The following is a 144,179-nucleotide window of genomic DNA, read 5'->3' as shown; positions in this document are numbered from 1 at the left end:
GATACAATGGCAATAGTAATGGGGGAATCACTAGTATTATAGGGACTTAACATGCCCCTCTCCTTCAAAAAAGTGTTGTCCTCAACACTTGAGTAGTTCTAAATGCTTCTGTATAAAATTCTCATCCTCCCATGTGGAATCTTCAACGGGTAAGTTCTTCTGCTTCATGAGATACTCTGAAATTGATCGATTTCGTAGCTGTCGAGTTCTTGTTTCTTTGATTGCTTCAGGTTCCAATATGATTTTTCCTTCCTCATCATGTTCTGGTAATATTGTTTGAACTGGGATCTTGTCACCTATAACCTTCTTTAAGCACGACACATGGAAAACTAGGTGCACTCAGGAAGCTGCAGGAACCTCCAATTTGTATGCCATAGTACATATATTTTGAAACACCTTGTACAAACCATAATACTTTGGTGATAATTTATTATCCTTCTTAGCTTGCTTGAGGGACATTTTTTTATATGGTTGTAGCCGTAGGAATACCCAATCACCTACATCAAAAATTCTTTCATTGTGATGTTGATCTGCTTGTTGTTTCATTATATTATGCACTAAGGTGAGGTTATCCTTTAAGAGTTGGAGAACTTGTTGTTGATTCTCGATGTGATCTTCCACTACTTGAACCTTATAATTTTCTCTTAAATATGATGTGATGGATTGTGGATGATATCCATAAAGTGCCACAAATGGGGTCATTTTTGTTGCAGTATGGAAGGAAGTGTTATACTGCCATTCAGCTAGAGGCAACCATTTGACCCATTGTGTCTGTTTATCAGATACAAAGAAACGAAGATATCCTTCCAACCATTTGTTTACTATTTCAATTTTCCCATTAGATTGAGGATGATAAGATGAGCTATGAGCTAATTGAGTACCAAGACAAGAAAATAATTTTGTCCAAAAATTTCCAATGAAAATGGGATCTCTATCACTTACAATAATCTTTGGATTTCCTTGTAGCTTTTGAATTGTTTCCATAAATGCAGTAGAAATTTTACTCACTTTAAATGGATGAGATAATGCACAAAGGTGTGCATACTTGGTAATTCTGTCAACTACCACCATAATAACACTCTTTCCTTCGCACTTGGGAAAACCTGTGATAAAATCCATTGAAACCTACTCCCAACGTTGCCTTGGAATGGATAAAGGTTGTAATAGACCTGGGGTCTTAATTGTTTCAATTTTATTTTGTTGGCAAACCAAACATTCCGCCACAAAATTTTGAATATCCGATCTAAGGCCATCTGAAAAAAAAATAATAATAAATTAATTAATTAATTAAAATTAAAATTAAAATTAAAAAACTAAAAAATTAAAAATAAAAATAAAAAAGAAAAAAAGAAAAAATAATAATAATAAATAAATTAAAAAAAAATCCTTCTTAACCCTGTGGTAAGTTTTTAGAAATATTGAGTGCCCTCCTAAGGGAGAGGTGTGCAATTCCCTAAGAATATTTTGTTTGAGTTGGGAATTCTTACATAGGTATAACAGATCTTTGTACCATAAGAAATCATTTTTCCAGCTAAATGTATCAGATGTACTGGGATCTTGTTGTATCTTTTGAATGAGTGCCAACACTTCTTCATCATTCTTCCATTCATCCCTTACTTCGTTTATCCAATCTAGTTGGATAATAGAAATGGTGTGAAGAAATGCTTCCACATCCTTATCCTTTCTTGAGAGTGCATCTGCCACAACATTTTGCTTCCCTTTTTTGTAGATGATTTCAAAGTCATAACCCAACATCTTTGTGACCTATTTTTGCTGCTCTTTTGAAGATAATATTTGTTCTAAAAAGTATTTAAGACTATCATGATATGTTTTTACCTTGAAGTGTCTTCCCATTAGGTAGGGTCGCCTTAAGTGCATGTAGTATTGCCAACATTTCCTTCTCATAAATAGCTTTGTGTAAATACTTTCCTTTGATTGGACAACTTTCGAAAGCAATGGGTGTTTCTTCTTGCATTAAAACAACACCAATTCCATTTCCTGAGGCATCACATTCCACAATAAAGGTTTTTATTAAGACTGGTGTAGCTAAGACCAATGTTTGGCACATTGCCTCTTTAAGATGTTCAAAGACCTTTGTTGCTTCTTGAGTCCATGAAAATGAATCTTTCTTCAATAATGTTGTTAGAGGTGTTGTTATTCTCCCATAATTCTTTAAAAACTTCTGATAATACCCTATCAACCTGAGAAATCCTCATAGATGCTTTATGGATGTGGGAATTTTCCATTCCTTAATGGTTTTAATTTTGCTAGGGTCTACCTTAACACCTTCATGAGATACAATATGACCCAGATATTCCACCTCTTGTACTCCAAAGAAACATTTGGAGCTTTTTTCATATAATTGTTTCTCCTCCAATAGTTTGAGCACCCTATCAACATGTTGAACATAATCCTTCCAAGACTTGTTGTAGATTAGTATATAATCAAAAAATACTAATAGAAATTTTTTAAGGAAGGGTTTAAAAATGGAATTCATCAAACCTTGACATGTATAAGGTGCATTGGTAAGGCCAAAAGGCATGACCAAAAATTCATAATGACCCTCATGGGTTCTAAATGATGTTTTTGGAATGTCTTTAGTCTTCATTATGATTTCATGATATACTGAACAAAGATCCAACTTGTTGAAGTAAATTGATCCATACAATTCATCCAATAATTCATCAATGACGGGAATGGGAAATTTATCTTTAATAGTGAGCTTGTTGAGCTCCCTATAATATGGACACATGCACCATGATCCATCCTTCTTGTTAACCAATACTACTGGAGCAAAGAAAGAACTTTGACTAGGTTGAATTATACCAGCCTCTAGCATTTCTGCAACCATACGTTCAATTTCGCTCTTTTGGGCATAATGATATCTGTAAGGCTTGATGTTTGGACGAACACTTCCTGGACACAAATTAATAGCATGATCATGATCATGAATAGGTGGGAGGCCTTTAGGAGTCTTAAATACTTTGGAATGATTATCTAAGACATTTTGGAGATCTGGAGAAATAGATGATTTCGATGTTGGAACCTCTAGTGAACATAATTGTGAAATTATGCCTTGTTGTTATTTCTTTATAAGGTTTGTCATTCTGTTAGAGCTGATTATCATTCCTAGTTTCCCTGTGATACCCCTTAATTCAACCTCCTTTCCTTCAAAAGAAAAATTCATGAAAAGTTCTTGAAAATTAAAAGCTATTGTACCCAAGGATTGTAGCGATTGGACTCCTTGTACAACATCAGCACCACCCATTGGAATGGAAAGATTGGGCTATTCAATACATATTCTCCCCTGGATAGCTTGATATCACGGCACTTTCCTGAGAAAATTATGGTTCCTCCACTTGCAACCATCACTTGACGCTGTGGTGTTGGATATAGGAAGAAATTCAATTCCTTGGCTATCTTACAATGAATAAAATTATGGGTACTTCCCGAATCAATCAAGACTATTACCTTTTTATTCTTGATATGCCCTTCTATCTTGATAGTTTGAGGAGTGGTAATTCCAGACAATGCATTACAAGATATGGTCGGATTCATTTCTTCTTTTTGTAGGGTTTGTTCCTGGTGTATAACCTCTTCTTTTGATGTTTCTTGTTCATTTTCTTCCTCCTCTTCACAACCTATGTAAAATAATTTCTTCTTAGCACCTTCTGACCTTTAGTGAATTTTCCATCACAACTGTAACAAATCCCTTTTTCTATTTTTTCTTCCAATTGTTGTGGTGTCAACCTTGTAGGTTATGGATGGCTAGGGGCAAAAACACTTCCATATTTATGATTGTGAGTGGTAGTCTTCCTTGCTACCATAATTTTTCTTTCCATTTTTCTTTCCAACTTGAACGCCTTCTCCAATGAAATAGGTTCCCAAAGGCAAACCTCATGTTGGATGTTATCCTTTAAAGTCCCTATGAACACATCAATCCTATGCTTCTCTGGAATATTTTTTACCCATATATTCAATTTTTGGACGTCCCTCAATGTGCTTCATCATTGAACCCTTTTTTTTTAGATTTATCAATTGGCTAAAAAAAGTGTTGCTTTTTGTATCCTCATAATGTTCTATCATTTCATCCATAGAAATAGCCCAAGTGACAATTTGTTTATGAGAGCAAAGCCATCAATACCATACAAACTGATTTGGTTCCAAATATAAAGTTGCAATGCGTACCTTTTGTGCATTTTGGACATTATGGAGATAAAAAAATTGCTCCATCTAAAGTATCCATGTTGTGGGATCCTTGCCATCAAACTTCCTCATATCAATCTTTGGAACATGGTGGTTTTTTGATCCAACATTAGAGTCTATGAAATCATGATTAACATTTATTTTTTTCTCATCATGAGTTTCCTTTACTACCCTTTCGCCATTAATAAGAATTTCTTGTAGAAATTTTGTCAAATTTGTCTTCAAATTTTCCATCTTAGCTTCCATGTCTTTCTTTAAATCATCCATATTAGCTTCCACACCATCCATCTTAGCTTCTACACCATTCATCTTAGCTTCTATGCCTTTCTTTAAACCATCCATCTTAGCTTCTACGCCTTTATTTAAACCATCCATCTTAGCTTCCATGCCATACATATTAGCTTCTACGTCTTTCTTTAAACCATCCATCTTAGCTTATGTTACTTTTTGTGTGAGTGAAATTTGTTGCACTTGGTCTCGTAATTTTGATATATCATGTTGCATTTCTTCCTCTTCTTCATGAGTCATGCTAGAGCTTTCAGGTTGCTTACTAGGTGTTCCCATTTTCTTTCTGCGGGGCATCAATTACTAATAATAATTCTTCACTATGCCTTTTGAATTCCTTCAAACTAATTTTTCAAACCAAACTTATGCAAAAATTTAAAAAAACTACACACCTTTTTTTCACTTTGTAGGAGCTCGAGCTTGAAACAAATGTAACTTTGTAATTTTGGATCTCAAAGGTCTGAAATTGCGACCTACAGTATCCCTTTGTGCCCTCTTTCCAATGCCACCAGCCTTATCAAAATTGGATTCTCCAAGAAAGAGTTATGTCCCACCTCCCAAGATGACCTGCTTATATATTTTTCTAGTAGAGTGAACTTGTAGTAAGTGCCACATGTTACTGTTTTGACCTTCAGACCTAAACACTATACACAGAAAATTACAATCCTTCCTCTTTCTGTAGCTTCTTATGTGATTTCAATGTGATTCTCGGAGAGAAAGTTATGACAATTTTCCCCAGGTCTCCTGTTTGGGATGTAATTTGGGAGCCTATAGAAACCCTACTTGTCTTGGACTGTATCTCTGTAAATATAGTGAAACAAGATATGAAACGTGGGTCTGAGCTTCACCACTAATTCAGTTCAAATGGTTTTTAATTTCAGTGTCTTAACCTTCGTAAAAAACAAATTATAGTGAAAATTCCACGATGGCTTGTTTGAGATGGAATTCTAGAGCTTGAAAAACCCTAACTGCCTCAGATCATATCTCCAAAAATATAGCAAGACAAGATCTGAAATTTGGACCCAAGGTTCAGTATGCTTTCGGATCAAATGGTTTTTTTTGTAGCTTCTAAAACTTTGCAAAAAAAATGTTATATCGAAAGTTCCACAATGACCTGTTTGGAGCAGCGAAACCCTAGAATCCAAAGCTTTGATACCAAATGTTATGAAACCAGCTCGCAAAAAGAAAGAAAAGATAGATCAATGACTTAGAAATCAGCCTCTTTGAGGGGGAAACCTCCTTTACATTACACAAATGAACAATTCTTGGATTATACAAATGAAAAAACCTCCTTTCTATATATAAGAGTCTAAGGGGTCATAATATAACCAAAGCTAACCTAACAATAATAATATGAGGGCACAAAAATAACAATAGTGGACTTCTATGGGGCACAATCATAACAATATGGGCACAATAGGGGCACAACAATAACAATAAGGGATACAATGACAATAGTAATGGGGGAATCACTAGTATTATAGGGACCTAACAATCTCCCTCTGAAATTGCATGATCTACTGATATTTCACCTCCAAGCCTCCAAATTGATAAAAAAACCATGTGAAATTTCCATGAATGCATCAACTAGATATTATTTCCTAATTTGTTAGCAGATTATTTGTTTACGGAAAATAGAAAATAATTCATTGATGCACTCTTCATAAATAAAATACATTGTGGAAGATAAAATTTAGGAACTAAGAAATAGATGCACAAATATAAAAATTGACACAACAATTTTTGGATTAATAGTCGTCAAAAAAACCACAAAGGGAAAACCAGTGTAGTAAATGAAGGATTATTTTATTATTATGCAGCAATTTGGAGAGTACAATAATCTATATGCGCAACTAGAAATCATCTAGAATATATACTTGAAAAATATTTGGGAGATAATTTTCTCCCTCTGCAAATCGACTGGCCCTCCACTATCTTACTCACACTTCCCTCTGGAAATGTGCATTGCATGTCATGGAATAACTCACATTGTATGCTAGTTGGCTCCAAGTGAGTCATCCAACCTCCCTTTGCCTCTGAAAAAATTCGCTCTGCCTCCTGGATGATCTTTCCGACCTCTGCCAACTGAAACAACCTCTCTCCATCAACTCGTTGTTGGCATTATGATACAAGTGTCATCCTTGATGGCAACTCACTCAGATGAAGGATCACGGTGCAGGATGTCAACAGCAAAGAATTACAGATCAAACTACAAAGAATGAAGAAAGAGAGGTATACGCAGGTTCACCTTGACCAAGCTGTGTATACACACAGGTTCACTGAACACAAGTAGCGTATACGTACATATGCACTTTCACATAAGGAAAAGCACGTATATGTTAGAAAACTAAGTTTTTGGTCCGATGTATTTGGTCCAAGGTATTTTGATCCATGGTATTGGTCCAAGGTATTTGGTCCGAGGTATTGACCCTAGGTATTTGGTCTAAGGTATTCGTCCTAAGTGGTTTTGATCCATGATATTGAGAAAGGCCTAAAACTATATAAGGAGGAGAAGATCATTAGGCCAAGGTGTGCAAGTATTGAATATATGATGAAGTGTGAGATCTAGTATGCAGGTTACTGGCTTATGGTGCTTTGCTTGATCTAAACCAAGGGTGAACCTTAGCGGATGATGAGGGATAATATCTAATGATGGATCAGGATCTTAAGGCTTGAAATGAATTATCATTATATGGTTTGATCATGTATAGTCTATATATGAAAACTAATGCATGTGTTATTCTGTAAATGTTATGATCTGGGTATAATTGAAGTCTGGAATAGCTGCAAAATTATGAATTAATATTTACAGATGTGTATGCTGGTTGGATTTGATAAAAGCGTGAATACATGTTGGTTTGACACATGGAAGTAGCGTATACCTTATGAAGTATGTTTCAGTTGGTTCTATTTGTTGTTGTAGAGTTTTGGGTTCTGCTTTGGGTTCTAGTGACTGTATTCTAGTGATAGTGTTCTGAATGATCAGATTCAGGTTATGATGATTGAGTTTCAGTGATTAGTTGAAGCAGATGCACTTGATGATTGTATTGTAGTTATGATGTTGTTGATGGGTCCTATATGAAAATTGAATGAAACGTGGCCTTTAGATTCTGGTGTTGTGTTCCAAGAGTATCTAGTTTGAAAATTCATGAAACGTGGTACCTGGTAGAATAGTGGAGTCTTTTGTAGGCTAGTACCTACATACTAGTAAACATATTGGCTAGTACAAGAGCTAGGGAGTTGTAGCTCCCTTCCAGTAGTAGCTGGAGAACGAGAGAAGGTTGTAGCCTTCTGTAGGTGGGTGCCTACGTATTGGTATGAGTCTGCACCAATACAAGATTGTAAATAGATTTTCTTATTATTAAAAGAAGACAGAGACAACAACAGCAAGTGGTTTTTACCCACATTGGGTTTCCACCTTATATCTTTGTGTTCATGTGTGTTGCTTATGTGTGATGCTTTATTCTTCTTTTATTGAACTGTCTAATAAATATCTGATATACTCGTTAAAGTTCAATACATGATAAACTGTCTAAATCAAAAGTTCTCTGCATATACGCTGGTTGCTATAAGTACAGTCACGTGTACATGCTAGTTCCCTTAGCTGAAGTAGCGTATATAAATCTGTTTGGGAAATTAAATTATTGATCTGATAATACTAATTCACCCCCCCTCTCAGTATTATTTCCAACAATTGGTATCAAAGCAGGTCCTTCAGAAGAAGCTTGATCACTTGAAGGGGGATCCATCATCATGAGTAATCAAGAAAGTGTGGGATCCATCAAACCACAAATATTTGATGGGAACAACTTTGTTTATTGGAAAATAAGAACCACAACCTATCTACAATCACTTGGAACGGGTCTCTGGGAAATTTTGGAAGGAGGATATACATTTCCAACATCAATTCCTACAGATACGGTAGGTAAGAAGCAATATGAAACCAATTCCAGAGTTGTCAATACCTTATTGGGAAGTCTGTCAAAATCGGCGTTTTTCAAAGTCATGCAGCTCAAATTAGCCAAATAAATATGGGACAAAATTGTTCTGAGCTACAAAGGAGACTCTCAGGTAAAACGTGCTAAACTTCAAACTCTCAGAATTCAGTATTAAACTCTTAAGATGCACAGTGACGAAAGTATAGCTAGTTACTTCTTACGTAGAGATGAGGTTGTTAATTTTATGAAGAATCTGGGTGAATATATAATGGAAGTTACCTTAGTTGAGAAAGTTTTGAGATCCTTGTCTACTAAATTTGAATCAAAAGTGTTTGCCATAGAAGAAAAATTGGATCTACAGACTATCACTATGACATAGCTTCACAGAATCTTAACTGCCTTTGAGATGAGAAAAGGAGGTCCATCAAATATGAGAGAAGCTGCATTTAAAGATTCAGCAAAAGGAAAGGAAGAACACAATGAATCAAGACATATTTCCAAAGAAGAAGATGAGGTAAACTTTGTCAAGAAGCTTCAATGGGGTTCTGGAAGATTTAGAGGTAAGCTACCCTTCAAATGCTTTGCCTATGGCAGAGTTGGACATTATGCTTCCAAATGTCCTCATAAAGATAAATATGAAAAAGGAAAGAGAAATACTCATGAAGATAATGATGTTTTATCAAATAGTGATTAAGATGAAAATAGTAATGACTACAGACTTCTAATGGCTTATGACGATGATAATTTTTGGGATGCTTTAGAAGAAGATGAACTTCATGAAGAAATTTCTAAACTCAAAATCTGTTTAGAAGAAAAGAATATGATTATAGATACTTTGACATACCAACTTCCTGAAAAAGAAATACACAATGCAAAACTAGAATGTGAAATTGTGGGTATAAGAAAGGATCTTGAGAAAATGAAATCTCTCAACCTTAGATTTGCTAAAGGATCAAAAACCTTAGATGAAATTATCAAAGTGAAACGTTCTCCTCTGGAAAATACAGGTCTTGGATATATTGAAGAAGCATCTCAATCACAGAAGCCATCAACCTCCACTAAAAGTTATCTTGATGCAGCAAAGACCAGTGAACAGTATGACAATTGTCAGCAAAGGCATAAAGTAGATCACCAAGTAAATCAGACTCAATTTATCCCAAGGATGAATAGAAGCCACAACCAATCTCAGGTAAATCATACTCATTTTTCTCTGAAGATGAATATCAATGGAAACTACAATCACCAGGTCAATAGATTCGATTGTCACAAGAACTTCTAATGGGAAATGTTTTTCATGTCATAATTTTGGACACAAGGCTACTCAATGTGTTTCTTACAAAGTCATAATGACTACAGAAGCACAAAATCAAAGTAATGTAACAGGTGTCAAGAAAATTTCCTATAATAACTTTTCTCTTCTTGAAAATGAAATAGAATGCTCAATCTGTAACAACTTTGGTCATGAAGACTCTGAATGCAGGAGCAAATTTCGGCAATCATCTCAAAAGGAGAAAACTCCATTAAATCCCAAGATATGAATTAAATAATATCAAACAAAAATATGTGGTATAGCCTTGTATGTAGAAGGACAAGAAAATCAGTGGTACATCGATAGTGGATGCTCAAAACACATGACAAGTGACAAAGAAAAACTTCATTCATATAACGCCTTAGAAGAAGAAAATAATGTCTCATTTGGAAACGACACTCCTGCTGTCATAAAAGGTAAAGGATCTCTTTTCTTAAAGCTAGAAATGTTATGTATGTAGATGGTTTAAAGCATAACCTGTTGAGTGTCAGTCAAATGTGTGATCAAGGAAATGAAGTGGTGTTTTGATCAAACGGATGTGTTGTTCATGAACTTGATACAGGGGAGACCGTGATCAAAGGTACAAGAACTCCAAACAACTTATACATACTCAAGGGAGGACAGCAACAATGTTATCTAAGAAAAAATGATGAAAACTAGTTGTGGCATAGAAGATTGGGACATCTAAGCTTTTCTCAAATAAAAAAAAGCATGCAGATTCAAGGTTGTTCGTGATCTTCCAGAGATCAGCATCCCTGAAAATACAATATGAAAACCATGTCCATTCGGTAAGCAAACCAGATATTACTTCATTGAAAAATAAGGGTCAGCTAGTAAGCCTCTTGAACTTGTTCATATTGATTTATGTAGACCATCAAGGAGAAAGTCACCTCGTGGAGAAGAATACTTTATTTTGTTCATAGATGATTTTTCCAAAATGTGTTGGATAGGTCTGCTAAAGCATAAAGATGAATCATTTGAAAAGTTCCAAGCTTTCAAAGCTTTGGTTGAAAATGAATCAGATCAAAAAATCAAATGCCTCAGATTTGATCGAGGAGGGGAATTTATCTTGGATGAACTCTTTGACTTTTGTGAACAACATGGAATAAAAAGGTAATTCTCCACCACAAGGACTCCTCAGTAAAATGGAGTGGTAGAAAGAATGAATAGAATTGTTCAACAAAATGCTCAAGCCATGCTAGATGAATCTGGAAATCCTGCAACCTTCTGGGTGAAGTTGTATTCGCCACGTAACTATTCTCAACCAAGCAAATGTTCGGGTAAATAGCACTCAAACTCCACATGAACTTTAGTATGGTAAGACTCTTACTGTAAAATACTTTAAACTTTTTGGAAGCAAATGTTATATCAAAAGGACTAATGAAGAACTTGGTAAGTTTGAGCCCAGAGCAGATGAAGGTATTCTTCTTGGTTACTCTTCCCAAAGTAAAGGATATAAATGTTATAATAAAATACTTGGGAAAATTGTTGAAAGAATTGATGTTGTAGTTGATGAAGCATGAAAAAATACAAAACAAACAAAAACAGAAAATTATGACAATGAAGAAGATGGGGAGTATTTTCCCACATCAAATCACGATGTTATTGAAGAAGAAACCAATGAAGCACCAGAAGAAGAGATAACGGTAGAAGAAAAGACTCCGTCTAGGTATGTTCAGAAAAATCATCTAGAATCTCAAATTTTAGGGGGAAAAGAGGCAGGTGTGCATACAAGAAGAACTATTATAGAAACCTCAAGCTATCTAGCATTACTATCCTCCACCGAACCTCAAAATGTAAATGAAGCTTGCAAATATGAATGTTGGGTCAAGGTCATGAATGAAGAACTTGAGAAAATTGAAAAGAATAATACTTGGGAATTAGTTCTTAGACCTCATCTTAAAAATATTATAGGAACTAAATGGATATTCAAAAACATGCTGAATGAAAATGGAGAAGTCATTAGAAAAAAGCCAGACTTGTTTGTAAAGAGTATGCTCAACAAGAAGGTATATGTTTTAAAGAAACTTTTGCACTTGTTGCTAGACTTGAAGCCATAAGTATGTTTCTTACTCTTTCTAGCTTTCAAAAATTCTAAGTTTACCAAATGGATGTAAAATCTACTTTCCTTAATGGAGATTTAGAAGAAGAAGTTTATATTGAACAACCAGAAGGATTCATTCTTGGAAATGATGCAAAACTTGTATGCAGACTCAAAAATTCTCTCTATGGTCTGAAACAGGCTCCAAGGGCCTGGAATTACCGTCTTGACAAATATCTACACCAACAAGGTTTTTCGAAAGGTTTGGTAGATAGCAATCTATATACAAATATTGACAATGATAAATTGCTCATTAATGTTGTTTATGTTGATGATATCATTTTTGGTAGCAATGAAGAATCCAAGAGTCTGAATTTTGCTTCAGTAATGTAGCAAGAATTTGAAATGTCCCTGCTTGGTGAACTTACCTATTTTCTTGGTATACAAGTTCAACAAAATAAAGATGGTATTTTTATTTCACAAACCAAATATCTCAAATAGATCTTGAAAAGGTACGGCATGGAAGATTATAAACCTGTATGTACCCCAATGGTAACAGGATGTAGTCTCAGCTCAAATGATGAATCAACAATAGTACATCAACCAACTTACAGATCCATGATTGGCAATCTACTTTATCTAACAGGTACCCGACCTGACATCATGTATGTAGTAGGAATAGTTGGAAGATTCCAAGCAAATCGAAAGGAATCACACCTTCGGAAGATTCCAAGCAAATCCAAAGGAATCACACCTTCAAGCAGTTAAAATAATTTTCAAATATCTTCAAGGAACACAGAACTTTGGTTTATGGTATCCTAGAGATACAGATCTCACTCTTCATGCATATACAGATGCAAATTGGGCAGGAAATGTTGATGACAAAAAAAGAACTATTGGTGGTGCATTCTATATGGGTTCTAGGTTAGTGTCTTGGTTCAGCAAGAAACAAAGTTCAATTGTGCTATCCACAGCTGAAGAAGAATATGTGGTTGTTGCATCTTGCTACACACAACTACTTTTGATGATGCAAACCCTACAAGACATTCACATCACATGTACTCCACCCATCTCCATTCTATGTGATAATACAAATGCCATCAGTATTTCAAATAATCCAGTCATGCACTCCAAGATGAAGCACATACCCATCAAATACCATTTTCTATGTGAAAACGTGCTTGAACAAAAGGTCAAATTGGAGTATGTTCCCTCCAAAGAATAGGTTGCTGATATATTCACTAAACCACTGCCCCGAGAGACATTTGAATATATCAAACAAAAGCTGGGAATAGTTTTTGCATCATCCTACTATTAAATCCTATTTTTCATAAAAATCATATTATACGAGTGTTTCATGAAGTTTAGTCATGTACACACGCAGGTTTCTATGGGTAAAGGAGTGTATATGTGTTTAAAACAAGAAAAACAGTGGGGCAGGATCTGATATGGGTGCTCTGACTGATATTGATGATTAATGTCTATATGCACTGTTCATTAATTTTATCTGACTGACAAAGATGCCTTGATCATTGACCTGTTAACAATGCATAGGTAGCACAAGTTCAAGGGGAGCATTAGCCTTTCACATACATTCAACATTATTGGCATTATGGTTGTTGAGTCTAGCTATGGCTTTAGATATTTATACCCTTTGTTACTCAAGTCATGTAAAAGTCTAGGAAGTGATATGAGTCCTCTTGGACAAACGATGTAATTTTTATCCCCACTTTACATGGGATGGATGATGTAATATTTCTTGTTTCTTTCATGTATAAACAATTGGTATATCCCCACTTGGTTGGGAGATGGATGTATGTATGTGTCATTGGTGATAGGAAGGTCATCCTCACATAGTTGAGTTAGAGAGTCATGTTGAGGAAGAGCATGGATGGTTTCAGTGCATCTCAGCATGTATAAAATGGAAGCTCAATCAGAGATTTCAGCATGTACTCAGGGGGAGCATGACCAGCATAATGTATGTCAAAGGTATAAATTATCTTGGTCCACCCTTTGCCCTTGATTTCAAAGGGGGAGAGTGACTTCTTGTTGTTGTTGCCATCAAGTCCAAAGGGGGATATTGTTGGAATTATGATACAGGTGTTGTCCTTGATGGAAACTCACTCAAATGAAATATCATGGTGTAGCATGTCAACAGCAAAGAATTACATATCAAACTACAAAGCATGAAGAAAGAGAGGTATACGCAGGTTCACCTTGACCAAGCTGCGTATACACGCAGGTTCACTGAACACAAGTAGCATATACGTACACACGCACTTCCACAGAAGGAAAAGCACGTATATTTTGGAAAACTAAGTTTTTGGTCCGAGGTATTTGGTCCAAGGTATTTTGATCCATGGTATTGGTCTGAGGTATTTAGTCTAAGGTATTGATCCTAGGTATTTGGTCCAAGGTATTCGTCCTAAGTGGTTTTGATCTATGGTATTGAGAAAGGCCTAAAAACATAAGGAGGAGAAGATCATTAGGCCAAGGTGTGCAAGTATCGAATATCTGATGAAGTTGAGATCTAGTATGCAGGTTATTGGCTTATGGTGCTTTGCTTGATCTGAACCAAGGATGAACTTTAGTGATTGATGAGGGATAATATATAATGATGGATCGGGATCTTAAGGCTTGAAATGAATTATCATTATATGGTTTGATCGTGTATAATCTATATCTGAATACTGACACATGTGTTATTCTGTAAATATTATGATCTGGGTATAACTCAAGTCTGGAATAACTACAAAATTATGAATTAATATTTACAGATGTGTACATTGGTTGGCTTTGATAAAAGCATGTATACACAATGTTTCGAGACATGGAAGTAGCGTATACCTTCTGAAGTATGTTTCAGTTGCTTTTGTTTGTTGTTGCAGAGTTCTAGGTTCTGCTTTGGGTTCTGGTGACTATATTCTAGCAACAGTGTTCTGAATGATCAGATTCAGGTTATGATGATTGAGTTTCAGTGATTGGTTGATGTAGATGTACTTGATTATTGTGTTGCAGTTATGATGTTGTTGATGGGTCCAGTATGAAAATTGAATGAAACGTGGCCTTCAGAGTGTGGTGTTGTGTTCAAGGAGTATCCAGTTTGAAAATTCATGAAACGTGGTCCCTGGTAGAAGAGTGGAGTTTTTTGTAGGTTGGCACCCATGTACTAGTAAAGATATTGGCTAGTACAAGAGATAGGGGGTTGTAGCTACCTTCCAGTAGTAGCTGGAGAAAGAGAGAAGGTTGTAGCCTTCTGCAGGTGGGTGCCTGCGTACTGGTATGAGTCTGCACCAATACAAGATTGTAAATAGATTTTCTTATTATTAAAAGAAGACAGAAACGACAGCAGCAGGTAGTTTTTACCCACATTGGGTTTCCACTTTATATCTTGGTGTTCATGTGTGTTGCTTATGCGTAATGCTTTATTCTACTTTTACTGCACTGTCTAATAAATCTCAGATATATTGGTTAAAATTCAATACATGATAAACTGTCTAAATCAAAAGTTCTCTGCATATACATTGGCTGCTTTAAGTACAGTCGCATGTACATGCTAGTTCACTTAGTTGAAGTAGCGTATATAAATCTGTTTGGGAAATTAAATTATAGATCTGAGAATACTGATTCACCCCCCCTCTCAGTATTATTTCCAACACTAGTATTGGGGTTTCTAACTACTCGCACTAGCTTATGTGACCTCTTCCATAGATAATTTGGCCTCCTTCCTCCTTCCAATATAGCATTGGAGAAACACTAGAAAACCTTTAGAAATCTCTTTCTCAAATTATTTTTTCCTCCCTCTCTTTAATGCTCAATCTATGGCTCAAGCTTCTTCATTGCTAAATCACTGCAACTGGGTAGCTTGATCTACCTTAGCTAACTCGCTCTCACTCTTATGTCTTTCTCCATCTCATCGACTTGCTCTTATAATCTCTTGCTGGAACAGCAACGACCAAGATCTAATTGTGATCATTGGCTAAGATCATCTTAGACTTGATCCAATTCATTTTTTGGAAGTATCTAGAGAATAATTCAATCTCCTCAATTAATTCACTTTAATTGACCACATTTCCTAAGTTATACTTATGAAATATTTAAATGATGGCTAATTAATTTAATTAAGGTGTTTCACAAGCTTATCTCGCAAAACCTTCTCTAGGTTTTTGAGATCTCATGTTCCCTAGCCTCTTAGACACAAATCAAGGCTAGAACACTTGTCTGATGCTACCTTATCATCCAAAAATTAACATATGGTTTTTGAAACTACACTTCAAAAGGAACCTCAATTATCTTCCACCCACCACAAAATTAAATCCCATAATTGTAAAGGAAATCCAAGGAGTTGAACCCATAAGATAAATTTTCTTTCATATCCCCCTTTTAATCAAAGTAGGAAAACTACGGCAACAAAACCATACCAAAAGATTCATAAATCCAAGGCACCCCCGCAAACACAACACCATTATTCTCTATAGTTTTGAAAGAAAAAGTGAATAATCCTCTTAAAATTGTGAGATAATATCCTACTATATATGGAGGGGTGTTTTGGTGATGTGGGGGGGGGAGAAGATGAAAATATAGTGAATTCTCCCTTGGATCCATTAGAGGTTGAATATGGAGAATCCATTTTTCTTACACGAGAGGAAGCAAGGAATAAATGAGGTACATGTATTAAAAAACCAAAAGGAGAAGTTAGGGTTGGACATTTTAGCTCAAATAAAAAAAACTTAAGAAAACAAAGAAAAAACACCCCACAAAAAGATTATTATGCAAACTATGAAAATGTAACCATGGATTTAAAAATAAACTTTAAAAACCTTGAATCAATTAACTTTTTGGTGAATTGGATCTAATCCTATAAATAATATTAGGGGAACCATGTGCAAACACAAATATTTTCCTTTATGTAAAATCTCAATCAGTCCCCAAAGGCCCTCACCCTTTAGTGAAAAAATAATGAAGAAGCATGATAGTTTTACATATGATCCTTAACTGAAGTATAATAGTTGAAACAGTTATAGGATGTTGCAATCCCAAGCAACCATTAATGGGTGTTAACAATTATATGGGTTGTGACCCTTCAACATGTAATTATATTCCTCCCACTTTCTAGTATTCAGATACAAAGAACACTAGGAGTAGAATTAAGTTAGATAAGAGCTTCAATCCACATTTGAGAAAATAATTTTTGGGGTTGCTTAGTATATTATCACCATTTTAAGTAAGTGTAAATCAAATTGGAGAATTTAAATTTTCTCATAGTAACTTAATCTCTCAAAATCCTATCTTTGAATACCCTCCCCCACTATGGTTTCTAGATTTTATATGCAAATGTAGCAGTAGGGGGTGTAGGAGCTAAAGATTTAAATGAGGAGGTGTTGGAGGAATTTTAAGAAGGAAATGGAGGAACATAAGCTATGTGAAGTTACATGGGAATAACATGATATTCTTGGGGACGAGGTTATGATTACCTAAATAGGTATTTACTAGGAGATACCATTATTGGGAACTTTCATCACATAACTATCTTAGAAAAAACTATATTTACATGGATAAATATTACTTTGAAAGAACATCTAGGTAAGGCCCATGTATTCCGCATTTTTTAAAATGGGTGGATCACTTTTTACTTCAAGAATATAAGGAATAAGGACCAAATTGGAAAATGAAAATGATGTGGGTTAGTTTTATTCTAACCCAAAATAATTGGCATGTATGTTTTCCCACATTCAAGGAATCTATGGAAGCAATCTATACATGGGTGAACTCCAATATATCCCATTATATTTGTGGAAATAAATATTCTTGAATTCCATTGGGAAGAAAATGGGTAGGTCGTTAGAGTTATATGAGAAGACTTTAAATAAGGAAGCTACCTCAGTAGAAAATGTTTGTGTGAAATTGAAATTAAGTGATGGCCTTGATGATGCAATGGGTATAGAGATATAAAGATGATCATATCATCCAAATCTTAAAACATTTTGAATTCTCGTCAAATTTCCATTTGTAAACAATATTCATATCTCAAACATACTTGATATAAAAATTAAGGGGAGGATGAATACTTGTAGAGGTAGGCAAGGAGAATCCCGAGTACTAAAAGAAGAGGATTGTTGAAGCCTTAAGATGCACTACCACACCAAAAGGGGAATAAAATATAGTTAGAGAATAATATAATGAGATTACCCCTCAATCTAGTGCAAAATCAAACATCCTATCAAAGCCAAGGAAAGTTGACAATGAACAAAAAACCAAATAGTTTCAAATAGGAACAAGAATTAAAAAACATATTTGATAACCAATGGGAGTTGTTATATAAAATCTACAACTACATATATAAGTATTTTCCCTAGACTAGGTGGCATAGCCTAGAACAACAAAAAGAAAACAAACCAATTTTTTCCTTAAAGTAAAGGGACAATAGGATGAAGCCTACCTCGAATCCCTCGTAAGCTTGGTTCCTCTCTTAGCTTGTATGCTCCAATCCTAGCTTTGATCGCTATAATTAGAATGTACACAATCATAAAAAAAAGTCAAAGATCTACGACATCTATTTAGCATCATCCAATCACTTCATTCAATATATCAACATAGTATTGAAATACATGAAATAACAACATAACATATATGAAAACAATGAAATCTGTGTATTAATAGAAATGGAGAGAGTTACAACCAAATATAGAGTTGATCTTGTAGAAGAGCTCCTCCAAGTTGACTTGTCCTTCCTTGTCACAAAGTGTATCTTTATGTCACCCTAATGCATGGAATAATGACTCTCACAATAGCAGCATGAGGGTAGAATCTATCTCCAAAAGCCAACTCCTAGCTTGTGGATGGCAGTAAATATATAGAAGAGGATGGTAGGTTAGGAATTCCTATCCATTTACCAATCTAGGATTGAGATCTTCTCTTGATGGGAGGATGAGCTCAAGGGATAATGGTTGAAATATCCAAGGTAGGATAGGATAGGATTCGAGACTTTCATCCAAGGTAAATGGTTGTAACAACTCTTAGAAGCTTCTGGAAGAGGAAGCTTTGGTATTCTTTTTATTTTTCCTAAATTTATAGAATCAATGCACCCCCAACAAGGGGAAACCTATTGGTGATCAATGCAGGTCTAAGGAAGGCCAACCTGTTGGTGAACACAGTCTCCTAAAAGGCCAGGGTGCATTTGGCCTTAAATTCACTGAAATGAAGCAGTTAAAGGTAGAAACTCTGGGATTAGGGAGATTTGTGCTTAGGGATTTATGCAAAGGTGATGAAAAGGGGTAAAAGTATGTTGATTGATCCAATTAACAAGCATAATGACCAGATGTGACAAAATTCCCTATAACAGATTCCCTCCTAAAGCATAAAGTCAAAAATGGCATCTAATAACTGAAGTGATTTACCTTGTGACAAGTCGGGATCAAGAAAAACAAGCGATATCATCATCTATTACCATACACTTACATCATTATGACTATGTTGAGGGAGGCATACCCATGCTCAGCATATAAGATAGCATTACATGTACAATGATCAAACATCACATCCACTAATGAAAAAAGGTGGACCTACAACTAGATGGTTTTTTGTATGATCATAGCCATCATACACTGTGATCTTCTATTAATCCTGAAATCACAGCCCAGATGGATGGAACTAGATCTAAGGTCTTCTATCTCGTGCACATGATTGTCCAATGTATGATTCTAATCATGTGAATCAATGAGTTGGAGTCGAACATTGTATACACCATCTGATTATCGGATAATGATGTAGGTTGTTAACGGACACAAGAGAAACCATTGATGGTGTTAATGGATCTAAAAGTACTACAATAAAATATGTATGGTGTGAATGAATGAGTTGAAGTCGAAAACCACATAGAATCTCTCAGTCAAGGCAAATGATGTTAACTTGTTTCTGAGAGCGATGAAACTTGCCATTGAATGTATGCAAGCACCAATGTACCAAAGGGTTGTTCCTAAGTCAACTTCCTAAATAATGAGCTGATATCAATAGGAAGTGACTCGACACATGAGTTCCTTGATGTATCCCCCATCAATGACATGAAATGGGTATCATGATTTGAGACAAAATAATGATGATATGGAACTGGATTAGGATCGAAAGAAATGGAATGAAGGCTTAAGAGTATCATAGCAGATATCAACTGAAACTAAATGGAATTGGAAGAATTGACACAAAACCAAAAGCAGAGTATTTGGAAGGGTATGATGAACCAAAAGAAAAGCAAATTTTCCAACACAACATCCATAGAGATGAAGTGGAAGAGTGTCTTGTTCAAGAGCGACTCGCTGCCATGAACAAGTGGAGTACCCTATTTTCCCAATTTCCCCAACCATTGTTGGTCAGTACCTCTTTATTTATGACAATCTTGAGGAGGATAACATATGCTTGATCTATAAGTTCATACTTTGGATGAATCCCTCCGATTATGTTTAACGAACATTGAGAAGGAATGGTTCGGTCCTGTCATGAATGATAAGTCCATTGTTGTTTTATGTTTTAATGAGTCCAGCGAAGGTAAAAATCGACATCTTTTTCATGTTTAGAGAGTTTGAAAAAGAGTCAAAAAAGAAAACTCCAAAGGTTCCTTTTCATTGATAGTCTCTTGAGTCTAAAAAGGAAGAAAATAATACCCAAGAGAACCTCTTAACCATGGTCAACTAAGATATTCATTTTTCGTTAGTCTATCTCAGTCCAAAAAAGGGTTAAGCTTATACTAATTATATGTCTTTTCATTTAGTTTAACAAGTTCGAAAAGACAAGTGCTTGGAAATATTTTCATATTTTTGGAGTCTGAAAAGAGTTGAAATAGGAATCTAAGGGGTTCCCTTTTCATGAGCTTACAAAGTCCAAAAAAGTGATAAACATATGCTCCTCGGTTAAAATGATTTGTTCAAAACATGACAAAATCCGTCAAACAGTTGTCGACCTGCTCAAAACACCATTAAAAGATTAAAAACACATGTTTCATGATAAAATTGAATTATGACTATGTCAAATCATTAAATATGAATAAAATAATGAAAGAAATGACCATAAAAAATCAAAATGATAATTCATTTTTACCATTTCACATATACCTTTTGACGTTAGATTTCTGAGTACTTTGTGCCCTCAATCTTTTGCAACTGATTGTGATTAATTTGGTTGACCATTCCAAGTGTCGTCACTTCCAAGTAGGAGCAAAAACCTTTCTCTTTCATTTCATGGTGACATTTTGTAATTTCATGCATATTTTTTGGGTTTTTGAGGGTCTTAGGCCTCAAATATTTCGCCCCTGGATCAACACACCCTCCTAATGTCAAAAGGAGCATTGATTATGGTTAAAAAGCACTGGAGGAAATGCCAAAATTCATTGTCTCCCTTTGAGGGGGTGCATTGGGAAAAATTCTCTAGTGTGTTAAGCTAGTTCCCTTCAAAATTTATCAATTTTTTGCATGAAATGAATCCTAATGATTCTCCTTGTGATGTTTCAATACTTCATTGGAACAAAATGGCCTTAATATGGATGGAAAGAAAACATGAAGAACAAGAAATGAATGCAATAGATGACCCTGTTACCATCTAGGCACTAAAAAACTATGGGTTACTGAAATTCTTTTGGCAACATATGGGGCTACTAGAATATCTTATTCATTCATGGGATGTTCAAGCTCAAACATTCATATTAGGATCACATATTCTCAAGATAAAGGTAGAGGACATATATTTTTTTATTGGTTTATCTATGATAGGTCCCCCTATCTCCTTCTTAGGTGGAAGAAGAGGTGGAAATACAATCAAGGATTACATGGCCACTCATTATAGACCCCGAGCCCAACCAACTAGGGATGGGAAAATCAACATAAAATATGTGACCTTGTTACATTTAAGGATGATCATATTCATCATTTCCAGGTTGGCTGGGAGCTCTACACTTCACGTAACCAACAGGTCATACATGCAGTATGCCCTAGAATTTATTGAGCCAACAGTTTTCGACTAGAGTGAGGAAGTGTTGATCAACATGAAAGAACAACTAACTAAAGTAAGAAGTGGATGATTGAAAAAAATTGGATATGGTTCTATATTAATCTCCATTTCTTTAGAACAGATTCCATTGCTACAACCTTAGATATGACACTTGATCCCATTGATCCAAGAGTTCCAGAGATGAGGAGGTGGATATATCATATGTCCCGACATGCATGTTTGTTAGCAATTAGTTTCTCACCAACCTTCTTCAGACGGTTACCCAGTCAATTCATTGTGATAGAGACCATGAGATCGTGCTTCCTGAGGGTGAGAAGTGGGGTGCTATAGGTACGACATTTCAGCTATTTTTTATTTTAAGTTTTACAATTTTTTTTTTGTTTTTAAATGTATCTAAGACTAAACTATTGATTTATTCATGCAGATATTTGGCCCGTTCGACCTATAGGTGCTTCATATATCCATCGTGCGGAAGATCCACATCAGGAAGTAGCACCAGTACATATTGTTGCAGTAGGACCATATGTACTACAATATCTCAATGTAGCTGATACCTTAGCATAGGTAGAGCACCACATGGAGGGGTTGACACATGGGATAGATGAAACAACACTCGACCAACTTCCTATGCGGCTTCAACAACACACTATTGGAGTGTCAAGTCGTATTGTTCAATTATTGTGCAAGATAGCTCGTGTAGTATCATGTTATCATGAGCACTATGATTAGTCTACTAGGAGGTTGATAGCCATATTTGTATGTAGTTTTTGATATGATTGGTCATGTGTCCATATTTGTCTCGAGAATTTTTTTTGTAAAATCAAACCCTTGTATATAAAACAATGTTTAGTGTTTCTTATGTTCCTATTATTACTTTCAATGGATGTGATATGTATTGAAATTTATTTACATATGTCACAAATGTCTATCTAACACATGATTAGCCAGTGTATCTGTCAATGTGTTTAGATTTCTAGAAATGTGTTGATATTGAATGAAATCAAAGTGTCTTTCTAGAAGGTGAACCCTCAAAAAAATGTGAAGAATATTTGGACTTCTAACCGAATAAACATTAGTCAATTGTAGTACTACAAGCTGTGAGTCAAGTCTGATGACTAAATGGCAGATACCATGTGAAATAGCATAAGGCAAAAGCTCAACCATTTTGTTATATTCAACGATGTTATTGGTGGAGCTACAAATATAGTTCCCTTGTAGCCTCAATAGCTCACCATTTGGAGCAAATATATCCCATGTTGCAGAAGACAAGTTTTGAGTAATACAACTAGCGCCATTAGCATAACCAACATATGGTTCAGAGGATGTTAACATTTGCAAACCAAACATAAATAGGATCAACAGAAACCGTAGGAAACTCTGAAGGGACACACTACAAACACACTCAACACACCTATATATAGTATGTACACAGTTCACTACGCAAAAATCAAGCATAGTATTTTTTAAGGTACAACCCATTTCTAGGTTGTACCATTGGAACTCCATCAAAATCGACTAGCTCATAGGCCCCTTTAGCAAGAACATGCTTGACAATATGTCGATCTAGCCACATGGGTTGGAACTTTCCTGATCCTAATTTATCATATTCTTGGTCGTATAAAAGGACAAGGTATCCTTCTGAGAAGACACAAGGCTTGACATTTTTTCCATATTATGCCTTGACATGTTTCTTATAAGCTTCATTAGCCATAGTGGCATATCGTCAACTCTCATCTAAGTGCATCAGGTGTAAGAGATGTTCCCCTTATACGGAAGTAGCAGGAATAAGTTATACACAAAAATTTAGTGATGGAATCTCACATTCAATTGTAATGATAGCTTCTAGACCATAAACCAATTGAAATGGTGTAAATCTAGTAGAAGTCCTAATAGAGGTTTGGTATGCCCACAAGATAGCATAAATAAGTAGATGCCAGTCTGATTTATTGAACTCTATCATATGTTGAAGTATTGTTTTTAGAACTTGTTAGGGTCCAACACTAACCCCCTTATTTATGTAATAGGGTCGAGTCATAGTTATAGTTAGTTAAAGAGTCAATAAAGCCCATATTAATAATTGTAAGTGGTTGACCCGCATTTAAAGAAAGGGACCACAGTTAGTTGCAAATGGGCCAAGGTATTAGATAGATGGTATTAATAGAACCATGGTACTGACCCATGTTATTTCATGTATGAATCCTATATAAAGGGTAGGGACTCCCCATTGAGGAGAGTCGTGTCTTATTCTGTAATTGAGCCCTGCTCTATTGGAGTTTTCCCCCTCGAAGAGGCAAGTGAACATTGCTTTCATCTCTGAATCATAAAATACATGTTGTTATTTCTAATTTTGTTCTATGTTCTAGGTTGTATCTCTTCACATATTTGGTATTCTTGCATCTTCTCGCATGTCAAGAGCATAACAAGTGGTATTAGAGAACTTTCCAGGGCCGATGGTATCTCCATTTGTAGAATAATTTTTTATTTTTTGGCTAGATATGTGTTTTAGCGTTTTTAGACCATGGGATTTGTCTTGAGCATACAAACCTGTGGATTTGGGGAGGCATGCACACAGGAAATACAAGAGGTGGTCACGCTTGTTGGACTCCCTTGTAACCCATGTGGGTACCCCTTCAATTAGTAGCGCATTAGACAGAACCGCGCACAAACTATCTTCCACATACCCTCTAGGTATATCAGAAGCCCCCTAGGCTCACCTAAACCTCACCATAGATAAATCTTCGGTCATCTTGCTGCTACAGTACACCAAGAATAGCACTCAAGGAGATACTCGCGCGTACAATAGGTTAGTCGCATAGTATGGCTAAGGGTATAGTTGATCCTCCTTAGTTAGTGCCCTGAAAGATTGGGCTTAGTACTACTGTTGGACCCTTATGTATATTGTGATTTGTGGCACCTAACACTCCTTGAGACCATAGTTCCCTTGTCTCTTATAAGAGACACTAATAAGAGACTTATCACATAAAAATTAGGACGATGGGCTGAGCGAGGTGGTACCATTCACTTGTCAGCTTCAATTTTCAGGTGGTCCCAAATTTTTTCATAGTGACGACAAGTGAATCGGATCTATGTATGGTAGAAACCAGAGCTCAAGCTATGGCCAATGAGAAGATGGAATCCCTTGAAAACAGGTTAGATGAATTATCGACGTAGATCCAGACATTGAATGACACAATCACAAAGGGCAAGTCAGTGGTACAATCAGAGGCATATGCTTTTAATGAAGACCATGAAGGAGAATCTAGTCATTCTCTTCACTTGAATGGAAACCACCAACATTCCCACCCTCAACCACACACGATTGACATGTACAAATTTTATGGCTCTAATCCGGAAATATGGCTATCACAAATGGACCAATATTTCATGCTGAATCACATCAGAGATGATGAGACTAAGCTACGTGTGGGAGGCCTTTACTTGGACCAAGAAAGATGGAAATGGTGGCAATGGCATCAAAAATTCCATGCAAGGCCAATTACTTGGCAGGCATTCTCAAAATCCCTTTACGAATTCTTTGAATGTGAATCCAATTTTTTGGGTCATCTTACTAACCTCAAATAGAGAGGCACAGTACATGACTATATTATAGCCTTTGAGAAATTATCCTTCCACATAGGAGGTCTGGCAGATCAATTCTACTTGGAATGTTTTATCAGTGGTCTCAAAGACGCCATCCAAGCTCACGTCCGGATGCACCACCCACCCACATGGCTAGAAGCTTGCACAATGGCTCGCAAAGTGGAATGCACATTAGCAGCCCAGTCGCCTCATCCAAATTTCATAGCCAAGGGATGCCCTACCTAGGCTCTGGGCACTACCCAAACACTTAAGGTTCAAAAGGTGTCACCAGTAGAAATGGCGGAAAGAAGAAAGCAAGGATTGTGTTACTAATATGATGACAAATACTCCTCGGGGCATAAATGAAATGAACCCAAACTCTTTCAAATTGATGCTACTGATCACAGTTCATCTAAGGAAGCCCCATCCTTTGAGGGACTAGAGGAGGAAGATGAGGACAACCAGTAGGACAATGAGCTCCCAGCTACACCAAAAGAACTAGTCATCTCGCTCCATGCTTTGGCAGGAATTTCTTCTCCCCAAACTCTCAAAATCAGAGGTTTTATTAAACGTCACCCTATAGTAGTCTTGATTAATAGTGGCAACACTCATAACTTTATCCATTAGCGAGTTGTAGAAGCTGTGCATTATTTTGTCAGAGCAGTCTCTAATTTCCAGGTACAGATTGTTTCTGGGGGGATAATGAAATTTGACGACCGCTGTGAAAATATCAAACTTCAGATGGGAGATTACCACCTAAATACCCACATGTTTGCCATCAACATGGGTGGGTGTGACATTGTCTTAGGTGTTGAATGGCTCCACACACTCGGCCCAATCATAATGGATTTCCAGGAGTTATATATTTGCTTTAAGCAAAATGATCACACGCATACCCTTCGCGGACTCCAAGCGGTACTCCTTCTATCATCAGCTCGCATCAGATGGAAAAGTTGTTAAAAAAGGGCCACCATGGAGTTATCACCCAATTTAATGCCATTCAGGCCTTCGAGCCCCCTACTCTTCATATTCATCTTGAGATGCAACAGGTCTTAAACAACCATCTGCAGGTCTTTGACAAACCTCATGAGCTTCCACCATCGAGAGGGGAACATGATCATAGCATTACTTTGGTCCCAAGGGCACAACCACTGAATGTGCACCCATATAGATACCCTTTCGCCCAAAAGAATGAAATTGAAAAAATCATCAAGGAACTCATGGAAGTTGGTGTCATTCATCCTAGCATTAGTCCTTATTCATCGCCTATGGTCATGGTGCTCAAGAAATATGGGGAATGGCGTATGTGTCCAGACTTCAAGGCCCTCAACAATCTAACGGTCCAAGATAAAGTCCCCATCCCAGTTGTTGATGATTTGTTGGATGAACTGAATGGGGCTCAATTCTGTACTAAGCTAGACCTTCGCTCGGGCTATCACCAAATTCGCATGAAAGAATTAGACATTCTGAAGACTTCATTCCGAACTCATGAAGGCCATTATGAATTCCTACTCATGCCATTTGGTCTCTGTAATGCCGCATCCACTTTTCAGAGCCTCATGAATCACCTGCTCAAACCATATCTCAGAAAATTTGTCCTTGTTTTCTTTGATGAAATTCTTATCTATAGCCTCACCTGGGAAAAACATCTTCAGCATGTAGACCTGCTCTTGCAACTGCTCGAGAAGCATAAATTATTTTTCAAATTGTCCAAGTGCTCTTTTGGCTTGAAAGAAGTCGAGTATTTAGGCCACGTTGTGCGGCATGAAGGTGTCAGGGTGGATCCCAAAAAGATCCAGGCAATGGACCCCCTTTGGGGTTTGAAACGTTGGCAGAATGAACAAGAAACTGTGGATAATCCGGGTCATGAAGCTACAAGTAACCTCCACAGAAGCCTAAAATCTAACAATGTAGGATTGTTCCCAACCAAAGACCTTGAAGAGTTTGAGGGGATTCTTAGGTTTCACTGGCTACTATCACAAATTTGTCCACAATTATGGTCGCATTTCTAGACCCCTCACTCACCTTCTCAAGAAAAATTCATTCCTCTGGAATGATGAAGCACAACATTTGTTTATAGCTCTCAAACATGCCATGTGTTCCACTCCCATATTGGCATTACTCGACTTCACCAAATCTTTTGTGATTGAATGTGATGCTTCAGGTATGGGTATTGGGGTTGTCTTAATACAGGAAGGTCGACCCTTGGCCTTCACTAGCCAACAACTAAATGGGAAACATCTAGTACAATATACCTATGAGAAGGAGATGATGGCCATCTTACATGCAATGGATACCTGGTGACCATACTTATTGGGGCAGCGTTTCCAAATCCGCACAGACCATCAAAGCCTTAAATATTTTTTGGAGAAATGCCTATCCTCACCACAACAAAATAAATGGCTAGCCAAAATGTTGGGATATGATTATGAGATAATTTACAAGAAATGGTGCAGAAATGTTGTAGCGGATGCTTTATCACGCCAATTTGAGGAGGACAGCAACCTGCTAGCAATCTCTCTTCCCATTCCAGAGTGGATTGAAGAAGCTTGCAAGGAATGGTTTTCACATCCTTCGCTCTCCCAACTCATTCATAACTGGCAAGTAGATCCAAATTCCACAGCAGGCTACTCTTGGAAGGATGAGATTCTTTGCTACAAGGACAAAGTAGTGATATCATCGACATCCACTCTCAAAAGGAGCATTTTGACATACTTGCACTCATCTCCCACAGTAGGCCATTTAGGCTTTTAGAAGACTTATGCTTGCACTTGTCATTCCTTATTTTGGACAAGCATGAAAAAGGACATTTTTACTTTTGTAGCGAATGTGATGTGTGTCAAAGACACAAAGGAGAAATAGTCAAGTCCCCAGGCACTCTACAACCATTTCCGATACTTGCCTCAAACTGGACAGATGTTTCTATGGATTTCATTACTGGTCTTCCAAAGTCAGGCAACAAGTTAGTCATCATGGTGGTTGTGGATAGACTTTCTAAGTATTCTCATTTTTGCTCCCTACCCCATCCTTTTACAGCCACTTTGGTGGCTCAATATTTCATGGACCAGATCTTCAAATTGCATGGCATGCCTACTTCGATTGTGTTTGATCGTGACCTGATCATCACTAGTAACTTTTGGCAGGAACTTTTCAAGCTACAAGGCACCCAACTCCAACTTAGTACTTCCTATCATCCCCAAACTGATGGACAGACTAAAGCAGTCAACAAATGTCTAGAGACCTACCTCAGGTGTTTCACGTCAAAAAAGCAACATCTAGGGTAACAGTGGTTACCAATGGTGGTATAATACTAACTATCATGCTGCCACCAAGATGACTCCATATGAAGCAGTTTATGGTCAACTCCCCCCTTCACCTACTTCTTATATCCCTAGATGCTCTAAGGTACAAGCAATGGATCAACTCCTATAGAACCGTGCAACCATACTCACCCACCTCAAAGATAATCTCCATCAAGCTCAGAATTGCATGAAGTAATAGGCAGACCAACATCGCTCAAAGCACACATTTCAAGAAGGGAATCAGGTATTCTTGAGGCTGCAACCATACAAGCAAACATCACTTAAAGACAAGGGTTGTCAAAAATTATCTCCAAAATTCTATGGACTGTATCAAATACTCTAACTCATTGAAGAAGTAGCCTACAAGCTAGCCTTACCACCGACTACAAAAGTCCATCCCGTCTTCCAAGTCTCATGCCTCAAGAAAGTGGTAGGGAACAATTGCAGAATTCAAACCAGTCTACTAGAATTGGATGAAGAAGGTTCAATTTGGCTCCAACCTGACAGGTTCTTGGCATGCGAGAATGGCACCTGCGCGGCCGTGCGATCAAGGAACTCATCGTCAAGTGGATAGACACCTCTCTAGAAGATGCAACCTGGGAACTAGCCACTATTCTTCAACAGTTTCCACAGCTTCAGCCTTGACAACAAGGCTATTATTATGGGGGAGGGCATGTTAGGGTCCAACCCTAACCCCCTTATTTATGTAATAAGGTCAAGTCATAGTTATAGCTAGTTAAAGAGTCAATAAAGCCCATATTAATAATTGTAAGTGGTTGACCCGCATTTAAAGAAAGGGACCACGGTTAGTTGCAAATGGGCCAGGGTATTAGATAGATGGTATTAATAGAACCATGGTACTGGCCCATGGTATTGCATGTATGAATCCTATATAAAGGATAGAGACTTCCCATTGAGGAGCGTTGTGCCTTATTTTGTAATTGAGCCCTACTCCATTGGAGGTTGCCCCTCGAAAAGGAAAGTGAAGATTGCTTTCATCTCTGAATAATAAAATACATGTTATTTCTCATTTTTTTCTGTGTTCTAAGTTGTATTTCTTCACATATTTGGTATTCTTGCATCTTCTCGCAGGTCGAGAGCATAACAGAACTTTATTAATATCCTCAACTTTCTCGTTAGCTTGAGGGTAGTAGGGAGTGGAACTTTCATGAGAGAGTCAAAACTTAGTATTTAATTTAGATATCATGCGATTACGAAAGTGTTTCACATGGTTTGTAACTATGGCTTGCGGAACACAAAATCATAAGATGACATGGTTAAATAAAAAATATGCAGTTGTTTCGCCAGTATCGTTAAATGTAGGCATCGCCTCAACCCATTTAGTAAAGTAATCAACTGCTACAATAATATAGTCGTGCCCCCTCATCGAGTGAGGGTTACATGTCATGAAATTGATACACCACTTGGAAAAAGGACCTTTGCTGATAAATGAAGCATAGGAATGGATGGAACATGGGTCTTATGGTCATAAATCTAGCATGCATGACACTTTTCAACAATGAGAATGTAATCATGAAATATGGTAGGCCAAAAGTGACCATCACACGGGATATTTTGTGTGGTGACATAGCTAGACAAATGACTTCCACATGCCCCAAGTGGAATTCATTGAGGAATTTCTCGGCCTCCTCATGGGTGAGGCACCTACAACAAATCGTATTGATACCACAGCGATCAATGGTGTCACTAATGATGATGTACTGCTTGGCTTGGTATCAAATATGTCGTTTTTCAAAGCAAGAGGTATGAGACCAGAAATTTCATGTCTGGAGATATATCATAATGTCTCCATACCAGGGGTTATATGAAAAATCAAAAACAACGAATCATCTGGGATGGAATTTTCATACGTCGATTCAGAATCAACAGTGGGTAGGTCACAAATAAGCTCAGCAAAAACTAAGGATTTCTTGGATTTGGACTTGATAAATTCCAAAGCAAACTACTACAGAATGATGATCCATTTGGAGTATTTCCCCCCAGCAGTTGACGTGACAAAATATAAGTCATATGGTTGCAATCTGAAACAATGATAGTGTTTAGGAGCAATATATAATGGTGAAACCTTTGGATGGCTTGGACAGCTACCAAAGCTAACTTTTCTACATGGGTGTACTTGATTTCGGTATCGTTAAGATTAAAAATAAAACAATATATCATATGTTCAGTCCCTACATCGTCTTCGTGGACCAATACCATAGCTATGGTAGTAAACACAACAGTGAGATACAGGAAATAATCATGCTGGTAATCAGGCGGATATAATGCAAATGCTTGAATCAGTACATATTTTAAGGCATCAAACACCTGCTGAGAAATTTTATCTCAATGGAAGGGAACCCATTTCTTAAGTAGGCAAGTGAATCCTTTGGTCAACTCAGCGTAATTAAGGACAAACCTCCACATAAAGTTAGCCTTCCCCTGGAGACATTGAAGATGAATGGCAGAAGAAGGAGAAGGCAAATCAATGATTTCCTGAACTTTCAAGTGATCAATATGAATTCCATGTTTTAAAATGAAAAAACCAAGAATTCGACCAAAACTAACACGGAACACACATTTATGAGTTTTAAGTCGAATATTATAATGTCTACATCATAAAAATATGGCCCGAAGATCATCGGGTGATCAGTATGATGTTAAGAATGAGTAGGTAGATCATTTGAATAAGGTTGTATGATATGTTTTATATCATGGAAGGTGTAGTCTATCACCCTCTGAAACGTGGCCCTAAAATTATTTAATCCGAAAGGAATTTTCCGGTATGCAAATGTACCTCGGGGACAAATGAATGAAGTCTTCGGTTAAACCACTGGGAGAATGTTAATTTGATTATAACCATAGAAACCGTCCATAAATGAATATATCTCACAGCCAACACAATCAACAAAAATATGTTCGATGAACAGGGTTGGGTAATTTTCCTTTGGAAAAGTACGATTTATATCTCGATAATCGATGCCTACATGGTTTGTTCCTTGTTTCTTCTTGACTACAACAATATTTTACACCAAATCGGTCAAAGGAACTGGGTAGATGAAACCAGCATGTAGACGTTTTTAAACTTCATCTTTAATCATGGCATCCTTCATAGGATGGACCAAATGGAAGCACTTTCAGACTGGTTTTGCATCAGGATAAGTTTTAATCTCATCCACCAATATATTTGGATCGATACCTGGCATTTCCTCATACAACCAGGAAAAGACATCTTGAAATTCCTGGAATAGGGCCTTATACGTTTTAATATCATCAAGAGAGAAAGGTGCACCGATGTGTAGATTTTCGACAATACCCGGTTTAATTGAGATATTGAGAGGTATCGTCTCTTCAATATTTGACAAGTTCTTTTCAGAATCAACTTCGTAATTGAAATGAAATTCGTAAGAAAATCAAAGATATTGGGTTGATACAAGTCACTGTTATTATCATCAACGGAAGCTGGTAAGGAGGAACAATGGTGATGATCATCCCACGATGCATCATCTTCCATCATGATCCTCGTTATGCTCTCATCAGTAGGGAATGTGCAAGAGAAAATATCAAAAGACATGCCATAATCCAATGAACGGTCAATCCAATTGATCGAAGAGGTATGATCAGAATGAGTCGCACAAACAGAATAGATGCCTTCATAATCAAGCTCAATACGAGTTAGAAGCATTTTTTCACCAAAACTATCGATGTTAGTTTCATCTGGTACGATCCAAGGATCAGTCGGAATAGTAGAAGATGATATTATATTGATATAGGAAACTGAAGGAGAGTTGTCGGGAAGCGAAGGTGGAGGAAGTCAAAAGGTTCCCATGAGAGAGGAATCCTTAATCAATTGAACCCCGATATGTTGATATGGGTGTAGAGTTTCCCCTATAAGAGGGACACTTCCTCTAACTTGAGCACTAAAGGAAAAGAAGGTGAATTGATCAACGACTAAAATCTAGCCTTTATGGGGGAAGGTGATCATCCGGAAATAAGTTGATGTTGGAATTATGACACAGATTTGGCACTATGACAAAGGTGTTTTCCTTGATGGCAACTCACTCAGATGACAGATCATAGTTCAGACTCACAGAATGAAAAAATAGAGGTATATGCAGATTCCCATTGACAAAGCCGCATGTACACGTGGGTTCGCATACCAAAAGACGCGTATGGCGTACACACTCACTTTCACGGAAGGAAATGTGCGTACATGTTGGAAAACTTATTTTTGGTCTGTGGTATTTGGTCCATGGTATTTTCATCCATGGTATTGGTCCAAGGTATATTGTCCAAAGTGTTGACCCCAGGTATTTGGTCCAAGGTATTGGTTCTAAGTGGTTTTGGTCCATGGTATTGAGTAAGGCCTAAGACTATAAAAGGAGAAGAAGATCATTAGGCAAAGGCACTCATGAATTGAATATTTGATGAAGAGCAAGATCTAATATACAGGCTATTGGGTTATGGTGCATAGCTAGATCATAACCAAGGATGAACCTTAGCGCTTGATGAAGGATAAGATCTAATGATGGGTCAAGATCTTAGGGCTTGAAGTGAAGTATATTTATGTGGTTTTGAACATTTATCTGTATAACTGGCACATGTTGTAGTCTATAAATATGATGATCTTTGTATAACTGAAGTCTGAAATTGTTGTAGAGTTTAAATCATCATTTTCAGATCTGTATGCAAGTTCAACAAAAGGAAGTAGTGTATATCTCCCAAAATATATTTAGCTACTTCTATTTGCTGTTGTAGTGTTCTAGGTTCTAGCTTGGGTTCTGGTTACTATATTTTGGTTACTGTATTCTGATTACAGCATTTTGAAGATTTGTCAAAGTGATTGGTTGACTCAGTTTTGGTTGGTGCAAAAGGAGATTGGTTGATACAGATGATTGAATGATGCTATTGATGGATCCAGTCTGAAAATTTATGAAACGTGGTCCCTGGAAGAAAAGAGAAGGTTGGAGCCTTCTATAGGCAGGCACCTAAGTACTAGTAAACATTTCAGCTAGTACAAGAGCTAGGGGGTTGTATATCCCTTCCAGGAGAAGCTGGAGAAGGAGAGAAGGTTGTAGCGTTCTGCAGGTAGAAGCCTGCATACAGGTATAAGACTGCACCAGTACAAAAATTGTAAAAAGAAGTTTCTAATTTAAAAAGAAGATAGAGACGACTGCAACAGGTGGTTTTTACCCACATTGGGTTTCCACCTTGTTGTGGAGGTAAATCCTCTCTGCGGACAGAGACAATCCCTACTAGCCCAGACCGGGTCTAGCAACAATCACACAATGCTATCACGTAAGTTCCTAATTGCAAATAAAAAGTGGATGGTGAGAACCTACTTGGATTCCAACGCTAATGTTCGTAGAAGAGACGTCGCTCTCGTTCCTTTGCCTCGGCCGGTCATGATCCCCACGATCTCCGTGATTGGACACCTGCACATGCAAAGAACAACACGAATACAAGCATAAAATCTAGTAGATGCAATTATATATCAGTCAGAAAAGATATAACTCAACATCAAACATAGGACAATGAGAGTGGAACCATAATGATAGTCATCTATTACTGATAAATAACAAAGAAGAATACAACCATTGTTCTGACGTCAAATCCTCCTTTGGCTGGGTAGTCAGCTACTCAAGTCTTGCAAAGCTTGTTGGGATGGGAACAAGCCTCTCTCTCTTTGGGTGACAAGAATCTCCTTACTTAGATTTGGCCTTATGGGTGCAAAGAAGGCTCTTGCAGCTTCAAACTCTTGAACTCCTGGTATTCTCTATCACTATGCTGGAACTACTGACTAGCTTGCTCAAGGCATAGAGGCAAGCTTTTATAGATAGAGAGGGAAGAGATAGGATCAACCACATTATTCATGGGATTGGCTTTATCATTTGGAAACTTCCATGAAAGGTGGCAAACCACTTCCCTTCTAGGGAGATTCGAAGCCAAACCATCCTAGCTCAACATAGATTCATTCAGTGAATGGGTTAAGGAGAACCTTCGGAAGCTTGTTCGTTAAAAACTTTACTCAATTCGGTTGGCGCGAGTGCGACTCTGAGACAGAGCACCAATAGTGCGCTCTATTTAGAGGATTTCCCTCATTGGCGCGGGTAGTGAACCATGGAACCGCGCTAATGCAAAAAGAGTTGTTTTCATGGGTATTTTGCAGGAGATGTCTTCAGGGCATATGAAGCTCATACTTAGAGGAATATGATGCAAGTGGTTTCAGGTCATGTCACTTCTCACAGGTCCCGGAATGAGTCCTCCAGTGTAACAGGGATGGTGACAAACAGTGACAAATTGCTGTGTAACAGATGCCCCCTAAAGCATGAGGCCCGAGGGAGAGAGAGGGATGAACTGCTTTACAAGAACATGCGTAACTAAAAACACAGCTGCCAGAGAACCTGCGTAAAGAAGTACAACTGATACCTCAAATACATGATATATGTGGTATGGGCGCAGCCATCCATAACAGAGTACGTAATAATCTAGATCCAAGGTATGGGCGCAGCCATCCAGAGAGGATCGATAAATAGACGTAGGCATGGTCGCAGCCATCCAGTGAATGAGTCATGTAGTGATCATAATAAACCACAAATCGCAGCCTGGATTCGAATAGACAAAATCCAGGGTCTTGCGCTCCATCTCGACCTGAACGGAGTACAAGTCCAAGCATGTGAATACATGGGTTGAAGTCGAACATGCTTGAACATCGTCTAATTACCAGTCAATGATGAAAACTGTTAACAGATGCAAGAGGTACCACCAATAATGACAATGGTCCTCAAGGTACTATAGGTACAATCTACGGCGTGCGAATCAATGAGCTGGCGTCGAACACCCGTAGAATCATTCGATCAGAGGCCAATGATGAAAACCTCTCTTCGAACACGAAGAACCTGCCATTGAGGCATGTAGGCTCCAAGGCACCGGAAGGGAGTCTCTAGATCAGCTTCCTGGATAATGAGCTGAAGTCGACAGGAAGTGACCTTGATCGAAGGTGGGCCATAGTGTTTCCCACACCATCGACACGAGACAGAGGAAGAATGTTGTGGTGAATCAGAATTATGTGAGGTATCAGAGGGAGGTTGTAATCCTGCAGAGGTCAACTTCTCTGGAACATATCGGCAGCACGACAGTGGACTTGGCAGTATTTGACATCAAATGAGCAGAGGTCATGGTGACAAGGCAGTGAGCAGATGAGAGGTCAAATAGGATAACCCAAACCCACGGAGGCTAGTGTAAAACAAGATGAGATGTCCCCACCCAGACACGAATGCAGACTAGTGCCATGTTCAAGAGCAACATACTGTCGATACGACAATAATTATGGGTACATTTCCCCACCATTTCTGGCGAGTACCCTAGTTATTTTTTATGACAAGCTTGACGGGGATAGCATATGCTTGCAAGGTGTCGTTACGATAGAATCGGATGTCATTAAGTTTTAACGAGCCTGACAAAGGAAGAACTCGGCATCTTTTCCTGTTTAGAGAGTCTGAAAAGACAACAGAAAAGAAAACTCCAGGGGGGTCCTTTTTCATAAAGTTGTGTCTCCCGAGCCTGAAAAAGTATAAAACAATTCTCGAAGGAACCGCCCGATCATTACGATCGAGGAGTACTTTTCATTTATAGTGACATCGACCTGAAGAAGTCAAAAAGTGATCAACATCACGTCGTTTCGTAACCATTAACGAACCTGAAATGACAAGGGTCCGACGATCTTTTCTTTTTTACACGGTCGGAAAAGGGTTTAAAGACGACCGCCTCTTATTTACGTTTAACGAGTCAAGAGGGATAACTCGGCGATCTTTTCATTTTTAGCGAGTCAGAAAAGAGCTGAAAGATGACTCCACAGTGACTTTTTCGTGTATTTACCAAGTCCGAAAAAGTATAAAATACAACTCGTTTCACCATCGAAGTTGCAAAAAAGACCTGTCATGGCACCAGAAGCAAGCGTAAAATCCATTTTCAACCAAAAATATATTAAAATATTCAAAAAACAACTTTTTAAACCTAAATACAAGTCGAAAAGTCTATAAATATGGTGAAAATGTAAAAAATAGAATTACTTTTACTTTTTACCTCTTGCATAGTAGTAGTGGTCCATTTGGGGAGAGAACTTCGAGAAGTGATTACCGCCAATCCGTGCAACCATTTGAGATTCCGCCAGTTCCAGGTAAGAGGTGCTTCCCTTAGCTCCATTTTCATACTATTTTTATGCATTTTGTTCCCTGATTGAGCCTCTGCAAGGAGGATTTTAAAATTTAGGGTTGCGCCCCATTGGCGCGGGTATCCGGCACGGGTCCGCGCCAATGGGGTGATTTTCCCAAAGGTGCCGCGCCATTGGCGCGACTGTTTTAGAAACAGTCACGCCAACTGCACGACCTAACTTTTACCTTGAATTTTCTCATTATTTTTGAAATTTGTCCGGTTTGTAAGCTTGCTAGTGTTCCAATAATGATTTATTCATCCTTGTGGGTGCAGGAAACAAGCAAAAATGGTGGTGGAATGGAAAGAACGGGAGCATGATGTCGTAGATGCCTTGGCCATAGAGGATGAGGGATGTATGAATGCTTTGAGAGACTGTGGTCTCAAGAAGTTCTTCCTCACATGTTATCTGCGAGCTCAACCGGAGTTATTACAGTTCATAGTGGATGCTTGGGATGTTGATGACCAAGTATTTTGCTTACGGGATCAAACCTTAGAGCTGGATGTATCTGATGTGTACTTCATTACTGGGCTGTCACGGAGAGGGGCAAGCCCTATTTTGACCGAAAGCAGACCTTCCGGAGAGAAAATAGGTGAAGTGAAGGCCCGAGTGTGTCCAGAGGCACAATTTGGGAAAAACAGTGCCAAGGTGGATATCGCCACCATCCATGAATTGGTTCTTAAGGTGATACTGTTCACCATCACGCATGCAGCTGGGGTACAGGCACCCCATGAGGCGAGCAAGAATCATCTGTTACTAGCGATAGAATGCCTCAGCCCCATCATTTTTGACTGGGCTACAGCGGTGACTACAAATATCAAAAGGCAGCTTACAAAGTGTAAGCGCAGGGGAGTGAAACAGTTTGGGTATGGCTCGATTGTGGTGTCGTTCTTCTTGGAACGATTACCCCTCTTCCAGATCCAGGGAGCTGTAGTGGCGGATCCATTGCCACGAGAGCCTAGGATGGCTCGCTGGGCAGCATTGATGCCTAGAGGAGGAGGGGGCCAGCAGATGTCTTGGCGGCCCGAGTTCTTCATATGGCTTCACCATCAGCTGATCGTGGTAGAGGATTGGCCGTACGCGGGGACCAATTTCATGGGGGATCCAGACCTCCCACTGCCAGAGGGAGAGGAATGGGAAGAGGAGCTAGGTATGATCTCTTCGTTTTTTGATGTTTTATGTATTTTCAATTTTTTTTATTTTTTTTATTAATACATGCATGTTCTGATGACAGTCAGATGTATATGCAGATGTAGGCCCAGAGCGACCAGCTGGCTTGTCTCCTATAGCGCGGAGGGGCCAACCCGCAGCTGACCCTCAGGCAAGGGGTGCCGTGGGGGAAGAGCTGGTGCAGAATCTCGAGGGACTCACCCAAGGGATTCCGGGTTACGCTAGATTAGCGGACGTGCCTTTTGCATACCAGAGGCACACAGTGGGGGTGCCGACTCGCATCCATCGTCTGTTGAGACGCTTGGTGTGTGCGGTGACGTGCTATCATGAGCACCACAGCGAATAGACTTCTAGGCTTCTTTCATGCATATTTTTTGAGGGATATGTCGTCCCAGGATGTATCAGGATGAACATGTATTATTTTTTGGACTATGTAATGCATGCGGTGCAAAACTTTGCGACACACATATATATATACATATGCCTATGGTTTATTATTGTGCTTTTATGTTCTTGCTTGTATGATGTTTTGATTATAAATTACGCAAATGTCTATCTAATACATGATTAGCCAATGCATCAGATAATGTGTTTAATCGTCGTGGAATATGCTGATATGTGATAAAGTCAAAATTCCTTTCTAACAATTTAACACGTAAGTACAACCTTAAAATGTGACGGTCTCTGATGGAATATCGCCCATTGAGCTGATGGACGACAAGTTGAGAGTCTAGGTTAACAAGCAATGTACGAATACCGAGATTAATTTCCTCGGCTAATAATTCAATAACAGCGCTATATTCAGCAACATTGTTTGTAGTACAGCCTAAACACACACCTTGAAGATCTATCAACTCACCGTGAGGATCGTAGATCACCCACGCCGTAGAGGACAAATTACGAGTGCTGCGGCAGGCACCATCAGCGAAACCAATGTAAGGTGCACCCGACATCTACACAAGAAGCAAAAAGACACAATAAGGGGCAATCACGCTTTCACACCAAGCCGAAAACATGAAAACACACACACACACACACATGCATGTATAAATCGAAGTGCATGAATCATGCATAGTACTTTTTCAAGTACAGCCCATTGCGGGGCTTATCAAGAGGATTACCTTCGTAGTCAACTAGCTCATAAGCCCCTTTTTGCAACACTCTCTTTACAATGTAAGGGCCTAGCCACATGGGCTCGAGTTTGCCTGCCCCTAGCTTGTCATTTTCTTGGTCGTATAGCAGGACTAGATCTCCCTCTACAAAGGAACGAGGATGAATGGTATGGTCAAAATGAGTTTTGACTCTCTTCTTTTGAGCTTCGATGGCTAGAGAGGCTAAGCGACGGGTCTCGTCTAACCGTTCTAGATAAAGAAGCCATTCCTCTACCGAAGTAGTGTTGGGAAGCCACTCGATGGCTATTTTCAACGAAGGAATTTTACATTCTATAGGAAGGGTAGCCTCCAGTCCGTAAACTAGTTGAAATGGAGTGAAACCGGTGGCGTCCTTCACCGAGGTTCGGTAGGCCCACAAGGCGGGAAACAACATCAGATGCCAATTAGACTTATGCATGTCCACAGTACGTTGAAGCATCGTAACCAAAATCTTGTTAACGGCTTCAACCTGGCCATTAGACTGAGGATAGTACGGGGTTGAACTATCGTGCCGTAAGCCTAGTTGGGTTGTCAGTTCGGTCATCATGTGATTACGGAAATGCTTTTCGTGATCCGTGATGATGGCCTGCGGAACTCCGAACCACGTAATAACATGATTGAACAAAAACTGTGCCGCTGTATGACCGTCTTCAGTTAATGTGGGCATCGCCTCGGCCCATTTTGTAAAGTAATCGACGACAACGATGATAAACCCATGCCCCCCGGCCGAGCGAGGCTTACAGGTGGTATAATCAATGCCCCATTTTGCAAAAGAGCCTACGTCACTACAGGGTGCAGTGGGGCCGGTGGCGCACGCATCTTCCGCTGGTATATCTGGCATGCATGATACGAGCGGACATCAAGAATGCAATCCTTAAAAATGGAAGGCCATAAATAACCAGCGAGAAGGATTTTTTGAGCTGTGGCATATCCGGACATGTGACTACCACAGGCACCAGAGTGGCAGTCATTCAGGACTCTCTCAGCTTCCTTGAGGGTAAGACATCGACGGAGAACGGAGTCAACGCCGATACGGTACAGGGTGTCCCCTATGATACGATAGGGTTGAGACTGATGGCGGATCCGCCACCGAGCATCTTTGGATACAGTGGGGCGGAAAGAGGACGTTTGCAAATAAACAATAATATCCCCGTACCAGGGATCGAGGGTGCTGATTAGAAAAAGAGTTTCATCCGGGATATGATCCTCTGAAAGAGAGGGTGCAGAAGGAGATGGTAAGGAACAAAGTAACTCAGCAAAGACCAATGACTTCTTAGACTTGGCAGCAGTAAATTCCAAGTCAAACTCTTGGAGGATCGTTGGCCAATGATGAAAACCTCTCGTCGAACACGAAGAACCTACCATTGAGGCATGCAGGCTCCAAGGCACCGGAAGGGAGTCTCTAGATCAGCTTCCTGGATAATGAGCTGAAGTCGATAAGAAGTGACCTTGATCGAAGGTGGGCCATAGTGTTTTCCACATCATCGACACGAGACAAAGGAAGAATGTTGTGGTGAATCAGAATTATGTGAGGTATCAGAGGGAGGTTGTAATCCTGCAGAGGTCAACTTCTCTGGAACATATCGGCAGCACGACAGTGGACTTGGCAGTATTTGACATCAAATGAGCAGAGGTCATGGTGACAAGGCAGCGAGCAGATGAGAGGTCAAATAGGATAACCCAAACCCACGGAGGCTAGTGTAAAAAAAGATGAGATGCCCCCACCCAAACACGAATGCAGACTAGTGCCATGTTCAAGAGCGACATACTGCTGACACAACAATAATTATGGGTCCATTTCCCCACCATTTCTGGCGAGTACCCCAGTTATTTTTTATGACAAGCTTGACAGGGATAGCATATGCTTGCAAGGTGTCGTTACGACAGAATCTGATGTCATTAAGTTTTAACGAGCCTGACAAAGGAAGAACTCGGCGTCTTTTCCTGTTTAGAGAGTCTGAAAAGACAACAGAAAAGAAAACTCCAGGGGGGTCCTTTTTCGTAAAGTTGTGTCTCCCGAGCCCGAAAAAGTATAAAACAATGCTCGAAAGAACCGTCCGACCATTACGATCGAGGAGTACTTTTCATTTATAGTGACATCGACCTGAAATAAAAAAGCGATCAACATCACATCATTTCGTAACCATTAACGAACCTGAAACGACAAGGGTCCGACGATCTTTTCGTTTTTCACACAGTCGGAAAAGAGTTTAAAGACGACCGCCTCTTATCTACGTTTAACGAGTCAAGAGGAATAACTCGGAAATCTTTTCATATTTAGATGGTCATAAAAGAGCTAAAAGCAGACCTCCATTTTTATTCTCTTTAACGAGTCAAAAAGGGAAAAATACTCGGCAATCTTTTCATATTTTACGAGTTAGAAAAGAGCTTAAAGGTGACTCATCCTAGTGGAATGAGTGGTATAAAGGGTAGCAACTGGTTCCGGCAATGGTGGAACTGCTCAAAACATGTAATGGTCAAGAGGCTGGCTAAGAAAACCACTCATCGTTGCGGTTCCTCAGGAAAGGATAAACAACCAAGTGAGAGCATATGATCGGCCAAAGAGATGGTGGCGATGGAATGAAAACAACCAAGGCTCATTGTTGTGGGGAAAAATGCCTATGCAGGATGATCCTATCCACCTAAGGTGTGACAGTGCTTTAGCAACAAACAGAGACAGCTATTCTAGTATTCTTTCCTTTATGAATTAAGAATGAAGAGAGATAGATGGACTAACCGGTGTCTTCCGTTTGTCCCTCGATCCGGTCTCTCTTCTCTTTGGGTGTTCACAGCTACTTGCCTTCTTGCTCGCCCAGCTTCAATGGGTTCATACGAGATCACAAGAGAATAGCTACTTGTGACAAGAGAAGAACACTACACAAAGACAGATATTCACATTCATAACTAGTTCAGGATTAGAAATGAACTAAATACACTAATGCAATCATACATCAAAGAATACATCAGCATATAGGAGAAACCAAGATAGCTTTATTAATGAATAACAAGGTTCAGGAAGATATACAACCCAGAGGGCTCCAATCCAGCATCTCCTTCCCAGCAAATGGAATTCCTATCTTCACCCCCTTCAAAGCATTAAGCACCCAATATTTCCAGTCTCAAACCAACAGCAATTCTTTGCAATAACAAGATTCCAGCCCCCTAGATCTCATGGAGGAGAGATCCATATATAGATATTTGGAGAGAGGATGAGTCATCTTGAGATCTGACTAGTGTCCTCTCCCTCTGTCAGTTCTTGATTCCACTTGGAGGTTCTTGCTTCCACTTGGAGATTTGGAACCTCTTACTCATCACCAGTCGAATTCCCTGAGGCAAGTGTCATTTTGGAAGCTTCCTGGGTTTTGACACCTTGAGAAATGAGCTTGCCACATGTCCATTCTCGTTCAGCTCAGGTAGCCAGTGTTTCCTTTGACATTCAACGCAGGTAGCCAGTGTTGGCTTTGACATTCAGCGCAAATAGCTAGTGTAGCCACTGAAATGATCCCGAATTGACTTGTTTTTGAGCAGTTTCTGGTGGAGAACTTCTGTGAATTGTTGTGGTTTCTTAGCCTTGTTCCTCTAGGGGTAGGAACAACATGTTTAGGGACTTTGGATCCCTTAGATTATGGACATTTCATGCTCAATGCTGTAAGGCACAAAAATTTCTATAACAGTTGCCCCCTAAAGTATGAGGCCGTTTATCGGGTGAAATGCTTTATCAGGGGGATCCGAAGTTCATCCAATGCTGGGAGGAGACCTGTAATAAGATACAATACAATACATTATTTTTCATACTGCTTTCATGATCTAGCTGAGGCGGGCATTCCCATGCTCAGCTTTATAAATTTATTTTTCTGTACATAGAACAGACAATCGTCTGATGGTAGACTGATAATTTTGATGAAATTATCATCCTTTGAGTAGGATGATTATCTGCTGCAATGATGTACATGTCAATGTCTTTAACTTTCCTGAATATATATCGCAGCCCGGATGGATGAAACTAGATCCGGGGTCTTCAAACTTGTTCGATCTTCACTCTAAGTACAAGTCGATCCATGTGAGAAATGTTCTGAAGTCGAACATGGAAAGACATCGCTTGATTACCGGTCAATGATGTAAACCGTTAACAAGCGCGAGAGGAATCACCGATAATGATAATGACCCTCAAGGTACTGCAGTACAATTCACGTGGTGTGAATAGAGGACTTGGCATCGAACACCACGCAAAATCTTTCGGTCGAAGGTCATTGATGTATACCTATCGCCGGAAGTGAGAAACTTGCCATTGAGGCATGCAAGCTTCAAAGTACTGAAGGGGTTGTTCCTAGATCAACTTCTGGGATAATGAGCTGATGTTGACAAGAAGCGATCCGTCAAAGGAGGGCCTTAATGGATCCCACATCAGTGACACGGAACGGAGCTAATGATTTTAATGGAGGTGAAAACGATCTGTGACATATGATTCAGGGTGGCGGTCATGAAAGGATGAAGGATAATGTATGGCAGTGGATGGGACACGGTTTACTTTTCTGAACGACTTCTCTTGAACATATGGCGACACTGATGCGATGGATCGGTAGAATTACCCCAAATATGGATGGTATGGTGAGACCATGGATGTGACCGGTGAATGAAACAACCCAACCCAATTGTGGTACGGAGGAAAAGTGTCATGTTCAAGAGCGACTTGCTACCATCAAAGTTTTCTTTAGTTTCTCCCAATTTTTCCCCAGTCATTGCTGACCAGTACCTCTTTATTTTTGTCAAGCTTAAGGAGGATAATATATGCTTGTTCTATAACCTACCCTTCGGGCAAGCCCATCGCTATGTTTTAACGAGCCTAGCGATAGTGAAACTCGTTCTCATCTAAAGACAAGTTTGTCGCTATTTAATGATTTTAACGAGTCTAACGACAAGGATAACTCGGTCCTTTTCATCTTTAGAGAGTCTGAAAAGGTACATAAAGTTAACTCCAAAAGTCCTTTTTTGTCATCTAATCCCTTAGGTCCGAAAAAGTATAAAAAAATACAGAAGGGATGAGTTTTCGATAGTTTTAACGAGCCGAATAAAACAAGCGCTCGATCTTTTTGTGCAATAATCCCTCAGGTCCAAAAAGATTAAAATCTAGAGGAGGGATAGCACTTCCTGTCCCTTTAACGAGCTGGAAGGCCAAGGACTCGGCAATCTTTTCATATTTTACGAGTCAGATTAAAAGAGCTTAAAGAAGACTCGTCTTTTGAGGAACGAGTGATAAAAAGGGTTAGCAGCTGATTCCAGGTATAGGTTGGAATTTTCCAATCACGGCAGTGTCACAAGGATGGCTAGGTGAAATCACTCTTCGCAGCTGTTCCTCAAAATGGGTAAACAATCATATGGAGGTGAACGATCGGCCAATGGAAAAGTGGAGGTGACGGTGCAAACACGACCAAGGCTTTAATGGCTTATGATATTACATTCACAGTGGTTATTTACTGGGATAGTTCATTTTTTAACGAGCTTAAACGCGGGTGGAAACATTTGCTCGATCTTATGTTTATTTTTTAACGAGCATGAACTATGTGCTCAAACTGCTCGGATCTTGCGTTTATTTTTTATCGAGCATGAACTTTGTGCTAAAACTGCTCGATTATACCAGTCATATGATAAGAGCGTCTCATTGAAGATGCTATTTTTTAGGGAGCTTAGATCTTACGTAAGCTTTGCTCCGAATCCTTTCGTTATGCAAGTTCGGAAACGACTAATCCTACGAGTTTAAAGGGTTAGACCTACAGGTTTAAAGGGAAGGACCTAAAAATTTAAAAAATAAATAGTCGCCCCTTGCTTGCACTCGAAAAGGTTTGCATGCCCCCAGACATAAAACAGAGTTTCAAGGTTACCTCTACTTCTCTTCCGTCAAAACATTTGTTTTAACGAGAGAGGCCTACCTCTTTCAGGTTACCCAAAGATTGTCTCATTAATAGTTTAAACAAAACACTTCTTCGGCAATGTCTACCGAAATAGACAAAGGTGAGTGACGAAGCCCGCCAACTCACATAACTTTGACAAAAGAATCTTATTCTAGAACAACCCCTCTTCCACTCACGGACGGGGTACGGACTAGTCATATTCTCCCACGGAAACCTACCCTATACCCAAATTTTTCCTGCCGAAGCAGACCAGGACGCATGCCCCCTGGGTTCCAGTCATATCCTCCCGGATTACTCGCGCTCATCAGGAGGACGGACCGTGGGTTGAGACACTTCTTGCGTGAATAGACCATTTAGGGATGGTATATGACTATTTGCGATGCGTGATCCGGGAAACGAAAGTTGGTCCACGAGCTTGACCACTCTTCCTTCATGCGGAAAACACATTACTCTAAAGAGTGAGGAGACGATGGCTCCCATGCAATATATATAGTCTCGTCCAAGGAGTAGGTTATAATCCAAGGGTCCTTGAATGACCATCACGTTCATTTGAACGGTCTTCCCTTTCAATGTTATGGGCACATTGGGGAGGATCCCTAAAGGTCGACTGGTTCCTTTATCAAAGCCTGATAGATTTCTCATTTCAGGCAAAAGAATCGGCGAACCAAGCACTTTCCAAGAAATAGGGGAAAGGATACTCACAGATGCCCCCTCATCAATGATAGTGCCAGCCATTACCATTCTGTATATTTGGACGATAATTCTGAATGGTATGCTTGCTGGCAACCGGGGTCTGCCTAGTTGGTTCCAGTCGAATGAGACAACTAGGTTGCTTGGTGGTGGGACCAAGTAGACGGTCGGGTATGACTCTGACGAAGTTCCTTCCTACGACAAAGGAATGGGCATATTGCCCCCTTGTTCGTCGGAGTCTGTGTTGATGAAGAGAATTTGGACGGTGTCGTCTTTATTCTCCTCTGTGATGGTATCATTCGAAGATAGAGCCTCTGAAGGCAAAACCGGGTCAACTGTCGTCTCAACCTTTTGACTTTCGTCAGGTATGGATTCAGACGGTTCATCTTCAATGATAGGTGCTTCGGCTGACCACCTGAGTGGGCCAGCCGGTTTCTCAACTAGTGAAGGACTTGGCAGGAGTTTTTGATATCCAGGAGGAAGTTGCGCTCGTAAAATCGGGCGATCTTCCAAAACTCATTTAGCCTCGTCTAAGAAGGGACAAAGGTGGATGGCGTGGTCGCCTTCACACAGTTTACAGGGAAATCTAGCTTTCCCTCTCTGTCCTGGGACTTCACTTTCACTAGTCGACAGTGAGCAGTCAACATGGCTATCAGAGGTTGATGCTACCGAATTGTGCAAACGGGGAGACCAGTCCCTTAGTATCCAAGGGATGCAGGGACAATCTCTGTGGAAGTGGTCTCCCTTGCATATGACACATGGCGATTTAGGCCTTGTCAGTGCTGTGTGTGGATTTTTGTCAGACGACACTTGTTTGCCCCCAGTCGCTTTTGGCTCCTTCTTCTTCTTCTCTTTCTTCTTCTTTTCCTTCTTCTCCTTAGGAACTTGGTTTTTTGTTTTACCAGTTCCGTCAAGCGAAGAGGAAGGAGGAGAGGAAGAGTTGGATGAAGTAGAAGGCTGGTTGGCAACTCTGGTCTGGTCTAACTATTGACTTGACTGTTCAGGAATAGTGGTGGTTTGAACAACATTGGTTGAAAAGAGCCAGACCGGCAGGCCAATTGTCAGTCCTGGAAGCGACAATGTGGCATATGGGGCGCACCAACATCTCCCCAAGAGGAGAAGGGACTAGGATTTCCACCAAGGGGAATTCCTTGGTTGGTGTGCTCCATTTTTTCAACCTAAAGATCAACGCAGGAATAAGGGTGATTGTTTCGTTTAAAATAAATTTTAACGACGCTTTAGACACAACTTGCTTTTTCACTTTTAAAGAGTCGAGAAAAAGCTAAAGATGACTCTAGTATCCTTCGATGTTTTAACGAGCCCGAAGTGACAAATGCTCGGATGGACTTTTTCTGTTATAGAGTCTGAAAAAGGCCAAAAGAAACTGCTCTGGAGTTCTAGGCAGAGGGTGTGCCAAACTTTTCGCAAAACCGTAGAATACTTTTTAGGGTACGGGCGGTCGATCTTCCTGAATGCTGTGTTCAGTGCATTGCGATCAGTAGGGCGGCCGACACAGCTTCCTAGGGATAAAGGTTTTATGCCTATAGGGGTCTCCCAATATATACGCGATGGTACGTGGGAGCACAATCCGTACAGGCGCTATCGTCCCTCAGGAGGAATCACCCACCATCAACGAGATCGACAGTCACCAGGCTTTACGACGCCGGAACACGTCTCTAGCCTAGACCTCTATGTTGTGTGTTATGTTGCAAAGCATTGTTAAGTTCATTCAATTTATTTTAGGTTGATCTTTTTAAAGTTTGCCTTTCAAGGTTCACCATGAGATGTATGATACAAATTCCTAAATGCAGTCTAAAGATGATAAGCAAGCTTTATATCTTTTCAACTTTGAAAATCCTAGCTACTAAGGGAAAAGAAAGACACCATCTTTTCTCAAAGAGCAATCAGCACACTCTAATGCACTTTTCCTAAATCAGACATGCAAACTATCAAGATGAAAATGCACAATGCAGGTGTTTGTTTTCCGCTTTCTTAGTATTGATGCCTACAAAAGAAATCTTTTTGTACAACTTTGAATTTGCTTTTAAATGACAAATACAAACAAGTTTACTTTTTCGAAATCAGAGAGGGTAGAAGAGATTACAACACTTAACAATTTTCGAAATGAATACTTGTTTTGACACTCAAAAGAGACAAACTCAAACCAATAAGCAAAAGTAAATGTATAATCAACTGCAAACAGCCAATGAACTCTTTCCTAAGATCACAATCAATAGATCTGAATCAAAGGCTACAGGATGATTATTTCACTCATGCAAAGGAAAACTGTAAATGACGCCACAAACACATAAAAACACTCACAGTCTTTTTGTACAAAAGGAGGCGGAATCTAAGCAGAGAAAAGGAGTTATTAGACTGGTACCTATGCTGGTTACAGGCTGCAAAAATCAGAGATCAAAACAGGGCAAAACAGAGCAGAGAACCCCAGCTGCACTAGGACAAACTGTTTCAGCGCAACCTCAACACAGGGGTTTTGACATTCAGCGCAGGTAGCCTTCACGGGACCTACATTGAAATGCAGAATCCCTTCACTGGGTCTGCACTGAAGGAGAAACTCTCGTTTCCCATAGGTTCTGGGTCACAGATTGCTATTTAATCAACTGTTTCAGGCCAAATAAAAGCAACAAGCAAGATACAATCAAAGGGATGCTTTGAGGGAGTACTAAGATCTATCACAAAGGATCATCAAATCATTTGTGATTCCATTGTTCAGATCATAGACAAGTCCAGTGATTGGATCAAAGCAGCAACTGTCTACTTTGCATCCGGGAAAAATAGATGCAGTTCGATTGTTGCTGTCAAGTCTATGAAACAAACAATGATAGATACACAAATAAAATGACTAAACAGATATCCCCAGCGGAGTCGCCAATTTGTTGTGGGGAAAAATGCCTATGCAGGACGATCCTATCCAGCTAAGGTGTGACAGTGCCTTAGCAACAAACAGAGACAGCTATTCTAGTATTCTTTCCTTTATGAATTAAGAATGAAGAGAAATAGATGGACTAACCGGTGTCTTCCGTTTGTCCCTCGATCCGGTCTCTCTTCTCTTTGGGTGTTCACAGCTACTTGCCTTCTTGCTCGCCCAGCTTCAACGGGTTCATACGATATCACAAGAGAATAGCTACTTGCGACAAGAGAAGAACACTACACAAAGACAGATATTCACATTCATAACTAGTTCAGGATTAGAAATGAACTAAATACACTAATGCAATCATACATCAAAGAATACATCAACATATAGGAGAAACCAAGATAGCTTTATTAATGAATAACAAGGTTCAGAAAGAGATACAACCCAGAGGGCTCCAATCCAGCATCTCCTTCCCAGCAAATGGAATTCCTATCTTCACCCCCTTCAAAGCATTAAGCACCCAATAGTTCCAGTCTCAAACCAACAGCAATTCTTTGCAATAACAAGATTCCAGCCCCCTAGATCTCATGGAGGAGAGATCCATATATAGATGTTTGGAGAGAGGATGAGTCAGCTTGAGATCTGACTAGTGTCCTCTCCCTCTGTCAGTTCTTGATTCCACTTGGAGGTTCTTGCTTCCACTTGGAGATTTGGAACCTCTTACTCATCACCAGTCGAATTCCCTGAGGCAAGTGTCATTTTGGAAGCTTCCTGGGTTTTGACACCTTGAGAAATGAGCTTGCCACATGTCCATTCTCGTTCAACGCAGGTAGCCAGTGTTCCCTTTGACATTCAACACAGGTATCCAGTGTTGGCTTTGACATTCAGCGCAAACAGCTAGTGTAGCCACTGAAATGATCCCGAATTGACTTGTTTTTTAGCAGTTTCTGGTGGAGAACTTCTGTGAATTGTTGTGGTTTGTTAGCCTTGTTCCTCTAGGGGTAGGAACAACATGTTTAGGGACTTTGGATCCCTTAGATTATAGACATTTCATGCTCAATTCTGTAAGGCATAAAAATGTCTATAACACTCATCTAGCAGAATTTAGCAGATAAAAGGAAATCACGAGATGTAAATCAGGTATGGGTTCATTTTTACACAAGCTTGAACCATGGAGAACTTTTCTTGGATTCAGTTTCATGTTTACACAAGCTTGAAACGAAAAATTATGCTTGTTATAAGTTCGCATGCCCCCAGCATAATGACGCAAATCGAGGTACATGCCCCCCAAGCTTCATTGCATTCAACAAAGTGGATGGAATGAAGGTTCACTTTCGAGATCTTGGAAAGACTCGATTTGGAAAAGGGGGGATTGTTTCATTTTTTAATGAGGTTGACACAGTAAAAGAACTATCCTCATAACCCTTGTTTCATTTTTTTAACGAGCTTGACACAAGATCAAGAACTATGCTCGAGACACAAGCCTAGTTTCATTTGTTAAGGAGCTTGACATAGGAAAACGAACTATGCTCCGACAAGACCTAGTTTCATTTTTTAAGGAGCTTGACACAGGAAAGGAACTATGCTCTGATGGAACTTCACCTTAATGAATAGGAAGTTGAGGCTCCCAAGAGTGCCACTCCTGATGGAAGGCCAACATCTTGGAAGTTAGGGCCCAATGCCTCCAGGACACTATGCACGATGGCAGCATCACTGGATCCAGGCATGAGATAGTTGGCCACGTAGTTGATCTGTGGTGGGGTAGATGTAACTGGTGGATGAAAACTAGGAGGGGATGACAACGGCGAAGGAGGAATCGGGGGACTAACGAATGACACTTGATCGATAGTCACATTTCTGCCATCGTGCGAAAAGCAAACCACACGGAAAAGCGAAGAAACGAGGGCCCCCATGGCGTAAACATAGTCACGACCAAGGAGAAGACTAAAGTCTAAAACACCTTGGGTAACCAAGACGTCTATATAGATGGTTTTGCCTCCCAAAGTAATAGGGAACTTCAGGAGAACTCCTAGAGATGGACAGGCTCCTTCGTCGAAGGCCAAAATATTCTGAGTGACTGGCCCAAGTTGTGGGGAACCTAAAGCTTGCCAAGTAGTGTACGGCATAAGACTGACAGACACCCCTTCATCCAAAATAGTGCCAAGTACTGCCTTAGCACAGGCATGTATTGTGATCTGGAAAGGCATATGGGATGGAAGGCGACTGACGATCAGGCGATTCCAATCAAAGGAAGCGACCAGACTACTAGGTGGGGGAATCGTATGATTGCCCCCATGTGCTAAAGGAACCGAAGGAGAACCTTCGGGAGCAGCTGGGTTAGGAGAGTCATTTCGAGACTCAGGAGAATCTGAAGAGACGAGAAGAATATGGGCGTGATTCTCTTCCGAAACAGAGTGAGCGAGCGGCGGACTCGAGTCGACATTCTTTCTGACCAATGGTTGGTCTGGAACAGGTTGGCGACAACCGAGTTCGGGAAGAGGGGCCTGGACAAGAGAAGAATTTGAAGCAATCTCTTTGTCAGCAGGGGGACGATCTGCAGCTACAGAGAGATGTTGATAACCAACGGGAAGTTGGGGTGAAGGAGTTGTAAGACTTTCCAAGACAACGGAGGCTTTATCCATGAGTGGACAAAGGTGAAGGGGATGATTGCTTTCACAAAGTCTACAGGGGATTCGAATCTTCCCTTTTCCCTTACCATTCCCAACTGATAAGGTAGCATCGCCGTGAGCTTCAGAGGACGATGAAGGGCGGGCCGGATCGCGAGACCATACTTCTAGTACCCTGGGAATGCCAGGACAATCGCGAAGAAGATGGTCCTCCTTGCATAATCAACAAGGAAACTTGACCTTCTGTGGAGGGGCGGAAGGGGGCCCCGACTTCAAGTGTACTCGAGGGGGTAGCGGCACTTGTAACCTCTCCCTTAGGAGCCTTCTTCTTCTTCGTCTTCTTCTTCTTCTTCTTAGCCACCTGGTTACTCGAATCTAGACTTTCACCAGGTGAAGTAGAAGATGAGGACATAGAAGTGGGCATAGAAGGGGAGAGATCCACCTTAGAATCAACATGATGTTGTTCAGGTGGAGGGACGGATTGACTAGACGGTGAGACGGCAGGGACCAAAGAGGTTGAGAACAACCAAACCAGCAACCCAACAGTTAACCCTGGGAGGGACAACGTTGCCATATAAGGAGCACCAACATTTCCAAAAGGAGTGAAATGACCAGGGTTCCCGTCAGAGGGGATCCCTGGGTTGGTAAACCCCGGAAAAGTTGCCATCGAGAATGAAAAGAAGCCTGCTCAAGCTAACGCAAACAAGATCTAACCGGGTAATGTTAATCGCGGCCAAATAAATTTTAAGACGCAAGGACACAACTTGACCTTTTCATGTTTTAAGAGTCGAGAAAAGGACAAAAAGATGACTCTAGTCTCCTTCGAATGTTTAGTGAGCCCGAAGTGACAAATGCTGAGATGAGCCTTTTCGTTTAAGGATTCTGAAAAGGATCAAAAGTGACTACTCTGGAGAACTAGGCAAAAATGGTTTACCAAACAAATCAGTAAAACTGCATATACACCTTGGCAATCGTAAGAAAACCAAGGACTTCCCGTACGGCAGTCAATCTTCCCGAATGCTGTGTTCAGTGCGTTACGGCTTGTAAGGCGGAAAACACAGCTTCCTGTGGATAAAGGATGATAACCTAGTGGGGTCTCCCCTATATACGCGACGGTACATGGGAGCTCAAGTCCGTGCTAGACCACTATCGAGTCACAAAAGGAGGAATCACCCAACCGTAATGTGAAACAACAATGACTAGGTTTAACGACACCGGAGCACGTCTCTAGCCTAGACCTCTAATCAGTGAGTGTTATGTTCCAATGCGTTTTTAAGTTCATTCAGTTCATTTTATGGTTGATCTTGGATTAAGTTTCAATTTCCAGGTCCTACCGTATGTAATCTCTCACAATTCCCTACATGCAAGCTATATGCCAAAGAATATCATTTTGTTCGATGAATACTAACTACGAGAGAGTTAAGAAATTTTCAAACAAACAAAATGACCACAAACAATCAAGAACCACTCTAATGCAGCTAATGGCAATAAAAAAAAAAATTTGTTTTAAATCACTAATCAATGAAAAGCTTCTAATTTCAATTAGTTAATTCAACGCAAAAGAGATTGTTCATTTACTTTTCAATGGCAAAGTGCACTAAACAAATTTTGAGAGATAATAACACCGAGTAAAAAGACAAATTTCACTCAATGAGAACACAATCGAATCCCCAAAACACCAAGATAGTCCTTCAAACCAAGACGAAAACACAAAGACCTCTATGGGCTATGTAATCTAAGCCCAAACGAAGCCAAGCGAAATCCAAGCGGAAAAGAAGCAAATCACTTGAATACCAACAAAAGGCTTTAACAACTACTGAGCAAGTGCGAAAAGTAATCACAAAGTCGACTGGACGATCAAAGAACCCAAGACTCCTACGGAAGGCTCAATGCACAAAGGCACTAGATGCCCTAGGGCTAAAATGTGAAATCGATAGAAAGAGGCAAACACCCGAAGGATGGAGGGCTAAAATCAGTCAAACAAGGATCAAACACACTCCAGTAATTGAAAAAGACGTGGCAAGATACAAATCCAAGCTCAGAGGGCTTGAAGACAAGCAAACTGGAAAAGTTGACAAGCCTGGTGTGACTGTCAGGCTGCAACTCACGCTTTTATGGGATTGGTGCGGGTTGTCTTTGAGCAACTTGCACCAATTGGCACGACTGTTAGGCTAAAAAGCACGCTAATCAAGTTTGCTAAGTCAAAAACAAAAACAAGCAATCCAGGGCTTGAAAACAGTATCTAAGCAAACCAGGAAGCAAGAGACAACAAGAAATCCAACCCAGAAAGCTATCTAAGCAATCAAAACAAGAGAAACCAAAGAGACAAGACAAACTCCAAGTTGTTTATTCCGTAAACCAAACCGGAGATTGACTGAAGTGGCGTTGATATACTTCGCTAATGCAAAGAAATAGTGTTTCGAAGGCTACTTGGCCATACTTCAGGCTCCATCTAAAGTTTACAAATCAAACAACAAGTTAACTCCCCAGCGGAGTCACCAAATTGTGGAGGTAAATCCTCTCTGTGGACAGAGACGATCCCTACTAGCCCAGACCGGGTCTAGCAACAATCACACAATGTTATCACGCAAGTTCCTAATTGCAAATAAAAAGTGGATGGTGAGAACCTACTTGGATTCCAATGCTAATGTTCGTAGAAGAGACGTCGCTCTCGTTCCTTTGCCTCGGCCAGTCACGATCCCCACGATCTCTGTGATTGGACACCTGCACATGCAAAGAACAACACGAATACAAGCATAAAATCTAGTAGATGCAATTATATATCAGTCAGAAAAGATATAACTCAACATCAAACATAGGAAAATGAGAGTGGAACCATAATGATAGTCATCTATTATTGATAAATAACAAAGAAGAATACAACCATTGTTCTGACGTCAAATCCTCCTTTGGCTGGGTAGTCAGCTACACAAGTCTTGCAAAGCTTGTTGGGATGGGAACAAGCCTCTCTCTCTTTGGGTGACAAGAATCTCCTTACTTAGATTTGGCCCTATGGGTGCAAAGAAGGCTCTTGCAGCTTCAAACTCTTGAACTCCTGGTATTCTCTATCACTATGCTGGAACTACTGACTAGCTTGCTCAAGGCATAGAGGCAAGCTTTTATAGATAGAGAGGGAAGAGATAGGATCAACCACATTATTCATGGGATTGGCTTTATCATTTGGAAACTTCCATGAAAGGTGGCAAACCACTTCCCTTCTAGGGAGATTCGAAGCCAAACCATCCTAGCTCAACATAGATTCAGTTGGTGAATGGGTTAAGGAGAACCTTCGGAAGCTTGTTCGTTAAAAACTTTACTCAATTCGGTTGGCGCAAGTGCGACTCTGAGACAGAGCGCCAATAGCGCGCTCTCTTTAGAGGATTTCCCTCATTGGCGCGGGTAGTGAACCATGGACCCACGCTAATGCAAAAAGAGTTGTTTTCATGGGTATTTTGCAGGAGATTGGCCCCAGCGGAGTCACCAAATTGTTGTGGAGGTAAATCCTCTCTGCGGACAGAGACGATCCCTACTAGCCCAGACCAGGTCTAGCAACAATCACACAATGCTAACACACAAGTTCCTAATTGCAAATAAAAAGTGGATGGTGAGAACCTACTTGGATTCCAATGCTAATGTTCGTAGAAGAGACGTCGCTCTCGTTCCTTTGCCTCGGCCGGTCACGATCCCCACGATCTCCGTGATTGGACACCTGCACATGCAAAGAACAACACGAATACAAGCATAAAATCTAGTAGATGCAATTATATATCAGTCAGAAAAGATATAACTCAACATCAAACATAGGACAATGAGAGTGGAACCATAATGATAGTCATCTATTATTGATAAATAACAAAGAAGAATACAACCATTGTTCTGACGTCAAATCCTCCTTTGGCTGGGTAGTCAGCTACACAAGTCTTACAAAGTTTTTTGGGATGGGAACAAGCCTCTCTCTCTTTGGGTGACAAGAATCTCCTTACTTAGATTTGGCCTTATGGGTGCAAAGAAGGCTCTTGCAGCTTCAAACTCTTGAACTCCTGGTATTCTCTATCACTATGCTGGAACTACTGACTAGCTTGCTCAAGGCATAGAGGCAAGCTTTTATAGATAGAGAGGGAAGAGATAGGATCAACCACATTATTCATGGGATTGGCTTTATCATTTGGAAACTTCCATGAAAGGTGGCAAACCACTTCCCTTCTAGGGAGATTCGAAGCCAAACCATCCTAGCTCAACATAGATTTTGTCGGTGAATGAGTTAAGGAGAACCTTCGGAAGCTTATTCGTTAAAAACTTTACTCAATTCGGTTGGCGCGAGTGCGACTCTGAGACAAAGCGCCAATAGCGCTGTCTCTTTAGAGGATTTCCCTCATTGGCGCGAGCAGTGAACCATGGACCCGCGCTAATGCAAAAAGCGTTGTTTTCATGGGTATTTTGCAGGAGATGTCTTCAGGGCATATGAAGCTCATACTTAGAGGAATATGATGCAAGTGGTTTCAGGTCATGTCACTTCTCACAGGTCCCGGAATGAGTCCTCCAGTGTGCGGGGAGAGGGGTAATAGGGACGGTGACAAAAGGTGACAAATTGCTATGTAACACACCTTATATCTTATGTTCTTGTGTGTGATTGTATGTTCTATTTTTAATGCACCTGGTTACTGTTTATATTGCTCTGATGCACTAATCAAAGATCAACATGTGAAGAATTAACTGAATCTAAAGTTTGCAGCATATACGCTAGTTGCCTTAAACACAGTTGCGTATACATGAAAGTTTCATTAACTAAAGTAGTGTATATGAATCTGATTATGGAAATGAGAAATTATTGAATTGGTAATATTGATTCACCTCCCCCCCTCCCCCCGACTCTCTCAGTGTTATTTCGAACAATTGGTATCAGAGCAAGTCCTTTAGAAGAAGCTTGATCGCTTGAAGGAAGATCTATCATCATGAGTAACTACGAAAGAGAGGGATCCATTAGACCACCAATCTTTGATGGGAGCAACTTCGTTTATTGGAAGGTAAGAACCACAGCCTATCTTCAATCTCTTGGAATAGATGTCTGGGAAATTGTGGAAGGAGGATATACATTTCCATTAGCAATTCCTACAGATACGGCAGGTAAAAATCAATATGAAACCAATGCCAAGGCTTTCAATACATTATTGGGGAGTCTATCACAATAATAATTTGTCAAAGTTATGCAGCTCAAAACCGCCAAAGAAATATGGGACAAGAATGTTCTAAGCTATGAAGGAGACAATCAGGTAAAACGTGCAAAACTGCAATCTCTCATAATTCAATATGAAACTTTCAAAATGCACAATGATGAAAGTATATCTAGTTACTTATTACGTATAGATGAGATTGTTAATTGCATGAAGAACTTGGGTGAAGAGATAAAAGAAGTTACTTTAGTTGAAAAGGTTTTAAGATCCTTGTCTACTAAGTTTGAATCAAAAGTTTCTGCCATAGAAGAAAAGCAGGATCTTCAGATTATTACTATGACATAGCTGCACGGAATCTTAATTGCTTTAAAAATGAGAAAGGAGGTCCATTAGATATGAGAGAAGCCGCATTCAAAGCTTTGGAAAGAGAAGAACTCAATGAATCATTACATATTTCAGAAGGAGAGGAAGAAGCAAACTTTGTCAAGAACCTTCAATGGGGTTCCAGAAGATTCAGAGGTAAACTACCTTTCAAATGTTTTGCTTGTGGAAGAGTCGGTAATTATGCTACAAAATGTCCTCATAAAGATAAGCTTGATAAAGGCAAAGAGTCAGCAAAATGGAATAGAAAACAAAGTGTAAGTAAGAAAAGCTACTATACACATGAAGATAGTGATGGTCTATCTAATAGTGATGAAGGTGAAAATAGTAATGACTATAGACTTTTGATGGCTTTTGAAGATGATAATTTCTTGGATGCTTTAGATGAAGATGATTTGTATGAAGAAATCTCTAAAGTAAAAATTTGTTTAGAAGAAAAGAATATGATTATAGATACTTTGACATTTTAACTTGCTGAAAGAGAAAAACACAATGAAAAACTGGAATGTGAAATTGTGGGTCTAAGAAAGGATATTGAGAAAACAAAAGCTCTCAATATTAGATTTGCTAAAGGATAAGAAAAATTAAATGAAATTATCAAAGTACAGCATTCTCCTCTGATAAAGACAACTTGGATATACTGAAGAAGCATCTCAATCACAGAAGCCATCAACCTCCACTAAAAGTTATCTTGATGCAATGAAGAGCAGTGAACAGTTTGACAATCGTCAGTAAAGGCATAAAGAATATCACCAAGTAAATCGGGCTCAATTTACTTCAAGGATGAACAAAAGCTACAAACCTCATGTAAATCATACTCATTCTGCTTCAAGAATGAATATCAATAGAAACTACAATCACCAGGTCAGTAGATTCAATAATCGCATGAACTTATTTAATGGTAAATGTTTTTCATGTTATAAATTTGGACACAAATTTTCTCAATGTGTTGCTTACAAGACCATCATGACTAGAGAATCATGAAATCAAAAGAATGTGACAGGGATCATGAATGGATTTACAATAACTTTTCTCTTCTTGAAAATGAAATAGAATGCTCTATCTGCAACAACTTTGGTCATGAAGAATCTGAATGCAGGAGTAAATTTTGGCAAACATCTCAGAAGGAGCAAACTTCATTAAGTCCCAAAATATGGAAAAAGAAAGAGCCGCAACCAGAAAGATGTGGTATAGCCTTGTATGCAGAAGGACAAGAAAATCAGTGGTATATCGATAGTGGATGCTCAAAACACATGACAGGTGACAAAGAAAAACTTCAGCCATATAATGCCTTAGAAAAGGAAAAGAAGGTCTCATTTGGAAATGAAACTCTTGCTGTCATAAAAGGTAAAGGCTCTGTTCTTTTAAAAGAAAAGGTTAAAGTTGGAAATGTTATGTATGTTGATGGTCTAAAGCATAACCTGTTGAGTGTTAGTCAAATGTGTAATCAAGCAAGTGAAGTAGTATTTTGATCAAATGGATGTGTTGTTCGTGAGCTTGATACAGGTGAAACCATGATCAAAGGTATAAGAACTCCAAATAACTTATACATACTCAAGGGAGGACAACAATAGTGCTATCTAAGAAAAAATGAGGAACACTAGCTATGGCACAGAAGATTGGGGCATCTAATCTTCTCTCAAATAAGGAAAGCATGCAATTTCCAGGTTGTTCGTTGTTAGGATATTCCGACACATAGGATATAGTTAAGTTCAACTTGGTCTAGTATAGAGTTAGGTTAGAGTTAGGTAAAGTGTGTTTCTTTACCGTTGTAGATTTTGTAACTTACAATCCGACGGTCACGATATGTAGTGATCCGACGGTTCACTGTCACCTCGGTATTACCGACACTTGATCCGTGGCTTGACACCCGATTGGTCCATGAGTTCTATTTAAAGCGCATGGAGGGTCATTGTTCGGGTAATCCGTGCATGAGAGAAGCTTATGTAAATTTTCATTCTTTGATTAATAAATTGCCTGTAGTACCCACGTTGGGACAGGTCGTGGACTGTTTCCCTCCTTGCACTTTGAGGGTTTTAACCACGTCAAAAATACTAGTGTATTGATTTGAGATCTGGTTGTGAGCGGTGTCCTTTTGGTATTCTTTCTGAGGAACTTACCCTGTAAATTCCTACATGGTATCAGAGCTATTTGAGGGCCGCGTCCGTTGGTGATCCAAATCTGAAGCTGGTAGAACTGCATGCGGTTGTCGTTTCCTAGATCTGCTGTTTCTGACTGCTTTCGGGCTGAGAGGACTGCTCTGTTGCATTCGGAGCATCTATTCCAGTGAGGAACCCCTTTCGTTTCACGTGAAAAGGTTTCCGGTAGCCCTAGCTGCGCCATTTTTCAGATCGGGAGGTATACAGTGTTTTTTGCAGTTTACTGTTATTTTCTCTCTGCTTATTTCGGTCTCAGTTTATTTAGCCTTTTTTTTTAACCGGATCTATACCTTTCATTTCTGCGTATGCTCTTTGCCCTGCGACTCTGTGCGATCTGGGCAAATCAGAAACAGAAAGGAAGGATTTTTCTCATGCGTATGCTCTTTTCCCTGCACCTTAGTGTGATCTCGGAAAATCAGAAACATTGAGAAAAATATTTAGTTTTTCGGCTAAAGCTAACTTTGAGATTTTTTTTAAAAATTCTAGTTTTTTGGCTAAAGCTAACTTCGAGCCGCAAGGTTCGTTTTTCTTTCCATATTCGTGTTGGGTTTTTTGTTTTGTGTTTTGTAGGGAAAAAGAGCTTTCTCAAGGCAAGCACGCAAACCAAGGCCCCCCCCCCTCTCTCTCTCTCTCTCAAATTTTTTGTATAGATCAATTGGTTCAAAGCTATTTTAAGAGAGTAGAGGTCTTGGGTTCAAGTCTCCATTTTGTGGGGGCGGATTTTTTTCATTCCCGCACATTCGCGCACTTTGCCGGCAACGTCAACAATTTTTTTTAAAAAGCCATAACTTCTTTATCCGGAAGCCTTTTTCAGAGCCGTTTTTTTTAAAACCGCCTATTTTTTCGAGATCTATCCATTGGAACACTTACTTTCAGCATCTTCAGCTTCAGTTTTTTTAAAAATGGAAAGTCCATGCCAAGTCATTCTTGACAGCACTAACTACTTCCAATGGGTAGCCTACATGGAAGATTTACTTAGAAGTAAAGGTCTCTTCAGAATAGCCACAGACCAAGAGAAGAAACCAAAAGATGAAGACAAGGCGGCAAAATGGGAAAATAGACAAGATCAAGCACGTGGTTTGATAGGGATGTCTATTTCTCCTGATCTTAGATTCCACATTGCAGAACTTGAGACTCCTCATGAAGCATTAGAAAAACTTGCTAAAGTTTTTGGGATTAAAAATGAAATTAGAGCCCATCAACTTGAAAATGAGCTACTTACTTTGGATCCTAATAATTTTTCTTGCATTGAAGATTTCTTGTCCAAATTCAAGACCCTTAGATATCTCTTGGAAGGTGTTAAAGTTAAGAAAGAAGATGGTAACCTTATTTATTCCATCCTTACTAAGTTGGGACCAGCCTACTCTGTATTTGTTTCCACTTTCCATTCTACAAGGGAAGCTTTCATTTGTCAAGGACAAGACTACAAGGCCTCTTCCTTTGACTCCTTTTGTGATTCCTTAATAAGAGAACAAGAAAAACTCTTACACCTTGGTCTTCTTACTCTTGGAAACTCTTCCACGAAAGCGTTAGCCGCCCAGCAGCAACCAAATTCAAAGAATCCTAAGAAGTCATATCCTCAAAAGAATGGTCCTAAACCATCTCAGCCTTAAAATGAAAGATCATTTCAGCGAAATGATAAGACCAATAAAAACAAATGGAAGAAGACTGATAGACATTGTAACTTTTGTAATCGAGATGGCCACTTAGAATCTAAATGCTTTAAGAATATGGAAGCCTTGGAAGCCGCAATGAAGAAACATAACATCCATGTGGAGCCTACTTCAACTTCAACTTCCGGAATGGCACTTTCTGCATGTCATTGTCAATCATCTCAGTCTGGTTATGCATTAAATGTATCTTCTTCTTCTTCTCATTCTCATGAGTGGCTCATTGATTCTGGAGCCTCTTGTCACATGGCCAAAAACCAAGCCATGTTTTCTTCTTTAAATGACTGTAACACCAAAAATATATATATTGGTGATGATAGATCTCTTAATGTTGTAGGGACTGGAACTGTTCATCTAGACAATGGTCAGTTTAATGATGTATTATGTGTTCCAACCTTATCCTGCAACCTTTTATCTGTCTATCAGATAACTCATTCAGGTGAAGGTAAAATTGTTGAATTTTCACCTCATGATGTTGTAATCAAGGATCTAAAAGATCCTAAACAGATTCTAGCTACTGGTCTTGCTGATGATTCCAAAAGGTTGTATAAGTTTCACAACTTTGGGTCATCAAATCTTCCCTCAGTATTTGTTGCTCATAATGATGAAGTGAGCAAACTTTGGCATGAGCGATTTGGTCACTTAAACTATCGCTCCCTTCAGCATCTATGTAAAGAAAATATGGTGACAGGTCTTCCTATGGTATCTTGCAAAGATGGTGTTTGTTCCGGATGTGTACTCGGAAAACATCATCGGGACAGTTTTGACAAACGTGCCTCTTAGCACGCCTCAGCCCCTTTACAGCTTGTGCACAGTGATTTATGTGGTCCTCTTCCTGTTGCTTCATTCTCTGGCTGCAAGTACTTCTTAACTTTCATTGATGATTTCTCCAGATGCACTTGGGTATACTTCTTAAAACTCAAGAGCGAAGTATTTAACACTTTTTTGGCCTTCAAAGCCTTTGTTGAAAAACAATCTGGACATCAAATTCTTAAGCTAAGAACTGATAATGGTGGAGAATATGTTAAAAACACATTCATCAACTTTTGCACCGAAAATGGAATTCAAATGCAACATACTGTTCCATACACTCCACAACAAAATGGTGTAGCTGAAAGGAAAAATCGCACCTTAAAGGAAATGGCTAATTGTATGCTGCAATCTAAAGGACTCAGTCTTAGTTTTTGGGCCGAAGCAATTAATTGTGCAAATTATATAATCAATCGCACTCCTACTAAGGTTCTAGAGAATATCACTCCAGAAGAAGCTTGGAGTTCCATTAAACCAGATGTAAGTCACTTTCGTGTGTTTGGAAGTGAAGCATGGGCCCATATTCCAGATGAAAAGCATAAAGCTTTAGAACCTAAGAGTGAGAAATGTACTTTTGTTGGATATTCTGAAGATGTAAAAGGTTATAGACTTATTCCATTTAAGTCCAAAAATGTTATCATTAGAAGAGATGTAAAATTTGATGAAAATAAATCGGCCTGCGAGCCTAGTCTGGCGGATGTGCCACCTCTTCCTATCTCTTCTACTTTTGAAAACATTTCTTCTTCAGATGATGAAAGCGAGGATGATAATCCTCCCCCACCTTCTCAGGATCCTCAACTTCCAAGATGGGTCTGTGCTACTCGGGATGCAACAGGTGATCTTGCCGGTGATCCTACAGATCAGCGACGTACACGTTCTCAGTTTGAAAGAGCCTCTTCTTTACTGGCTCAAGCTCCAGTAAATCATGATCCTGACACTTTTGCAGAAGCTTGAGGCCATCCACATTGGGAAGCAGCTATGAATGAAGAATATCATTCATTGATGACAAATGATACATGGGATCTTGTTCCTCTACCAAAGGGACGCAAACTTGTTAGATGTAAATGGGTTTACAGAACCAAGTATGGACCAGATGGGAAAGTTGATAAACATAAAGCTCGTCTCGTTGCTAAGGGCTTTTCACAGGTTGAAGGCATTGACTACACTGAAACCTTCTCCCCTGTTGCCAAAATGAACTCTATCCGCCTTGTTCTTTCCCTTGCTGCCTCTTTAAAATGGGAAGTCCATCAGATGGATGTTAAATCTGCCTTCTTGCATGGGGACTTGCAGGAAGAAATCTATATGGAACAACCCATTGGCTTCATACAAACAGACTCCAGCCTTGTTTTTCGACTTAAGAAATCCCTTTATGGCCTCAAGCAAGCTCCTCGGGCTTGGTATGCCAAAATGGATAGCTTTCTTTTAGAATCTGGCTTTTCTAGGTGTCATTCTGACAATACTGTCTACACCAAGAAAGTGGGCAACTCTCTTATCATCCTTGTTCTTTATGTTGATGATCTTATTCTTACTGGTAGTGATCCCAACCTTATAAACCATGTGAAGTCCAGCCTTAAAAAGAAATTTGAAATGACAGACTTAGGACACTTACACTATTTTCTCGGTCTTCAAGTCTTGCAATCCCAAGAGGGTATTTTCCTTTCCCAGTCCAAGTATGCTTGTGATATTCTTCGTCATTTTCACATGGAAGACTGTAAGCCAGCCCCTTCTCCCTTTCAGTCTGGAGTCAAACTTTCAGTCTCTTGTACTTCTCCTGAAGTTGATGCTACCTTATACCGTCAACTTGTCGGAAAACTCTTGTATTTAACCCATACTCGTCCTGATCTTTCCTTTGTTGTTGGCCTTGTTGCTCGTTTTATGCAAAACCCCCGTGAAAGTCATTGGAAAGCAGCTAAAAGAATACTTCGTTATGTTCGAGGTACAGTACAGTTTGGGATTCATTACAGTGCCAAAGCAGCTCCTCTGTTAGTTGGTTTCACTGATTCTGATTGGGCCGGTGACCCTGATGATCGGAAGTCTACTGTCGGTTATGTCTTCACTCTTGGATCAGGACCTATTACATGGGCTTGTAAGAAACAGGCTGCCATTTCTCTTTCGTCAGCAGAAGCAGAGTATCGTGGTGCCGTGGAAGCTAGTAAGGAAGCCTTGTGGCTTCGTCAGATCCTATCAGAGTTTGGCTTTGAGCAGCAGCATCCAACCACACTTTGGTGTGATAATCAAAGTGCCATTCAGCTATGCAAAGATCCAGTCCAGCATCAGCGCAGCAAACACATTGAACTACACATGCACTTCATCAGAAAGCTCATTCATGACCATGTTCTTGAAGTGCAATATTGTCCAACAGATGATCAAGTTGCAGACATCTTCACAAAGGCTCTCACAGAGGCGAAGTTCACTAAACTTCGATATATTCTTGGAGTTCAGGAAGTTGTCACTAAGGGGGGATAGGCTCTAGTGCCTCCTTCCTTCTCCTATTGTGTCATATTTGTAAATCCTTCAATCCTATCCCAAGTTGTTCTTAAGGGGGGATGTTAGGATATTCCGACACATAGGATATAGTTAAGTTCAACTTGGTCTAGTATAGAGTTAGGTTAGAGTTAGGTAAAGTGTGTTTCTTTACCGTTGTACATTTTGTAACTTACAATCCGACGGTCACGATATGTAGTGATCCGACGGTTCACTCTCACCTCGGTATTACCGACACTTGATCGTGGCTTGACACCCGATTGGTCCATGAGTTCTATTTAAAGCGCATGGAGGGTCATTGTTCGGGTAATCCGTGCATGAAAGAAGCTTATGTAAATTTTCATTCTTTGATTAATAAATTGCCTGTAGTACCCACGTTGGGACAGGCCGTGGACTGTTTCCCTCCTTGCACTTTGAGGGTTTTAACCACGTCAAAAATACTGGTGTATTGATTTGAGATCTGGTTGTGAGCGGTGTCCTTTTGGTATTCTTTCTGAGGAACTTACCCTGTAAATTCCTACATTCGTGATCTTCCTGATATCAGCATTCTAGAAAATACAATATGAAAATCATGTCAATTTGGTAAGCAAACCAGGTCGCATTTCCCTAAAAAGGAAGGATCAGCCAGTAAGCCTCTTGAACTTGTTCATACAAATTTATGTGGTCCATCAAGGAAAAAGTCACCTCTTGGAGAAGAATACTTTATATTGTTCATTGATGATTTTTCCAGAATGTGTTGGATAGTACTTCTAAAGCATCAATATGAAGCATTTGAAAAATTCAAAGCCTTCAAAGCTTTGGTTGAGAATGAATCAGATCGTAAAATCAAATGCCTCAGATCTGATCCAAGAGGGGAATTTACCTCAGATGAAATCTTTGACTTTTGTGAAGAACATGGAATAAAAAGGTAATTCTCCACTACAAGGACTCCTTAGCAAAATGGAGTGGTAGAAAGGATGAATATAATTGTTCAACAAATGTCTTGTGCTATGCTAGATGAGTCTAGAACTCCTGCAACGTTCTAGGGTGTAGCTGCATTCGTTTCCGTCACTATTCTCAACAAAACAAACGTTCGGGTAAAAAGCACTCAAACTCCTCATGAACTTTGGTATGGTAAGACTCCTACTGTAAAATACTTCAAAGTTTTTGGAAGCAAATATTACATCAAAAGGATTGATGAAAAACTAGGCAAGTTTGAACCCAGAGCAGATGAAGGCATTCTCCTTGGTTACTCTTCTCGAAGTAAAGGATATAAGTGGTATAATAAAAGACTTGGTTTGTGGTTGATGAAATAGGAAAAAATCCAAAGCAGGTAAAAACCGAAGATTTTGGAGAAGATGAGGATTATCCTTCCACATCAAATCAGACTAATCCTGAAGAAGAAACCAATGAAGCACCAGAAGAACAGATAACAGTAGAAGAAAAGACTCCATCCGGGTATGTTTAGAAAAATCATGCAAAGACTCAAATTTTGGGATAGAAAGAGGCAGGTGTGCAGAGAAGAAGAATTATTACCGAAGCTTCAAGTTATCTAGCATTTCTTTCCTCCATCGAAACTCAAAATATAAATGAAGCATGCAAAGATGAATGTTGGGTCAAGGCCATGAATGAAGAACTTGAGCAAATTGAAAAGAATAATACTTGGGAATTAGTTCCTAGACCTCATGATAAGAATATCATAGGAACCAAATGGATATTCAAAAACAAGCTAAATGAAAATGGAGAAGTTATTAGAAACAAGGCTAGACTTGTTTGTAAAGGGTATGCTCAACAAGTAGGTATAGATTTTGAAGAAACTTTTGCACCTGTTGCTAGACTTGAAGCCATAAGAATGTTCCTTGCTCTTTCAAGTTTTCAGAAATTCAAAGTATACCAAATGGATGTAAAATCTGCCTTTCTTAATGGAGACTTAGAAGAAGAAGTATATATTGAACAACTAGATGGATTCATCCTTGGAAATGATGCAAAACTTGTTTGCAGACTCAGAAAGGCTCTCTATGGTCTAAAACGAGCTCCAAGGGCCTGGTATTACCGTCTTAACAAATACCTCCATCAACAAGGTTTTTGAAAAGGATCAGCTGATAGCAATCTATATACAAATATTGATAACAATAAATTTCTAATACTTGTTTTGTATGTTGAGGATATCATATTTGGTAGCAATGAAGAATCCATGAGTCGAAATTTTTCTTTGGTAATGCAGCAAGAATTTGAAATGTCCCTACTTGGTGAGCTTACATATTTTCTTGGTCTACAAGTTCAACAAAATAAAGATGGTATTTTTTTGTCACAAACCAAGTATCTCAAGCAGATCCTGAAAAAATACAGCATGGAAGATTCTAAACCAATATGTACCCCTATGGTAACAGGATGTAGTCTCAGCTTAAATGATGAATCAGCAGCAGTACAACAACCAACCTACAAATCCATGATTGGCAGTCTGCTTTATCTAACAAGTACCCAACTAGACATCATGCATGCAATGGGAATAGTTGGAAGATTCCAAGAAAATCCAAAGGAATCACACCTTCAGGTAGTCAAAAGGATTCTAAAATCCCTTCAAGGAACACAGAATTTTGGTTTATGGTATCTGAGAGATACAGATCTTACACTTCATGCATATACAGATGCAGATTGGGAAAGAAGCATTGATGATAGAAAATGTACTAGTGGTGGTGCATTCTATATGGGTTCCAGATTAGTGTCTTGGTTCATCAAGAAACAAAGGTCAATTGCATTATCTACAGCTGAAGTAGAATATGTGGTTGCTGCATCTTGGTAAACACAACTCCTTTGGATGATGCAAACATTGCAAGACATTCATATCACATGTACTCCACCCATCTCCATTCTATGTGATAATATAAGTACCATCAGTATTTCAAAGAATCCATTCATGCATTCCAAGACCAAGCACATACCCATCAAATATCATTTTCTACCTGAACAAGTGCTTGAACAAAAGGTCAAATTGGAGTATGTTCCCTCCAAAGAACAAGTTGCTGGTATATTCAACAAACCACTGCCCAAGGAGACATTTGAATATCTCAGAAAAAAGCTGGGAGTAGTTGATGCATCATCTTGTTGTTAAAACTTATCTGTTTCAGAGAAAAGTGGTTATACATGAGTTTCATGAAGCGTATCTGCATACATACATCGATTGTTGTGGATACAGTCACATATATGTGGGTTTGAAGAAAAGCAGTGGGCCAGACTCAGGAAGAAAGGATTATGATATGGTTTTGAGAGTGATCATCTGGCATAGGTTTAGGGGGAGCATATACTTCTAATAATCCATTGTTGGAATTATCTTAGAAGATCTTGGTACAAATTCATAGTTGTTTTGATTCAAGTGGAACAGGTTCAGGGGGAGATCATGGTTGCTGGTCTGGATGGTGATTGACAGATGCTACTGATGATAGTTTTTGATGACTATCATGGTCTTGTTTTAGATATTTGGTCTCTATGCCATGTATATATTTTAATGTCAAGGTCATGAAATGACCTATTTTGTTTCCCCACTATGCATGGGATGGATGATGTAATGTTATTGTTTTGACATGTATGAACAATTGGTATATCACCACTTGGTTGGGAGATGGATGTATGTATGAGTCACTCATGATAGGAAGGTCATTTATGATGTATGTATAGAGTCATATTTTTCCAGACCTTGCTTATATTTAGGGGGAGCATGGACTTGAACATGGAACTCAATCAGCACACTTCAGCATATCAGAGAATTCAGCATGTACTCAGGGGGAGCATAACCCTTTGCCCTTGATGATAAAGGGGGAGAGTGACTTGGGGTTGCCATCAAGTCCAAAGGGAGATATTGTTGGCATTATGACATAGACTTGGCACTATGACACAGGTGTTGTCCTTGATGGCAACACACTCAGATGACAGATCACAGTTCAGACTTTTCCATCAAGTTCAAAGGGGGAGATTTTTGGCATTATGACACAGATTTGGCACTATGACATAGGTGTTGTCCTTGATGGGAACTCACTCAGATGACAGATCACAACTCAGACTCACAAAATGAAGAAATAGAGGCATACGCAGGCTCCCCATTGACAAAGCCACGTGTACACGCGGGTTTGTAGACCAAAAGACGTGTATGGCGTACACACTCACTTTCACAGAAGGAAAGGCGCGTAGATGTTGGGAAACTTAGTTTTTGTCTATGGTATTTGGTCCATGGTATTTTCATCCATGGTATTGGTCCAAGGTATCTTGTCTGAAGTGTTGACCCTAGGTATTTGGTCCAAGGTATTGGTTCTAAGTGGTTTTGGTCCATGGTATTGAGTAAGGCATAAGACTATAAAAGGAGGAGAAGATCATTAGGCAAAGGCACTCATGAATTGAATATCTGATGAAGAGCAAGATCTAATATACAAGCTATTTGGTTATGGTGTATAGCTGGATCTAAACCAAGGATGAACCTTAGCGCTTGATGGAGGATAAGATCTAATGATGGGTCGAGATCTTAAGGCTTGAAGTGAAGTATCTTTATGTGGTTTTGATCATTTATCTATATAACTGCACATGTTGTAGTCTGTAAATATGATGATCTGGGTATAACTAAAGTCTGAAATTATTGTAGAGTTTAAATCATCATTTGTAGATCTGTACGCATGTTCACCTTGAGAAAAGTGCGTATACACGGAGTTTCTACAAAATGAAGTAGTGTATATCTCACAAAATATATTTTAGCTACTTTTGTTTCCTGTTGCAGTGTTTTGGGTTCTGGCTTGGGTTCTGGTTACTGTATTCTGATTACAACATTCTGAAGATTTGTCAAAGTGATTGGTTGATTTAGTTTTGGTTGGTGCAAAAGGATATTGGTTGATACAGATGATTGAATGATGCTATTGATGGATCCAGTCTGAAAATTTATGAAACGTGGTCCCTAGAAGAAAAGAAAAGGTTGGAGCCTTTTGTAGGCTGGCACCTACATACTAGTAAACATTTCAACTAGTACAAGAGCTAGGGGGTTGTAGCTCCCTTCAAAGAGAAGCTGGAGAATGAAAGAAGGTTGTAGCCTTCTGCAAGCAGAAGCCAGCATACTAGTATAAGACTGCACCAGTACAAAAATTATAAAAAGAAGTTTCTAATTTAAAAACAAGATAGAGATGATTGCAGCAAGTGGTTTTCACCCACATGGGGTTTCCACCTTATATCTTGTGTTCTTGTGTGTGATTGTTTGTTCTGGTTTTAATGCGCCTGATTATTGTTTATATGGTTCTAATGCACTGATTAAAGATCAACATGTGAAGAATTAACAGAATCTTAATTCTGCAAGATATACGCTAGTTTCCTTAAACACAGTTGCGTATACACGCAAGTTTCATTAACTGAAGTAGCGTATATGAATCTAATTATGGAAATGAAAAATATTATTGACTTGATAATACTGATTCACCCCCCCCCTCTTAGTATTATTTCCAACAGTTGAAATGACAGTAGCCATTGTGTAAACCCACTTGCAACCCAATACAAGGTTATAGTCAAGTGCTCCATCAATAACTTCAAATTCTATGGATACAGGTTTACCTCCTAATTCTACTTTCAATGAATTCAAAATACCACACATTTTATATGTTCGTCCATCAAAATCTTTCAAGGTGATGGGTGATTGACTCCATTGAGGAGAACCAATCGCCTTCCAACAAGATAAAGACATAATGTAGGTTGATGCACCTTTGTCTAGATTTTCTTACCGCAGATGACAACATGGATCAAAAAATCCAATTAAGCCGGAAGTTGAGATGAATAGTTCTCATGATTGAAAATGAATATGTTAGAATCTGAAGGATCAATACATTAGATGGCAGAAAGCGAAGCATTCTTTTGGGTGGGACAATTTTGTAACACCTTGAGCATGGACATAGTTGAGGGAGATTGAGCTAGGTCCTCAACTACGTTATCATTTTGGGCAGCTCACGCATGAGAGTTGAAAGTAGATTTATGAATGATGCCCTTTAGAGGCTTAATGGTTAATTTAATAGGAATTTTAGGTGGAGTAGGATCCGATGGAGATGGATTCGAACTGGTATGTTGATCATTAGCCTTATCATTCATAGTATTCACATTACCATAGTCTTTACTTCGAGTGGCCACCATAACATCATATTTCGGATTTGCGGAGAAAAGCATTGAAACCGAGTTAGAGGAAGGAGGGTCCTAAGAAACCATGTGAGTCTCTTGATTGGGAAACGGATTAGTTAAAACAGCAAGAGAAGTCAAAGGTTTCATAAATTGGCTCACTTTCACCTAGTGTGGACAATCACGAGTAAAGTGCTCCTGTTACAGATAAAACATGGATAGTGAGGCTTTTGTTTCTCATTAGAGGACTCATTTGTTTGTTTATCCTATAGAGGAGAATATTTCTTCTTCTTTCTTTTACCTTTCTTCTTACTTCCTGGTTGTTGTTGAGATTTACATTTATTGGAATGAACGATATTAAGCTCAGAAGTAGAAGTCGCAGCAGGATTAGATGTAGAGTTTTTGGAAGTCATAAGAGCAGTACCAGATGGTTTACTCTTAGATTACGAACTGGCAGAACCAATCATACCATCAAAAACATGTGATTCTTTACCAAGATGTTGAGGAACAATGTTCAAGGGCCTCAGAGCATTTGTTATTTTCTCATAAAGCATGCCATATTGGGTATAAATGTGATCCAAATATTGGGCAAGAGAAATCACTTTCTCTTTAGTCACAAATGCACCCTTAGCCACATCTTTTGTGATTGATGACAGTAGAGATTTAATGAACCATTCTTCTAACAATTTCTCAGGAACATACATATTAACCAACTGACAATGATGTCGACACTCATAAATATGATCATAAATGTGAGTAATATTATTTTGTTTAAAGTTGGTCAAAATTTTCATTCCAGTCTCATATCATATGGGAAACTGGAAATGTGTTAGGAATGTAGTGGCTAAGGAATTGAAATTATTGAATGAAGCTATATGTAATTTAATATACCATTTAGTTGTGGAACTTGTAAGTGTACGCTGGAAAATACATAATTGAATGGAATCATTATTCAAGGATTTTGAAGAACACCACAGATGATAAGTAATCATATGTGTGGATGGGTCTTCTCTAGAATTCCCATTGAATTTTTGGATATCATAACGAAATTTAGTAGGAATTATCGGCCAGAAAGGAGAATGAGAAATAGGATCATTCGTGAGCCAAGTCAAATCTGGAAATTCAAGAGTTGCCACAAAAGGTAACTGCCTATTAAAATCCCAAGGCGGATAGCCCAAATAGGATGGAAGAGCTTGGGAAACAAGAATTTGGGTTCCATAATAAGGATTATCTTGATAAACAGGAATTTGGGTACCAGGATAGGGAGGATTTTGATAACCGTATATGCATATCCTTGTTTTCTGGATCCAAGATATCCCTGCAAATACTAGAGTGGTTAGGTTTGGACTTGTTGGCCTTGATAGGGAACTTGAGGGATACCTTGAAAAGGTTGATACTGTTGTCTTGTGGGATTTTTCATCATTCCAACATAAGGTGGAGTTGGTGGAGGTTGTGCCATATCATATTCAATCTTCCCTACTGGGATTTGAGGAATACCTTGTCCAAGTGGTTGATACTGTGAGGCATCTTGTATAGGATGAGTATATAGGATCTGGGAGGTACTAGATACCGTTGGAATAGATTGATTAATAGTGACATCCTGTGATGGTTGACTCACATTTATTTTAGTTTGTTGAGGTGTAGATTAATAGGTAGGAATTTGGGGTGTAGATGGCATAAATTGTGAATGCATGGATATACTCACAACCGAACCAGGTTGGACTGGAAAATTAGGTTTCCAAACATTAGCAGCCAAACCCGAATAAGGAGGATTCAAATAAGGAAGAGCACTAACATGTGGCATACCAATAAGAAGATGCCTCCTACCAAAGGAGGAGAGGATGATGGAGGAAACTTCCCACTAACTGAAGGGTACCCAATATAAGGATAATTAGGTTGTTGAAGGTATCCACTAATATAAGTACCAACCTGTTGTTCGATTACAAGTGTAGGTGGAAGAGAAGGAGAAGAATGTATAGTTCTCATTAGAGAAGGGTTAGATGGAATTCCATAAAGAGATGTCATGGGAGAGGTCTAGGGATTGGATTTTGCACCAGAGAAGGTACCAAACAATGATTGATAACCAAGTGGGACAGACAGGCCACCATACAGGTGTGTCTTCGATGATTTTGCAAACATGGATGAGGGAGAAACAATTTTTTCCTCAACCAAAGTAGCAGGTTGGGAAACCAATGCAGATTCAGACATGGTTAACAATCCCAAAGATGATCACTACGAAAAGCTCAAAGGTTAATTGAAAGGAACATAATCTAATAAAGGAGGTTGAGATGGAGTCTAAAGATGAGGAAGAGGATAAGTTTGATAGAGATGAAGCCCTCTAAAATGAATAGGAGAAGAGGGATAATTTTCTTCCGGTGGGATCACTTCAATACTCACAAGACAAGGTGGAAGGGATTCACCATCGGGTCCAATATATAGAGTCGGAGGTTGTTTCTAAGAAAAAAGAAGAGAAGGGGAAGGTCCTAATATAATAGGTAAAGATTGTTGAGGTACCTCAGGTTGAATTACCTTAGGTAATAAGGTATCAGATTCAATAAATCTAGACTCAATAACTTATGGATAGTGAGAATGTAATCACAAAATATGTCAGGCCAAAAGTGACCATCACATGGGATATTTTGTGTGGAGGCATAGTTAGACAAATGACTTCCACATGCCCCCAAGTGGAATTCATTGAGGAATTTCTCAGCCTCCTCATGGGTGAGGCACCTACAGAAAATAGTATTGATACCATAGTGATAAATGGTGTCACTGATGATGATGTACTGCTTGGATTGGTATCGAATATGTTGTTTTCAGAGAAAGAGGTATCAGAATGGAAATTTCATGTTTGGAGATATATCATAATGTCTCCATACTAGGGGTTATATGACGAAATCAAAAACAACAAATCATCTGGGATGGAATTTCCAGACGTCAATTCGGAATTGAAAGTGGGAAGGTCACAAATACGCTTAGAAAAACTAAGGATTTCTTGGATTTGGACTTGATAAATTCCAAATCAAACTACTACAGGACGATGATCCATTTGGAGTATTCTCTCCCCCAGCAGCTGACGTGAAAAAATAAGTCATATGGTAGCAATCTAAAAAAATGATAATTTTTAGGAGCAATATATAATGTTGAAACCTTTGGACAGCTTGGACAGCTACCAAAGCTAACTTTTCTACATGGGTGTACTTGATTTCGGTATCATTAAGGTTCCAAATCAAATAATATATCGTATGTTTAGTCCCTACATCGTCTTCCTGGACCAATACCATAGCTATGGTAGTAACCACAATAGTGAGATACAGGAAATAATCGCGTTGGTAATCATGAGGATATAATATAGATGCTCAAATCAGTACATCTTTTAAGGCAGCAAACGCTTGTTGAGCAATGTTATCTCAATGGAAGGGAACCCATTTCTTAAGTAGGCAAGTGAATCCTTTGGCCAACTCAGAGTAATTAGGTACAAACCTCCACATAAAGTTAGCCTTCTCCTGGAGTCGTTGAAGATGAACGACAGAAGAAGGAGAAGGAAAATCAATGATTTCCTAAACTTTCAAGTGATCGACACAAATTCCATGTTTTGAAATGAAAAAACCAAGAATTCAACCAAAACTAACATGGAACACACATTTATGAGGATTAAGTTGAATATTATAATGTCTACATCATAAAAATATGGCACGAATATGCATCAGGTGATCAGTATGATGTTTAGAATGAGAAGGTAGATCATTTGAATAAGGTTGTATGATATGTTTTATATCATGGAAGGCATAATCCATCACCCTCTGAAACGTGGCCCCAACATTATTTAATCCAAAAGGAATTTTTCAATATGCAAATGTACCCCAAGGACAAATGAATGCAGTCTTTAGTTAATCCACAAGGAGAATGTTAATTTGGTTATAACCATAGAAACCATCCATGAATGAATATATCTCACAGCCAACACAATCAACAAAAATATGTTCGATGAACGGGTTGGGTAATTTTCCTTTGGAAAAGTACGATTTATATCTCGATAATCAATGCCTACATGGATTGTTCCTTGTTTCTTCATGACTACAACAATATTTTACACCAAATCGGTCAAAGGAACTGGGTAGGTGAAACCAGAATGTAGACATTTTTAAACTTCAGCTTTAATCACGGCATCCTTCTTAGGATGGACCAAATGGAAGCGTTGTCAGACTAGTTTTGCATCAAGATAAGTTTTAATCTCATCCACCAATATATTTGGATCGATACCTGGCATTTCCTCATACGACCAGGAAAAGACATCTTGAAATCCCTGGAATAGGGTCTTATACGTTTTAATCTCATCAAGAGAGAAAGGTGTATATTTTTGACAATACCCGATTTAATTGAGATATTGAGAGGTATCGTCTCTTCGATATTCGACAAGTTCTTTTCAGAATCAACTTCGTAATTGAAATGAAATTCGTAAGAAAATCAAAGATATTGGGTTGATACAAGTCACTATTATTATCATCAACGGAAGATAGTAAGGAGGAACAATGGTGATGATCATCCCACGACGCGTCATCTGCCATCATGATCCTCGTTATGCTCTCATCGGTAGGGAATGTGCAAGAGAAAATATCAGAAGACATGCCATAATCCAATGAACGGTCAATCCAATTGATCAAAGAGGTAAGATCAAAATGAGCCGCACAAGCAGAATAAATGTCTTCATAATCAAGCTCATTAGGGATCAACAGCATTTAGTCGCCAAAACTGTCAATGTTAGTTTCATCTGGTACAATCCAAGGATCAGTTGGAATAGTAGAAGATGATATTATATTGGTATAGGAAACTGAAGGAGAGTTGTCAGGAAGTGAAGTTGGAGGAAGTCAAAAGGTTCCCATGAGAGAGGAATACTTAATCAATCGAACCCCGACATGCTGATATGGGTGTAGAGTTTCCCCTATAAGAGGGACACTTCCTCTAACTTGAGAACAAAAGGAAAAGAAGGTGAGTTGATCGAGAGCTACAATCTAGCCTTTATGGGGGAAGGTGATCATCTAGAAATAAGTTGAAATGACAGTATCCACTGTGTAAACCCACTTGCGACCCAATACAAGGTTATAATCATGTGTTCCATCAATAGCTTCAAATTCTATGGATACAGGTTTACCTCCTAATTCCACTTTCAAGGAATTAAAAATACCACACATTTTATATGTTCGTCCGTCAAAATACTTCAAGGTGATAGGTGATTGACTCCACTAAGGAGAACCAATCACCTTCCAATAGGATAAAGATATAATGTAGGTTGATTCTCCTTTGTCTACAATAGAATGATGGATTTTCTTACCACAGATGACAACATGGATAATAAAATCCAATTAAGCTAGAAGTAGAGGTGAATAGTTCTCATGATTGAAAACGAATAGGTTAGAATTTGAAGGATCAATACATCTGATGACAGAAATCAAAGCCTTATTTTCGGTGGGACAATTTTATAACACCTTGAGCGTGGACATAGCTGAGGGAGACTGAGGCAGGTCCTCAACTACGTTACCATTTTGGGCAGCTCACACATAAGAGTTGAAAGCAGATTTATGAATGATTCCCTTCAGAGGCTTAATGGTTAATTCAGTAGGAATTGTAGGTGGAGTAGGATCCGATGGAGATGGATTCGAACTGGTATTTTGATCATTATCCTGATCGTTCGTACTATTCACATTACCGTAGCATTTACTCTCAAGTGGCCACCAAAACCATATTTCATATTTGTGGAGAAAAGCATTAAAACCGAGTTAGAGGAAGTAGGGTCCTAAGCAACCATGTGAGTCTCTTGATTGGGAAACAGATCAGTCAACACAGCGAGAGAAGTCAAAGGTTTCATAAATTGGCTCACTTTCACTTGGTGTGGACAATCACAAGTAAAGTGCTCTTGTTACAGATAAAACATGGATAGTGAGGCTTTTGTTTCACATTAGAGGACTCATTTTTTTGTTTATCTTGCGGAGGATAATATTTCTTCTTCTTTCTTTTACCTTTCTTCTTACTTCTTGGTTGTTGTTGAGATTTACATTTATTGGAATGAACAATATTAACCTCGGAAGTAGAAGCTGCAGGAGGATTGGATGTAGAGTTTTGGGAAGTCATAAGAGCAATACCAGATGGTTTACTCTTAGATTATGAACAGGCATAACCAATCATACCATCAACAACATGTGATTCTTTACCAAGATGCTGAGGAACAATGTTCAAGGGTCTTAGAGCATTTGTTATTTTCTTATAAAGCTTGCCATATTGGGTATAAATGAGATCCAAATATTGGGCAATGGAAATCACTTTAACTTTAGTCACAATTGCACCCTTAGCCACATCTTCTGTGATTGATGACAATAGAGATTTAATGAACCATTCTTCTAACAATTGATCAGGAACATAAGTATTAACCAACTAACAATGATGTCACCACTCATGAATACGATTATAAATGTGAGTAACATTATTTTATTTAAAGTTGGTCAAAATTTTCATTCCAATCTCATATCATATGGGTAACTAGAAATGTGTTAGGAATGTAATGGCTAAGGAATTGAAATTATTGAATGAAGCTATATGTAATTCAATATACGATTTAGTTGTGGAACTTGTAAGTGTATGCTGGAAAAGACATAATCGAATGGAATCATCATTCAAGGATTTTGAAGAACACCACAGATGATAAGTAATCATATATGTGGATGGGTCTTCTCTAGAATTCCCATTGAATTTTTGGATATCATAACGAAATTTAGTAGGAATTATCGGCCAGAAAGGAGAATGAGAAATAGGATCATTCATGAGCCAAGTCAAATCTGGAAATTCAAGAGTTGCCACAAAAGGTAACTGCCTATTAAAATCCCAAGGAGGATAGCCCAGATAGGATGGAAGAGCCTGGGAAACAAGAATTTGGGTTCCATAATAAGGAGTATTTTGATAAACAAGAATTTGGGTACCAGGATAGGGAAGATTTTGATAACTAGTATATGCATATCCTTGTTTTCCGGATCCAAGATATTTTTGCAAATACTGGAGTGTTTCGGTTTGGATTTGTTGGCCTTGATAAGGCACTTGAGGGATACCTTGAAAATGTTGATACTGTTGTCTTGTGGTATTTTTCATCATTCCAACATAAGGCAGAGTTTGTGGAGGTTGTGCCATACCATATTCAATCTTCCCTACTGGGATTTGAGGAATACCTTGTCCAAGCGGTTGATACTGTGAGGCACCTTGTATAGGATGAGTATACAGGATCTGGGAGGTACTAGATACCTTTGGAATATATTGAGTCATAATTACATCATGTGAAGGTTGACTCACATTTATTTGAGTTTGTTGAGGTGTATATTGATGGGTAGTAATTTGGGGTGCAGATGGCATAAATTGTGAATGCATGGATATACACACAACTGAACCAGGTTGGACTGGAAAATTAGGTTTCAAAACATTAGCAACCAAACTAGAATAAGGAGGATTCAAATAAGGAAGAGCACTAATATGTGGCATATCGACAACAGGATGCCCCCGTACCAAAGGAGGAGGAGATGATGGAGGAAACTTCCCACTAGGTGAAGGGTACCCAATATAAGGATAATTGGGTTGTTGAAGGTATCCACTAATAAAAGGACCAAGCTGTTGTTCGATTACAAGTGTAGGTGGAAGAGAAGGAGAAGAATGTATAGTTCTCATTAGAGAAGTGTTAGATGGAATTCCATAAATAGATGTCATGGGAGAGGTCGAGGGATTGGATTTTGCACTAGAGAAGGTACCAAACAATGATTGATAACCAGGTGGGACAGACGGGCCACCATACAGGTGTGTCTTTGGTGATTTCGAAAACATGGATGAGGAAGAAACAATTTTTGTCTCAACCAAAGTTTCAGGTTGGGAAACCATAGCAGATTCGGACATTGTTAACAATCCCAAAGATGATTGCTACGAAAGCCTCAAAGGTGAATTGAAAGGAACATAATCTAATAAAGGAGGTTGAGATGGATTCTAAAAAGGAGGAATAGGATACATATGATAAATATGAAGCCCTCTAAAATGAATAGGAGAAGAGGGATAAGGTTCTTCCAGTGGGATCACTTCAATACTCAAAAGGCGAGGTGGAAGGGGTTCTCCGTCGGGTCCAATATATAGAGTCGGAGGTCATTTCTAAGACAAAACAAGAGAAGGGGAAGGTCCTAATATAATAGGTAAATATCGTTGAGGTACCTCAGGTTGAATAACCTTAGGTAATAAGGTATCAGATTCAATAAATCTAGACTCAATAACCTCAGGTAATAAGGATTCAGGCACACTTCTATTTCAATTATGTCAGATTCACCGAGAAGAGAAGATGTAATCTTGGGCTCAGAGCTCAAAGGGAAAAATGATTATGGTGGATCAATTTCAAGAGGAGGACCAGAAGTAGTTCTCAAAGTCCCTAATTTTGTAGTTTGTCTCTTCTTATGCTTCTGACGATGACTAGGAGTTGCCTCTAGTGGAAGAGGATGCTTATTTTGCATTCTACGTGAATGATGGGGGAAAGTTGTTTGTTATTCCACGTTGGATTAAATTTTTTTAACAATTAACACAAAAATAAATAAATAAAAAGGGGTAAACTATGAAGAAAAGTTTACCAAGCAACTGTGAACTGCACTATACACCTTGAAGAACTAAGGACTTAATGTGCATATAAGAAATCTCCTCGAATGATGTGTTCGTGTATCATGGTATACAAGGTGATCAACTCGGTTACCTATGGCGAGGATAGAAAGCTATGGTGGACTTCCTAAATATACTAAACGGTACATGGAATTGCAGTCTGTAGTAGTGTTGTCTAATGTGTAATCATTCGATGACAACATTCACATATACTTATCATGTGTGGAGCACCATCCAATATACCCACAGGTATGCGGAGAACGATCTGATAAACTTACGTACGTGGAATAGGATATCACCCCTGGGATACAATGCTGGCAAACAATGATAACTCCTACTTTTATTAACACTAGAACGCATCTCTAGCCTAGACCTCTAAGTGTTTGTGTTTATTGTTAGAAATGCTCCTTAGGTTGATTCGGTAAATTTTAATGTTTATCTTCAATTAAGTTTCAGTTTTGGGGCTCACAATGAGTTTCACCTAAATTCCCAAAGATGAAAGCTAGCATAAAGAAATGAAATCTTTCACTTTCAATGAAAATTTATCTAAAGAAGTGAAGAGACAAAGACTATGCAACAAACAATATGCTAAGTGTAATTCCCTTTTAATGCAGCTGTTCCAATATTTATGCACACACAAAACCTTATATGCCAATGCAAAGAGATTTTTCTTTTCAATTCCACTTAATTCTCAATTATGATGAAAACTAATATGCACATCTCATCACTGATAAAGCAAACTTTTCAAAATGATGACTAAAACACCAATTTATTCAAGCACTCAATGGTCAAACAAATTAGTTTTCTAATGAAATAATGATCAGAACAAAGTAAAATCTAAACAAATCCTTATCAAAGGAACTCAAAACAAAAATAAAACTAAACGGAGGCTTCTAGGAGACTGCAAGACACCTTGGGACTCAAGGAAGAGCAGCTGGAAAAAAGATGGACAGAGAGGAAATCAGACAAAATAAAATTTGTGCATGAACAGGGACCAGTGCATGTGCTAAAGGGGCACCAATGCTCTAGAACACAAACACATAGAATGCTCTAGAGCGTTGCAATGCTCTGTCACTAGACCAGAGGGAGCACTGATAAGGGGATGTGAGGTTCTAACACAAAATTTGCAATTCAAACTCAATGAAAGGTTTTCCTAGGTCTATTATTAACTGAGTAAGATAGTGAGGATCTGAAGAAGAAATAAAACAATCACTAAGGACAAGGAAAGCACCAAGGGAAAACATTGATCCCCAGTATGGTCACCAATTTGCTATACATAATCTACAACTTCGAACAAAAGTATCTTCCCTTTATTGGATGACCTAGTCTAAAACAATAGAATGTTTTCCTTAAAGTAAATGGAAAATGAGACGAAGCCTACCTGGAATCCATCATAAGCCTTGTTCCTCCCTTAGATTGTATGATCTAATCCTAGTTTTGATCATTATAATTAGAACCTTCACAATCAGATAACACAAGCCACAGATCTGTGACATATATGTAGCATCACCCAATCACTTCATTCAGTAGATCAACTTGGTATTGAAATGCATGAAATCATAACATCACATATAGGAAAAAAATGAACTCTTTGTATGAATGCATCAGATGACCCTGTTACCATCCAGGCACTAAAAGACTATGGGTTACTGAAATTCTTTTGGCAACATATGGGGTTGCTATAATATCTTATTCATTCATGGGATGTTCAAGCTCAGGAATTCATATTAGGAGCACACCTACTCGAGATAAAGGTATAGGACATATATTTTTTGATTGGTTTATCTATGAAGGTGCCCCCGTCTCCTTCCTAGGTGGGAGAAGGGGTGGAAATACAATCAAGGATTACATGGCCATTCATTCTAGACCTCGAGCCCAACCAACTAGGGATGGTAAAATCAACATAAAATATGTGACCCTGTTGCACTTAAGGATGATCCTATTCACCATTTCCATATTGGATGGTAGCTCTCCACTTCACATAACCAACAAGTCATACATGCAATGTTAGTGCCTAGATTTACCTTAGGCTGTAAAGGTAGGATCTAGGGCCAACATCAAACCACGCTCAGCCTGGTAGCTAGCCCTACCAGGTCAGGAGAGGGCTCTCTCTGGGTCAATCTCAGAAAATGATGATCTATGTTTGAGATGACTGAAATATCTTCTAATTTTAGGCTAGGTATATGTGCAAGAGAGTTTGATTTGATAAAATGATAATTTGTTGGCTCAAAGGGAAAAACACATTTTGGGGTGCGGGGATTGAGGCTCAGTTCTGCAGAGATATCGATGGGGCAAGGTAGGCAATCATTTTGGCACTTAAATTTTAGTGAGATGGAAGGAAAAGACAAGTGAGGTGTTGAAGAGGGCAAGAGAAATCATGAACCTACCCAAATAGCTGAAAACATCAAACAACTAAAGCAAACTTGAAGTAGAGCATTGCACTTTCAATGAATTCTACTTACACTCTTGTTTGTTTAGTTCAGAAGAAATAAGATAGATAATGCAACCACATAAAAAAATTCACACTTACAAAGAGAAGCATTGTACCAAGACAAATTTCCACATGAATCCCAAAGAGTGCTGCAAATCCTGGTCTCAAATCCTTAGCCAAAAAAACTAAAAATGAATGTACAATGAAGCTCAAGGCTTTCTCAAGAGTCCAACCATGCTAATGATTGAAAAATAACATAATATAGACAAACATAGCTCATCCTTGCCTCTAGGGGTCGATCTCACAATTTTAGGGGTTGATCCAAGTGATTCTAAACTGAGAACTAGAAACTAGGCAACATAACAACATGCCTCTAGAAACAAGGGCACTAATTCATTCAGTTTCAAACAACCTCCAAACTGATGAATATACCTATACAAGTGAAAATCCAAAATATTTACATCATAATACATCAATTTTCATCAAATCACATCATAAATTTTCCATTAGGAAAGTGAAAAAGTCAAACTAGGCGAAGCTGGGCAAAAAACAGAGCAAAACTTGGTCAAGCTGGCAATTTTTCCTCTATGTGCCGCACCTGATTCTCTATGTGTAGTGCCTATTTGGACCCACTTTTTGAGGCCTTCCTGATGTCCAAATGAGCTCCAGGTGTGCTTGCTAGAAAGTTCTGCCTGTCTACTTTCCAACCCAAGTGGAATTTTTCAATTTGGCCTCTATTTACCCCGCCAAAAGTCCATTCTCCCAACACTACTTCTTGTGTGTCAAAATAGGGGCAGTAAGGTCATTTTTTGAGTGTTCTTTACCTTTTTGAGGGCTCAAAACCTGCCCAAAATTCTTGGCCATAGGTAGAAAAGTGTAATTTTTCATGAAAAATCCAAAAATTCTTAGTTTTTTAGATTTTGAGGCCTCTAGCAAAATCGAGCGCCACATGGCACGACGCATAGGGCAGAAAACCCTGTTTTTTGTGCCAAAAATTTGCAAAAATGAAAAAATTGCTCCAAATTTCTTGAAATTTTGGCTGATTCTTCTCTATCAAGTGCTGTGATGGGCCAAGGAAGCCTTAGCCAAGATATGAAGTCCTTCATCCTCTTTTTTCCTCCTTGATGCTCTCTTCAACTTTGCTTTCAAATTCCTAATTCTTGCTTGGCACACCAAGTTTCGAGACAAGTAATGATATGACAAATTTCTAAGCATATTCTTCTCATTTATCGCCTTCTCTAGCTTCCTCCCCAAGTGTATATTGACTCTTTCGAGCCATGACTCCCTATCGGCATTAATCTCTTGCTCCAAGGAAGTGAACTACACCCTCCTTCGGGCAACTTAGCAGTTTTTCCAAATGTTTTGTAACTCCATAACCACCTGTTGATCCTCAAGCTGCTTGTTCCTCTGCTCCAAATACTGTCTAGTCCATTGGGCTCTATCCAAGTTGGTAGACAAGGCATCAATGTCTGCCTGCTGCTCCTTAATTATCTCTCTAAGATTTGCACTTTGCGAGCCCATATCAGTATCATCACCCTCAATGAGGATGAAATCAGTCTCCCGCTCACCTGATGGTCCTTCTTCCTATAGTGGCCTCTTGCCTCGATCTTCAACCTACTGTGCTAATGAAGGAAGCGAGGCCCCTTCCACCCCGGGTGGAGATAACACTCGCTTTGCTACTGCAAACAATTGTCTAGTGCCTCTCTGATAGGATATGAACACCGGCACACTAGTGATCTCATGGCCCTCATGCTGATAAGAAGGTCCACTTGTCTCATGCCCAGCCTCTGAAGGTCCCTGTGAAGCTCTGAAAAACTCATGAGAGATGAATTCATCCCAAGTGATGCCCTGTAAACCAAGCTGATGAATGACCACAATTTTGATGAGAGAAAAATGATAAATAGTGTTGAAATACTGCTGAGGGGTCTTGTGCTGCACAAGAGTGGTCATCTTCTCTATGTTTCGGCATATGAAATAAGGAATGTTCATCATCTATACTCGAGTAAAATGCATCAGCAGCCTGATGTGATAATCATACAAGTGGGAGAACCGACCCTCATAGGTGCAATACTTCATGATGAGTTTCATTAAAGGAGCATATTCATCCTTGAGGAACCGAAAAGGAAACACTCTCTTGAGCTGTCTCAAAAAACTGGGTTTGATGTATGGTTCATAGTGCTTCCGATCAATTTTCTGCCTCTTGTTCCATGGTTCTATAATGTTTGGTATGCTGGTTGCCAATGAAATGGTTTCTGGTGTTAATGTGAAAGTGACACCAGCAAGAGTGGCTTGATCACCATGTAAATGCAACACAAATAAGCAGGCCAACTCGTGATGAAACTGAATATTAGCAACCTTCTCGCAAAATTCATAACATGACTAATGCTGGAAACAAAATATGGCAAGAGGGCAGGCCTATAACTCAGCAAGAGTGGATGGTTCTTCTCTGATATGTCTGCCACCTCTATGAGGCCTCCTGGGTGAATGTCCCTCCATGGATGAGTCACTTTGGGTCTCCTCTTCATAATCATATGAAGGATTAGATGCCATAGCTACTGGTAGACAAATTTCCTTGGAGAAATAGGTGTTGATGTGTCAAACTATGTTGGACTGCCTTTGATGATTGTTTGACCTTTGCCACCAAGGGAAAACAAAAAAACAAGGGACTGTAAGGGGAGGGAAAAATAATGGGAATTTAGGGACTGTTGGGATAGATTTAGTTAGGGAAATATGGGATGTTTTGGGAGTTTTTGTATAGGATTAGGGTTTGAGGTTTTACATTTAGGATTTTGGGAAAGGGAACTTGAAATAGGGGATTAGAGATTTTACCGAGTAGGGGAACTTAGGGAACAATGAAATCAAGGGAAAAATGGGATAAGGAAGTGATGGAGGGATGATAGACTTGGTAGAAAAATCAAACCTTAGGCGGCAAGTTTCTTGGAATTTCAAATGGTAGGGTTTGATGTTTTGTTTTTTTTTTAATCATTACCATTCATCAACCACCATAATATAAGTACAAACTTGGATGAAACACAATGATGGAGGCTCTACCTGGCAAATCCGTGCGATTTTTGGCGATTGGAGGTCGTTCTGGCGATTTTTGGGCCCTCTAGCTGTATGCGCCGCGCATCCAGCCCAATGCGTCGTGCCCTCCATATGCATCATTCCCGTGTTATTTTACACTGGATCCTAAGGCCCAATGCGTTGTGCCCGGTGAGTGCATCACGCCTCCTGCCCAGTGCACCACACCGGCAACTTACAGCAATTTTTTACCCAAACTTCACACTCACTCACCCAAACCGTCTTGCTTTGGTTCTCTTTGCTCTTAGAATAGAAGTGAACTTCAAACACTTGGATAAATTCTTTATGCATGAGCTTTTCAAATTTAATTTTGCCAAAACCCACTTTCATAATGTTTTGCAAATAACTTTATTTCAAACTCTGTTTTTTGGACTTTTTTCACCTTTTCTGGCTTTGTGATGAACTAAATGACCTGAGCTTTGCTTGTTTTTGCAGGTGTTGGAACTTTTTGGGCTAAGGAAAGAAACCAGGGTGCAGATGAAGGAATTTACAATGAGGGAAACAACATTTTCATGATTTTTTACAATAAAAGCTAAATACTCTGTTTTTTTCTCAAAACAAAGTTTTGAGGAAAAACACATTTTTGAACACTTGGTGATAAAATTTATTGATGTTTCAACCTCCGCATGGCCTGCTGGTAATTATTGGACATTTTGACACATTTTTTGAAGAAACCCTAATGAAACCCTAGACCTAATTGACCATGAAACCCTAAAGACAATCTTTGCAATTTTCAGGATAAAAAGGAGACTGTATATGCTTTTTTTATGAGCAAATATGTGCCAGCAGGTAGATAACATGAGGGAAACTATAGGAATGCCACTACTGTCAAATGATCTATGCGCCTAATGGAATGCAAATGACTGGGCGGGACACCTAATATGAAATGCAACAAGAGGATTTGATATCTGATGGAGGGATGACAATATTGAATCTAACATTGGCTCCAATGGGGATGGTAGCTCCTTGGAGGTGCCAAGAACTACAGATTCTGGGAAAGCAGGCAATGCCTTCATCCATTGGGCTATGGAGTCAATAACTTCGACAAACCAAAAACCAATTACTATGAAACTTTGACTCAAGACTCATAGTTGAACTGACTAATTCAAAACTGAAACAAGGCTCTCAAAAGATAAAACTAGGCATTCAACAGCTGAAACTAGACACTCAAAACTGACGAAAACAAAATATGACTCAAGACTTACTTAACTGAAACAAGTACTTACAAATCTTTCAAAGGGCAGCAGTCCATTGAGATTTGAGGGCTTCAAATCATGACAACAACTACCTACTTACTGATGAAATATGTACAATCATGTGAAGTGAGCCTTCCAATGTAACCAATCCAACAAATGGCTACTCAATAAAATTCTGCTCTCACTTTCCCCGAGTAGGCAGAACGATGAACATATAGGCAACTCACAATAACCATTGAAACCAAGGCTTATGATAACGAACCAGGCAACATTTATCTTCTCTAATGCTTTCAAAAGAATGCCAAAGGGATCTTGATAATCCTAAAGCATTAGCTTGTCTTGAGATCCAGCAGCAAAAATAAAAGTACTCCCTTCATTTTGATCTGAAAGAACCACTGGTTGCTGAGTGATAGGAAGGCACAAAGAGGTATAAGCTTCTGCCATCTGAGTGTTAGCTATAAATTCCTTTACCGTGAGAAATTATGGCATATTGTCTCTCTCAAGCTCATATTCCTCAACTTCATGGTCTAGGTCATTCTTAGACAGAAAACAATCTTCAAGATCATCAAACATGACAGCCTTATCATCTTCATGAAAGAAAATGTTATCTGTTTGCTGATCTATAAAGCTAATTACAAGACTGTCATCATTTTCAAAAGAGGAAGAAGTTCCACCATCACCTTCTTGACCATGTGCACACTGCAGATCTGCGTTAACGTGAGTTGTAACATGACCTTTCAAGAGTTGATCTATCTCATCTTCAGACAGAGGAGATAATACTTTTTGTTTTCTTTTTCTCAAATAGTGATTGTCTTCATTAATTTCAAGCAAAAGAGTATACAAATTTTCCTCATACTGCTGATTCATTTCATGTGTTTCCTGTTGACTCTCAAGATGCAAAATTCTTTCATCTTCAAGCAAAGAAAAACCTGCTATACGCTGATTATGATCTTGTGTAACAAAGTGACTAGTTTCAATGATTTCCTCATCATCACGACCAGAATCTTCCTCATCATCATGACCTGAATCTAAATCTGAATTAACCAACTTGACTTTATCACATTCTGAGATTGAAACTTGAGTTTCCTGCATGTTGTCTTCTTCTATGGGAAAATCTGAAATAAAACCTTCTCTTTCGTCATCTTCCACCGTACTAAGATCTTGATCCTGCTGCAAATTTTCCTGATCATATTGATAAGTATCACTCTCTTTATGCTGCTGAAATGGATTTTCATACAGGGCTTCCATGATCTCATCATCCATGAAGTCATCATCTTCATAAACTTTCTCAAGATTTTCAATAAAACTATAAGCATGTTTGCAACAGTTCTAAACTAGATTTAATGATGGATAAGATTCTTTATACCTTTCAAAGAACATGGTATGGAAATATTTCAAATAGTGAATACAAGCAGGCGGCAAACTTTCATACCAATATCGGGCTTCACCTTCCAGAGTGGCCATGAATATCTTCATCAAGAAATCTTCAGGAAAATCAACCTTCAACTTGCAAATATGCATGTGAAATCTAACCAGATGTAAAGCAGCATCCTTCCTATCATCATCTTTAAACGTAGGCAAATTCCTTTGCCAATCTACCTTAGGAATTTTATTTAGAAAACCTGGAATGTGATCTCGGCTCATGGGAGCATACCTTCGATCCAGAAGAACCATTTTGATAACAATGAATTCACCAAGAAATTCTTCAGGCTACTTATTTTTTGAAGAGTAGAGTCACCATAAAATTTCTGAACCTTGGGATTCTTCGACACTAGAGCTGCCAGGTGAATGATTTCAGCCTTCCGATGTCTGATCATTGTCCACCATCAACAATCAGATCTAAACTTGATTATATTTTACTGAGGAAATTTGCAAGTTAGATGTTTCTGTTTATAAGACTAGACCGGAGATTGACTGAAGCAACGTTTATCTACTTTCGTTAATGCAAAGCAAGAGCGTTTCGAAGGCTACCTGGCATAACTTTAGGCTCCGTTTGTAGTCTATAAAACAAAGAACACTAACGAACAAATAAACTTTTCTTCCCCAGTATGGTCGCCACTATGTTAGTGCCTAGATTTACCTCAGGTTGAAAAGGTAGGATCCAGGGCCAACATCAAACCACACTCAGCCTGGTAGCTAGCCCTACCAGGTCAGGAGAGGGCTCTCTCCGAGTCAATCTCAGCAAATGATGATCTATGGGGCTTGAGATGACTAAAATATCTTCTTATTTTAGGCTAGGTATATGTGCAAGAGAGTTTGATTTGATAAAATGATAATTTGTTGGCTCAAAGGGAAAGACACATTTTGGGGTGCGGGGATTGAGGCTCAATTCTACAGAGATCTCGATGGGGCAAAGTAGGCAATCGTTTTGTGTAGGAATTTACAGGGTAAGTTTCTCAGACAGAACACCAAAGGACACCGCTCACAACCAGATCGTAGATCAATACACCAGTATTTTGATGTGGTTAAAACCCTCAAAGAGGGAAACAGTCCATGGCCTGAGCCAATGTGGCCACTTCAGGCAATTTATTAATAAAAGAATGAAAATTTACATATGCTTCTCTCATGCATGGATTACCCTACAAATTACCCTCCATGTGCTTTAAATAGAAATCATGGACCAATCGGTTGTCAAGCCACGGATCAAGTGTCGGTAATACCGAGGAGAGAATGAACTGTCGGATCACTACATATCGTGACCATCAGATTGTAAGTTACAAAATGTACAAGGTAAAGAAACACACTTTACCTAACTTTATACCTAACTCTATACTAGACCAAGTTGTACTTAACTATTTCCTATGTGTCGGAATATCCTAACATCCCCCCTTAAGAACAACTTGGGATAGGATTGAAGGATTTACAAATATGACACAATAGGAGAAGGAAGGAGGCACTAGAGCCTATCCCCCCCTTAGTGACAACTTCCTAAACTCCAACCATAAATCGAAGTTTAGTGAACTTCGCCTCTGTGAGAGCCTTTGTGAAGATGTCTGCAACTTGATCATCTGTTGAACAATATTGCACTTCAAGAACATGGTCGTGAATGAGCTTTCTGATGAAGTGCATGTGTAGTTCAATGTGTTTGCTGCGCTGATGTTGGACTGGATCTTTGCATAGTTGAATGGCACTTTGAATATCACACCAAAGTGTAGTCGGATGCTGCTGCTGAAAGCCAAACTCTGACAGGATCTGACGAAGCCACAAGGCTTCCTTACTAGCTTCTATGGCACCATGATACTCTGCTTCTGCTGATGAAATAGAAATGGCACCTTGTTTCTTGCAAGCCCATGTAATAGGTCCTAAACCAAGAGTGAACACATAACCGGCAGTCGACTTCCGATCATTAGGGTCACCAGCCTAATCGGAATCAGTGAAACCAACCAATAGAGGAGATGCTTCGGCACTATAATGAATCCCAAACTAAACTGTACCTCGAACATAACGAAGTATTCTTTTAGCTACTTTCCAATGACTTTCACGGGGGTTTTGCATGAACCGAGCAACAAGGCCAACAGCAAAGGAAAGGTCAGGACGAGTATGGGTTAGATACAAAGTTTTCCTACAAGTTGACGGTATAAGGTAGCATCAACTTCAGGAGAAGTACAAGTGACTGAAAGTTTGACTCCAGACTGAAAGGGAGAAGGGGCTGGCTTACAGTCTTCCATGTGAAAGTGGCGTAGAATATCACAGGCATACTTGGACTGAGAAAGGGAAATACCTTCGTTGGATTGCAAGACTTGAAGACCGAGAAAATAATGTAAGTGTCCTAAGTCTGTCATTTCAAACTTCCTTTTAAGGCTAGACTTCACATGGTTGATAAGGTTGGGATCACTACCAATCAGGATAATATCATCAACATAAAGAACAATAATGATAAGAGACTTGCCCACTTTCTTGGTGTAGACAGTATTGTCAGAATGACACCTAGAAAAGAAAGTTATCCATTTTGGCATACCAAGCTCGAGGAGCTTGTTTGAGACCATAAAGGGATTTCTTAAGCCGACATACAAGGCTGGAGTCTGTTTGTATAAAGCCAATAGGTTGTTCCATGTAGATTTCTTCATGCAAGTCCCCATGCAAGAAGGCAGATTTAACATCCATCTGATGGACTTCCCATTTGAAAGAGGCAGCAAGGGAAAGAACAAGGCGGATAGAGTTCATTTTTGCAACAGGGGAGAAGGTTTCAGTGTAGTCAATGCCTTCAACCTGTGAAAAACCTTTAGCAACAAGACGAGCTTTATGTTTATCAACTTTCTCATCTGGTCCATACTTGGTTCTGTAAACCCATTTGCATCTAACAAGTTTTCGTCCCTTTGGTAGAGGAACAAGATCCCATGTATCATTTGCCAATAATGAATGATATTCTTCATTCATAGCTGCTTCCCAATCTAGATGGCCTGAAGCTTCTGCAAAGGTGTCAGGATCATAATTTACTGGAGCTTGAGCCAGTAAAGAAGAGGCTCTCTCGAACTGAGAACGTGTACGTCGCTAATCTGTAGGATCACTAGCAAGATCACCTGCTGCATCTCGAGTAGCACGAACCCATTTTGGAAGCTGAGGAGCTGAAGGAGGATCCTGAGATGGTGGGGGAGGATTATCATCCTCACTTTCATCATCTGAAGAAGAAATGTTTTCAAAAGTAGAAGAGATAGGGAGAGGTGGCACATCCGTCGAACTAGGCTCGCAGGCCGATATATTTTCATCAAATTTTACATCTCTTCTAATGATAACATTTTTGGACTTAAATGAAATAAGTCTATAGCCTTTGACATCTTCAGAATATCCAACAAAAGTAAATTTTTCACTCTTAGGTTCTAAAGCTTTATGCTTTTCATCAGGAATATGGGCCCACGCTTCACTTCCAAAAACACGAAAGTGACTTACATCTGGTTTGATTGAGCTCCATGCTTCTTCTGGAGTGATATTCTTTAAAGCCTTAGTAGGAGTGGGATTTATTATGTAATTTGCACAGTTAATTGCTTCTGCCCAAAAACTAAGACCAAGTCCTTTAGATTGTAGCATACAATTAGCCATTTCCTTTAAGGTGTGATTCTTCCTTTCAGCTACACCATTTTGTTGTGGAGTATATGGAACAGTATGTTGCATTGGAATTCCATTCTCAGTGCAAAAGTTGATGAATGTGTTTTTAACATATTCTCCGCCATTATCAGATCTTAGCTTAAGAATTTGATGTCTATATTGTTTTTCAACAAAGGCTTTGAAGGCCAAAAATGTGTTAAATACTTCACTCTTGAGTTTTAAGAAGTATACCCAAGTGCGTCTGGAGAAATCATCAATGAAAGTTAAGAATACTTGTAGCCAGAGAATGAAACAACAGGAAGTGGACCACATAAATCACTATGCACAAGCTGTAAAGGGGCTGAGGCGTGCCAAGAGGCACGTTTTTCAAAATTGTCCCGATGATGTTTTTTGAGTACACATCCGGAACAAACACCATCTCTGCAAGATACCATAGGAAGACCTGTCACCATATTTTCTTTACATAGATGTTGAAGTGTTACACTAAAAAATGTCACCATGACTATTCACAGTTAGGATGGCTCTATCAACAGTCATGCTACCCTCTTAGGCAAGTCTTATGCCTCTGCTCTCCATGTCAAACTCCAAAAAGAGAGAAAGTCTTTATAAATGTATTTATCTCTGGGGACGCAGGTTCTCTCAACCTTACCTGCGGGGACGCACCCAATGTTCACAAAAGCTGCGTCTTTGGACGCTCTGTATGTAAAGGGGCAGGTGCGTCCCCCTGTAAAGGTTAAAATGCGCAAGTTTCATCTTTAAAAAGTCACTTGTGGTCATTTCTAGAGCATTCTAGAAGGTTGTTCGACGTGTATTGAGCGCCTCCAGATGGTTCATGCACTCCTACCAAAGAGGAGCTTATCCCATCAATAAGGGAGCTATCCCATCCAAAGAGGGGATTATCCCATTGATGGTGGACTTGATTAACTTCCTCTTGAGCACTATAAATACAGGCATTGGGCCAGAAGGAGGAGAGGTTGAAAGCTATACATTTCTAAGGGTAAATGCTACAGGAATTAGGACTCCCATTTAGAGGCTTGTGAGGAGAGATTGCCATCTTTGCTTGTTCTATTTGGAAGTGGGTGAGCTTTGTCAAAGTAAAGGAGAACTCTTGATGGACCCTGGGAGGGACTTGCACAACACCAAGGCTCAGGTTGTATTTGTTCCTTTTGTTACCTATTAATGCAAATGAGTCCATTCTTCTCAATAACTTGTTATTTATGAGTTGTTTCATGTACTCCTTGGTCTATGTGTTAAATATGTTTTATTCTATGAGATTATCAAGTGCTATTTAATCGTTTGATTGTTAGTGTATGTAGGTTTCAAAGTGAAGGAGGAGCTCATCCGGATCAGCGGAGCTGGACTGCTACAACAGCGTTGGATTACAGGTAGGATCTAAACACTTGATTTCCCGTATAGTAAATGCATGTTTAGAGAAGGATTGCTCTTGTTTGTCTTGTTTGTCACTAGAGAGTCTTAGGCTCCTAGGGAGGTTGGTTGTGTCCGCACAATCGACTCTTTCCGCCTGACAAATTGGCGACTCCACTGGGGACTCCATTGATGTGAAAAGTCTTTTCCTTTGTGTGAACTTTGCTCTGAGAAAATTGGTTTATTTTTCTGGTTTTGGCTCTGTGACTTTGTCTTTGGGTGGGTTAGCTTAGGATTAGATTCATTTTGGTTTTTCTTGAGTTTTTCAGTAGGACGCACCCTCTGAGTGTTTCACAGTGCGTCCCTGGACGCACTGTTGCTGTGTGCACAGAGCGGGCCCGCACCTGTTCTAACAGGTCGCCTGCGTCCCCTGCTAAAATTTGAGAACATCCCATTTTTTGCATTTTTACTCTTATATTTTGTTTTTTCTTAGCTTTTACTGCCCAGATTCATTAGTCCCTTGTCAAAGATCTTCACCTGAACTTGTTTCGATAGCATTGAGTGTTTTAGTGGATTTCATCGAAGTGTAAGCCCCAGGGTTTGATTTTTGAGTAGGTCTTGTAGTGACTTTAGCGGTAGAAGTTGTCAAGCCTTAGATCTCTCTGGTTTTGTCAGCATTCTAAGAAGTCAGACCTGTCATAAAGTCTACCTGTGAGAGCAACTTACCATTGAGTTGTCTCTTTGGGCAAATTTCGAAGTGCTTGTTGATTGAGTCTTGAATTCCATTTTACAAAAAGAACAAAAAGATTTGAGTTTTGTTTTGACTAGTCTTTTGATTCTGCATTAGCTGGTCCTTGATTTGATTTTGGTCAAGTAAAACAACCTAGAATCATCTTTGTGAGCTTTTGCCTTGTTAGGATTGCTTAGAGTAATTTCCCTTTTGATTTTCTTGTGAGTCCAGTTTTCATAGATTTTATAGCTTTTGAGATTGTTTTTTGTTAAGATAGGTTTATATGCTTAATTAAAAAGAGAAAATACAAAAACATCTCCTTTGAAAAGTTTTGTTTCAAGTAGCTTTGAAAAGTTTTGAAAGAAAAAGAGTTTTTTCGTGCACGTAAGGAGTGGTCATGTTTGTATGCTTGAAAAGATAAAGAGAATTGTTTCTTTGATTGTCTTTTCTAAGGAAGTGGTTTTCTATAAAATTTGCATCTCTCAACTCTCTTAGTTAAGAATTTCATTGAAAAAGGAAAGTAGCGTAAATCATCTTAGGTGCATCTTTGTAGTGGTTTGAGTCGAGTCTACACACCATTGGTTTCACTTCCGCTACCTTTTGTCTTTAAGAAAAACCATAAAATTAACGCTTAAAGTAAAATCGACGTAGTAACTTTTATTTACTAGGGCTCTGAAACACCAATTTAGATCAGGCTAGTGTCTTGGAGTAGGTGAGTAATTAACTCTCCAAGACAACAAAACCAAAAAAGTAGCTTATCTTGTGATAGAATAAATCCAATTGTCTCACTTGTACTCTGGGAAAGCTCCTCTTAAAGGAGAAGCACGAGCTCGTGTCCGAACCAGTGAGGGGATCAATCCCCCCTCGTTGGGAACGACGCCAGACACGCACGTATTACAAACGGTAAACCTCGGATTAACCATTGTCGAGGAGCCAGGGGTCACTTGTCGGTAAACCTTGGATTATTGTCAAGGAACCGGCAAGGGGATTGAGCTTGCTACTCTACCCTTGTGTGCTGTCGGAGTTTAGACTGTTCCCCCAGGTGCATTTGTTACGGTTGGTAACCTTAGTGACCATTATCTTTAGGATTCTACCGAGGTGACGGTGGAGGGAAGGTCCCACTGTACTTGGAGCAGACGTTGGCTAGACTCACTTGGATTTTCTGGGGGGTTCACTTCACTCGAGACGGTTAAAGTGGAGGAACTTGGTCCAGTCTATTCATTAAGCAAGTTGCCGGGGTAACTGTTCCACCCGCCACTTCTGTACTGAATCCAGTGATGTTGGGCTTCATCACCAACTAGCGCTTTCGGTCTGGAAGGCTACTGTTTGTGCGTGGTTTGACGCCCTAGATTCTTTAGGCGTGTGATTCAAATTTGTTTGGTTCTTTAGAGACTTTAGGTGGTTTGCTTTGAAATTTTATTTTGTTTTCGTGTGTAGTAGTTAAAAGTTTTTAGCTGTGGCGGAATTACCGAGACAGTCCCGTAGACTTCGGGGCCAGTCTCCTGAAGTTGTTTCTGTGGCCGAATTGTTGAGAAGATCCCGTAGGCTTAGGGGATCACCTCCTCGAGACAACCCAGGTAATCTAGAAGGTTTAAAGGTCCTTGTAACTCCTCCTAGTGGCAGTAGAGTAGGTTCACCTGAAGAAGGAGAATCTTCCTTGGTAGTCCATTCAGATTACCAAGGCTTAGAGACATGTTATAATCCCGAAGCTGTTACAGTTTCTGAGCTTGTTGGTAGTTTTTCGTCTGCTAGTGATACAGGCGAAGAACCAGAAATATCGGAACCTGTTACTCCGACTTCTAGTGTTCCTGATTCACCGAGAATAGAAAGAATTATCACCGAAAATCTTCCTACTGGTTTGATTGCTATCGAAGAACTTGCTCCAGAGGAAGAAATAGGCGTCTCTAACCTTGAAGATCAACTTACTATTGATCTAAGGGAGCGTGAATCTATCTTTTACAGTCCTCCTAGAAGTACTACTTGGTACCTTTCGTTAACCAATTATTTAGACAACTTTGGGCTAGGTTTTTCTACACCTCGTACTCCTGTCAATATGGCTGGTCCGTCGTCCGTGTTTTCTCAAAGTCCTGAATCTTTCTTACATGGCGGTCCTTCTGTTCCCACTGGGTATCAATCTCTTTCTGGTACCTTTGCGGGGGCATCTCCTCAACCCGTTGATCATGGGTTATTAGTTGGAAACAGTGGTAATATACCATTGGGTGTAGGAGACATTTACATGATGTCAGGTTCAGTTCCCGTTTCCCAACCTCAAGGTGGCCAATTACCGCCTGGGGGGCAGCCTTAGTTAATGCCTGGGGGGCAACCTCAAGGTACATCATTTGTGTCTGGGGGGCAACCTCAAGGTCAGTACGCGCCTATGGGGCAATACATACCTCAAGGTCAACCCCAGCCTCAATATATACCCCAGGGTCAACCTCAGTATCAATATCAACCTCAAGGATGGCAACCTCAAGGATGGCAACCTCAAGGGTATCAACCTCAAGGGTACCAACCTCAAGGTCAAGGTCAACCCCAGTATCCGTATTTACCTCAAGGTTATCAACCTCAAGGTCAATACTCAGGTCAAGGTTATCAACCACCTCAAGGTCAATCATATGGTCAAAATATGGGAACTACACCTTACAATTATCAATCCTATCCTCAATCCGGTTATGGATCTCAGTATCCTCAACCTATTACGGGTCAATACCCTGGAATGTTAGTGTGGGATCCGTCACAGGGTCAACAGGTGTTGCAGCCAAGTATACAGTTGGTACCTCAAGATGGACAACCCGTAGTTTCTGGTCCACCCCAGCAACCGCAACCTGTCCAGTCAAGTGTTCAAACTTCTGTAACTTCGGTAGTTACTCAGCCGCCAATTGCACCTAGTACTCCATCTCAAACGGCTGCTGCAACTACTGCCACATCTACCATACTTACTTCTGGAGTATCGACGGCTCCGGTTTCTACTGTCTCTGTAACCACTCCTCAGACATCTTTACCGTTGTCTGGATCTACGATTCAAACCACGGTCCAGATGCCTGCAGGCCAGCCTGGTATAAGTACGGTTGTCACTACTCAACCTCAATTTGTTCACCAACCGTACCAGGGACAGTACCAACCTGGGCAAGCTGTCCAACAACCGGTTTACCAGTATCAACCTTATCCTGGGTACACTTATCAACAACCCCAGTACGGTCCGGTTAATCCTGGTTTTCCAGGAGGATATAATATCCCAAATGCGACTCCTGTTCCTAGTTATCCTGGATATCCTCCTCCTGGGGCCGGTATTGTGACCCAGAGTTTTAGAGATCCTAACCGGCAGTTACCATTTATCGCAACTTTGGATTTACCAGACTTGACGCGCCTAATGAACGATCCAATTCAATATCTTCCGTTCTGGCCGCCAATGCCAAATAAGTTGCCCAGTGATATACCCAAGTTCGAAGGTAAGTCTGGAGAGGATCAGTCCAATCACGTGATGACTTACCACCTCTGGTGTGCTTCAAATTCTATCTCGGATGATTCGATCCGCTTACGTCTTTTCCAGCGTACACTCATTGGTCTCGCGGCCAAGTGGTACATTGAGTTACCACGGGCCTCTTTTTACAATTTTAGCCAGTTAGCTACCTCGTTCTTAACTCACTTTCAGTTGCCGGTCAGATACGATAACGGCACGGAGTTATTAACTTCACTAAAACAATCAACGTCCACGTATATTTCTGATCACATTCATGAGTGGAGACGTCGAAGAAGGCTAGTGAAAGTTTTTATCCCGGACCAAATCTTAGCTGAATGGTTTGTTAAATCATTATTACCGAAGATTACTGAAGATGTAGCTAAGGCCGGAGTAGTTACTGAGGAGCAAGTCATTGCTCAGGCGCAATACCTTGACTTAGTTTACACTCAGTCGGGTACGTTACACGAGAAGATTCTGGATCTTCCAAAGTCGAATCAAATCGTTGCTGCTCCTTCGGGATCTCATGCCGCTGATGGTATGATTGGTATCGTGAATACAAAGAGCAAGAAGAAGTCTTCCAAGGCTTCAACTACTCCTATTATCACTTTGCCCGATTCCCCGACAGGAGAGTCTTCTCCTGAACTTACCGCCGATATTCACGCTGTAGATTCATCTATGGCCAAATCAAAAAACGGCGGAAAGAAGAAAGGAAAGAAGAAGACTAAAGCAGACAAGGCTCCGAAGGAGAAAACAGAAAAGTCGGAAACCAATGACGAAAAACGCAAACCTCGATATCCTTGTCTTATCTGTGAAGAGGATCATTTTACGAGAGATTGCCCTCATCAGGCCGAGGTTGTGAAAATAGTCAAAGGTTCTCCCACTCCTGCTGTGTTAAAAAATCCATTTCCGGAGCAGGAGAATAAGATGATAGGTTCTTCCTCGAATGCCAGTGAAGAACCCATTTTGATGATGTCTCATGTGCGGATTGCGACTTGATCGCAAGATTATGGTAGTAAGAATCCTGTTGATGGTAAGGAAGCAGAATCTTCTCACTCTAACCCATCAACCTCAGCTCCTGGTTCTGATCCACTACAGATCGAGAAACCTAACTCGGACTTAGTAATTAAACCGCCCGCCAAGGGTGTACTTCGAAGGTCTGCTTTCAATCCACATGCGAGAGCAGCCCAGAATTACAACATTGTTGAGGACTTAGCTGTTTCACCCTCAGCAATGTCGGCATTAGAAGTGCTGCAATCATGCCCAGCACAACGAAAATTACTTTTGTCGGCTATAGGAGCTGTTGATGTTCAGGACCCGAATCTAATAATCTTCGATCTAGAAAATAGTACACCGCGTCTCCCCCATCAAATGGCTTTCCAAATTCCAGTGATAGTCAAAAACAGGTCTATTCATAGGACTGTGATTGATGAGGGAGCTTCTACGTGTATTATGTCGATTCAATGTTGGAGATCCCTTGGTTCTCCTTCGTTGAACCAATCCCCCACCATCCTTAAGGCCTTTGATGGCCGTGGGTTCCGTCTGTTTGGTATTCTACAGGAATTGCCTATAGGGGTAGAAGGTAAAACCGTTAGTCTGGATGTGGAAGTGGTTGATGCCCCTCTAGACTACAACCTTCTTTTGGGTCGAAGTTGGTCATATGCTATGACGGCGGTCGTTTCATCGGTCTTCAGAGTAATTAAGTTTCCACATAACGGTAAGATCGTGACTATTGATCAGCTGACATACTTTTCATCCGACCCAGCCTCTTCAGAGAGTATCCAGCATGTCGGTAAGACGACAATCCCTTATAGGGACGTTGGTGTAGGTTTAGTTAAGGATTCCGGTTTACTGGGAACTTTTCCTCTCCCTCCACTCAGCGTAGAACCTTCATTTGCAACAATTCATATGATTACATCAGAAAACATTATTTATGATGATCCTTGGATTGTCCCATCTGACTCTGAGATAGACTCATTCGGTGATGCTATGCCTTTGAGTCCATATGAAATTGCTTATGAAGCTGTCATGTCTTTTACCGACTCTCGTTCAACCGAGATTGACCAAATGAATGTGGTTAGTGAAGAATCACTTTTCACCTCAACCTTAGAACGGATAGCGTTTCCCGAAGTCGTGTCATCTGACGAACAACTTCGCGAAATCCTAAGTGTAGACGATCTACCATGTGAAGATCTCCATCACAGATCTTCGTTTTTACCTAAGGATGATGCATTTGAAAATGATTTTTCATCTATCTTTACCACTGAATATGTCGAAGACGCTCAGGATCCAACGAAACATTGTGATTCAGAGTTGAATTTAGGGAATATTTCTCGTACTATTCCCATTGATATTTCAGTGAAGCCCGGAATTGAGGAGAACATTCATATAGGTGCCGCATGTACAGAAGATGAAATCCACACTTACAAGGCCCTATTCCAAGAATTCCGCGATGTGTTTGCCTGGTCTTACGAGGAAATGCCGGGAATCGATCCTGCCATTGTTGTTCATGAAATAAAGACCTACCCGGATGCTAAACCCGTCCGGCAACGGTTGCGTCAGATTCACCCTCGAAAAGCGGCTGCCATTAAAGCAGAAGTCGAAAAGCTGTTGAAAGCAGGTTTCATTTATCCGATCTCGTTAACGGATTGGGTATCGAATATTGTTCCGGTCAACAAGAAACAAGGAACAATAAGAATCTGTATCGACTATAGGGATATCAATCGAGCTTGTCCAAAAGACAACTATCCTACGCCTTATATCGATCAAATTATTGGTGATTGTTCGGAAGTGAAATGTTTTCCTTCATGGATGTTTTTTCGGGCTATAATCAAATCAATATTCTACCTGCCGACCAACCAAAAATGGCATTCATTTGTCCATGGGGGACATTTGCTTATTGCAAATTACCTTTTGGGCTTAAGAATGCCGGGGCCACTTTTCAACGGGCGTTGTCTTACGCATTTCATGATATCAAGCACATTGTGCAACCGTATCTCGATGATTTGCCCGCTCATTCATTACATCGAGCTGATCACCTTGTCCACTTACGCGCAATCTTTATGAGGTGTAGGCATTATCGAATTCGGTTGAATCCCCACAAATGTGCTTTCTGTATAGAAACAGGTCGATTGCTGGGATTTGTTGTTTCAAAAGCCGGCATTCGTGTCGATCCCTCGAAAGTCGAAGCTATCATCAAATTGCCTCCTCCTTCGAGTTTGCGCCAACTCCAAAGTTTGCAAGGGAAAGCGAACTTTTTACGCCGATTCATCCCAAACTACGCCGAGGTCACTAAAGGTTTTACACGGTTGTTGAAACAGAACGCTCAATTCTTTTGGGACGAGATTGCCCAACAATCTTTTGATGCTCTTAAACACGCGTTGACCCATGCACCGTTGTTGCATCCTCCCAACTACAACCAGGACTACTTCTTATACCTCGCAGCTTCGCATTCCACCATTGGAATGGTGTTAGTTCAAGAAGACGAATTCGGAGCAGAACATGTGATATATTATCTCAGTAGGACCTTAAATCCCACTGAGCTAAAATATTCGCATGTGGAGAAATTGGCCCTGGCAGCCGTTCAAGCTGTCCAGCGTTTTCGTCACTACATTCTTCTACGTAAAACTACAGTTATTTCGGATTGCAACCCTATGATTTACATTTTGACAAAACAACTGCTAGGGGGCAAGTACTCTAAATCGATCGTTATCCTGCAAGAGTTCGACTTGGAGTTCGAGAAGTCCAAGTCTAAGAAATCCTTAGTTTTTGCGGAATTGATGTGTGATTTCCCGCGTGCTGACACAGAGACTGTGGCAGAGGAGTCCATTGCGGACGAATCTTTGTTTCTTATCAGTACTTTAGATCCGTGGTACGGGGATATAATCATCTATCTCCAAACCCAAACCTTTCGGCCTGAAGTTTCAAAGTCGGAACGTCGAAAAATTCGGTTTCAATCCCAGCAATACAAAATTATTGGAAATACACTTTATTGCCGGGGGGCAGACTTAGTTTTTCGACGTTGTTTAACTCACGAAGAGGCTGAGAGGGTTTTGAATGATTGTCACTCTAGAGCATGTGGCGGTCATATGTCTGGGTATGCCACAGCTCAGAAGGTGTTGCGCGCTGGTTACTTCTAGCCATCTATGTTTAAAGATTGTATCATTGCAGTCCGGAAGTGCCACAACTGCCAAGTGTTTGATCGAAAGATGCGCGCACCACCTGCTCCTCTCCACCCTATAATTGTCGTTGGTCCATTCGCCAAATGGGGTATCGACTTTATTACTTGTAACCCTCACTCGGCCGGGGGGCATGCGTATATCATCCTCGCGGTTGATTATTTCACTAAATGGGCCGAGGCGATGCCTACATTCGACGCAAGCGGCAAAACAGCTGCAGTTTTCGTATTCAATCATATTATAACTAGGTTTGGTGTCCCACAAGCAATCATTACTGACCATGGGATCCATTTTCGAAACATCATGATGACTGAGCTTACAAGCCAGCTTGGTTTGCGCCACGATAGCTCTACTCCTTATTATCCGCAAGCCAACGGTTTGGTTGAGTCTATCAACAAAGTTCTGGTTATCATGATCCGACAAACCATTGGTATTCATCGGTCGAATTGGCACAACATGTTATTTTCAGCGCTATGGGCATACCGAACCTCAGTGAAAACTTCAACAGGGTTCACTCCTTTCCAGCTAGTTTATGGCTTGGAAGCTGTGTTACCCATTGAATGCGAAATCCCATCACTTCAAATGGCTGTCGAATTACTCCCAGCTACTTCCGAAGAGGAGAAACGTTTATTGTACTTAGCTAAATTAGATGAGACTCGACGTGATGCTGCATTGGCAATCGAGACTCACGCGAAGCGAATGAAAGCTCAGTATGATAGAAATGTGACCCCTCGAAGTTTTTCGGAAGGAGACCTAGTGCTATTATATGATCAAGCTAACGATAAGCTAGGTGTTGGACAATTCGTTCCTATGTGGCATGGACCCTATATTGTAAAGCGAAAGCTAGCGAAAGGGGCTTATGAGCTGGTAGATTTTGATGGGGACTCTTTGGGTAAACCCAGAAATGGACTTTACCTAAAGAGGTATTATGCTTAAATGGTGGGTATGGAGAATTTTTAGTTAGGTTAGGTTTTCTTTCTAGCTAGTATGTTTGTTAGTTAGTCAGTGTGCTTAGCTTAGCGAGTGTGTTTTTCGTCGTTATTCTGGCTTATCTTGGTTTTACTCTTGATATTACAGATGTCGACGCCTCTCCAAACATACATTGGATTTGCTGATGGTGCTTGTCGTAGTACACAGAATATCTCTTCCGCAGCTTGGGTTATCTATTCACCCTCTGACGAGTTAGTTTCTATGCATGGGGTAAGCCTCGGTCAAACAACGAACAACATTGCAGAATACAGTGCAGTGCTTGAATTATTATCCGAATCTATTTCATTTGGAATTCGACGTTTGATAGTGAGGTTAGATTCTGAACTTGTTGTATTACAGCTTAATAGAGTTTATGCCATTAGAAATCCTGTGTTATTAAGGTTGTTTTTGAGAGTGCGTCTCTTGGAACGTGAATTTGATTACATTGAATATCAGCATATTCCAAGGTCTTTAAATACATTAGCAGATGCAATTGCTTCTCGAGTGTTGGACAGACATTTACGATAAATCATGCAAGTAAATTTAAAAGCATTTCATCACATATGTTAAACAAGATAAGCCGGTAATAGTGATATATATATAGATAGGAGTGTGTCAAAAAATATACATCGTCTTCGATCATAGGTTGAAAAACACCTTATGATCGGCAAAAATGATAAAGTACAAAAAGTCAAAAATGTCACATGTGTCTACAAAGTGACTAGCCAATCACTGGTGGTGCTCCCTATACGACACCACTGCACGGGCTACCTTACGCAAAAATCTCCTAAACGGTCCAGGGACTGCGACTACATAGCGCTGAAGCCTGATAGGAATATCATCCATAGTAGTCTCAGGCATATCCGTCGTCAGACGCTCTAGATCATGCTCCAACTCAGCTAGTGCCTCTGCAGCCGCGTCCTGTGGGGCCGGTACCGGTGCAACTGGATGTCTCCTTTCAAAAGGCCGGAGGTTGGCTGGGCGCTGTGGACCAACATCTGCATTTTGAAAATTTTTACTCTCAGTTTTGAGACGATATATATAAAAAACAAAAAAAATACATAATTTGAAAACTTGTGAAAAATAAAGTACCTCTGTCGTCCCATTGTTCTCCCTGTGGAAGAACCGTGTCCGGATCACCTCGAAAATCTACTCTGGCATACGGAAAGTCCTGGATCGAAAAAACCTGGTCCTCTAACCAGTGAAAATAACTATCAGAGAATCGAACAACCGTCGCGCCCTCGTCAGGATGTCGGGCCATCACCGCAACCCATCGTACCAGCTTTGGCTCCCGAGGACCCAAGATATCAACAGTGAGTTGCTGAGGGATCAGCATCGGAACTCTCTCTAAGGAAAAACTCATGACTAAAGGCCCATATCCAAAATTTTTCAGTCGTCCGTTCTTTGCCTTAGTCAGTTGGCTCTTCATATTAGCCGACACAGCATCACACCAGTTGAAAATGGTGCCTTGGTAACAGTCAATCGCCATCCGCATTTGGGACCCGGAAGCAATATGTAAAGCGGCTGCGCCGCAAATTCTGGTAACCGTGAAAGCTATAACTTTGAGTTCATGCAGAGAGATGTGTTTGATTTCCACGCCTTTCGCATGGTGTGCATTGGGTGTGCACCAATCTTCCCGGAGACTAACAAGGGATTGGCCACCCGGCCTAGTCCCGGCTAGATTGAGTTGCTCGCCTCTATTTGGCAAGCCAGTGAGAAAGTATACATCAGAGGGCTCTATCTCGAGCTGGTGCCCTCCTATGTAAAAGCATTGCTCTTGAACGTTCCATCTCTCAACCAGCCATTCTAAGAATCTCACCTGAGCCCTCATGCCAGGTATGGCCCAGTATTTATATAGCCCGCATGATTTTAGGGCATCAATGGAAGGTTGATGTTCAATTGCAGCTAAATCAACGTCCTCGTGCTCTCTTTCTCTCCAATCCAACATGGTGAGTGCCCTACACACCAAGAAACAATGATTAGAATTAATTTGGGGAAATTTGAATGGTTGTTTGTGAGGATTGGGGTTTCAAATTCCGCATTCCACGGAGGACGCACCCCGCGTTTAGAACACAGGGCGTCGGGACGCAGCTGGCCTGAAGGTGGGCTGCATCCCCCGACCATTTTCCTGTATAGGAAAAAGTCGGGGGACGTAGGTCACCCGAAGGGCACCTGCGTCCACCGCAGAGCGCATTTTGAAACCTAAACCCCCCCAAAAAACAAAACTAAAACCTAAAAAACAATTTTAATCGGATGAAATTGAAGAGTAGGATGTTGTAAAATACCTGGAAGAGACGGCGTTCGATTCTGACGGTCGGATTTTCCGCAGCGACCACGGGAAGTTTCTTGCCAAAAGCCCTTTTTTCAACCTCAACAGTAAAATGGTAAAAATGACATGGTAAAAAGTCTTTTTATAAGTTTTTTGGATGAATTCGTTCATTTTTCACCATGGAAGGATGTTTTTCGATGTATTTTTGCCTATCTTAAATAGGTATGAGTAATGTGTTGTTTTTGTGCAGGACAAAGGGACTTAGAGGGAAAATTGTCATTTTTCACGAACCAAAATATCAGAGTCATCTTTTAAGCCCTTTTCTGACTCCTAAAAAATGAAAAGATTGCCGAGCGTTTCTTTTACACTCGTTAAAACGGAATTAAAAGACGGTCCCCTTATAGCTCTTTTCTGACCGTAGAATCAGGAAAAGATTGCCGGGTTTTTGTCGTTTCAAACTCGATACGGAAATAAAACGACGTGTCCTTGATCGCTTTTTACTTTTCAGGTCAGTGACACTAATTATGAAAGTACTCCTTGGTCGCAAGATCAAGTGGTTCCCCCAAGTATTATTTTATACTTTTTCGGGCTTGAGGGACACAAATTTACGAAAAAGTTCAACTTGGAGTCTTCTTAAGTTTTTCAGACTCTCTAAAATTGAAAAACGCCGAGTTTCTCCTATACTGGGCTCGTTAAACATTTCACAGTAAAGGACCTGTTCAATTACAAACAGGAACGAACCACTCCTTCCTAGGGTTCGAATCAAAACTAGGTTGGACTCATCCGAAGGATGAGCTTATAATCAAGCATATGTTATCCTCCTCAAGCTTGTTAAAAATAAAGAGGTACTTGCCAGAAATGGTGGGGGAAAAAAGAGAAGAATGAGCCTATTTGTTACCTTTTGTCTCAGAAGAAACTTTATTACCACTCTTGAACACGACACTTTTTCATTCACCTGGGTTGGGAAATCTTTTACCTCACAATTGATCAAACCACTTTGAAAATCTTCAGTCGGGTTCCGAGGATTAACTTTGAGTCGTTTATCACCAAGCCGTCTGTCGTGTCGTTATGTGTTCAAGAGGTCTGCAAGCAAAACTTTCATCTGCAAAATACTTGTCATCCATTTGACCATCCCTGAGTCAGTCCTTACAGCAACATTTCTTCAACTTGAACAATGATTTCGTGTTGCGGGCTTGCCTGCAACGGGTCGCTTTCTATCGACATCAGCACATTATCTAGAGAGATGATTTAGAAATCGTCAGTACCTTGAAGTCTGCATGCATCAATGGCAGGTTTCTCGCCTTTGACGTCAGTTTACATCATTGACTTTCGATCAAAGGATTCCATGAAATGTTCGACATCAACTCATTCATTCACATCTCATGGATTGTACTGGGTACTTTGAGAACCATTGACATTACTTGTGGTCTCTCTCACGCTTGTTAACAGTTTACATCATCGACTGGTAATCAAGTGGTTTCTACCATGTTCGACATCAACTCATTTATTCGCATGGCTAGAATCGTACCAATTTGAGAAGTAGAAATGAAGACCCTGGATCTAGTTTCCACCATCCAGGTTGCGAGGAGTTTTGTATTCATTATCTAAGTAGACTAATCATAAACAGATGGCTGCGCCCATACTGTGTCTACAAAAGTCTATGATTATGATGTACTGCAAGATCATTCCTGTATCAGAGTAGTTAGTCTGTTAATTAAAGTTTTAATCTGAGTATGGGAATGCCTACCTCAGTGATGATATAATCTTATACATGTATTTTGTGTTGAAAATTGCAGGTTCTGACCAGGCTCTCCACGAGATAATCCTTGAAATGATAAAGCGCTTCACCCTTCCTAGATAATACAAAACCCTAATCTATTTCAGGCTTCGCACTTTAGGGGGCAATCTGTTACACTAAAAAATGTCACCATGACTATTCACAGTTAGGATGGCTCTATCAACAGTCATGCTACCCTCTTAGGCAAGTCTTATGCCTCTGCTCTCCATGTCAAACTCCAAAAAGAGAGAAAGTCTTTATAAATGTATTTATCTCTGGGGACGCAGGTTCTCTCAACCTTACCTACGGGGACGCACCCAATGTTCACAAAAGCTGCGTCTTTGGACGCTCTGTATGTAAAGGGGCAGGTGCGTCCCCCTGTAAAGGTTAAAATGCGCAAGTTTCATCTTTAAAAAGTCACTTGTGGTCATTTCTAGAGCATTCTAGAAGGTTGTTCGACGTGTATTGAGCGCCTCCAGATGGTTCATGCACTCCTACCAAAGAGGAGCTTATCCCATCAATAAGGGAGCTATCCCATCCAAAGAGGGGATTATCCCATTGATGGTGGACCTGATTAACTTCCTCTTGAGCACTATAAATACAGGCATTGGGCCAGAAGGAGGAGAGGTTGAAAGCTATACATTTCTAAGGGTAAACGCTGCAGGAATTAGGACTCCCATTTAGAGGCTTGTGAGGAGAGATTGCCATCTTTGCTTGTTCTATTTGGAAGTGGGTGAGCTTTGTCAAAGTAAAGGAGAACTCTTGATGGACCCTGGGAGGGACTTGCACAACACCAAGGCTCAGGTTGTATTTGTTCCTTTTGTTACCTATTAATGCAAATGAGTCCATTCTTCTCAATAACTTGTTATTTATGAGTTGTTTCATGTACTCCTTGGTCTATGTGTTAAATATATTTTATTCTATGAGATTATCAAGTGCTATTTAATCGTTTGATTGTTAGTGTATGCAGGTTTCAAAGTGAAGGAGGAGCTCATCCGGATCAGCGGAGCTGGACTGCTACAACAGCGTTGGATTACAGGTAGGATCTAAACACTTGATTTCCCATATAGTAAATGCATGTTTAGAGAAGGATTGCTCTTGTTTGTCACTAGAGAGTCTTAGGCTCCTAGGGAGGTTGGTTGTGTCCGCACAATCGACTCTTTCCGCCTGACATGAAGGGAGCGGTAGTTTAAGTGACCAAATCGCTCATGCCAAAGTTTGCTCACTTCATCGTTATGAGAAACAAATACTGAGGGAAGATTTGATGACCCAAAGTTGTGAAACTTATACAACCTTGTAGAATCATCAGCAATGCCAATAGCCAAAATATTTTTAGGATCTCTTAAGTCCTTGATTACAACATCATGAGGTGAAAATTCAACGATTTTACCTTCACCTGAATGAGTTATCTAATATACAAATAGAAGATTGCAGGATAAGGTTGGAACGCATAATACATCATTAAACTGACCATTGTCTAGATGAACAGTTCCAGTCCCTACAACACTAAGAGATCTATCATCACCAACATATATATTTTTGGTGTTACAATCATTTAAAGAAGTCTAAAACATGGCTTTGTTTTTGGCCATGTGATAAGAAGCTTCAGAATCAATGAGCCACTCATGAGAATGAGAAGAAGAAGATACATTTAATGCATAACCAGACCGAGATGATTGACAACCACATGCAGAAAGTGCCATTCCTGAAGATGAAGTTGAAGGTGAAGAATGCTCCACATGGATGTTATGTTTCTTCATCGCTGCTTCCAAGGCTTCCATCTTCTTAAAGCATTTGGATTCTAAGTGGCCATCTCGATTACAAAAGTTGCAATGTCTATCAGTCTTCTTCCATTTGTTTTTATTTGTCTTATCATTTTGTTGAAATGATTTTTCATTTTGAGGCTGAGATTGCTTAGGACCCTTGTTTGGTTTAGGACCATTCTTTTTAGGATATGACTTCTTAGGATTCTTTGAATTTGGTTGCTGCTGGGCGGCTAACACTTTCTTGGAAGAGTTTCCAAGATTAAGAAGACCAAGGTGTAAAAGTTTTTCTTGTTCTCTTATTAAAGAATCACAAAAAGAGTCAAAGGAAGGGGACTTGTAGTATGTTCCTTGAGAAATGAAAGCTTCTCTTGTAGAATGGAAGGTGGAAACAAACACAGAGTAGGCTGATCCCAACTTAGTAAGAATGGAATAGATAAGGTTACTATCTTCTTTCTTAACTTTAACACCTTCCAAGAGATATCTAAGGGTCTTGAACTTGGACAAGAAATCTTCAATGCAAGAAAAATTATTAGGGTCCAATGTAAGCAACTCATTTTCAAGTTGATGGGCTCTAAGTTCATTTTTAATCCAAAAAACTTTATTGATTTGTTTCATTGCTTCATCAGGAGTATCAAGTTCTACAATATGAAATCTAAGATCTGGAAAAATAGACATCCCTATCAAACCACGTGCTTGATCTTGCCTATTTTCCCATTTAGCAGCCTTATCTTCATCCTTTGGTTTCTTTTCTTGGCCTAAGGCTATTCTGCAGAGACCTTTACTTCTAAGTAGATCCTCAATGTAGGACAACCATTGGAAGTAGTTGGTGCTGTCAAGGGTAACTTGGTATTGACTTTCCATTTCAACGGAAACTGAAGCTAAAGATGCTGAAAATAAGTGTTCCAATGGATAGATCTCGGAAAATTAGGCTGGTTTAAAAAAAACGGCTCTGAAAACGGCTTCCGATGAAGAAGTTATGGCTTTTTGAAAAAAAGTTGATGAAGTTGCCGACGAAGTGCGGGAATGTGCGGAAATGAAAAAGTCTGCCCCCACAAAATGGACACTTGAACCCAAGACCTCTACTCTCTTAAAATAGCTTTGAACCAATTGAGCTATACAAAAAATTTGAGAGAGAGAGAGAGAGGGGGGGGGGGGGGGGGGGCTTTGGGTTGCGTGCTTGCTTTGAGAAAGCTCTTTTTCCCTACAAAACAAAAACACAAAACCCAACACGGACATGCAAAGAAAACGAACCTTACAGCTCGAAGTTAGCTTTAGTCGAAAAACTAAATATTTTCAAAAATGAACCTTGTGGCTCAAAGTTAGCTTTAGCTGGAAACTAAATATTTTTCTCAATGTTTCTGATTTTCCGAGATCACACTAAGGCGCAGGGAAAAGAGCATACGCATGAGAAAAATACTTCCTTTCTGTTTCTGATTTGCCCAGATCGCACAGAGTCGCAGGACAAAGAGCATACGCAGAAATGAAAGGTATAGATCCAGTAATAAAAAAGGCTAAATAAACCGAAACCGAAATAAACAGAATAAAAATCACTGTAAACTGCAAATAAACACTATATAACTCTAGATCTTAAAAATGATGCAGCTAGGGCTACCGGAAACCTTTTCGTGTGAAACGAAAGGGGTTCCTCACTGGAACAGATGCTCCCAACACAACAGAGCAGTCCTCTCGGCCTGAAAGCAGTCAGAAACAATAGATCTAGGAAACGGCAATCAGATGCAGTTCTACCGGCTTCAGATTTGGATCACCAACGGACGCGGCCCTCAAATAGCTCTGATACCATGTAGGAATTGACAGGGTAAGTTCCTCAGAAAGAACACCAAAGGACACCGCTCACAACCAGATCGCAGATCAATACACCAATATTTTGACGTGGTTAAAACCCTCAAAGAGGGAAACAGTCCACGGCCTGAGCCAATGCGGCCACTTCAGGCAATTTATTAATAAAAGAATGAAAATTTACATATGCTTCTCTCATGCACGGATTACCCTACAAATGACCCTCCATGCGCTTTAAATAGAAATCATGGACCAATCGGGTGTCAAGCCACGGATCAAGTGTCGGTAATACCGAGGAGAGAATGAACCGTCAGATCACTACATATCGTGACCGTCGGATTGTAAGTTACAAAATGTACAAGGTAAAGAAACACACTTTACCTAACTCTATACTAGACCAAGTTGTACTTAACTATTTCGTATGTGTCGGAATATCCTAACATTTTGGAACTTAAATTTTAGTGAGATGGAAGGAAAAGACAGGTGAGGTGTTGAAGAGGGCAAGAGAAATCCTGAATCCTCCCCAAACAGCTGAAAACATCAAACAACTAAAGCAAACTTCAAGTAGAGAATTGCATTTTCAATGAATTCTACTTACACTCTTGTTTGTTTAGTTCAGAAGAAATAAGATAGATAATGCAACCACATAACAAATTCACAATTACACAGAGAAGCACTATACCAAGACAAATTTCCACATGAATCCCAAAGAGTGCTGCAAATCCTGGTCTCAATTCCTTAGCCAAAATACTGAAAATGAATGTACAATGAAGCTCAAGGCTTTCTCAAGATTCCAACCATGCTAATGACTGAAAAATAACATAATATAGACAAACATAGCTCATCCTTGCCTCTAGGGGTCGAGCTCACAAGTTTAGGGGCTGATCCAACTGATTTTAAACTGAAAACGAGAAACTAGGCAACATAACAACATGCCTCTAGAAACAAGGGAACTGATTCATTCAATTTTAAACAACCTCTAAACTGATGAATCTACCTATATAAGTGAAAATCCAAAATATTTACATCATAATCAATCAATGTTCATCAAATTACATCATAAATTTTCCATTAGGAAAGTGAAAAAGTCAAACTAAGCGAAGCTGGACGAAAAACAGAGCAAAACTTGGTCAAGGTGGCAATTTTTCCTCTATGCGCCACACCTGATTCTCTATGCGTAGCGACAGTTTGGACTGACTTTTTGAGACCTTACCGATGTCCAAATGAGCTCCAGGTGTGCTTTCTAGAAATTTCTCCCTGTCTACTTTCCAACCCAAGTGGAATTTTTCAATTTGGCCTCCATTTGCCCCCCCAAAAGTCCATTCTCCCAAAACTACTTCCTGTGTGTCAAAATAGGGGTAGTAAGGTCATTTTTTGAGTGTTTTTGACCTTTTTGAGGGCTCAAAACCTACCCAAACTTCTTGGCCATAGTTATAAAAGTGTAATTTTGCATGAAAAATCCAAAAATGCTGAGTTTTTGAGATTTGGAGGCCTCTAGCAAAAGCAAGCGCCATGTGGCGCAGCGCATAGGGCAGAAAAACCTGTTTTTTGTGCCAAAAATTTGAAAAAATGCAAAAATTGCTCCAAATTTCTTAAAATTTGGACTAAGTCTTCTCTATCAAGAGCTGTGATGGGCTAAGGAAGCCTGAGCCAAGATCTAAAGTCCTTCATCCTCTTTTTGCCTCCTGGTGCTCTCTTCAACTTTGCTTTCAAATTCCTGATTCTTGCTTGGCACACCAAGTTCTGGGACAAGTAATGATATGACAAATTTCTAAGCATATTCTTCTCATTTATCACCTTCTCTAGCTTCCTCTCCAAGTGGATATTGACTCTTTCGAGCCATGACTCCCTATCGGCATTGATCTCTTGCTCCAAGGAAGTGAACTCCACCCTCCTCCTTCGGGCAGCTTGGCGGTTTTGCCGAATTTTTTTTAACTCCATAACCACCTGCTGATCCTCAAGATGCTTGTTCCTCTGCTCCAAATACTATATAGTCCATTGGGCTCTATCCAAGTTGGTAGACAAGGCATCAATGTTCGCATGTTGCTCCTTAATGATCTCTCTAAGATTTTCACTTTGCGAGCCCATATCAGTATCATCACCCTCAATGAGGATGAAATCAGTCTCCCGCTCACCTGATGGTCCTTCTTCCTGTAGTGGCCTCTTGCCTCAGTCTTGAACCTGTTGTCCTGATGAAGGAAGTGAGGCCCCTTCCACCCCGGGTGGAGATAACACTCGCTTTGCTACTGTAAACAACTGTCTAGTACCTCTCTGATAGGAGATGAACACTGGCACACTAGCGATCTCATGGCCCTCATGCTGATAAGAAGGTCCACCTGTCTCATGCCCAGCCTCTGAAGGTCCATGTGAAGCTCTTAAAAACTCATGAGAGATGAAGTCATCCCAAGTGATGCCCTGTAAACCAAGCTGATGAATGACCACAGTTTTGATGAGAGCAAAATGATAAATATTGTTGAACTGCTGCTGAGGGGTCTTGTGCTACACAAGAGTGGTCATCTTCTCTATGTTTCAGCATATGAAATAAGGAATGTTCATCTTCTGTACCTTAGTAAAATGCATCAGCAACCTGATGTGATAAGAATACAAGCGGGAGAAAAGGCCCTCACAGGTAAAATACTTCATGATGAGTTTCATTAAAGGAGCATATTCATCCTTGAGGAACCAAAAAGGAAACACTCTTTTGAGCTGTCTCAAAAAACGGGTTTGATGTATGGTTCATAGTGCTGCCGCCCAATTTTTTGCCCCTTGTTCCATGGTTCTCCAATGTTTGGTATGCCGGTTGCCAATGAAATGGTTTCTGGTGTTAGTGTGAAAGTGACACCAACAAGAGTGGCTTGATCACCATGTAAACGAAACACAAATAAGCGGGCCAACTCGTGATGAAACTGAATATTAGCAACCTTCTCACAAAATTCATAACATGACTGATGCTGGAAACAAAAGATGGCAAGAGGGCAGGCCTGTAACTCGGCAAGAGTGGTTGGTTCTTCTCTGATATGTCTGCCACCTCTATGAGGCCTCCTGGGTGCATGTCCCTCCGTGGGTGAGTCACTTTGGGTCTCCTCTTCATAATCATATGAAGGATCAGATGCCATAGCTGCTGGTAGACAAATTGCCTTGGAGAAATATGTGCTGATGTGTCAAACTGTGTTGGACTGCATTTGATGATTGTTTTACCTCTGCCACCAAGGGAAAATAGTGAAACCAGGGATTGTAAGGGGAGGGAAAAATAATGGGAATTTATGAACTGTTGGGATATATTTAGTTAGGGAAATATGGGATGTTTTGGGAGTTTTTGTATAGGATTAGGGTTTGGGGTTTTACATTTAGGACTTTGGGAAAGGGAACTTGGAATAGGGGATTAGAGATTTTAGGGGGTATGGGAACTTAGGGAACAATGAAATCAAGGGAAAAATGGGATAAGGAAGTGATGGAGGGATGATAGACTTGGTTGCAAAATCAAACCCTAGGTAGCAAGTTTCTTGGAATTTCAAATGGTAGAGTTTAATGTTTTGTTTTTTTTTTAAATCATTACCATTCACCAACCACCATAATATAAGCACAAACTTCAATGAAACACAATGATGGAGGATCTACTTGGCAAATCCGTGCAATTTTTGGTAATTGGAGGTCGTTCTAGCAATTTTTAGGCCCTCTAGCTGTATGCGCCGCGCATCCAACCCAATGCACCACACCCTCCGTATGCGTCGTGCCCGTGTTATTTTACATTGGATCTAGAGGCCCAATGCATCGCGCCCAGTGAGTGCGCCACGCCTCTTGCCCAGTGCGCCGCGCTAGCAACTTACAACAGTTTTTTACCCAAACTTCACACTCACTCACCCAAACCATCTTGCTTTGGTTCTCTTTGCTCTTAGAATAGAAGTGAACTTCAAACACTTGTAGAAATGCTTTATGCATGAGCTTTTCAAATTTAATTTTTCCAAAACCCACTTTCATAATGTTTTGCAAATAACTTTATTTCAAACTCTGTTTTTTGGACTTTTTTCACCTTTTTTGGCTTTGTGATGAACTAAATGGCCTGAGCTTTGCTTGTTTTTGCAGGTGTTGGAACTTTTTGGGCTAAGGAAAGAAACCAGGGTGCAGATGAAGGAATTTACAATGAGGGAAACACCATTTTCATGATTTTTTACAATAAAAGCTAAATACTCTATTTTTTTTTTTTTTGAACCTGCACAATCAGACAACACAAGCCACAGATCTGTGACATATATGTAGCATCATCCAATCACTTCATTCAATAGATCAACTTGGTATTGAAATACATGAAATCATAACATCACATATAGGAAAAAAATGAACTCTTTGTATGAATGCAGCAGATGACCCTGTTACCATCCAGGCACTAAAAGACTATGGGTTACTGAAATTCTTTTGGAAACATATGGGGTTGCTATAATAGCTTATTCATTCATGGGATGTTCAAGCTCAGGCATTCATATTAGGAGCACATTTACTCGAGATAAAGGTATAGGACATATATTTTTTGATTGGTTTATCTATGAGAGGTGCCCCCGTCTCCTTCCTAGGTGGAAGAAGGGGTGGAAATACAATCAATGATTACATGGCCACTCATTCTAGACCTCGAGCCCAACCAACTAGAGATGGTAAAATCAACATAAAATATGTGACCCTGTTGCATTTAAGGATGATCCTATTCACCATTTCCATATTGGTTGGTAGCTATCCACTTCACATAACCAACAAGTCATACATGTAGTATGCCCTAGAATTTATCGAGCCAATAGTTTTCAACTGGAGTGAGGGAGTGTTGGTCAACATGAAAGAACAACTAACTAAAGTAATAAGTGGATGATTGACAAAAATTGGATATGGTTCAATCTTAATCTCCATTTCTTTAGAACAGATTCCATTGCTAAAACCTCAGCATATGACACTTGATCCCATTGATCCAAGAGTTCCACAGCTAAGGAGGTGGATAGATCTTATGTCCCGACATGCAGGTTCATTAGTGATCAGTTTCTCACCAACCTTCTTTAAATGGTTGCACAGTCAATTCATTGTGATAGAGACTGTGAGCTCATGCTTCCTGAGGGTGAGCAATGGGGTGCTATAGGTACGACATTTCAACCATTTTTCAATTTGAGTTTTACAAAAAAAAAAAAATTTTTAAATGTATCTGAGACTAAACTATTGATTTATTCATGCAGATATTTGGCCCGTTCGACCTATAGGTGCTTCATATCTCCATCATGCGGAAGATCCACATCAGGAAGTAGCACCAATACAGGTTGTTGTAGTAGGACGATACGTACTGCAATATCTCAATGTAGCTGATACCTTAGCAGAGGTAGATCTTCACATGGAGGGGTTGACACATGGGATAGATGAAACCACAATCTACCAACTTCCTATGTGGCTTCAACAACACACTATTGGAGTGTCAAGCCATATTTTTCAGCTATTGTGCAAGATAGCTCGTGCAGTAGCATGTTATCATGAGCACTATGATTAGTCTACTAGGAGGTTGATAGCCATACTTGTGTGTAGTTTTTGATATGTTAGGTCATCTGGCCATATGTGTCTCGGGAAGAAATTTTGTAAAACCAAACCCTTATATATAAAATCATGTTTAGTTTTTATTATGTTCCTATTATTACTTTCAATTAATGTAATATGTATTGAAATTCATTTACATATGTCGCAAATTTCTATCTAATAGATGATTAGCCAGTGTATCTGTCAATGTGTTTAGATTTCTAGAAATGTGTTGATATTAAATGAAATCAAAGTGTCTTTCTAGAAGGTGTACCCTAAAGAAAATGTGAAGAATATTTGGACTTCGAACCGAATAAACATTAGTTAGTTGTAGTACTACAAGGCGTGAGTCAAATCTAATGACTAAATCGCAGATACCATATGAAATAGCATCAGACAGAATCTCGACCACCGTGTTATACTCAGCGATGTTATTGGTGGAGATACTGATACATTACCCTCGTAGACTCACTAGCTCACCATTTGGAGCAAAGATATGCCATGTTGCGGAATACAGGTTCTGAGTAATACAACTAGCGCCATCAACATAACCAACATATGGTTTAGAGGATGTTGACATTTTCAAACCAAACATAAACAAGATCAATAGAAACCATAGGAAACTCTGAAGAGACACACCACAAACACACTCAACACACCTATATATAGTATGTACACAGTTCACTATACAAAAATCAAGCATAGTATTTTTTAAGGTAAAACCCATTTCTAGGTTGTGCCAGTGGAACTCCATCAAAATCGACTAGCTCATAGGCCCCTTTAGAAAGAACATGCTTGACAATATATCGACCTAGCCACATGGGTTGGAACTTTCCTGATCCTAATTTATCATATTCTTGGTCATATAGAAGGACAGCGTCTCCTTCTGAGAAGACACAAGGCTTGACATTTTTGTCAAATTGCACCTTGACACGTTTCTTATAAGCTTCATTAGCGTGGCATATCGTCGACTCTTATCTAAGTACGTCGGGTGTACGAGGCATTCCCATTCTACAGAAGTAGCAGGAATAAGTTCTACAAAAGGTTTTAGTGACGGAATATCACATTCAATTGTAAGCATAGCTTCTAGACCATAAACCAATTGAAATGGTGTAAATCTAGTAGAAGTCCTAATAGAGGTTTGATATGCCCACAAGGTAGCATAAATAAGTATATATTAGTCTTATTTATTGAACTCTATCTTACATTGAAGCATTTTTTTGAGAACTTTATTAATATCCTCAAATTTCTCGTTAGCTTGAGGGTAGTAGGGAATGGAACTTTCATGAGAGAGTCCCAACTTAGTAGTTAATTCAGATATCATATGATTACAAAAGTGTTTCCCATGGTCTGTAACTATGGCTTGCGGAACACCAAATCATAATATGATCTAGGTGGATATTCATGACCACCCACCAAGTCCACTTGGACCCCCACCATTGTTTCTTTCAGCGTTTTAGTTTCCTTAATTATAGCAAAGTTTAATATTTTTAGCAGTTTTTCAGGTCCTGAACTTCTGGAGCCATTTTGAGGTCCTAAACGACACTTTTTGGAAACCTGGGAGCAACATGGGTCCATGGACCAATGTTGTTGTTCCCAAAGTTGTAGTTCTCGGATAGATCTTTCTAATGAGATATTGTCCACGTCAAATGGAGATAGTATGCGAAAGTTATGACCCCGGGAAGTTGGTGTACAAATTTACCCAAACGAGGCCCACAGTTTGGCATTTCATATTCTAGGGTTAGGTTTTTGGATGTTTAGGTTTTTCCATTATTTCTCAACAATAAATAGGCCTTCGAGCCTCATTACAACACAGTTCAGAGGCATGTAGCTGCCACATCTCTTCTCAGAGATAAGCTACCATCACCCTAACTAGTTTATTTCATTTCTGTTTGTAAGAATATTTCAGTATTTTACAGTAATGAAATGAAGTATTATTTCTACTGCATCTCTATATGTATGGTTATATCTATAATTTTTTGCATTCATGTTTAAATCCAGATCAGTGGTATCAGAGCAGTCTGCTCTTTCTTTGTCTTTCTTTGCATGTCCCCAGCAGGGTCGGGATATAAGGAGTTAGGGCTTGAACTGGTCGAACCTTTACAAGACTAGCCTCGCAAATCCTGATGGCCTCCCATTGTGAATGAAAATAAAGATGAGGGGGCGGAAGATCCTATCAAAATCTTGCTCGAAGAGGCCCTCGAGCAACAAAGGAATGTGATAATGGACAACTTTGCCCAAATCCTTCAACGGTTACCTAGGGTTGGCACATCTACTTCCAGAAGCTACTCTGGAAGCGCCACACCCTTTAAGGTACAAGTTAACTCTGACATTCCCATATTTAAGGGTCAGATAGATGCAGACGTCGTAGATAAATGGTAAGATATGCTAGAAGGGTATTTTTCTGTTCATCATTTCTCCAGCTGGGAAAATATTACTTTCTTTCTTCTCAAAGTCGCCCCCCACATCAAGGACTAGTGGAAAACCTACTGTGAGCATAAGGATGAAAGTACAGCCTCACTGTTTTTAGCCGCACCCACTTGGAATTCATTTCAGGCTGTCGTCAAGGAGCAATACTACCCTGTCAGAAGCTATGAGGATCACTACATAAAGTGGACCACATTCGGCAAGGAAGGGACCAAGACATGTCAGAGTTTACCAATATTTTCCATACCCCTTCGCACAAAGTTGGGTATCAAGGATTCAGAGCAGCATTTGGTACTCAAATACCGTAGCTACCTGCACAGGTACATCCAGGAAGAAATACAATTCATGAACATCTCCTCGCTCGGCACGGCATACTGATATGTCGTCAAGATTGAGAAGAAGTTTAAACAGAAGAAGCGAGACTTTGGATCTGCAAATCCGAAGCAAGGGAAAGGTGCCCCCAAACCGTAGAACAAAGGACAAAGCCAAGGTGGGGCGGTCCAAGACAACCCACCAAAGTTGCAAGCAAATAACAGCGTCGCGAAGCCGAAAAAGGACACGGGAAAGTGGTGTGAGTTCCATAAGAGCTCCACTAACAACACAAGTGAGTATCGGGCCAAGCAGTCATTGGTGGCCGATCTAAAGGTTTTAGAATCAAATGCATGTTCTGACTCTGAGTCAGAACCCAAAAAGGGGAATGAAAAATGGAAGAAGATTATCGATGCGGATCCCAACGCCACTATTGCCACCATGAAGATCCAGAAGGAGGAACCCGAAGATCCAGAGGAGGAGGAGTGTCTCTTCCACTCCCAGGTGTGGGTAAAGGGCTCCCCGCTATAGTTCATTGTTGACAGCGGGAACCAAAAGAACCTGATTTCGGTAGAGGTCGTGAAGCGGCTGGGCTTACCAACCATAACACATCCACAACCGTACACCATCGGGTGGCTTCACCAAGGATGGGATCTTCGCATGAGCCAGCACTGTCGCCTTCCATACAACATCAAGCCCTTCACGGATGAGGTATTGTGTGACATTGCTCCCATTGATGTTTGTGATGTATTATTAGGACAACCATACTTGTGGAAGTGACATGTTGTGTATGAACCAAGGCCCCGTGTTGTCATTGTTACTTTGGGAAATAAGTTGTACAGGATACCAGAGGTAGCACCGCCTACTGCCATCTCTTTGGTTACTACAAAAAAATGCAGTAAGCTCATTTCCAAAACTGGGAACTTTTTTTTCTTGATGATACGCCCTCAAGGAAAGAAATAATGGTGGGGGTCCAAGTGGACTTGGCGGGTGGCCACCAATATCCACTTGGATAATGCTATTGGGGAAATCCTTACTCAACACAGGAATCCGGTGGCATATCACAGTGAGACACTTTCAGACACAATCTGGAAGTATCCCACTTATGACAAAGAGACGTATTCCATTGTGTAGGCCTACTGACAATGGAAGCATTACATTTTTGGGAAGGAAACGGTCATCCACACAGACCACCGACCCTTGCAGTTCATACAGACCCAAGGGAAATTGCATAATGATCGCCATCAGAAGTGGTCCACATACCTGCAACAGTTCCATTTGAATATCAAGTATAAGAAGCGCAACACCAGTAATGTTGCATATTGCCTTGGTCGACCACCGATCATGGCGTTAACCACCGTGCTCAACTCTTGTGGGCACGAGACTTCTGATTGGCCTCTTATCTACAAAAGCGACCCAGAATTTGGCCACACATACCAAACACTCTTGGAGGGTTAGTATGTTCCAAATTTTCACCTCCAGGATGCCCTGTTATGCCACCTGGGTCACCTTTGTGTTCCTTCAAGCGAGCATGCCAAGATGATTTGGGAAGCACACTACAGTCGGGCTGCTGGGCATTTCATGGTCGAGAAAATGGTGGAAGTACTGCAGAAGTATTTCTATTGAATGAATCTTCGACAGGATGCCAGGAAGTACATCATATCATGCACTTCTTGTGCTATTTCCAAACTAACCATCAAGAAGCAAGGCCTCTATACCCCACTACCTACCCCTAGTCGACCTTGGGAATCCATCTCCATGGATTACATGTCAGACCTTCCTTCCACTAAGCATGGAAATGACAATGTTTTTGTGATCGTCAACAGGTTCTCGAAGATGGCCATTATGGTGGCCTACAAGAAGTATATCACAGCAGAAGCCACTGCTAAAATCTTCTTCGAACGAGTATGGGTACACTTTGGGATCCCATAGTCTGTCATCTCAGATCGAGACAAAAGGTTCCTCAGTACATTTTGGTCTAGTCTCTGGTCGATGTTGGACACCAAACTCACTAAGTCCACAATCTTCCATCCTCAAACTGATGGACAGATAGAGGTAGTCAACATGATGATCATACGGATTCTGCACATGTACAACTCAAAGAATCCATGCACATGGGATGAGAGTCTCCCCTATGTTCAACACAACTATAACTGGGCTCTCCACAGCTCGACTGGCCACATCCCTTTTCAGGTGGGCTTGGGATTCCAGCCACTATGTCCCATTGATTTGGCCATGCCATTTGAAGCTACTCACGCAGATTCGGCTCATTTCCAGTCTGAAACAGATAAGGCAAACATCTTCATTGAGCACATCCAACATATTCGCCAACAGGTCCACGACATTCTGGAGAAATCAAATGCCAAGTACAAGCAGCGACATCATCAACATCGGGTGCCACACAAGTTTCAAGTGGGAGACAAAGTCTAGTTGCATTTGCAAAAGGAACACCTTACTAGAGCCTATCAGAAACTCAGACCACTCCAATATGGTCCTTACACCATTACCAAGGATGTGGGAGACAATGCAGTTGAGCTCAACATTCCCCCATTCCTTGGCCTGCACCCAGTGTTCAATGTGGATGTCCTTTGGCCATACTTTCCACCATTACTAGACATATCCGACACTGCAGAACAGCTCACACCCATAGATTTAAATCCAGATTGCATGGAACAAGATACAACTGATTAGATCATGGACACACATATCAAGCACACTTGCCAGCAGAATATCCAACTATATCGATTTGTCAAAGCATGCCAACTCCTTCACCAGGGACCAAGTTCAACAGAAGTTTCCTCATCTCATGGAGGAATTCAACGCAATGGGGACCATTGCTTCCTAAGGGGGGAGGAATGATCCAAGTGGATATTGGTGGCCACCCACCAAGTCCACTTGGACCCCCACCATTGTTTCTTTTAGCTTTTCAGTTTCCTTAATTATAGCACAGTTTACTATTTTTAGTAGTTTTTCGGGTCCTGAACTTCCAGAGCCGTTTTGAGGCCCTAAATGATTTTTTGGAAAAATAGGAGAAACATGGGTCCATGGACTGATGTTGGTCTTCCCAAAGTTTTAGTTCTTGGATAGATATTTCTAACGAGATATTGTGCGTGTCAAACAGAGATCATATGCCAAAGTTACAACCCCGGGAAGTTGGTGTACCAATTTACCCAAACGGGGCCCACAGTTTGGCGTTTCATCTTCTAGGGTTAGGTTTTTGGATGTTTAGGGTTTTCCATTATTTCTAAACAATAAATAGGCCTTCGAGCCTCATTGTAACATAGTTCAAAGGCATGTAGCTGCCATATCTCTTCTCGGAGATAAGCTACCATTGCCCTAACTAGTTTATTTCCATTTCTGTTTGTAAGCATATTTCAGTATTTTACAGTAATGAAATGAAGTATTATTTCTGCTACATCTCTATATGTATGGTTATATCTGTAATTTTTTACAATCCTGTTTAAATTTGGATCATAACATGACATGGTTAAACAAAAAATATGTAGTTGTTTTGCCAATATTATTACATGTAGACATTGCCTCAACCCATTTAGTAAAGTAATCAACCACTACAATGATATAGTCATGCCCCCGGTCGAGTGAGGGTTACATGTCATGAAATTGATATGCCATTTGGAAAAAGGACCTATGGTGATAACATGAACCATAAGAATGAGTGGAGCACAGGTCTTATGGTTGTAAATCTGGAATGCATGACACTTTTGGACAGTGAGAATGTAATCACGAAATATGGTAGGCCAAAAGTGATCATCACGCAGGATATTTTGTGTGGTGGCATAGCTAGACAAATGACTTCCACATGCCCAAAAGTGGAATTCATTGAGTAATTTCTCGACCTCCTCATGGGTGAGGCACCTACAACAAATCATATTGATACCACAACGATAAATGGTGTCACTGATGATTATGTATTGCTTGGCTTGGTATCAAATATGTCATTTTTCAGAGCAAGAGGTATCAGACCGGAAATTGCATGTCTCGAGATATATCATAATGTCTCCATACCAGGGGTTAGATGAAGAAATTAGAAACAATGAATCATCTGGCATGAAATTTTTAGACATCGATTCATAATCGGCAATGAGAAGGTCACAAATAAGCTCAGCAAAAACTAAGGATTTCTTGGATTTGGACTTGATAAATTCCAAATCAAACTACTATAGGATGATGATCCATTTGGAGTATTTCCCCCCCAACAATTGGCGTGACAAAATATAAGTCATAGGGTTGCAATCTTAAACAACAATATTTTTTAGGAGCAATATATAATGGTGAAACCTTTGGACGGCTTGGATAGCTGCCAAAGCACTTCTACATAGATGTACCTGATTTCGATATCATTAAGATTCCAAATCAAATAATAGATCATATTTTTAGTCCCTACATCGTCTTCCTGGACCAATACCATAGCTATGGTAGTAACCACAACAATGAGATACAGGAAATAATCGCGCTGGTAATCAGGGGGATATAATAGATATGCTCGAATCAATACATCTTTTAAGGCATCAAACGCCTGTTTAGCAATGTTATCTCAATGGAAGGGAAACCCTTTCTTAAGTAGGAAAGTGAATCCTTTGGTCAACTCAGCGTAATTAGGGACAAACCTCTAGAGAAAGTTAGCCTTGCCCTGGAGTCGTTGAAGATGAACGACAGAAGAAGGAGAAGGAAAATCAATGATTTCCTGAACTTTCAAGGGATTGATATGAATTCCATGTTTTGAAATGAAAAAACCAAGAATTCAACCAAAACTAACACGGAACACACATTTATGATGATTAAGTCAAATATTATAATGTCTACATCGTAAAAATATGGCCCGAAGATGCATCGAGTGATCGGTATGATGTTTAGGATGAGCAAGTAAATCATCTGAATAAGGTTGTATGATATGTTTTATATCATGGAAGGCGTAATCCATCTCCCTCTAATACGTGGCCCCAGCATTATTTAATCCGAAAGGAATTTTTAGGTATGCAAATGTACTGTAATGACCATACGCAATAACCAGAATCTGAAATACAGGAAGCGTAAAGAATTTAAGTTTGTACTTACCTTAACTGCTGCTGATTCTTCCTGCTGCTGATTCTGCTACTGAACTAGTGATTCTGCTACTAAACTGGTTTCGTTGATGATGTCGTGGATATTTTGATCCGATTACCGGGAAACCAATTCCTCCCAGCCGATTGAGCAGAGCCTGGCTGCTCAATCCAGTAAGCTTCTCGCAGGAGCTCACTGTCCCCGTGCCCAGAACCTCAGACCGAGTAAAGCTCTTCCAATGGTCAATCTTATTCCTCTGGTTTGTACTCCTGATTTCCTGCTCCTAGTGTTCTCCTGCCCTCCACTCTCGGTTTTCTCCCCCTTGGTCTCAACCCCAACTCGGCGGTTTTATAGCCAGGGCTAAGTGGTGGCCGCCCTGTACACCTACGACTCCACCACTTACTCCCGCGGTGACAGCTTCCTCCAGCCGTGAGTCATCCTCCCGTACAGGTGATTATAGGAAGCATTTAGATTTATAACTTTAGAATTTCTCTTTATAACTTTCGCCCATTTCTAATTTTATAATATTGAGTACTTTACCATAAACTTCATTTATGTTTGATTTCTTTTTAATATAAACTTTAGAATTTTAGGTTAATTAATATTGATATTAATACTTGATTTTTGTTCTATTTTATAAATATTATTTTATTTATTTATTATATATATATATATATATATATATATTATATAGGAGCATATAATATGTGTTTTTAAGGATGGGTCATTACATACACTCCCCCTTCAGAAAACTTCGTCTCGAAGTTAGAGTTTAGATTTAAGGTTTTAATGGGCATGACTTTCCCTATTCAGGTTCCCAAGCTATTCTAAAATCATCCTATCCTTCCTAATCTCTTCTTCTCCCATCCTATCCATCCTCTACTGGAGTATGCCATGGCGTCAGTTTTACTGACCTAGCCATTCATAAACTCTAAGGTGACAGCGTCGGCTATACTGACCTGATTCCCAGTAGGCATCCGGCAGTCATCATCACACGTCTAGGGGAGCGTGACTCGCACAGTCCTCCCATGACTCCAGGGTTCGGAGCATAAACGGTGGGCAACACCTCCACCCCTCCTAGTAGAACTTAGGGTTAACACCCTATCATAGAATCACTTGGAGCTTTAATTGTTCTGAGGTTTTGTCATCACGTGGTCATCCAGGTAATTGGATACTTGAATCTGCAATCATACACTCACTCATGCATTCATAAAATGTGCATCAGCATATTCAAAATACTCATGTATTATTCACATATGATACTACAGTATAACATATTTTTATCATTTTCTATGCATGTCTTTTGACTTCCATCTCAAATGTATTCACTCCCTGATTTCTATTCCATTGATCATATTGACATGTAAAAATAAAACAGATTTACAATATCTTAATTTGTATTAATAAGTAAAATCCTTTAACTGTCTTAACTTTCCTTTGACAACTATAATTTAATAAAATGAACCACATATATTGTTTTGATATCCATGTACCAACAGAAGTTAAACATATATTATGTCACAAAATTTCACGTTTATCTATAATCATTCAAAATGTTTTTGGGTCTCCGATTGCAGTGGAGTAAAATATATACTAAACATAGTTTAAAGTTCTTCAAAATTGACATAGATTAGGGTATCTTTGACGTATGTCCTCTGTATTTTCCCAAGTTGCTGATCCAGGACTATACTTGTCCCATTGGACCTTAACTTGGTCCACCAGGCGGTTCCTCAATTGTCGAACCCTACGCTCTCGTATACGTAACGATTCGACTGTTACGATTCCCTTGTCCCAAACCTGAAGATCCTGCTATAGTGGGTTGATGCATTGCTTGGTCGTTGCTGATAACTGCATGAATTCTATGATTACCTTGATTGGTTGATATTGGTCCCTCTCCAATCCTATGCAATATATTCGACGAAGCTTCTGGGCAGTCACGTTGAAAATGCGGTCCCCCACATCCCCAACAATTAAGCTGCGTTGATCCCCCTGAATCAAGACGTGGATTTCTAGAGAACGAGCTTCGTCCTCTCATGTTGATTCCTCTCGAATTTCTTCCTCTACTGGAAGTCCCTCGAGATGTCCATGGACTGGTGTTTGATGATTCCATGGCTATAATGTTTACTGCCATGGGAGCTCTTGTCCCTATATTTCTCGGGGTAAACCTGTTACCGTAAGGTGGCCTCGAGCTACCTCCATTGAAGAAGTTTCGAGTATTCTTTCCTTGAAATCCTGATTGTAAAGGTTTTGTTGTCCCCATATCCTTTTTGATCCCTAGGTGCTCTTCTGCATAACGACCACATTCAATTGCCTCGGCTACTGATGATGGTTTCCACATGCTTACCAAGGCTCTGATGCGAGGATTTAACCCAAATATGAAGTGTTCAACTTGACGTTCATCAGAATCTAAGTAGTGAATGTATTTTACAAGTTCCATAAACCTTATTTCGTATTCTTCCACAGTTTTATTTCCTTGAATTAATGTATGAAAGGCTCGAGCTTGCTGTTGTTGAAAGTATGGAGGTAAATACTTCGCGCGGAACCTTTCCTCAAATAGTTCCCAAGGAACATTATCCGATGTAAGATGCAACTGCTTTTCCAGATTTCCCCACCAAATCAAGGCACTTTCCTTTAGTTGAAACACGACAATTTTTGTTTTTGCCGAAGAAGAATATTCTCTTAACCTAAAGCATCTGTTCATTCCTTCCAACCATGCTTCAGCGCGTTCACCTGCTCGACCTCCTGAGAATTCTGGGAGTCTAATTTTCTGAATCTCCATAGAAATGTCTTCTTTCGATCTTCTGGGCTCAAAATTGTTTGGTTCCGCTGAACTGGTGGCTACATGCTGAAATTCCTCTTTGGTTTTAGCCTTAGTTGATTCTTTTAATGTCTCCAATAAGGCTTCCAAGGAGTTCATTATCACAGTCAACTCTGGCGTTGCGGTGTTTGATGTTGATAATGGTCTTGGTGGTGACGATGGTGATGGGGATGATGATGGTGACGGTGGCAGCATTAATGGTGGTGATGCTACCCGATCACATCGTCGTCGCTCATAAGTCCTTACCATTGTAATGGTTCCTGAATACATAATAAAATTATATAAAAATTTTGAGGTAGACAATCGAATTTAACATATAATTTTCTTTTGCAACTTCACATTCATAAATAGGTATAGTTTTGCTATTTTTATCCGCTAGGCGGATCTTACTGGTACCGAGGTCAAGGAGGGTGGTCTCGCGACCTCCTTGTCCTAATGTAGGGTATTCTATCCTAATATGAAATAATGCAGAAGTGTATGGTCATTAGCTCCTAAGGTAAAACATCTAAAGTTTATTACTAAATAACATCTGCAAAATGAAAATGGTAAAATGCCTCGTTACAATGAACATTGGCAACATACCCGTCATACCTCAATCTAGCTATTACCTTTAAAGAAGGGCATACATATTTATATTTTTGAATATATTACTTAGATAGGGATTAAACCTATAATATATATAAATGAAGGATTTCTTTGGTTCCATATCAGATTTACTTTTAGCTGGAAAATTTACCATAGACATGTCATGATTAAAATCTAGAAGAAATACATTTTAGCAATATACCATAAATGTAGGTTGTAAGGAAATTTGTTCATTGATTACTAGTCTTTCTTATAACATTCTTGGCCAAAGGTTTGGCCAAAAAACCCTTCATTCAGTTTTCCCCACCTAGTCTTTATTTAGAAAGGGTGCTTGTCTATCTCAGCACCATTAAATATTGACAAGGGCATTTAATATCCTAGGTTTTGCACAATATGATTGAGCCTTTCTACACAATATGTAGAATTACAGATCTGACGTTCCACTGTATGCATTTAGTCCCACAAGCCTTCGGTTGAATACCAAATAAATTCAACTAAATATACTCTGTATCAAACTGTTGAATTAAAAGCGAATCTAGATAGAGCAAATAATGTTAGAAATATTATGTTGGACACAATATGTTGAAGGATCATTTTGGTGTTGCAGGATGTTGTCTAAGATCAAATTTAGAGTTGTCCATCTCTCTAGTAGGTCATAACATTAACAGTGGTTCTAATGAGATATTTGTTTAAGAAGATCTTCATGCTCTTTCTTATTCTTGGAATAGATGAGAATATCATATAAAATGCACCAATGGGTGCAAAGACGCTTAGTTACAATTAGATCTGTCCCAAGTTATAGTTACTACAGCCTTCATTGGTTGGAACATAAAAATGCACCCCTCAATGGTAATCTAGAAGATGAAATGTTTATGCATCAACCATAGGGATTCTAGGCTGCATGTAAGGAAAACTTGGTATGAAAAAATAAAGCTTTTTACATTTTAAACAAACTCCAAGAGCTTGGTACACAATTTTATAAAATATATTACAAGCTCCAGATTTTTTTTTTTTTTTATTTTTTTTTTTTTTTTTTTTTTTTTAGAAGAAGTCCTTCTAATCCAAAACCCTATGCCAAGGGAACTGGTGAGGCTATGGTGGTTGCAGAGGTTTAATTTATTCGGATGAAAAAATCAACAAAAGCAGTTAGGTCAGTGAATTTCAGAGGATAAAGTTTAACTTGTGCTTAGACTTTGACATCATGGATTTTAGGCCTCCTTGACTACTGCCTAGGCTGGAATTAAGTCACATTTCTGGTAACATAGCTTTTGACAATATCCTGCAAGGACTTCTAAGTACAAAGCAATATAGTTTCTTCAAAACTGAGGCCATGCTCATTGTCTTATTCCAATCAGGCAACATGTGCCCAAACTCTTTTCATCATTCGATTTCCTATTAGGCCATTGTGTCTGAACATTGTTCCACTCTGACACAGCTCAGAAATAAAGTGGTTCCCAAAATCCGATGCTCTACCTAAGAAGAGCCTTAGTGTTCCAACAGCCTTAGTGTTTTGACAGTAAGTATGAAATTTTAACCCAAGGCTACAACATTTAAACTGTACCACCACGTAGTGTGTCCAGTATTGCAAGAAAGCAGGGGTAGTGAAATTTTTTCTCAACTATGATACCACTCAAGAGAATTTGTATGAGCACAAACAGATTTTTAACTCAAAGATTTATAGCAGATTGAATAATATTATAATTCCATTTTAAATCGATGCAAAGATGAGCAAACCAGTAACATTTTAACACATAAAAGCTAGAATTTTAAGATTAGCTAAGTACAATTCATTCCTTGAAATCTGAGAGAAAATCTCACTCTTCGATACCTATCTCTTAACAAGGGTGACCTATGAAAACTATTGCCAAGGGACAGATTTGCCACTGAACCATTGGCATTACTACTTGAATACCATCCCAAGCTGGGGTAATGATATGACAAAGAAGTCATATGCATAGGAGCAACTCTCAAAACCTCCAAAATTTTATGTCCATAATCCCCTGGGAGAACAATGAAAAAGCCATGTGCTAACCATATACTACCTTGTTGTCTAGTCCTGGACCAAGGTGAGACAAATTTCAGCCCAAGATTTCTACAGGAAAGACACTTTTCTTATAACCGCATATACCTTACTAGATACTCATCACTAACCTCCTTGCTTACAAGAGAAGATCTACATATTTAGAGCCTCCTCGCTAACCTCCTTCTTAGTTCCAGCAGGATACACTATTGGCAACACTACAATAGCAAGGATCCGGATGCTTATCTCCCACCACCATCCACTCATGGGTGCAGGTAAATAGCTGTCTTATGCAATAACAATCTTTGAAAAAGGCAATAGCACAGAGCTAGACCCAAGCAAGTAGAGCAGAAACTGGAACATTTGACATCCTAAAACAACCCCTTGGATCATGCAGCGCAAGATATATGAGGAACCCTCTTCATTTCCATGAAATTTTGAATCAACATTGAAAGCAACGAATGCCACGAATGCACATTCAAGCTTTACTTTAGAATCAGCAAAAGTTACAGTTGTGCAAAGAGAGAGTTTGTTTAACAGTAGTTTTGAAGTTTGGAAGTTACTATTTTAAAATGTATTAACTTCCCTTGTTTTCCTATAGTCTTCTCATGGTACATACTTATGCTTAGAATCTTGAGTTTAGTTTTTTGTATGTTTTGAACAATGCCTTACCATATCTCTTTGCTCTTAGCAGTCTAAAAGAAGCACCAGGCATGCCATAATATAGAAGATCAAGAAACTGCTTCTATACACCAATCTTCAGTTTTAAGTCAAAGCAACACTGGCCAGTTTAGAAGCCCTATTAAACTCCTTTTAGAGGCTTCCATGTTCTTTGCGATGCAAGACATAAACTTCCAAGACATCTAACAATAACCAATAATTTCTAATAATAACAAGAGATCAAGTAATTGACATGATATGCAAGTACTTCACAAAATAGAAGATTTTCGTTTAAAGTGAAACTTCTAGACCCATATATAGATGGAAAGATAGAACAATATGGAATCATATCAAGTAATTGACTCACTACGTGAGCACTTCACAATTTTTTTTTTGGTATTTATTTTGCAACTTGTCGACAAAGAACATCTGAAAACCTCATTCATATCCACGTCAATTGAAGGTGAATTTTTCAGCCGCTCTGAGATTGTCAACGCCATATGTGAGCACTTCACAATTTTTTTTCGGTATTTATTTTGCAACTTGTTGACAAAGAACATCTGAAAACCTCATTCATATCCACGTCAATTGAGGGCAAATTTTTCAGCCGCTCTGAGATTGTCAACGCCATACATGAGCACTTCACAATTTTCTTTTTTTGGTATTTATTTTGCAACTTGTCGACAAAGAACATCTGAAACCTCATTCATATCCATGTCAATTGAGGGCGAATTTTTCAGCCGCTCTGAGATTGTCAACGCCACTTGGTGAAAACATCATGATATTATCTTAAATATCGCAATATTATCACACTACAGACAAAAATATCGTGATATTATCTTAAATCTCGCAATATTATCGCACTACAGACAAAATATCACCAAGCTAAGGGCAGACCCGCATAAAGTGATTTTTCGGTTTTTTTTTTCCATCATTTTGGAAACAGAGGTCAATTCCATAATTTCCTTCTGATGTCTCAGGGCGTAGTCTAAACGTCAGAATTATGTCCCCCCTTAGCATTGACTCGATTCTTATTTGACAAGAAGGGATAATCATGGTTGAAACAAGACATTATTAGGTTTTCAAAAGCATTTTGGGTGCCCTCAATGATGCTGTTAAATCGAGTAATTTGACAGAAGCTACCAACGGAAAAATTAATTCCACAAATTTCCCGGCTATCCAACGTACCTGCTGACAAAATATCCCCCAATTTACTATGACCGCCGTTACTACCCGCCAATTCTAGAGGTTTTTATCGATTTCATAGACATTTTTAAAGAACTATGGCATAAATCTCTATCAGGCGTCTTGGTTCTAACGAATTTTGGTAAATCAGCAAGGTGTTCAACAGAATCTACAATAAAACATGCCGCTTAAGCCCGCACTCCAAACTGTTCCGAATTTATGAGAAATTAAACACATTTACTTATTCAGATATTCCTTCAACTAATTTTCTCAGATGTCTAACGAGATTTTCACTCTAAAAATTGCAACCAAGAAACCGGAACATGATTTCGTCATTATTTCCAGAGCTTCTAATGGAGACTTGGAATATCTTGCAGATAAGGGTTTCGGGCATCAAATCTGGCACCTGGAATCTTGCGGAACACTAGGGCACCGAGATTTCACCTTGAAGATGATTCGCAGACGGGGCCTATAAGGTCGAAAGGGTTTGAACACTGGCTCTGATACCATCTGTAATGACCATACGCAATAACCAGAATCTGAAATATAGGAAGCGTAAAGAATTTAAGTTTGTGCTTACCTTAACTGCTGTTGATTCTGCCTGCTGCTGATTCTGCTACTGAACTGGTGTCGTTGATGATGTCGTGGCTATTTTGATCCGATTACCGGGAAACCAATTCCTCCCAGCCAGATTGAGCAGAGCCTGGCTGCTCAATCCAGTAAGCTTCTCGCAGGAGCTCACTGCCCCCGTGCCCAGAACCTCAGACCGAGTAAAGCTCTTCCAATGGTCAATCTTATTCCTCTGGTTTGTACTCCTGATTTCCTGCTCCTGGTGTTCTCCTGCCCTCCACTCTCGGTTTTCTCCCCCCTGGTCTCAGCCCCAACTCGGCGGTTTTATAGCCAGGGCTAAGCGGTGGCCGCCCTGTACACCTACGACTCCACCGCTTACTCCCGCGGTGACAGCTTCCTCCAGCCGTGAGTCATCCTCCCGTACAGGTGATTATAGGAAGCATTTAGATTTATAACTTTAGAATTTCTCTTTATAACTTTCGCCCATTTCTAATTTTATAATATTGAGTACTTTACCATAAACTTCATTTATGTTTGATTTCTTTTTAATATAAACTTTAGAATTTTAGGTTAATTAATATTGATATTAATACTTGATTTTTGTTCTATTTTATAAATATCATTTTTTTTATATATATATATATATATATATATATATATATATATATATATATATATATATATATATATATATATATATATATATATATATATATATATATATATATATATATATATATATATATATATATATATATATATATATATACAGGAGCATATAATATGTGTTTTTAAGGATGGTTCGTTACATGTACCCCGGGGACAAATGGATGCAGTCTTTGGTTAATCCACCGGGAGAATGTTAATTTGATTATAACCATAGAAACTATCCATAAATTAATATATCTCACAGCCAGCACAATCAACAAAAATATATTCGATGAATGGGTTTGGGTAATTTTCCTTTGGAAAAGTATGATTTATATCTCGATAATCGATGCATACACGGATTGTTCCTTGTTTCTTCATGACTGCAAAAATATTTTACACCAAATCGGTCAAAGGAGCTGGGTAAATGAAACCAGCATGTAGACATTTTTAAACTTCAGCTTTAATCACAGCATCCTTCTTATGATGGACGAGATCGAAGTGTTGTCGAACTGGTTTTGCATCAGGATAATTTTTAATCTCATCCACCACTATATTTGGATCGATACCTGGCATTTCCTCATACGACCAGGAAAAAACATCTTGAAATTCCTGGAATAGGGCCTTATAGGTTTTAATCTCATTCGAAGAGAAAGGCACAATGATGTGTAGATTTTCGACAATACCTGGTTTAATTGAGATATTGAGAGGTATCGTCTTTTCGATATTCAACAAGTTCTTTTCAAAATCGACTTCGTGAATTGAAACAGAATTCATAAGAAACTCAATGATATTGCGTTGATACTTGTCATTGATATTATCATCAACGGAAGCTGGTAAGGAGGAACAATGGTGATGATCATCCCACAATGTGTCATCTAGAATCATGGTCCCATTATGCTCTCATCAGTAGGGAATGTTCGAGAGAAAATATCAGAAGACATGCCATAATCCAATGAATGGTCAATCCAATTGATCGAAGAGGTAAGATCAGAATGAGCCACACAAGAAGAATAAATGGCTTTGTAATCAAGCTCAATAGGGATCAATATCATTCGGTCGCCAAAACTATCGATGTTAGTTTCATTTGGTGCAATCCAAGGATCAGTCGAAATAGTAGAAGATGATATTATATTTATATAGGAAACTGAAGGAGAGTTATCTGGAAGCGAAGGTGGAGGAAGTAAAAAGGTTCCCATGATAGAGGAATCCTTAATCTACAATAGAATGACGGATTTTCTTACCGCAAATGACAACATGGATCATAAAATCCAATAAAGTTAGAAGTCAAGGTGAATAGTTCTCATGATTCAAAACAAATAGGTTAGAATCTGAAGGATCAATACATCTGATGGCAAAAAGCAAAGCCTTCTTTTGGGCAAGACAATTTTGTAACACCTCGAGTGTGGACATAGCTGATGGAGACTGATCCAGGTCCTCAACTACGTTATAATTTTGGGCAGCTCACGCACAAGGGTTGAAAGAAGATTTATGAATGACGCCCTTCAGAGGCTTAATGGTTAATTCCATAGGAATCGTAGGTGGAGTAGTATCCAATGGATATGGAGTCAAACTAGTATGTTGATCATTAGCATGATTGTTCGTAGTATTCACATTACCATAGCCTTTACTTCGAGTGGCCACCTTAACATCATATTTCAGATTTGCGGAGAAAATCATTAAAACTGAGTTAGAGGAAGTAGGGTCTTGAGCAACCATGTGAGTCTCTTGATTGGGGAACGAGTCAATCAACACAGCGAGAGAAGTGAAAGATTTCATAAATTCATTCACTTTCACTTGGTGTGGAAAATCGCGAGTAAAGTGCTCTTGTTACAGATAAAACATGGATAGCAAGGCTTCTGTTTCTCATTAGAGGACTGATTTGTTTGTTTATCATGTGGAGGAGAACCTTTCTTCTTCTTTATTTTACCTTTCTTCTTACTTCCTGGTCGTTGTTGAGATTTACCTTTAATGGATTGAATGATATTAACATCGGAAGTAGAAGCCACAGGAGGATTGGATGTAGATTTTTGGGAAGTCATAAGAGTAGTACTAGATGGTTTACCCTAAGACTGTGAACTGGAAAAACCAATCATACATCAACAACATGTGATTCTTTACCAAGAGGCTAAGGAACAATGTTCAACGGTCTTAGAGCATTTGTTATTTTCTCATAAAGCATGCCATATTGGGTATAAATGAGATCTAAATATTGGGCAAGAGGAATGACTTGCTCTTTAGTCATAACTCCACCCTTAGCCACATCTTTTGTGATTGATGACAATAGAGATTTAATGAACCATTCTACTAACAATTGATTAGGAACATAAGTATTAACAAACCGACGATGACATCGCCACTCATGAATATGATCCTAAATGTGAGTAACATTATTTTGTTTAAAGTTGGTCAAATTTTCATTCCAGTCTCCTATCATATGAGAAATTGGAAATGTGTTAGGAATGTAGTGGCTAAGGAATTGAAATTATCGAATGAAGCTATATGTAATTCAATATACGATTTAGCTATGGAACTTGTAAGTGTACGCTAGAAAAGATGTAATCGAATGGAATCATCATTCAAGGATTTTGAAGAACACCATATATGATAAGTAATCATATTCATGGATGGGTCTTCTCTAGGATTCCCACTGAATTTTTGGATATCATAAGGAAATTTAGTAGGAATTATCGACCAGAAAGGAGAATGAGAAATAGGACCATTCATGAGCCAAGCCAAATCTGGAAATTCATGAGTTGCCTCAAAAGGTAATTGCCTATTAAAATCCTAAGGAGGATAGCCCAAATAGGATGGAAGAGCGTGGGAAACAGGAATTTGGGTTCCATGATAAGGATTATTTTGATAAACAGGAACTCGGGTACCAAGATAAGGAGGATTTTGATAACTAGTGTACACATATCCTCATTTTTTGGATCCAAGATATCCCTGCAAATACTAGAGTGGTTGGGTTTGGACTTGTTGGCCTTGATAAGGCACTTGAGCGATACCTTGAAAAGGTTGATACTGTTGTCTTGTGGGATTTTTCATCATTCCAACATAAGACGAAGTTGGTGGAGGTTGTGCCATACCATATTCAATCTTCCCTAATGGGATTTGAGGAATACCTTGTCTAAGCAGTTGATATTGTGAGGCACCTTGTATAGGATGAGTATACGGGATCTGGGAGGTACTAGATACCGTTGGAATAGAGTGAGTCATAGTGACATATTTTGAAGGTTGGCTCACATTTATTTGAGTTTGTTGAGGTGTAGATTGATAGGTAGGAAGATGAACCATCGTTGTTGGTTCGAAACATCGATCAGAAGGAAATCTAATGCGATGTATCCGGAAGATAATACAGACAATGATAGGTAGGAATTTTGGGTGCAGATGGCATAAATTGTGAATGCATGGATGTACTCACAATCGAACTAGATTAGACTGGAAAATTAGGTTTCCAAACATTAGCAACCAAACCAGAATAAGGAGGATTCAAATAAGGAAGATTGATAATATGTGGCATACTAACAACAGGATGCCCCCCACCAAAGGAGGAGGGGATGATGTAGGTAACTTCCCACTAGGTGAAGGGTAACTAATATAAGGATAATTGGGTTGTTGAAGGTATACACTAATATAAGGACCAACTTGTTGTTCAATTACAGGTGTAGGTGGAAGAGAAGGAGAAGAATGTATAGTTCTCATTAGAGAAGTTTTAGATGGAATTCCATAAATAGATGTCATGGGAGAGGTCCAAGGATTGGATTTTGCACTAGAGAAGGTACCAAACAATGATTGATAACCAAGTGGGATGGACAAGCCACCATACAAGTGTGTATTTGGTGATTTCACAAACATGGATGAGAAAGAAACAGTTGTTGTCTCAACCAAAGTAACAGGTTGGGAAACCATAGCAGATCTAGACATGGTTAACAATCCCAAAGGTTATTGTTATGAAAAGCTCAAAGGTGTAGTTGAAAGGAACATAATCTAATTAAGGAGGTTTAGATGGAGTCTAAAGAGGAGGAAGAGGATAAGTTTGATAAGGATTAATCCCTCTAAAATGAATAGGAGAAGAGGGATAAGGTTCTTCTGGTGGTATGTCTTCAATACTCACAAGACAAGGTGGAAGGGGTTCACCGTCGAGTCCAATATATAGAGTCAGAGGTTGTTTCTGAGACAAAAGAAGAGAAGCAGAAGGTCCTAATATAATAGGTAAAGATCATTGAGGTACCTCAGGTCGAATAACCTTAGGTAATAAGGTATTAGATTCAATAAATCTAGACTCACTAACCTTAGGTAATAAGGATTCAAGTACTTCTGTTTCGATTATGTCAGATTCATCGGGAAGAGAATATGTAACCTTGGGCTCAGATCTCAAAGGGAAATATGATTATGGTGGATCAATTTTAGGAGGAGGACCAAAAGTAGTTCTCAAAGTCCCTGATTTGGTAGTTTGTGTCTTCTTATGCTTTTGACGACGACCAGGAGTTGCCTCTGGTGGAGGAGGAGGCTTATTTTGCATTCTAAGCAAATGATGGGGGAAAGGTGTTTTTTCTTCCATGCTGGATCAAATTTTTTTAACAATTAACACAAAAATAAATAAATATAAAGGGGTAAACTAGGAACAAAGGTTTATGAAGCAACTGTGAACTACAATATACACCTTGGAGAACCAAGGAATTCACATAAGTACAGGAAATATCCTCGAATGATGTGTTCGTGTATCATGGTATACAAGGTGATCGACTCGATTACCTATGGCGAGGATAGAAACCTATGGTGGACTTCCAAAATATACTCAACGGTACGTGGAATTGCAGGTTGTAGTAGTGTTGTCTAATGTGTAATCATTCGATGAGAGAATTCACAATACTTATCATGTGTGGAGCATCATCCGTAATGTGCATCCAATATACCCAAAGGTATGTGGAGAATGATCTGATACACTTACGTACGTGGAATAGGATATCACCCCCGGGATACAACACTGGCAAACAACGAAACTCCTACTTTTAACGACACTAGAACACATATCTTGCCTAGACCTCTAAGTGTTTGTGTTTATTGTTACAAATGCTCCTTTGGTTGATTCAGTAAATTTTAATGTTTATCTTCAATTAAATTTCAGTTTTGGGGCTCACCGTGAGTTTCACCTGAATTTCCAAATATGCAATCTAGCATAAAGAAATGAAATCTTTCACTTTCAATGAAAATCTATCTAAAGGAGGGAATAGACAAAGAGTATGTAGCAAACAATGTGCTAAGTGCAATTCCATTTTAATGCAATTGTTCCAATATTTATGCACACACAAAACCCTATATGGCAATGCAAAGAGATTTTTCTTTTCAATTCCTCTTAATTCTCAATTATGATGAAAAGTAAGATGCACATCTCATTACTAATAAAAGAAAACTTTTCAGAATGATGACTAAAATGCCAGTTTATTCAAGCACTCAATTATCAAACAAATTAGTTTTCTAATGACATAAAGAAAAGAACAAAGTAAAATATAAACAAATCCTTATCAAAGGCACTCAAATCCAAAATAAAACTAAATGGAGCCTTCTAAGAGACCAGAAGACACTCAGGGATTCAAGGAAGAGCAGTTGGAAAAAAGATGGACAGAGAGGAAACCAGACAAAATCAAATTTGTGCATGAACAGTGACCAACACGGGTGCTAAAGGGGCACTAGTGCTCTGGAACACAAACACATAGAAGGCTCCAAAGCATTGCAATTCTTTGTCACTAGACTAGAGGGAGCGTTGATTAGGGGATGTGAGGTTCTGACACAAAAATTGCAATTGAAACTCAATGAAAGGTCTTCCTAGGTCTATTCTTAACTGAGTAAGACAGTGAAGATCTGAAGAAGAGATAAAACAAGCACTAAGGACAAGGAAACCACCAAGGGAATACATCGATCCCCAGTATGGTCACCAATTTGTTATACAGAATCTACAACTTTGGACAAAAGTATCTTCCCTATACTAGGTGGCCTAGTATAAAACAACATAAATCAAATAAACCAATGTTTTCCTTAAAGTAAATGGAAAACGGGATGAAGCCTACCTGGAATCCATCGTAAGCCTCGTTCCTCTCTTAGCTTGTATGCTCCAATCCTAGCTTTGATCACTATAATTAGAACCTGCACAATCAAACAACACAAGCCAAAGATCTATGACATATATGTAGCATCATCCAATCACTTCATTCAATAGATCAACATGGTATTGAAATACATGAAATCATAACATCACATATAGGGAAAAAATGAACTCTTTGTATTAATAGAAATGGAGAGAGTTACAACCAAATATAGAGTTGATCTTCTAGAAGAACTCCTCCAAGTTGACTTGTCCTTCCTTGTCAGAAAGTGTATCTTTACCTCACCCTCATGCATGGAATAATTACTCTCACAATAGCAACATGAGGGTAGAATCCATGTCCAAAAGACAACCCCTAGCTTGTGGATGGCAATAAATATATAGAAGAGGATGGTAGGTTAGGAATTCCTATCCATTTACCAATCTAGGCTTAAGATCCACTCTTGATGGGAGGATGATCTCAAGGGATAAGGGGTGAAATATCCAAGGTAGAATAGGATAGGATTCGAGACTTTCATCCAAGGTAAATGGTTGTAACAACTCCTGGAAGCTTCTAAAAGAGGAAGTTTTGGGATTCTTTTTATTTTTCCTGAATTTCTAGAATCAGCGCATCCCCAAAAAGGAGCAACCTGTTGGTGATCACCACAGGTCCAGAGAAGGCCAACCTACTAGTGAACGTAGTCTACTAAAGGGATAGGGTGCATTAGGCCTTAAATTCACCAAAATGAAGCAGTTAAAGGTAGAAACTTTGGGATTAGGGAGAGTCATGCTTTGGGATTTTTGTAAAGGTGATGAAAAGGGGTAAAAGGATGTTGATTAATCTAGTTAACAGGCCTATTAATCAGATGTGACAAAATTTCCTATAACAAGAGTAACATCTAACACTTGGAAAACTAGAACAAAAAAATTATGTAGATAATATCCACATCAAAAGGAAAGGCTTGAAAGGCTCTAATCCAAATAGAAAACATATAAATAGGACCTAGAGGAATGTGAACAGAAGAATTCAAGTTCTGACATGTTAGGCAACAAATACCAAAATAGCTTGAAAATATAGAGAGAAGAATCTCCACAACTTGAGAAATAGATATATGAATGAAATGTAATCCTATTTTAGGGTGCAACTTCCTTTTACAATAGAACAAATGTACAAGAATGAGATGAGATCAACCTATAATCTCATCCACAAAAGTGATTCTCCCACAGCCTTTGAAGACTTCAAGTCTGTCTCATTTTGCAATTCAATATGCATGATCATAACAAAGGTGATATCTACAATACTTGGGCCCATTTGATCATAAGTAGTATCTAAGGTTTAATTTTCCTTCTTGAGTGGGAAAATAATAGATAACGCTATGGTAATTTCACATGGGACCATGGATCCAATCAAGAAAGGGAAAGCTCTAGCCTCCATCATTACATTGGACATCTCTAAGGATTATGATAGAGTAAGTATACTTTATTTAAGGCTTATAATCATGATGGTTGGATTTAAACTTCCTTTAATAAATTGGATGAAAGCGTGTCTTTTTTTATATAATGGTTTTGCATCATCATTTCAACTCCACAAGAGGGATGAGATGGGACTACCCATGGTCTCCCCTCCTCTTTATCCTAGAACCAATGTCTGGGTTGGTGAATTGAACACCTAAAAAAATTGGCATAAAATACATCCTAATATATAACGATATGAACTTAAAACATCTCCTCTTCATAAATGATCCTATACTGCTTGGAAATGGAACAATGATTAAATTTAAAGTAAGTGAACAAGCCCTAAAATTGTTTTGGCTAGCAGATGGAATGGAAATTAATGTTCAGAAGTCTTCCATTTCCATAAATTTAGTTGCTTTGTATCATGAGTATGCCATCACATCAATATCTCCCTACAACATCTCACCTCTCAATTAATACATTTAGTATTTTTGTTTTGACATAAAAACATAGTGATTATGGATTTAGACACTAGAAATAACTAGCTTAGAGGATTTAAAATATTATCAATACTTGGTGTAACATGTAACTATTTATTTGGAGTAGGTTAACATGTTTAGTATTTTTTTTTTTTGTAAGCTAAGGCGAGATACTGTATTTCTATTACTGGAAAAAAAGAACCATACATACATGGGCAGGTCTCAACCCGCCCTGAAGGGAAACCGGGTTTCTTGACCACCTGAAATTTTTAACAGCCATCCAAAAATAGAATACAACCAGTCTTTCTGTCCATGCTATATATCCATCTAATCTTACTACATTCAAACTAAGTTTCATCTGAGTCATTAGTAACTAGTATATCTAAACAAAACTGAAAGTAAAAAACCTCCTTGCAGCAGCTCCATCTTCTACTGATGCCTTGTCTCCAGATTGGCCTCTTTCTCTGTCTTGACTCCCACACCGCTTGCTTGAAGTAACTTCATAATCTCATCCATCTTCCTCTCTTGCATCAGTAAAGTAACTTGGATATTTTTCAGCTCCTTTTTCATGACAGGGATACCTTGAGCCAATTCTACCATTTCCATGGCTACCTGCTCGAGTGCTTTAGCTAATAATCTCTTCATGCCCCAATAGACATGTAAAGATTGTTTATATAATGACATCCTCCCTCTTGTATGTCCTGGGTCAGGCAAATACTGCTCCCAATCTTCCATTTCTGGCTCTGAATGCTCCTGCATAGCTTCATCTTCCAAATGCTCAATGATTCTTCGAATATTCGGGTTGGTGTTTTGATGATAAGCCTCTTCTGCCTCCTGCAATTTCTTCCTCATATCTCTTTTACCTCTTTTCCTTCCCCTGGCCTCACTCGCAGTTCCTTCTTCAAACTCTGATCTTTCATTCCTACCCACTCTTCCTCCTCGTCCGCTCGAACCCCCTCTGCCTCGCTGGCTGACATAATCCTTCTTCTGCCCTCGCGTTCCATGTCTCCTCCCTCGTCGGCCACCCGCCGGTTGCTCGCCCGCTTCCTTATACTCCTCATCTGCTTCCCGGTCCTCTTCCTCATCCCTCTGCTCCTTTCCCCTACCATCTTTACCTGCCTGTACTCGCCGGGGTTCCTCCTCCAAAAGATAATCCCGTATATCAAAATCATTCTCTGAATCATCTGAGATATTCAGCAAAATCTTCTTCATGGTCTCCTCGACTTGGCGCTTACCTTTAACTCTCGACTGGCCTCCTTACTTCTCGTCCATCGCCCAACATCTCTGTCTTGACCCTCTGCCATTTCTTCTACCCCCGTCTGCTCCAAAATCCTATCACTTCTCTTCACCTTGCTGTGGTTCACGATTAATTTCCCACTTCGGTTTATTCGAATGCATGCATAGCTTAATGTATTGTCGCTCGGCCACCTTAGTTTCTTGAAGCTTCCTTGCGTCCCGGCCTCGTCATTAATCCGCATTCCATTTGTGTTATCATAATTGGGATCGATCACCATCACTCTGACAGAACGACCTCCCGTCCTCGGTACCCTGTCCCCTTTCCTTCTTGGAATGAGCAATCGGCCCTTGGGTTGATTAATCCTACCCTCCTGAACATTAAAGTCATACGCGCGAGCCTGCAGACACTCTACACCATCATGATTTATTGTACGTTTATCCCTCCTTACCATGATCAGGAGGTGACTATGCATTCCCTGCTTGTGCGTTCGCTTCATTTAAATCCCGGGTTAATATATTGTTTAACTCGATCCACCTCGGATCATCTTTTACCAACCTCCAACTACCGTCGATTCTCCTGTCCGCGCCTCCACTTCCCCAATTAGCCAATAAGTCAGCTGCCCGGTTACCATTTCGCAATACGTGATTAATAATCGTATAGTCGATCCTCCGCAGCAGTCCTTCAATGTCCTATATTATCCCTGTTGTCCGCCAACTCCTCGCAACATGATCCCAGTGCTTGCCATCCCTTAGTTTTCTCAACATTTCGATCGTAATCCGGGAGTCTCTGTCAATTTCAAGATTCATATAACCGTTTCTAACCGCTATACGGAGTCCCTGGTGTACTGCCCACAGTTCCGCCTCGTTATTCGTCATTTCTCCTCCAAATTCAGCATATATCCATCGTGTAGTACCGCTGCTATCTCTAAATATGCCTCCCAGACCTGCTTGTCCGGGGTTGCCCTTCGAGGCCCCATCGAAACTTAATTTAATCCTTCGCTCTTCGGGCAAACTAAAATGATTGGGGCTCTGCACTCCGCCTATGGGCCTCTTCTTTGTATTAGGGTAAATCATTGTTATATCCATATTCAGTTTCGAAACAATTTGTTGTTCCTCCGGATTCAACTTCCAATCCTGTTCATCCCAAACTTCAGACAACACCGTTTCTTTGATCGATCTACATATTACCTCCCAAATTCTCGATTCCTGACTCCTTTTATCTTGAAAGATTCTTCGATTGCGCTCTTTCCAAGTTTCCCAAACTGTAAATCCCACTGCCAGAGTCCATATCCTTCTTACAACTTTGCTTTGAAAATTCCCCTTTCCCCATTGAAGCAAAGTGTTCCTGTGGTTATCTGGATCCCTGTTTGTTTTACCAAATAGTATCCTGATCTCTTCCCACAATCCTCGAGTAAATAGACACTTGTTCAGTAAATGCTCCTGAGTTTCGATTTCCTTACTACAAAGATAGCATCTTGACGGTCCATACATACCTCTCTTCTGAATATTGTCCCATGTCAGGATCCTCCCTCTACACACCAGCCAAACAAAATATGTTACTTTTGGCCACCACTTACCTTCCCAAATCTTTTTCCATTCCACTGGATCCTCCTCTCTTTCCTCCCTCGTTGCCCAGTAATATGCTTCTTTGACTGTAAACAGACCCTTCATCGCTTTGCCCCATCTAAGAATATCCTTTCCGTCTCTAATTTTAATTTTTCTCGATTCTAATTCCTTAGTATACACCTGGCAAACCTCTTGACTTATAGTTTCGTCCAATTCCTCTGGTCGTTTCCAGACTCGCCATATGTCATTCTCTGTTTCGTTCTTCCAATAATCTCATACATACTGCAATCCTACTCTTTGCGCTCTTTGTTGCACTATATGAAGAGTTGGGATGTGATTCATATGATCCCGTTGTTGCCACCCTTCCTCCCAAAACCATGCTGATCTTCCATCACGGATTTCCCAGAAGGCAAGATTCCTAACTATCTCCCGATTACTACTAGCTAACTCCCACATTTGTGATCCCCTTGGAATTTCGTCAATTCGTATACGCCCTTCAGTTGTATCAGGCATTCCATATTTCTGATTCCATATGTTTTTCCATACATCTGTACCCCCCTGTACCCAGCGCCACCATAATTTCGCCCCTAAAACCTTATTGACAATTTCAGGATCTCTTACTCCAAGGCCCCCTTCCTCTTTCCTTTTTATTACATTCTTCCACGAGACCAGAGTCCATTTCTTCTGCTGTTTAGGACCCCCCCAGAGAAATTTGCCCATTATTTCTCTCATTTTGGAAAAAATCCCTTTTGGAGCAGCCATAAGTGATAAGGAATATATTGGAATAGATAATAAAACCGATTTCAAAAGAACAATTTTGCTGGCTATATTCAGTAGTCTGAACGACCAATTTGCTAGTCGTTTTCTTAGCTTTTCCAATAGACTCTGCCAGTTCTTTATACGATTAGGGTTTATATCTAGTTGAATGCCCAGATATTTAGTGGGTAATTCCCCCTGTCTGAAACCTAGAACTCGAGTTAAATGAGCTTTGACAGCCTCAGGTGAATTAAAAATAAATGTACAAGATTTATCGTTATTAATCTCCATACCTGATGCGCTCCTGAAGACTTCTAATACCTTCTTGAAACTTCGGACCTCCCTCAACGATGCTTCACCGAAGAGCATTAAATCATCAACAAACTGTTGATGCGTGATAATCAAATTGTTCCCCCATAGCCTGATTCCTTTGATTCGCCCTTCGCTGACTTCTTTTTTAAGTTTTCGACTTAATCCTTCCATAGCCAAGATGAATAAAAATGGGGAAATTGGATCCCCCTGCCGAATACCCCTGGTGGCGTTAAACGTATCTGTAGGAATACCATTCACCAAGATTGAAAAATTCGGGGTGGATATCATGCTGACAATCCAAGCTATCCATCTGCTCTCAAAACCAAAAGCTTGCAAAACCGCTCTGAGATATTCCCAATTCAGCCGATCGTATGCCTTAGACAAATCCAATTTCATTAACATCCCTTTCTGTTTTCTCAACTTCAATGAATGTATTACCTCCTGAGATACCACGATACCATCCAATATTTGCCGGCCTTCCACAAAGCCAGTCTGTTCAGGTGCTATTAGATTGGGTAATAGAGGTTTCAGCCTCTTCACTATGAGAGTGGATATTATCTTATAAATAACATTACACAATGCTATGGGTCTAAAGCCCTGTGGTTCCTCCGAGGTATTGCTTTTAGGAATCAAGGTCAGAAAAGTCGAGTTTATTCCAGGCCATATTCGCTGTCGTAATCGTGATTCTTCCACCGCCTCCAGTATCTCATTTCCCATAAAATGCCAACTAGCCTGGAAGAATTCCACTGTATACCCATCCGGACCTGGAGCTTTATTTGTACTCATGCTCATCACTACTTCACTTAATTCTTCCAAGGTTACTGCCCTCATTAATGACTTATTTTGTTCCTCAGTTACTATTCGTGGTATCTCCCTACAGATAGTATTAATAGCTTCTCCTCTGTCCCTTTGGTTTTCTGATAATATCCCTTTAAAATAATCAACCAAGGTCTTCTCTATATCCTTCTGTTCAAGTACTCTTTCCCCCTCAGCATTTTTAATTGAAAAAATTCTGTTCCTCTGCCTACGTTGAATCATAGCCTGATGGAAGAATTTTGTATTCCTTTCCCCTTCCCTTAACCATCTTATCCGTGATTTTTGCCTCCACAAAATCTCCTCCTGTTTCCTTCTCTCTTCCAACTGGCTTATAATTCTGCCTTCCTCCCTACTCTTTTCTTCATCCCGACCTTCAATGATAATTTTTTGTTGGAGGTCCTCCATCTCTCCTTCTAATTTCAGCTTTGCCTCAAAAATATTCCCAAAATCTTTCCTATTCCATTCTTTTATTTTCTTTTTAAGTTCCTTGAGCTTCAATTGTATAGTATGCATCTTCCCGTTACCCCTAAAATCGCTCTGATTCCACCAATCCTCTACTTTCTTTATGAATTGTGGATCTCTAAGCCAAAAAGATTCAAATCGGAAGGGCTTCCTCCCTTTCACCTGCTTAATATCAATATCCAATCTTATGGGCCAGTGATCAGACCCAAGACAGGGAAGGATTTTAGCTTCAATAAACACATCCCGGTTCAAAATTTGCTCTGACAACAAGAATCTATCAAGTCTCGAAGCAATTTGATTCTGTCCCCCTCTGCGATTGTTCCAGGTATGAACCCCATTCGTTGTATGGATGTCCACCAATCTCAAGTCCCTAATCATGTCATTGAATTCTT

The sequence above is a fragment of the Pinus tabuliformis genome, chromosome 1_2 (genome assembly GCF_031772625.1).
Source record: "Pinus tabuliformis cultivar Carrire ecotype Pingquan chromosome 1_2, CPIR1, whole genome shotgun sequence".
Taxonomy (NCBI): domain Eukaryota; kingdom Viridiplantae; phylum Streptophyta; class Pinopsida; order Pinales; family Pinaceae; genus Pinus; species Pinus tabuliformis.
Note: the sequence above shows the minus strand (reverse complement) of the source record.